Source organism: Balaenoptera musculus, chromosome X (genome assembly GCF_009873245.2).
Source record: "Balaenoptera musculus isolate JJ_BM4_2016_0621 chromosome X, mBalMus1.pri.v3, whole genome shotgun sequence".
NCBI classification, from domain to species: domain Eukaryota; kingdom Metazoa; phylum Chordata; class Mammalia; order Artiodactyla; family Balaenopteridae; genus Balaenoptera; species Balaenoptera musculus.
Genome location: NC_045806.1, coordinates 120,857,050 through 121,001,228, shown reverse-complemented (window position 1 = coordinate 121,001,228; position 144,179 = coordinate 120,857,050). Strand labels below are relative to the sequence as shown.

Here is a 144,179-nt window from a genome sequence, read left to right as displayed (position 1 = left end):
ACGCCAAGCGAAATGACTCTCTACTGAAGACCTGCGTCTTTAAAAGGTTTTGTGGAGTGAATAGTGTCCCTCTTCCCAAATCAAGCCCTCAGCTCCAAGCTCCTCTGGTGTCCTCTGAGCCGACTCTGATGGCTGGGATGTGCCAGGGCTATGCTGCCACCCTCCACTTCCAATGTCCAATCTAATGCTACCTTCAGTGTACTGGGACCAAACGTGAATTCTTCAAGCGTCAGCCAATGTGGTGCCACTGAATCCTGCAAATGGGCAAGCCCAGGGAAGACCTGAAGTTGCAACAGCTGCAGAGAGAAGGCTGGGGGTGGTGAGGAGGGAGTGCCCACTTCACAGAGAATTCTGGCAGTGAGGGGATCCTTGACCTGTGGTGATATGTGACCACTCCAGGCAGTGATCCAGAAAACTGAATTCACACCCGCTCACCTCTTTCTGGAGCAGACAGAACAAATGGTTCTTGCTTCCTGTCCAGATCCAGCACCCTCCTAATTCCCCCCAAAAAAGAGGAAAAAAATTCAGCTCTTTTTAATTCTCTGCTTCTTCAAAGTTGGCCTGGATCTCTCAACTGTTTTTCCTCTTCCCTCTGTGCTGGTGTTTTCTTTGATTTGAGACTCTCTTACTCCCTTAGGCTGATCAACCTCCTGAGATAACCTCTTTGGAGGGTTGCGTTAGTGGGTGTCCGTGGGGACCGTGCTCTTGATGGGGACATGGAGAGCCTTCCCTCAGCCCCTGCAAGCCGTGACCTCCTCTTGGGCTCCCTCTAGTGTTTCTTGTTGTTCTTGACTACGAGCCTCACGGACACCTATGCCCACCCTCAATCTAGACCATCTGTCCTCTGTGTGAAGTAGACCAGTGGGCCTTAAGTCCGCAAGGAATGACAGTGTTGGAACTAACAAAGGCAGCACTTGCAGAAGTCTTCAACGCTTCAAGCTGATTACACTGGGCTGAGGCTGAGCCAGGAATCCCTGGAGAGAAACCTTTAGAAGATTCCATGGCACCTCACTAGGGGAGGCATCTAATAGGAATCCCTGACAGCTCGGGAGTTGGGACCAAATCCTCCTGCCTATTCCCTAGACTAAAACAACAACAATAGCAGTTGGATGGGGGTGGGGGGAACAACACACTCCGAAAGGGCAGACATGCTCCAGCCTTAGGAGGGCACGGCTGGCCGAGGGATGGTCCGTGATCCACCTCATCCTGCCTTGACTGCAGGTGGAGAATAGGAAAGGGAAAATAATAATTACAATTACAACTAATAGAGTGAATGAAGCCAGTCCTAAAATACCCCATTTGTATGATTCCATTTATGTGATATGTCTAGAATAAGCAAATCTACAGAGACAAAATGTAGATTAGTGGATGCCGGGAGCTGGAGGGAAATGAAATGGGGAGTTACTGCCAGTGGGTACAGGATTTCTTTTGGGGATGATGAAAACGTTCTGGAGTTAGTGGTGATGATTTCACAACTTGGTGAATATACTAAAAACCACTGAACTGTATACTTTAAAAGAGTAAATGTTATGATATGTGAATTATATCTCAATAAAGCCATTAAATTTAAAAAAATAATTACAGCTAATAGTTACTGAGTGCTTTAGTATATATCCAGCCCTGTTCTAACCGCTTTATAGACAATAATGTGTTGAATCTGTAAAGAAAAAGACCCTATAAGGAAGATCTTATTATTGTCCTCATTTTAGGCGGGAGGCAACTGAGGCATAGAGAAGTTACACAGCTGGTAGGATAAGAACTGAGGTTTGAACCTAGACAATCTGCCTTCCAATCCCATGCTCCTAACCAGTATGCATACCGCCTGGCTAGTGTGCTTCTGTGTGGATGAGCCCTCTCCCCTGCTCTTTGCCTCCTAAGTTACTCCCTCTCCTCTCAGACCGATTGCCTTTGCTTGGGGGCTTCATCTACTTCAGAGAAAATCCTAATGATTTGCCCTAGTAAGGCCCTGGGCCAGTGTGACCTTAGGGCACAGAGCAGGGAGCCCCTCGCAGTAATCTGAGAAGGGCCAGGAAAGGAAAGGAGGGAGAGTAGCTAAATTCCATGTCTGGAGAAGGAGGCAGCTAGTGAAGTAACTGGAAAGCTGGAAAGCCAGAGAGAATCCCCTCCCCTCCTCCTGTCCCCAAGCAATACAACTGCTCCCCCAGCCCCTCCCACACACACACACACACACACACACTCACATGCACAGACATCTGTGCTCAATTATTCCAGCAGAAGGGCAGAGCAGGGCTGCCAGAGAAGAGATTGCTTGTTAGTGAGGGAGCTTGGCAAACGTGCCCTCCAGCTCTGCTTTTGAAAGCAGCCTGAGTGTTGGGGGCTGGGTGACCCGCAGAACTCCTGGGGCTCAGAGAGCACCCCTAGCGAGGGCAGACGCTGAGAAGACACTCAGCTGTTGTGCAGGACTGGTTTATTCCAGACTCTGTGGCTAGCCTCCTGGACTCCAAATCAAGTCCTAAGGCTCCAATCTGGAACCTTCCTAAGGCAGACTCAATAGGGTTATGAAGAGGAAGCCTCGTTCCCTGTTGACTCTGCTTATCCTGCAGGACCCCCTCCGTCTTCTCAACCAGCGGGCTAGCTGAGGACGCGCTCAGGCCCCGTCAGCTCCCGAGACTTCGAGTCCTCTGCGTAAAAGTCCAGTCCTGGTGCCTGGCCCTTCAGTTCCCCGACAATAAGCCTGAAGACATGTAGCAAAGCTTCCCACGATGCTTCTCTCCCAACGGCAAACCACTCTGTGTCGTTAGAAGCCGTCCACTTCACATCATCACACATCTCTGCAGTTGCCACCTACTCTTCCTACTTTTCTACCTTCACAGGCATGTGGTCTCAGATGTACTTACATGACTCAGTTTACTCATCTGTCAAATGAAGGCGATACTGCCCAGCAACCTCCTAGAAGTTTTGAGAATCTGATGAGATACAGTTCCAAATGCTCTCATAAAGTACACAAAAGGCTGCACGTGCTAGGAGACAACGTTCGTCTCACCCACCAGCCTGTGAGCGTCTCATCTACCTGATTGTTCCCTTCCTAGTGCCCAGCAGAGTATTCTGCACATAGTAAATTACCCAATAAAATGGTGTTTCACGAATTCAAGCTATGACTAGGAGCGTAGCATTTTAGGGCTGCACATGACAAGCCTCTGTTCCCATGAGCTGCTTCCCAGACTAAGCCTGGGACCAAGACTTTCCCATATCCCCAACAGCAGCAACAGGTGACACCAAGTGAAGCCAATGTCACTCATTTTTCTTCAGAGGGGTCCAGTGGGAGTAGGGTTGTGCTGGGCTGTAAGGAGATTGGAGCAAGACACAGTCTTTCCGCCATTTCATGGCAAGGAGCAGGGGGAAGGCAACACCTGGGACCAGCGCTGTGGTGATAGACGGTGAAAAGGGGACAGCAGCAGACATGGAGACTGGGCTCTGGCTCTGTGTTCGTTTCAAACCATTTCAGACCCAGTCAATGTGAGCACAGTGAAGGAAGAAGACTGCATGGGACCATTTCACGCTAGCAGCAGGCAGATGGCCTAAGACTTGAGAGAGTAGAAATAATCACAGACCCACAGACCTGGAGGGGTGGGACCTTTGATACCACCTCCTTCATCTTACACTTGAAGCCCAGAAACCTGAAGTCATTCATCCAAGGTCACAGAACCAGAGAAGTTCACAGCCATGAGTGGAACCAGGCAGCTCGACTCACAGACCAGTGTTTGTTCTATTCCCCATCTTCCCACAAAGGGGAATAATAGTTCTTTATTCTTTCATATCCCTCAACCCATTTGATCTTCATGGCAATCCCAGGAGTCAGGCAGGACAAGGGCTGTCATTCCCATTTGGTAGCAGGGGAAACTGAGGCCCAGAGAGGTTTTTGCATTAATAGCCACAAATATTGGTGACATGGCCAGGAGCATAGCCTAGCACTCCTGACAAAGGCAGCTGAGTGATTAAGGGCACCGCAGCTAGAGTCAGACACACCTGGCTTTGAGTCTTAGCTCCACAGATTACTGTCCCTGAAACTTTGGAGTAGTTATCTATCCTTTTGGGGCCTCAGTTTTCTCAACTATAAACTGGGGCATGTTAATAGTACTAACCTCAGAGGCACAGGTAATTAATGCTCTATAACTCTTAGCAATTCTTCTTTTCTCTCTGTGCCATGGCCCCAGCCTCTGTGCCTCTCTCTTCAGAAGGAGTCCAGTGGGAGGAAGAGGAGGGACAGTTGATAACAAAAGCCGAGAAAGTGAGCTTTGGAACACATGACAACAGTGCTTCCCTATCACCTGGCCCCAGCCCCTCCTTCCTCCCTCCTCCCACCAAGGACGCGAGACAGAAGAATACTCTGAGTGCATTGGCACTCCCCATGCCATTTGTGCTCCTGGGCAGGCAGCCTGCAAAATCTTTAAATGCAAATTTAAAAAAATAAATCAGCAAATCCCAATTGCCTGACCTTGGAAGTAAAGAGACAGACAGGTAAACAACAGATGTAGAGGAATGAGCCAGGAGGATGGCGGGTCCCGCAGCTTGGGGGTGGGGGAGGAGGTGAAGGCGAAGATAAAATGAAGGCAAGGAGATAAGTGGGCATAAATACAGATGCTCACCGCATGTCTGAGCCTCTTTTCTCCCAGACAGACAGCCAAGCAGCTTTGTGGCCTGGTAGGACCAGGCCTCCATCTCCCTTAGCACCACCAAAACCAAGGTCATTGCCAAGTCCTGACACTGGCCCAGTGAGAATCCCAGGAAGCAGGACCTTGGTTCAGAAGAGAAGAAATAAACAATTGCTCTTTCCAGAAGCCCTTCCCCTTTATGCCCTCATGTATACTTGTCTGTTCCTTTCCCATCTATACCATTCGCCTGGTTCTTAGAACACTGGCCTGGTTCTGTCCTGGGCCCTCTACCAAGGAAAGTCATCCCTCAGCTACAAAATAAGTCAGAGCCAGACTGGGGACTTCAGGCTTTCCTGTCTGGTTGCTTCCACTGTCACGACTCGAGTTTCACAGATTGCTCTTCCTAAACCATACCCTTGGGAACAAGGGTTTTCCCATTCCTTCTCTTACTTCTCTTCTTTGGCAGCAGGTCCCTGAAGGTTACTATAGCCAGAACTGGCCCTGTTCAGGCTGAGCCAGGCTGGGCTAAACTGATATGCCTCCAGCAGAAATTTAGCCTGAGGCAAGTGAAAAGCAGGCTTTCCAAGTACCTCTCTGCTAGGGACCCTTCAGCTCAGCATGTGAGCTAAGTCTCTTCGACAGTATCACTGCCTTTGGTTTTGTTTCCTGTGTCCCTATACAGGGAAGGCAGTATCCTCAAACCACCTGCCAGGTTGTCTCGGCCCTCAGGTTCCTGAGCTATGGAGCCCATTTCTCAGAGCAGCCAGGGGATCTCTGGACAGGTGTAGTGTTGAATCAGTCAGGAGAAGAGCTAAAGCTTCTCCCCACCCTAGAGCAAACAGGGAGGCTAGTCTCAGTGGATCCAAGACTGCCAAGCTGGCAATGCAGTTGATTGGGCTCCTTGGGTCAAGTTCTCAATACAAAGATGGTGGGATTGTGGAAATGAAGAGCAAAGGGAGCTCACATCCCAATGAATAACATTCAGGATGTGGAGGCCTCTTGCTGGTTTCTAACCACATGTCCTCATTTCACTTTTGCTGTCCTCCAGCAGGGGCACCTCCTCCAGGTGGACCAAATGGCATCCATGGACAGATCCAAATGCCCGGGTGTTTGGCTTCTGGGTTCTTAGTACTCCCTACTCACAGCCACTTCTCTCTCAAAGAAGAAAAAAGAATCAGGAGAAAGGAAACTCACATTTACTGAGCAAGTATTGGTTGCCAGACACTGTCTTGGGTACTTTCCTATACCTTCTCCAATTTCTTTCTTTCTATTTTCTATTTTTTTTTTTTTTGGTGGGGAGGGGGGTTGTGCCTCAGATGCAAAGAATGGCATTGCTTGGAATTTTGTTAGAGTCACACTATCAGTTCATGCATGGCCCACTTTGTTTTATTTTATTTCTATTTTTTATTCATCTTACTTTTTATTGAAGTATAGTTGATTTACAATGTTGTGTTAGTTTCAGGTGTACAGCAAAGTGATTCAGTATATACATATATATATACATATATATATCAGTATATATGTATATATACATATTATTTTTCAGATTCTTTTCCATTATAGGTTATTACAAGATATTGAATATAGTTCCCTGTGCTACACAATAGGTCCTTGTTTATTTATTCATCTTATTTTATTTCTTTCCCTCTTTATCACCTTTCCCAGTGCCATTTCTTTTCCTGATGGACACCTACTTTTTTTTTCTTATGTGTTTGATTTACATAAGTAATATTCTGTACATCTTTTTTCTGCTTCTTTATTTCACACAGTATCACAATTATAGAGAACTAATTATGTTGATATCTATGGATCCAGTGTGTTGATTTTGACTACTGAATAGTATTCCAAGATTTGCATATTCTGCATTTTATTCATTTGTTCCCCTGTTGATGAACATTTAGGTTGTTTCTAATTCTGCAATATTGCAATGGACATTTTCAAACAAGCCACTTTGTGTACCTGTGAGAGCAGTTCTTGTGGGATATACATCCAGAAGTAGAACTGCTCTGTCATAGGGTATGTACAAATTTTCTAAATACTTGCAAATTCCTCTACAAAATGGCTGTATCCATTTACATAATTCCCTGTTTCCCTACATTGTTATTAACACTTGTTATTAGCTTACTCTTTTTAAATGTTTTGCCAGTCTGATGGGTATAAAAGAATATCTTGTTGCTGTTTTAATTTGCCTTTTCCTAATGATAATGAGGTTGAACATTTCTTCAAATGATTATGATCCACTTATTGGAGCTTCCCTTCTGTAAATTGCCTATTTGTACATTTGTTGTTTTCTCTATCAGATTTCCTATCTCTTTCTTGCCCTACATATTCTGGATATTAATCTGTTTTGCTCATATATATTACAAATATTTTCTCCAAATCTGTTACCTGTCTGCTCAATTTGCTCATTGTGTCCTCTGTAGAAAAGAAATCTTTACTCTTAATGGACTTTAATCAAATCCATCCACTTTTGCCTTTATGGTTTGTGCTCTCTACCCCTTAGGAAAACATTCCCACCCCCATGCTGCAAAGATATTCTCCTACATTTTCTACCAAGAGTTGTACAGTTGCCTTTTATGTTTAAGTCTTCAATATCTCTAAGAGCTTATTTTGTATATGGCATGAGAAAAGCATTTAATCTTATTTTTCTGTATAATAAGCCAATTTTCCCACTATTGCTACATTATGTCAGTTCTACATAGAATAGACCCTTCCTGTGGTCTTCAGTTTTGATCAGTAAGTCAAGATCCATTATCAAGCTCCTATTGTGTTCCAAAGCCCTGAAGAGGAAGTCTAGTGGAGCTTATGACACAGAACTTGCCTTTAGGAAACGTGCTATCTAGCTAGAAGAATAAAACATGGACACAAGGACCTGAGAATATGCACAAAGCAACACCTAGGTAAGGATAAATAAAGACCTTGGAAGCTGAGAATACAAGTTTAGAGGGTTAAAAAGGGAGCAGGTTCCCTATTCCCAGGCTAGGATGGATAAAAGTTTTGGACTAGGGGTACAGGGACAGCATTTGATGTCATCACTCTGAGATACTCATCCATTCAGGCTAGCTTAATGCAGTTGCCACAGGATGAAAGAGATAGGAGCCACTAAGACTTCACCATTTGCCATGATCTGGCCTTGCTGGTACACTCAGGATTTCTTTCCCATGCCCTTTTCCCTTTGTATAGCTCCCAAGCCCCAGGGTACCAATTAAGAAGGAAGCAAAGTCATTTTTGACTGAAGTCCAAGCTCCCAGTCCACAAAATCCCCCTGAATCAGCTTTTCAGAGAAATGGGCTGAATTGAAGGGAAACTATTTATAAAATAATAATAATAATAATACCCTCACAGCCCTTCTGGAACCCACATTTTTTCCACAAATATGTTCTACCTTGGTCACCGCTGGGAAGGGAGGCAGCCGACAGAGGGAGATTTTTGTGGACTGAGCGCCTGGACTCCTGTCAAAGGACTTTGGGGTCAGGGAGACACCAGACAGGAGTTCCCAGACTGACAGGACTGAGCTGCCTCCCTCTTTCCAGAGGCCTCCCTCCATCCAAACTCCTGGCATCTAAATAGTTTGTCTATGCGTTTCTTATTCTGTGGCCAGAAAACTATGGAGGCTTCAGAGAGAGTCAGCGAACCCTCCTCCCCCAGCAGTCCCCCTCTGCCTCAGGATGCCACATCATGCCACAAAGGTGTAACATCTTGCCTTCCAAACGTGGCCCTCCCAGGAGTCTGCACTGCAAAGCACACGCCAATTATGCTCAGCAGGGCAGCCTGTATTTAGTGTAGCCCGCATCAGGAGCTGATTTTGCTTCCAGTAATCTCCTTCTGCTTTAGTGCTTTGAGACTTTGGTGGGGTGGGCGGGAGGGGAACGGAGGGAAAGAGGGGTAGGGGAAGAAAAGCCAACAGAACTCATCAAAACCAACAAACAATAGAGCGCAAGCTCCTAACTCCTTAATCCTCTCAGGGACTAGTCCTCACCATAGCAACCAGGAAGTCTCCAGGCCTCCTCAGTCCTCAGTCCAGCTGTTAGTGAAGAGTGGAGGCTGGCTGCTTCGGCTGGGATGATTTCAATACTGGGCAAATTAAACTGGTCCTGAGGAGAAGTGGAAGTTGAAGGAGGGGGCGGCGGCAGAGAGAGGAGAGGGAACACTGAGGTGAGGAATGGCAGGTCTCCATCAGGCAGCATCTCTCAGGAACTCTCTCGGGAAGGTGGAGAGGACCTCCAGTGCCAACTTGGATTAACCCTCAGAGGTCCTGGGTGAAGGCTGGCTCACCCCACTCTCTTCCCCCTTCCCCTCAGGCAAGCCTCTGCCGTCTGAGGGATCCTTCAGTGTGGGTGGATACCAGTCAGCTCTTTGTAGCCCAAAGTGATAACGCTCCTTCTTTGGCCAAAAGCAGAAAGAGGAGCTAGGAAGTAAAAGTTGGCAGTGTTCCCACTTTTACCTCGCCCAGGAGGTAGCTGGTCATTTGTGAGAGTGTCTCCCCCAGAGGAACAGGAGGCATGCTCCTCAGGAAAGATTCCCGGCAATTCAGCTCCTCTGACCAATAACTCTGCCTCCCCAGGCCTCCCAAAGGCACCATTGCTATAGCCTTCTTTTGGTTCAGTCTGTCCACTAAAGGGCACTGACCCCCATGGATAGACAGCCATCTGCCAAGAAGGGAGTCCTTCAAGTCTTATCAAAGTCTCTATAACTCCCACTGGCAACTGTCTTGGCAACTACCTTTCCTAAGAAACTGAGGCTGGAGCTGGGTATGGGGCTGGAATAGAGTCACTGACACACATAATGAGCTGGGCCTGGACTCGGAAATCAGACCCAAGGCTAGTCCCCAGGCAGCTCACCCTGGCCCTACCCCACAGCAATATGGATGAATTCTTAGTTCTTTTCCTAAATGCATGCTTTGACAAGGGAAGGGGAGGCAGTAAGTTGGGGAGGAAAGACTCAGGGAAGGCCCTTGGGTGTTTTGCTCATGTCCACAACTAGTGAAGTGTTGCTTCCTCAATTTGTTCCTAGTGGGTTTGATTTCCCCTATCGCAAATGGAACTGGATACTCTTTCCTCCTTAAAAACACTACTTTGGGGCTTCCCTCATAGCACAGTGGTTAAGAATCCACCTGTCAATGCAGGGGACATGGGTTCGAGCCCTGGTCCGGGAAGATCCCACATGCCGCGGAGCAACTAAGCCCACGCACCACAACTACTGAGCCTGCGCTCTAGAGCCCGCGAGCCACAACTACTGAGCCTGCATGCCACAACTACTGAAGCCCGCGTGCCTAGAGCCCGTGCTCTGCAACGAGGAGCCACCGCAGTGAGAAGCCCGTGCACCGCAACGAAGAGTAGCCCCCGCTCGCCGCAACTAGAGAAAAAAAAAAGCCCACGCACAGCAAAGAAGACCCAACGCAGCCAAAAATAAATAAATTAATTAATTAATTATTTAAAAAACCACTACCTTCCTTCCTCTCTATGTGCCCCTGTGCCTGATACCATCTGCACACTCTTTCCATTCCCTTAGTGAGGGGCTGAGTCCCAGAGTCTGAAAAAATAATCATCTTCCCTTTAGGCTCAACCTCCAAGACCTTAACACCTTAGATTTACTAATTTCTGAGTCAGGGTGGAGTCTTGCTTCCACTCACTCGCTCACTCACCATTTACTGAAAGTCACTAGACTAATGTCCATAAGGGCAGAGGCCATGTCTGATTTTGCTCATCAGTGTGTCTCCAGTGGCTGCTTGGCACGCAGTGAAGATTTTTTTGAATGAAACCTACTACGTGTATAATCTCAGAGTCTCTTGATCACTTAAAACAACAGCAGCATCTAAAGCTTCCCTTTATTGAACAACTACTATGAGCCAGGTCCTGTGTTAAGTACTTCAGATGCACACTCTAATTTAAACCTTGTGACAACACTGAGGGGTAGAAACTATTATTTAATTCCATTCCATAGATGAGAATAATGAGGCTCAAGGACATTAATTAATTTTTTCCAACTCACATGGTTAGTAAGTGGCAGAGCCTGGTACCAAACCCAGGTCCCTTGGACTCCAAAGCCTGCCTCCCTATGCTGGTGTTAGGGAAGTGCCACTGAGATTAAAGTAACTATTTGGCTCCCCAAAATGCCAGTTAACTTTTCATAGAGACAGTTCCTCGGCCACATACTTTATTCCCAACACTGGCAAATCAGTTTGTCTGAAGGGGCCCAGGTGAGACAGTGTGGGTTGCTAAGTGTGCCTTTCTACTTGTCAATACCCCTTACACAAGTACAAAGTTTTAGAGTTTACAAACTTTTATCCCTCTTATAGTCCTCGCAGCAATCAGAAGAGGGAGTTCAATTACTATTCCTCACTTTACAAATAAGGAACCTGAGGCTCAAAGGAGGTGATACAAATTGCCTAAGATCACAGAGCCAAGAAGTAGTCGAGCTGGGGCTAAAATCCACTGTTTTCTGACTCTAAAATCCCTGAGCATAAGCCACTGGGTCTCCTTGGCACTCAAAGCATTGGAAATCTTGCTTTGTGGCATGTGCCAATTCCCACTAAAAGACTGCTGCCTTCTCTTCAGACAAAGATGATCTAGGGCACCAGTGCTGCGTCCCAAATTGCCAGCTGGGAAGAAGCTTGGCATCTCTCACACGCTGTCAGAAGTAGAAATGCCATCACCTGACAGGAAAACCTTTTGATGCCTTCTCCTCAAAGGTGCTGTCTAAGAATTAGCCTCCCCCCACCCCGCTACCCCCCAAACTAGGCAGGGATATGTGCTCAGATGCAGTGCAAGCTGTCAAGGGCTTCTGCGAGGTTTGTTTGTTTTCCCCTGGCACCGAAATGAGGACCAGGAATGCATGTCACTTCTTTCCTCCATCAGTCCTCTTTCCCCTCTGAGAACTCTTAATCATTTCTAAAGTCCAATGAATAAAGAAAACAGGCCACCACCCCTAGAGATTACAGCACTGCTCTCTGGAAGTAGGCATTGGTCATAAAGAGATTACTGGTGGATGGGGCAAAAGCCAACAGATTAGTGGGGATTTGCACTAGCCTAAGTAGGCTTAACTCCTAAGTGGCAAAGTGGCTTGGACAAGGATCCCTCAGAATTCAGTTAGTGACTTCTGTACAGCCTTTTTCTCCTCCCCCTCCTCTCCCATAGGGCTGTCACCCCTCCCCCATCCCTCCCAGAATAAGATGCAGTCCTTTCTGTCTCTCCCACTGTCAAGGGACTGAAAGAATAACATTTCCTGAGCTCCCTTCGCTGAATTATTCATCTTTGCTGCCTGAGCATGACAAAACTTCTCATTAAAAGCCCTGGGTGGGGGTGACCCACCGGGCCCCAGGCCACACAGCTAGCCAGAGAGAAAGCCAAGGGGAGGAAGAGACACAGTGGCCGGCGTGGGAGGTTCCCCCAAAGGGCCTGTGAGACGGAGTCCTTGAGACCCGGGGACTCGAGAGGGTGATGGGGCACAGGCAGGCTCTTCACTGTGGGGTGACCAGCGTGGTGGTCTGGGGCGTCAGCCTTCTCAAAAGCTTTGGACAAACACAGAAGGCCTGACCCACCATGCTTCTCAGCCCTAGAACGTCCAAATGCTGAGCAGTCAAAAAATACTGTCACGGAATTGAAGAGAACTCGGTCTCTGCCGTTAGGACTCTGCTTGGCTGGGTAAAGTAGGACAAGTTGTCCATCCCTATTGTACCTAGAGGGACAGAGCCATGTGGGGTAGAGAGCCGGAGTGGGGAGACGAGACCGAATTTCTGGTTCCAGCTCTGCCATTAGCCAGCTGTGTGACCCTGGGCACACCGCTTGGCTTCTCTGTGCCTGAGTTTTCACTTGGACAAAGGAGGCAATACAGATGGTGTGGCGATTCAGGGCGTGGGCTCTGGAACCAGGCTGCCCAGGACGTGGGCTCTGGAACCAGGCTGCCCAGGTTCACATCTCAGCTCTGTCTCTTCCGAGGTACGTGACAGTAACAAACCTGCTTAGCCCGACAAAGCCTCAGTCTTCTCATCTGTAAAACAGGAACAACAGTAGTGCCCACCTCAAAAGATCGCTGCAAACTGTATAGCAGTCAGTACACAGCCTTGAGAGACACTCGGTAGACGGTAGCTATGTGCATCTCATCAGAGGTCCTCGTTCTCCAGAGTTTGATCTGTTCAAGTCCCTGGGACCTGGCTTTTCATTCCAGAAGGAGCACGACATTCTAGTGATGAGAACATGTGGTTTGCAAGTTGCCTGGGCCAGCCCTTCAGAATACGCAGCATATGTCCCTATGGGTGCACTCCCCGTGTGATGTCCTGCAAACGCTCGTGGGGGCTCCTCATTTTCGAGGCATCCTGGGGAACACTGCCATGGAGACCAGTGCTTCCGGGCTTACAGGACGTTTGCCCACAACTCTGAATAGGACAGAGCAAGGGCTGTGGGGGAGGAAACATAATTTCCCTCTATCCTTCTGGGTTCTTGGCTGAGACCACCCCCACCCTGTAATAAAAGACAGATTAACAGGAGAAAAACAAACAGACGCTTAGAAACCTATATACCTCCTGTATTTATGAGAGAGACCCAGGAAAATTGAGCGACACCCCGAAATGGTCCAAGCCACCAACTTAAATACCATCTCCAGCTAAAAACAAAAGAAGATGATGAGGGGGCGGGGAAGAGCCAGTTATGGGAGATTTTCAGGAAAAGCTCATTGAACAAGGGTAAGAGTGTTATGCATATTTAAGTTGTTGCCTTCTCCATTGATAAGAGTTTCTAGACATTTGGTCATCCTTCTCTGTGTTCCTGGTACAGAAAGAGAGACTCCCTTCCAAATGGAGATTTCCCTTATAAATGTAAATGTCTCTTACAAAAGAGTAACTTCTACTAGGTTTTCAGAGCTTTTTCTGGTCTGCTGTTTCTCAGATATAATCAGCCTAAGATAATCCTTAGGCCAAAGAGACGTATTTTGGGGTGGTAAATTCTGCCCCGCTCTGTGCCCACCCTGGGGGAGCCACAGCCAGGGAGGCCAGGGCCAGGGCAAGAGGGCAGCAAGTCCCAGGCCTCTCCTCCGCTGGCCTCCGGGTACCCAACCAACCAGCCAGAAATGGGCTGCTTCCCTTGGCCTCTTACCCCAGACCTGGCTGCCTTGGCTTCTGTTTGCTTTCCATTTGGGGAGTGACCGAGGATTCTGCCAAGAGCCAGGAACCTTCAGAGAAGGGCCCTGGGTCCTGTCACCTTCAAGCCCATTAAAGGTGTTGTAGGCAACCTCGCCAACAGAGCAGCCAGGACTGACTCCACGGAAGATTGCCACTCAGCACTGCCGTCCAAGCAGGGGCTGCCAGCAGTGCCTCCCCATCCACCCACCCACCCATCCATCCATCCATCCATTGATGCATGCATTCATCCCCAAATATTTAGCTGCCACGTATCTGTGCCTGGCCCTGCACTAGGTGCTGTGGGAGCTCAGCAGTGAGAACAACACAGGCCTGGGCCTCAGGGAGCTTACAGTCTAGTGGTGGGGGGGACTTAGGAGGAGCCACACACATGGATGTGAGATTACAAATTGTGAGAAACACCAAGAAATCAATAGAGAGGTGTTGTGAACACGTGTAAGATGGAGTAGGAAGCCAGGAAAGAAGTCCAAGGAGGTGATGCTTAGGCCTGACCCCGAGGGAGAGAAGGTACCAGCCAGGCAATGAGTGAGGGGAGAGGGTGCAGCAGGGCCAGGTGTGTCCCTGCCCCGGGTCAGGGTGTTTCCTAGCATTCTGCCTTTGTGGGTCAGACTCTGGGGTCTGGATGCCTGTTGGCTTTCACTTGACAAACAGAGTCTGACTGCTGCTGCCGAGGCTTTTCAACACCTAGCTCTCAGACCATGGGCATGAGAGTCCGAGAGAAAACTTGATAACAGGTAGATGCCTGGGCTGCACAGTCCCCCAGAGACTTGGATTTAGCAGATCAGGGCGGGCTCAAGAATTTGTATTTTTAACAAGGTCTCCAGGTGGTTCTAACGTTACTGGAACTTGGAGAATCTCTTTACATACAATAGCATGGGGAAAATGGTTTGGTGGCAAAAACCGAGTTATTAAGTTGTCTATGATTATGAGCCTGGGTTAAATAGTGACTTTCTCTCAAGAGCCTTCTGTGGTCCCTGCATGTGATTGTTTAGTGTCAGGCTCTGAAGAGTGTGGGCTCTCTTCATCTTGGACTTCCTGAGTGGGCTTTTTCTTAGGGTTACCACCTGTCCCAGTTTGTCTGGGACTCTCCTTGTTGTATAATTGAAAGTTCCATGTCCCAGGAAACCCCTCAGTGTTGGCAGACCAAGGCGATTGGTCACCTTATTTCCTTAGAGAAGAGCCCACCTAGATTGACCTTGGAAGGAGTCACTAGGATAAGAGGTCCCTCCACATCTCTCTGACCAAAGTGCTCCCTAACGTGCTAAACTTGCCTTCTCATCTATCTGCAAAGAGCCACACAGAGTGCTTCTCCCTCTATTCCCCAGCATACACCCTCTCTTCTTTTTCTTTCTGGACAAGTATAATTTCAAAAAGAAGGCATGGGGCTTCCCTGGTGGCGCAGCGGTTGAGAATCCGCCTGCCGATGCAGGGGACATGGGTTCCAGCCCTGGTCCGGGAGGATCCCACATGCCACAGAGCAGCTGGGCCCGTGCGCCACAACTACTGAGCCTGCACTCTAGAGCCCGTGAGCCACAACTGCTGAGCCCGCGTGCCACAACTGCTGAAGCCCACATGCCTAGAGCCTGTGCTCTGCAACAAGAGAAGCCACCGCAATGAGAAGAAGCCTGCACACCACAGCGAGGTGTGACTCCCGCTCACTGCAACTAGAGGAAGCCCGCATGCAGCAATGAAGACCCAATGCAGCCAAAAAATAAATAAATAAGTTAAAAAAAAAAAAGAAGGCATGACAACAAGCCAGTAGGTCCCACAGCATATCCAGAGTGCTGGAGATGGAAACCAAAGATGCACTGAGGGCTAAGCCCTGTACTTAGAAACTAGAGCAGAAAGAAGCTACCAGCTGCCAGATTCACAGGGTAATAGAAGAAAAGACATATAGCATCACCATGGCAGCCAGCCTCCAAAGTCCCCCAGCACCTGCTCCTTTCTACACAAGATTTCCCCAAACAGGAATATTTCTTACTTCCTTGTTTTTCTTTTCAATAAAGATGTTAATTTTATTTCCCCTCATTTGTGCTTAATGTTCTAGTAGAAAGTTAGCTTCTCCTCAGCTCTCCAGCCCCTCCCTGTCTCTCCCAAACTTTTTCTTCCCCCATCTCCCCAGCCTCCCTTTCCCTTCTGTCTATCTCCTCTGGTTTATTCTGTCTGTACTCACAACTTCCTGTCCCCCCACCCCCCAAGGAATATTTCTAACCATCTCTTCTCCCAGAGCTAAGCCCTCATCCAGGATATTTTCCAGTTGCAATTCTAACTGGCCTAGCAAGCACTGGTCCTTGCTCTGGGTGAGGGATATATGGTACTCCCTCCAAAGCCCACATCCTCTGCTCTGGCACCCCCGACTGAGGGGCCACAATGCAGCAAAACCACTTCAGCCCACAGAGCAGATGAAGGGAAAGAAGTACTCCAGGGTCGAGAAGAATAATAATAGCTTATCAAGTGCTGACTGTGTGCCTGGCCCTAGGCTAGAGTCTATTATCACATTTAATCTTCATGACAACCCTGATGGCACAGGTCTAATTTATTATCTCATTTAGCAGATGTGGAAACAGAGGCTTAGACTGGTTAAGTCAGTTGTAGAGGGTCACACAGCTAGCAAGTGACAGAGCAAGGATTTAAACCTAGGCAGTCTAACGCCAAAACCTGTCCCTTCCACGACGACCTTCGGAAGAGGTTTGGGGGAGGAAGATTCTGTCCTGACTCACTCAGTAGGAATGGTCCCAGGTATACCCTTTAATCAGCATTGTTTGGAAGGGTCCAGTCAGTGAAAAAGTCCTGGATAACAAACATATGTTTTTCTGCTTAGATCCAAGGGACTAGTGTGGCAGAAAGGAAAGCAAGGGAGTTGAGGAGTCTTTTTTCATTTGTCCAATACACATTTAGCAAATATTTCCCGTGAGCCAGGCTCTATTCAGCCTATCCATAGGCATCTGTGTTGTTGTGGAAAGACTGTTGGGTGCTAGGAGCTCTGTTTATGAGGCCTGGCTCTCCACTTGTCATCTCTGAGCCTGTTTCTGGGAATAATGATACTTGTGAGTTAACGAAAATCATGGCTCTGGAAGTGCCTGACATGAGAGCGGTCAACTTTGTAGAGGCAGAATCACTTCTACATGGGAAAGTTCCACTGAAACAAAGGTGGGTGGTGCTGAATTCTCCCACAGACAGGATAGGTCTGGGGGCGCTGGGACCCTCACTAACTCTCTTAGGAATGGGCGCTCTCAAAGCAAGGGTACCCAAGGCTGTCCACGGCACCACCTGCTTGCCCCTTGGAGCACACAGCTTCCTCTTTCCAGATCGCTTACTTCTTGTGGTCAAAGAAGAGACCCAGTCCTCTGTGGAACACAGCATTTGGATCTGACACCAAACTTCTATGCTGACGAGGACTCCGGATAAAGACGCTGCTGAGCAACATTATTTTTATCGTTATCGTTATTAGAGTGGGACCTTGTGTGCCCAGGCTTGCACGGGAAGTTGGCCCTGCAGAACAAGGACTAAAGAAACATTTTAGGTAAGGGGGAGAGCGGGATGCCAAGAAATTCTAAGGAAATCCACTCATTTCATTTCTCTCTCTTGCACTCTTTTCTTCTCTCATTTCTCATCTCAGCTTTGTTTTTGTTTTGTTTTGTTTTCTTTTTTTGGAGGAGAATGAGTTACTGAGTAAACGGTGGAGGAAGCAGCTTACATGTGCATAATTTAGCGGACTTGTGGCTTAATTAAAGGGACTCCCTTGGCCCTGTTGCTGACTCTTTACAGCAAAGTAGCAACTCGGGAAGACATTTGCCTGGGCCTGTGCCCAGCCGGGAAGAGCTCACGGCTACCAGGTGCAGGGCAAAGTGTAGGTGTGCACACGTGTGCCTTGTGGAGAGGGCCAGGGGAAATGTCACAGAGCGCAAAGTAGAGGACTGGTTTCGGCTTCCAGTGGAAGGCAGGAATGTGATGGGGAGCAGGTTGTTTGGGAGCCAAAGTTTCTGAGATCTACTCCAAGCTCCACACCAAATAGCTGGATCACCTTCAGCCCGTCATTTCACCCTTTCGGTACTTTCTTGGGCCTTCAAAAAAGGAGATTGGATTTGATCTATAATATCCTCTCCATTTCTAACATTCTATGACTTGGTGGCTTTGCATGAGATTTTGAGGGGAATTCTAGCGCTTCTTCATTTGCCCCATGCAAGACTCTGCTGTTGAATTTTAGTCGTTCCCCTCATTCCTCACCAAATAATATGTTTCAGGGGCCAAATGGAAGCCACAAGTCACTTCTAAACCACCTCTGAGGGCAAGTCAAGGCTGCCACCATCTCTGCTCATGACAGACTGAGCCAAGCTTCTGCACAAAGACATCAGAGGGAACCTGAGAGTCAACTGCACTTTTCTTCTTCTCAGCTCAAGTACAGAGAAGGGTTGAAGAGGATTGATGACAGGGGGCAGGAAGCGGCGGAGCAGAGCAGAGAAGAATCAAGCCCTTTAGGAAAAAAAAATGTCTGCTGCGTTAATTTCAGCCATGATTCATCTGGTAGCTGAAAAGATCCCCTTACCAGGGTGGAGACAACTTCACCACTAACCACAGCAAAGTTTGATTTGGAAGGAAGTATTAATTATGGACTACCTACTGTCCCTTAATGTTCTAAGGATCTAGTTTGTTCTGACTTGACTAGAGCAGCCAGTTGGGGAATAAGCCTGCCTGGCTTTGACTCCTGGCTTCATGGCCAATTTTATTGACCTCTGGGGGGAGAAAAAGCCTATTCCATGGCCAGGTTCTGTGGAATGTAGGCTGGAGAAAATGCAGTTTCTTCCTACAAAAGCCTCTAGAGCGGCCTTTGATTCGTAGGAAAGCAGGATGCTGTCCTTTCTCCAATCTGCACTCACCTCCTGAGACCAGGGAGATCTGCATGGCAGAACCAAGACCTATGATGAATCAATCATTCTTTACTTCTTATTCTCCTTTTCTTCAAATGAAGAGGCCTACCCTGATCCTCACTGGGCATTGGTAGACTTCAGTTAATCTCTGAAAAATGACACACTGAACTCACAGGTAAGTAGAGGTCTGAGTAGATGCAGAGCAGTGGAGAGGCCAGAGTCTGAATATAGACTTGGACATGAGACAGACATCTAAACATTTCCTGGACACTAACTGCAAAAAGAAGCCTAGTTTCATCTCTGCTTTAGTCTATCTTATTGGTTGGCTTGAGTTTCACCAACTTGTAAACATAATATCTTTATGCTTGGGAAATTGGAGGTTGAATGAGAGTAGAGGTACAGAGAAGGCAGAGATGTGAGGCAGAGAAGACAGAAATAAACTGTGTTGTGGGTTTCATTTTCCCATCTGTAACATGGATCTAGGAAGAACCAATCATAGCAGATCAGATTGAAACAAAGAGTTAAAATACAGTGAAATGTATCTAATAATAATTATGAATCCCACCAACTTGGAACAAAGAATCTTCTCTGCCTCTGACAAGTTGGAAGCACTTGAATGCCAGAAATTTCTCTACCACAGTAACTAGAACTCCTTTCTAGCCTCCATGGAGATCAGAGAATCCTCTCAGAGTAAGGGGATGAGGCTGGCCCTTTGGTATCATTAGAGTCTATGGTGGACTCAGTTCTACCCCAGGATTCAATCAATCCAATTAACATGAGCTAAGACTCCCCAGGCACTGGCCTTCTTAGCACTGATTAACAGCTTCTCCAGGACTTGGTCTGTGGTATGAGTATCTCTTTAGTTTCACTTTATGTGTTAATCTTCTGACTTCTGCTGGTGGCTGCTTGATCTTGAATGGAATCTGAGTCACTGAAAAAGAGCCACTTCAAATTCTCTCCCTCCAGTAGCTCAGGATGAGCTGAGCTCCCCTGCCCATGCTTCCAGTTTTCTCCTGGATGCTTCTCTGAAGAGTGAAAATATTCGTCCTTACTCAGTGAACCTTCTAAATGGTCCTCTTCTACTCCATTCTACCATATCATAGACCCGGTTCTGTACATGGAAAATAAGTTAGTCTCCTAAGTGTTTTTGCTTAAGGTGATGCAACTGAGTAGACTTCCCTGGCTCCATGCCACTGCTTGCCTGAAAATGTCAAGACCTCAGCATCCTATTTGTCTATCCTGAAACTGCACCGTAATTGAGGCTGGTTGTATTGGGCTTGCAGTTGTGAAACAGCACCTGCCTTTGACTCAGCAGTGGGCACACCGCTGTGGAAAGTGAGGGGATTATAGAACACGTGGGATGTAATGCACGGTAGAAAGGCAATGTGAAGGTTACAGAAAGAAACTGACAATGGGCAGGAAAGAGAAGTCAGAGTTCTCAAAGCAGCATTCTCTCGGTGTCGGACGATGATGTTGCTGACCGTGCAGGAGCGGGTGGCAGCAAAAGCTACTGTGTGTGACCTGCTGAGGTTTGTTGTCTGATCAGCAGCTCAGGAGTGCCTGTCATTGATTAGAATCTGTCGCTTTGGGCCATATGCCCCATAACTTTCACAAAATGAGTTAACCCACCCTATACACAGAGAAGTGGTTCAATTTGGCACCTTACCAAGGGATTCCAATTTTTCCCGTGTAAGTGACTGTGTTGAAAAGGGCTTCATAGTGCAATATATGTAGAAACCACAGCCACAAATCAAAGAACAAGATCCACCTGCACTCAGGAAGAAAAGGACTGCTCATCACACCCCAACTTCATCACACCCCACAGTCACACTCTGAGATGATAATTGCTAGTGGCAGGGGCATCATCTTCACACTATCAAGAGGTGCTCTGTGTGTGTGTGTCTGCATGCACACACGTGTGTATATTCAGATGATGAACACTACAGGGGTGCAAGATTAAACTAACACATCTTTTCTAATGTTAAATTCTAGTTCCTGCCATATAAAAATTGCTAATCCAACTATAACTATATGATTGGTATCATTAGTGCAAATTCAGCTTTCTGCATATTTCTATGTACAGTCACCAACTAAATTCTTCCTTACTTCGGTGTCCAATATCCTATTGCAACAGACATTGAATTTATTCATGGGAAAAAAAAAAGACTTGAGGACAGACAGAAAGACAGACTGAAAGAAAGACAGAAAGGAAAAACAAAGACAAAAGAGAGAGAGGAAGAGAGGCAGAGAGGGAGAGAGAATGAATCCTAAATAATTGGAGACCACTTAGAGAAGCACCACAGCAAGAGTGCTAAGAGTGCCAAGAGTGCCGTTAATCCCCCTAACTATCCTACTGAGGAAGGTGCTTATTATCAGTCACAGACAAATGTGTATGCACCACCAGAGATACTCAAGGGACTCGGACATGTATATTCTGTTTAGGGTTGGATTATTGGAGGATAAGCTTCTTGGGGGGTTGTCTAGCAGGTGATGACCTCTTCTGATGTGACTAGCAGACAGATTCTGGGATACATGGAAATGAAGTTCATTCCTGTCTGCTGAAAAGTCATCTCTCTTTTTTTTTTTAATTGAAATATAGCTGATTTACAATATCGTGTTAGTTTCAGATATGCAGCACAGTGATTCAGATATATGTATAGATATATATAGATATATATTCTTTTTCAGATTCTTTTCCCTTATAGGTCATTACAAAATATTGAGTATAGTTCCCTGCGCTATACAGTAGGTCCTTATTGATTATCTATTTTATATATTGTAGCGTGCATATGCTAATTCCAACCTCCTAATTTATCTGTCCCCCAACCCCATTTCCCCTGCGGTAACCATAAATTTGTTCTCTATGTCTGTTTCTGTTTTGTAAATAAGTTCATTTGCGTCTTTTTCATCTCTATTTTTTCTAGGCCATGTAATAAATGTCCAGATCAAATGCTTCAATAGGTACTCAGGCCCTGGGGCACTGCTGATGACCCATGCAGAACCTTCTTTGGGAGGCAATTACATCATTACCCCACTAGAATGTAAGCTACATAAGGGCGTGGACTTCGTCTGCTTTGTTCACTGTTGTATCTACAGCACCTAAAACATCTGGCATATGATGTGCACTCAATAAATATTTGTTAAGTGCATGCATGAATCAGTGGGAACACAGTCCATTCCACACGGTAAATATTTATTCATCTTTCCAAGTCCTGTTACTTTTATGTTATGCAAGGGCTTCACAGCTCACACATCATGGATGATCACAGTCCCCAGGTGAGCGAAATAAGATATTCATGAGCATGATCACCAGCGAAAACCAATTTACTTTTGAGGAGAAGCGTGACATGGTCCTGTCATCCCCGAAAAAGAAGGTTTCAGAGTTATGAGAGCCAAGAGACAAGGAGAGTCAATGCAAACTCTGTGGAAACCTTAATGAAACTCTCCTGCATGCCTAGTGAATCACTCTCAAGTGGCTGCTGGGATGAGTAATGATGCTGAGGGTCCAGCAGGAGAGAAATGGTGCCTATCTGGGTGCTAGTCAATACACACACTCCCTGCCTGGAGCCCCACTTCTCTGTTGACCCCTAGACACTGAACAGAGAGCCAGCAACAGAGGGAGGACCATTGTTCACTGTGCTATCCTGGTGCTGATAGCTGGTTCATCTTTGAGGTCTGAGAGAAGCTCGGTCAACCTCTCCACGGGCTCCCCCAAATTCAGATACCCAAGGCTTGGTCTGCAAAACCCATGCCGGAAATATTCCATAAAACAAGGAAAGGTAATCTTGGAAACATGGGACTTAAATCAATCACTCTCCAAAAGTCTTAGGAGAGCACTGAACATATCTAACGCATCTGCCATTTTGTTCTTTCTTCTTCCTTCCTCCAGCTGAATCGAGGACTGTGAAACTCCCACCACCACTATTACCTCACACACACTGTGCATACCTCCTTGAGTCTGAAGGGCATGAGGGCTTCCCGCCTCTGCCGGCAGCGCTCCCTCAGCACCAGAAGTTGAGCCCCCACTTTCAAGTAAACTGTTACATCCTTGGAGGTTGAAAATGACCCTGAAAAGAAAAACTCACACCCAGCAACAAGATGCAGCCTTGCTCCTTGGAGATCCAACCAAAACGCCCCTGTCCTTGTCAGCAGACATTTTAAAAGATGCCTGTCTTTTATTTCACACATGCCCCCCAACTTCTTACCCCAATTCTTCTGAAAAGTAGCCAATGCTTTGAGAGTTTCCTCAGCTTGGGAGCACAGTCGACTTTTGAGGTACCCCACAGACCACTTTACACTTAAATAAGTGGTATAAGTAGTATGGGGGAGTTGAGTTCAGGACGGGATGCCAAATGACTCTCCAACTCTGCCCCCCAAATTAAGCCCTAGAAGTCACTGAATTCACCAGATAATACTCGACCCTGCACAGACATGCTTCTCCTCAGACTGAGGTTGCAGAAGCCTGCTTGTCAGGAGGGCACAATTGTAATTTTCCTTGCATTGGGCTGAAATGTGACAGACTCTTTCCTGGAATGAAACATTTATGAAAATGATGTGCTTAATCCATTTTTAGCAGCTCAGTAGTTTTCTCATGATGAAATAATCTTTCATCCAGTAAAACATTTTGCTTATTGTAGCTTCTACGTGACCTCCTGCTGCAATCCAGCCACTTCTCGTGGCCAAAGGGAAAGCCAATTTCAAAATAGGAAACGGGTGCAATACATTTTGGATCATGGAGATGCACATACACCATAGTTTGATAATAAGAAGAGAAAAAGTTTGTGGGGTGAGGCTGGACACAAATTTGTGCCCCTCCCACACCAGAAAATGCTGAGGTCATCTTCAGAAAGCGTGGCTTCCTATTAGTAGAGGGAACTCTTGGATGGGCATCTCCCCTGCTTCTTGTCGCCTCCTAGGAGCAGCTTATCCAGTTCTTTGCCTCCCTGGCCTCCCTCCTTCTCCCAAAGCCTTTCAGCACCCTTGGGAAGCCGTATCCCTTCAGCATGCCGGCCAGACCCTTGGTCATGGCTGCAGCATTTCATAAGAAGGGATCTTTCCTCCCAGGAAACTGATCCCGCTGTGTTCTCAGCACTCAGGGACCCCACGGGACACACAGGGGGCAAGACCTGAGACAATGGATCAGTCCCCAGGGGCCTGTGCCTTCCATTAGCCTGGAATCCCAGATGACTGAAGGTGACGCCTCAGGACTAAGGGGCAAGAGAATGAAAACTGTTTTCTCATTTCCCTTTATTACCATTCCTTCATGCCGGCTCTCTCTCTCTGTGTCAGACTCATCATTCTCATTTGACAGAGAAAGATGCAGAGGCACTGGCTTGGGGAAGTATCTCTGGGTGTCCAGAATGCATCTTAACAGATGTTCACTAGTTGCCTGGAATGTGCCAAGCTCTGGGCTGGGCCCTGGGGTTTGGGTGGCTCACGTGTCTCTGCCCTCAGGAAGCTTGAGAGGTCTGTAGCCGGGAGAGAGTCAAGTAAGCGGGCGGTTTTAACGGAGTGTGATGGTGCTGTGAAGGGGAAGGCGAAGGTCCTGTAGGAACACATTGGAGGGTCTCCTAACCCAGATCTGAGGGGTGACAGGGGCAGTTCAAGAAGTCTTCCTTGAGAGGGGGACAACAAAACTTAGTCCAGAAGGATAAGAGTGGAGGGAAGAGTACTCTGGCAGAGGGAACAACTTGTGAAACAACGTGGAAGCTGGAGAGACAGGGATCTCGAGATGCATCAGCTGAGGAGCAGAGTGACCAGGTCATGCAGCGCCTTGAACTTCAGCTTGAAAGCAATAGGGAAGAGTTGAGGAAGGGGAAGTGACAAAATCAAGCTTGTCAGAGGGAGTGAGTTAAACAGGATCAAGTGCTTCTGCTGCCCGCCCCCCTTAGTGCCCTAGCCTGCAGCTCTGCCCTGAGAGGGGCTGTAAGGCTTGGTTCCTGCCCACAGAGTGGCGATTGTGATGCTTACAGAAAACACGGAGGGAGGGTAAGCAGGTGAAAGAGCTGCTAAAGATATTTTCAGGAAAATTAGTACTTTGTATTTTGTACTTACTGACCATATAAGCATGATTTCAGGCTTATAATGTTTCCAGTCCCAATTCCAAAAGCCCAGCTCCGCCATCAACATTTCAGTGCGTAATCTTTAAAATTATCTTCTTTCCCCTTCATTGGTGGTTTAAAAATTCCTCTTCTTTAATAATAACACAACCACAAGGGAGATGCAGCACAAGTTCTACCCATCATTGCCTCTAAGTGGGTCCCTTTGAAGAGCTTGCAATCACCACACACCCTTCTCTGGTGGGGCTGAGGGGCCGCAGTCAGCGCTGGAATTGACCCCTATAAAGTGGCACCGACCCCTCCCCTGAGTACACACTCAAGAACTCAGACGAGCTGTTGTGAGAATTTCCACTGCAGAATAAATGAAAACATTTTGCTTCTCACGTCGTAATTTAAAAAGAGAGAGTGAGAAAATGGAGATGATGGGAAGTTGAGAGAGAAAACAGGAATGGAGAGAAAGTGAGGGTGAAAGAAGAGGAGGAGACAGACACAGAAGGTGAGACCCGGAAAAGAAACAGGAAGGGAGATTAGAGAAGAAGAGAGTAAAGATGAAGGAAAGCTTCAGGGAGAGAGGGAGGAAAAAAGTAGGGAAAAAGAGGGAGGGAGGGAGGGAGGCACTCGCGGAAGTCCCTGAGGGGTTCAGGTGGTGCTTGAGCAAGTTTGGGGAAAGGTCGACAGGAAAAGAGCTGCTCAAGCACCTTCATGCTATAAGCAAATGGGCAGAAGCAAGGGGATGGGGACCGGCCCACCCTCCCTGCCTCTCTACTCCATCCTGGGCTTCGGGGTTGCTGGGTCATTGCTCTTGGCCCCCTTGACTCCTCTGAAGCTTGCAAAGCCTGCTGTGTGCCAGGCCTGCCCTGCCCCTGCCAGGGACACCTATTCCTCCTCACAGCCTAGCCAGGCTGGAAAAAGGGGGTTTCAGAGAGCCCCCCAAGCTCAGCAGAGATGAGCTAAGGGAGGTAAGCAGGCAGGAAAGAGGATGCACAACTACAAGGATGAAGATGGGTCATGCAGACAGACAGATGGACAGACTGATAGGCAAGCAGACATAGGAGAACTCTGAAGTTCCTCTGCCTTATCCATCCCTTGTGTCTCCACCCAGAGGGCTGAGGAAAAGCCACCCCTGCCCTCTGCCTCCTCCTCATCTCCTCTCAGCCCTGAAGCTGTCAGCTGGAGGAAACCCAGTGGCTCCGCCTAAACCCTCTCAGGTTTTTTTCCCCCTTACAAAAATCATTAAGCCTTTAGAGTTCGGCCACAGCTTGGCTCCAGGCTAAAAGGGGAACTGCTGGGGAGGTTGGGGAATCAGGGCAGCCTGCATGCACTCCTCCAGCTGGACAGTTAGAAGCTAGACAGAACACCTCCGGCCCTCTCCAGGCTGCAGCGGCAGCCCAAGCTCCTCCCCAGCACACAGGCTCGCTCGGAACCCCACTCCAGCTGCTGGCAACTGTGCCTTTAAATTGCTGCTTTCAGAGGGTGCATCTCAGGGGGAGGTGGGAGGGAGGGAAACATCTTCCTACAGTCTCCCTCTTCCCTCCCCTCCAAGACTCTCCAGGGTTTAGAGAGTGATTGCTGCCTAAAAAGAATCTCCTTCAGCACCTCAGCAGGCAGGGCTGAGGCCCTCCGGAGACCCAGGCGAGCCAGAGCAGGAGCAGGTTATCTGTGTCAGGATCACTTCCAGGGGAATAGTTCTGGCCCCTGACTGGTAAGGACGGGGCAGAGAAGAGAGAAGAGGAGAGAGCGTGCAACTCCTAGCCCGGCCCTCCTTGGGTTCCTTGCAAGTGGCCCAAGTAGGAAGAAGGCTCTGTACTTTCGGCGTTCCCGCCCGGATACCCCCTCTCACCTCAGCAGCCAGGCTGAGAAAGGACTCCAGGGTCCCCGCAGAATGACAACTCTTGTTCCAGCAACCCTCTCCTTCCTTCTCCTCTGGACCCTGCCAGGGCAGGTCCTCCTCAGGTGAGCTGAGTGGGGGTGAGAAGGAGATGCATGCAAATACCAGCCAGGGGTAGCAGGGGCTCTGGCACAGTTTCCTTGAAGTTTACAAAAAGCCCACAGTCTGGAAGGCTGCAGGGCAGGACACACCCTCCCCCAATCAGATCCCAGCAGACTTTCATAAAGGCTGTCAAAGCTCCAGAGCAGGTGGGAAGGCTTCTGCATGGGTGAGACTTTCCTGGGCCAGGGTAGGGGCTAGGGAGTGAGCCCCGGGACAGAAGCCATCTGTCCTGCCATGCAACCCTATATCTCCCTACCAGCTTGGCCACACATTCCTCAGATCCTTAAAAATGACACCAACATCTGCCAGCTGCTCACCCAAGAGATTTCAAGGAGCAAGGATTTTCCCAAAACCATATCAGAATGATTTTGGCTGACCAAACCTTGGCCCTCTGCAGTCACCTTACCCTGCCCGGGGGGAACCTGGCAGCTCACTGTCCCTGGAGGGGCACTAAGTGGCCATCATTTCCTGGGCTTGGGGGCAAGACATGCTTTGGGCTCCTTGTAAATGGCCTCCCACCCATTCTCACTTTCTCATTAGACCAGGAGCCATTCTAGGTGGATAGGGTGAGCTGAGGAGGAAAGATGGCTGTGCCTTGGGCTGAACTGGTCAGAAGAATGCCTCCCAAGGTGGAGGCAGGTGAGTGCCACCGCAGTATCGTCCTCCTCCTCTTCATTCAAGGAGCACGCCAAGATCTGCTTGCCTCTCAGGAGCCTCCTGCCTCACTGCTGGCGGACACATTAGGGGGCAATCAGGCAGGGATGCAGTGGCTGGGGGGGGGCAGTGATAAACTTCTTCAGAGTGAAAAGCAGCCCGAAGTGCAATGGCAGCTCAGCTGGAGTTGATAGGAGGATGCAGGCAGAAGGGGGCACCCAGCTGATGCTTGCTGGCCCTGCTGGAGGGGAAGTTGCCTCAAGGCCCAAGCTTTGGTGGCAGCATTCCCACTTGAGTGATTAGAGCAAGGCAGGCCCTTAGGAAATCTTTAACACTTTTTTTTTAATTGTTTTATTTATTTATTTATGGCTGTGTTGGGTCTTCGTTTCTGTGCGAGGGCTTTCTCTAGTTGCAGCAAGTGGGGGCCACTCTTCATCGCGGTGCGCGGGCCTCTCACTATCGCGGCCTCTCTTGTTGCGGAGCACAGGCTCCAGACGCGCAGGCTCAGTAGTTGTGACTCACGGGCCCAGCCGCTCCGCGGTATGTGGGATCTTCCCAGACCAGGGCTCGAACCCGTGTCCCCTGCATTGGCAGGCAGATTCTCAACCACTGCGCCACCAGGGAAGCCCAGGAAATCTTGAGACCAAATCCTTCATTGTATTTACGGAAACTGAGGTCTAGAGAGGGCAAGTGACCTGGCCAAGGTCACTTAAGTACCCAGTAGCAGAATCAGCGTTCTCCCCTTACCCCACCCCAGGGCCTTCCATGAGAAAGATTTTCAGCTCTGGAACCTCCCTAGTCCTGCCAGTGTTTGGAACTTTCCAGGAATGAAAGGGAGCAAGGAGAGGCCGCACACGGTGACTCTGCTTTCAGGTCCACAGACAAGGTAACCCTGGAAAAGCGGGGCTGTCACTGCAGTTGGGGCCCAAGACAGCTGAGCCCACAGCCAGTCCCAGGGTCCTGGGGCTGGAGTTAGCGGGAGAGGTGACATGAGAGTGAGGCTGAGGACGGTGGCAAGGGTCTGGCTGCTCCACCTGCAGGGCCACGTGGCCTCCCGGCAGGCAGGTGACAAGCGGCCAGCAGCAGCACCTGGCCAGTGTGGACGCCCCGTGGTGAAGCCACGGACCTCTGCTTGCACCAGCACCAGCACCCGCCTCCTTGGGTTTTCAGAGCCTGCTTAGGCCACCTGCTCTGGCCACCCCCACTCGGGGCCAAGGTGGCCTCTGTTCCCAGGGTAAGAGCTTCCTCCTGCTCATGGGATTCAAGGAAGCAAGACTCTAAGGGTCAGGGTGCGGCTGCCACTGACCTTCCCCCACTCTGGTTCCTTGGCAGACCGCCCTGGGCTGCTTGCATCATGGTATTGCGGTAGATGGACTTAGTTTTGAAGTCAGTAGCTCTGGGTTGGAATCTCGGCTTTACCATTTAGGAACTGTATGATCATGAGCAAGTCACTCCATTTTGCACTCCTCAACTATAGCTGGAGGATAATAAGAGTGATTATTGAGAGGACTGATGTGAGAACTATACTAGATAAAGCGTTTAGCATGGTGCCTCAGCTATTTGTATTATTCTATCAGTCACCGGCAGGTCCATAGATTTACTGGGAAAGAGGAGCTCGCTGGTTCAAAGGAGACTCAGACCCAGAAGGACAGCAGTCACCCCACCTCCCAGCCCCAGCATTGCAGCAGCAGTAGTGGCAGCAGGGGAGCTGGCTCTGGTGATGACGGCAGGATGGAGCAGGAACCACAGGACCCAGCCAGGAGTCCAGCCTGAGCTCAGTGTGAGCCCCACGCCTGCCCTCAAGCCCTTGCTGAGCTCCTGGTCCCTGGTCTAGCTATTGGCTGGTAAGCAGACAAGCAGGCATATGGAAGGAACTTTGCTGCCCTTAGAGGGAAACTTGTCAGGGGAGAAGGGGGCTGGCCTCTAGGCTAGGCCAAAGCACACTGGCCCCCTCCTCAAAATGAAGCTCTTAGGAAGAAAGGATGGGAGTTGACCTTCACAGCATGGCCACTTTACTGGGAGGCTTTCCCATGCTCCTAGAGCCCTGCTTTCCTGCCTATTTTATTGCCAAGGTGAGATTACTTGCCTGCAGCTGCCACAACCCTGAACTGAGGTTCAGCTCAGAATATAGCTTCCTGCTGGGGCAAACACCAGAAGCCAAGCTGCCCTCTCCAGAAGCTGGGTCCTAGCCCCTGAGGAATCAGCATGAAGGCCAAGCAACTAAAACCAACTCTCAGGGGTGTAAATTGCCCTTGAGCCCTTCCCACCCTTGGCTAGGCCAGATGTGCAAAGCAGTGCCACAGCCACATTATTTCTGTCACTCTTGTTTGAGTATGTTCAAGGCACCTTCAGAAAGAGAATACTGGATGAGGCCTCAGCCTTGGGTTCAAGTCCTTGTCCTGGGCCCTGTGTCACTCACCAGCTGTGAGACTTTGGGCAAGTCACTTTTCTTTTGGACGGTTGATCTATCTATCTATCTATCGATCTATCTATCTATCTATCTATCTATCCGTTTAATAGATTCCACATATGAGATCATATGGTATTTGTCTTTCTCTGTCTGATTTATTTCATTTAGCATAATACCCTCCAAGTCCATCCATGTTGCTGCAAATGGCATTATTTCATTCTTTTCTATAGCTGAGTAGTATTCCATTGTATATATACACCACATCTTCTTTATCTATTCATCCACTGATGGACACTTGGGTGATTTCCGTGTCTTGGCCATTGCAAATAATGCTGCTATGAACATGGCGGGGGGTGCAGATATTTCTTCAACATAGTGATCTCGTTTCCTTTGGATAAATACCCAGAAGTAGAATTGCTAGATCATAAGGTAGTTCAACTTTTAATATTTTGAGGGAACTCCACATTGTTTTCCACAGTGGCTGCACCAATTTACAGTCTCACAGATTACTCCTTTGGAAGCCTCAGTTTTCTCACCTATAAGATGGAAATAACAGTTTTCACCCCCATCACACTGAGAATTTTGAGGGCAAAAAGATCTAATGTATGTGAAAGCAATCTTCTAGGACTAACTATTGAGCTGCTGTGTTGGCTTATGGGTTTCTGTACTTCTCATTTTGCAAGTGGGCACCTAGAAACCCATCTCCTAATCCTCCTGCCTGATGGAGAGACCAGCCAAAGTGGGGAGGGAACAAGGAAGGAGAGGGTCTGTGATAAAGGCAGAATACAACTGATCTCAGTTATTAATTCTTTATCTCTCCTGTCCAGGGTGGCCTTGGCAAAAGAAGAAGTCAAATCTGGGACCAAGGTGTCCCAGCCCATGTCCCCCTCTGATTTCCTGGACAAGCTTATGGGGCGAACATCTGGATATGATGCCAGGATTCAGCCCAATTTTAAAGGTAAGAAGCATTCATCCTACAAAAAACCCCTCCCTCCCCACTTCTTTTGGGGACATACTGCAGAGCTAGCCCCCATTGCCTACCTCAGGGCCAGGAGGCTGGAGGTACAGGGCTGGCTCTCACAGCTCAGAAGGAGCGTCCTCTCCCCATCATCCATGGGCCTGTGTGCCAGGCACTGCCTTCTCCCAGCAGTACCCTGGCCTCAAGCTCAGGGAGGGAGTCTTGGAGACTTCTCCCAGATTCCGGGAATGCCCTGCCAATATGGCTGTGCTTTGCTACCCTTAGGCCCACCTGTGAACGTGACCTGCAACATCTTCATCAATAGTTTCAGCTCCATCACCGAGACTACCATGGTAAAGCATCGCCCTGCTCCCGCTTCCACTCTAGTGTGAATGGGTGAAGCCCACCAGATAGCAAGACTTTCCTCCCTCTGCCATCCTCTCCCTGTTTCAGGATCATGGCTAAAGCCATGGGATGTCCAAAGTCGGTCACTGGGAGTTTATCTTTCCCCAGCCCAGGGTTTTAGTGGCTAAAGGCAGACTAGCCTAAGCAGCAGATGGTCCAGTTTGGAAGGTAGCTTGATGCATAGCACAGGCTTGGAAATCAGATAAACCTGCGTTCAAACCCTGACTCTACCATCTCTTAAGCAGGTTACTCAAATCTCTCTTTGTCTCAGTTTCCTCATCTGTAAAATGGGGATCATAACAGCACCCTCCTCTCAGGGTTGACATGAGATTTAAGTGAGATGATGCATATGAAGAAAGCACTTAGCAGAGAGCCTGGCACATAGTAAGTACTTAATAAATGTCTTTTCCCTTCCCTTCTTTGCCATATCAGCCCAAAGCAGGTTCCTTCTCCAGTGGAAAATGCCCACTGCCCCTGAGATGTGCTCCCAGCATTTCTTCCTCATGGCCCTCCTGCCCAGGTAGGCTTGCTAGGCCCCTGCAATAGCACTGCCTCTGATGGGCCCATCTCTGTTCAGGACTACCGGGTGAACGTCTTCTTGCGGCAGCAGTGGAACGACCCACGCCTGGCCTACCGAGAATATCCTGATGACTCGCTGGACCTCGATCCCTCCATGCTGGACTCGATTTGGAAGCCAGACCTGTTCTTTGCCAATGAGAAAGGGGCCAATTTCCACGAGGTGACCACAGACAACAAGTTGCTGCGCATCTTCAAGAATGGAAACGTGCTCTACAGCATCAGGTGCAGCTGGCGTACAGCCAGGAGAGCTTGGGGCAAGGGGTAGAGGCTGAGGGGTGGGCGGAGGGTTTCCTGTGCTGTACTGAGCCCCAGTAAGCCGGCCTAACTTCTTTCTTACTGTCCCTGCCAGGCTGACTCTCATTTTATCCTGCCCAATGGACCTGAAGAACTTCCCCATGGATATCCAGACCTGCACGATGCAGTTGGAGAGCTGTAAGTGTCCCTAGAGAGTCACAGAGTGAGGCCTGAGATACCAGCTAGTTAACCCCATGCCATGATATTCCAGACAGGAGAAGGGCAGCCCAGAGTGGGGATGGACTTCCCCAAGCACACACAGTGAGCTCTTGGCACAGGTGAGACTAGAAGCCAGGGCTTGCTAACACTCAGCCCAGTGTGCTTTTCCACCCCCTCGCTATTGGCAGGTCTGGCTGCCCCACAGGGCCGGGGAATGGGAAGGCTCCAGCCTTACATACAAATGTGCTTACGCTGGATGTGGAGGGTCATTTGAGGGGTACCTCCTCTGTCCAGATATAATTTCCCTCTCACAGTGCCTGAAGTAATTCTACCTTTACTTCCCCTGAGTTAAGACATTCAAGATGCCTATAAAAATCCAGAGTTGGCAGGGAAGGGGGGAGTCTTTGAACCCTGATTCCTTGTGAACACATAATTTTTTTTAACTGACGTATAGTTACAATGTTGTGTTAATTTCAGGTGTACAGCAAAATAATTCGGATATATATATATATATATATATATATATATATATATTCTTTTTCAGATCATTTTCCATTATAGGTTATTACAAGATACTGAATATAGTTCCCTGTGCTATACAGTAGGTCCTTGTTGTTTATCTATTTTACATATAGTAGTGTGTACAGATAGCTTTTGTAGAGAGGTGGGAGAGGACAGTTCTAGGCATAGGACAGTACCCAGGATAGCAAGGTCAGCCAAGGGCTACCAAGGGCAGGGGTGCCAGCCTGCAGAGGCTGCCCCAAGTGCAGAGAAGCTAAAGGATAACAAGGCTGGACCATCGCCCATGTCCATTCCTTTGCTGTCTCCTGGGCAAGTGAGACTGTGGCATCAGGAGATATCCATTTGATCCTCAAAGAAGAAGTCTTGTCAGGCTGTTTCCAACATATAATAACAGTAATGGATAGAATATGTCCTATGTGGTCAGCTTTTTAGAGTTCATAAACCACCTTCACATCCAGGTCCTCATTACCCCCTCTGAAAAGTAGGTGGAGCATTTTACAGAAGGGGAAGTGACTTGCCCAAAGTCACAAAGCTACTCTGGGCCAAGGCCCTACACTGGACATCCGTGAGCCTTGGTGTTTCTGCTCCCATTTCTACCCAACGTGTGAGTATTGTCATCTATGTGGCAAGAGCCTTCGCGAACTGCTAGCTATCTGTGAGCAACTTGGCATTTTCAATGTTAGCTCTCAATTTGCCCCAGGTCAGGACTCTGGCTGGGAGTCTGTGGTATGCACATTGTCCCATGCATGACTGGCAAGGTATAAATAGCTCTTTCCTCCCTGGAGTGAGGTGGCAGAAGCCCCAGCTCTGAGGCTGGCTCAGCTCAAGACATGTGGTCGGTACACATGCTTACTTCCCTGGGTTTGAGATGGGGCAGGAGGTTCCCAGCTGGTTTCCTTGACATCTTTCCAAGCCTTTTGATGTGCTTTCTAGGTCTGCCAGAATAATTTCTCTTTGGGCCTTTCTAAAGCTTGAGAACTAGGTAGGAGAGGAATCTGGAATCTTTCTGATTTACCCACTTAGGCTGGGCCCATGAGGCAATTGACCCTCTTCCGAATGGTTTTCCTTTCCAAGATGAGCATGAAACTCCTAAAACCCAGGCCTTATTCCTCATTTGTTCTTTCCTGCCAGTTCTAACCCTCTCCCTACCCCTGTCCAACCACCACACTCTGCAGTCCTCTGCCATCTCTGTCACTTTCAGTTGGCTACACCATGAATGACCTCGTGTTTGAGTGGCTGGAAGATGCTCCTGCTGTCCAAGTGGCTGAGGGGTTGACTCTGCCCCAGTTTGTCTTGCGGGATGAGAAGGATCTAGGCTATTGTACCAAGTGCTACAACACAGGTAAAAACCCAAGATCTTTACTGGCTGTGGGCCACAAGAGGGCCTCCAGATGGGAGGGAAAGGGGCAAGGCAGCTGGCCTCTACTGAAGGTCCAATCTGTACCAGATGTGGTGCTAAGTGCTTCATATGTCTTATCTCATTATGGTAGGGGTGATCAGCCCCATTTCTCAGAAAGAGAAAACTGAGGTGCTAAGAAGTTGAATCAGTTGTCCAAGTCACACAGCTAGTAAATGGCTGATTTAGAATTCAAATCCAGATCTGTCTAATGCCAAAGCCCTTGTTCTTGTCCCTATCACACGCTGCAGAACAAATGGTCCTGTGCCAGTGAGTGGCAGGAGTGTTCCACCTGTCCTGGGGCCAACTTCATGTGGAAAGTGGGGAATCTACATCTGGGAGTAGTCAATGAGTACACTGAACCAGGAGAGAACAGAATTCAGGTCACCAGCTGGCTTACCGTCCACACCTCCTACCACTGTCCCCACTGCCCAACTCTCATGAACTGGCTTGGTTTCCCAGGTGTGAAAAGCGTGCCAGGAAATGGAGAGGAGCTGGTTTTCCAGCCTGAGCGTCTGCCCCCTGCAGCTTCCCTAATCGCTGCTGGCTCCTCATTTCCCCCCAGCAATTTGGCTGTGAAGAGCTATGACCCTGAGATAGAGGCCACAAGCTGAAGAGGGGAGATCTTTAGTCTGGAAGCTAAATTTGTTTCCCAACCTGTTGATCCAGGAATTCCACTGCCTGGAATTTATTATAAGGAAATATTCCAAAATATCATATTGACTTTAGACCCCAAGAGGCTTCCTGGGTCACGGTTTATACTAGCAAAATCTTGGAACTGCTCTAAATAGCCACCAATAGGGTGGAAATTAAGTAAATTACATAGCGCATCTGCTTAGTGGGATATTATCCAGACGTTTAAAAGAACGCTTGCAAGGTGCTTATATTAACATGGGAAACTTCAAGTGGAAAAGGCTAAGATTCAAAGTTGTATACACAGAATGATTCTATTGTGATGAAAGAAACAAACCAAAAGCATGTGTTTAAAAACTCTGGAAGGAAATAGCACTAAGCGTTTCTAAAGCAGTATGATACAACAGATAAGAGCAAGAACTCGAGTCAGATAGAGCTGAGTTTGAATTCTGGCTGCACCATTTACTAGTTGGGTGCCCTTGAGCAACATAACTTAATCTCTTTGAGCCTCAGTATCCCTGTCTGTAAAATGGGAAATAATAATTTTACCTGCCCCAAAGAGTTGCTATACGATTTAAATGAGATAAACTATATAAAGTCAGGGCACTTAGTAGGGGCTTGACAAATGTCAGCTTATGAATATTATTATTCTTTCTCTACTTCGCACTTTCGTTCTGTGCTAAACAAGTGTTAATTTTGTCATTGAAAACAAAACTGCTATCACCAAAAAAAAAAAAGGAAGGAAGGAAGGAAAGAAAGGAAAGAAAATATGGATACCTAGCCAAAACATGTCATGGCAAGAAGCCCAGGGTGGGTGGACTCAGGGAAGAGTAGGAGATCACAGCATCACACGGCATGTCAGAGCCACAATCAGTCATTGATGAAATCACTAATCTTGAGGAATCAGACATAAAATAATAATATACACATCCTCTGCTTTTTGCTTTGGTTATCCTAAGCGTGTGCTGCCAGAAGCTCTGAGCTTGTGTTTTCTTAGCCTTGGGGAGTGGAAAGCAGGGTAAAGTGAAGATGGCTGGCAGAGGAGGCGAGCATTGGTACACGTGCCTGGGGCCAATGCACTTTTTGTGGGTGGAATAGAATGCTGCTGCCAGATGCTTTCTGGGAACCCGCTGCCTGCTGTCCAGAGCTGGTCTCTGTTAGACATTGTTTCCAGATGTTTGCTATCCTGCTCTTCTGACTTGCTTAAGACACAGGCAGTGTTTATCTCAGTGAATCGTTGCCGGAGAGCTTCAAGGGTCCCAGCACACACAAGCTAGGCTGCTGAGATTTGAGTGGAGTCTAAGCTCGTTTTGTTAATCATGATAATAGTACCAGCTACCTAGTGCTCAACACCTCAAATACATTATCTCATTTAATTCCTACAACTGCCCAATGATGGAATTGATATTGCTGTTACTCTATTTTACAGGCAAGGAAACTGAAGCTTTAAACGCTTAGGTGTTTTGCCTGAGGTCACACAGCTAGTGAGTGGAAGGTTCAGGATTCAAAGCCATACAGTCTGGCTCTGGAGCCCTCCCACCCTTAATCCTCTTGCAGTGCTGTCACGGGGAAGGCCTTCTGCTGGCAAGTAAAGTGCTGGGAGCAAGAGGTCAAGTCCCCAATGGCTTCTCTGAGAGTTTCCTCAAAACATGCATCTGGTGCTCCCTGGGGCCATTTCGAAAGGCTCATTTTTTGGCCCAGGTTAGGTGCCCAGAGGCTGGCCCACAGAAATAGGGCTGCCCTAGTCCTGCCTCTCAGGCTCAGCTGCAGGCTGGGGACCTGGGGCCTGATACCTCACCTCTTTCCTTGCAGGGAAATTCACCTGCATCGAGGTAAAGTTTCACCTGGAACGACAGATGGGCTACTATCTGATTCAGATGTATATCCCCAGCCTACTCATCGTCATCCTGTCCTGGGTCTCCTTCTGGATCAACATGGGTGCTGCCCCTGCCCGGGTGGGCCTAGGCATCACCACTGTGCTCACCATGACAACTCAGAGCTCCGGCTCCCGGGCCTCTTTGCCTAAGGTGAAGAGACATGCAAGGGAACTTGCTTGCCATAGAGCTCCCCATTTCCCATTCATCCCCTGTTCCCTCCTGCTGACTATTTTCCTTGGATTTAAGGTAGAGAAGAGCCATCGAGCAAGAGCAGGTGGCCTGCATTCTCTTCCCCCAGAACATACCGCTAACAACATTGCTAACAGTGTGGAGGCTTGGGTTGCAGATGCTGTCTGGCTGGGGAACGAGTAGAGACAGTGCTGACTTACTTTGACTTTCATCAGGAAATACTAGCATGTCCAAGATTAAAAGACCCTTAGCAAGTAGAAAGTCCCACTCCCTCACGGTACAGATGAGGGCATTACAGCCCAGAGAGATAGAATGACTTTCTCAAGGTCATGCTTCACAAGAAACAATCAAACAATCCGACATCTGTTTCTTGCTATGTCGGAAATCGGATACTATTACAAAGAACTCTAGAGACAGTGTCCCTTCTTTTGGGGTGAGAAAACTTTGAGGTAGCAAATAGCAATTAAAGTCAGTAGACTTTGATCACCTAAGGCCTGGTGATATTTTGATTACACAGAGAGATTTGTGCTGATGGAACTAGGCCTAGGTTCTCCCTGCCTCATGTCTTCATGTGCAGAATTTAGAGGTTGTCACCTCAATGCCCTTACAGTCAGCAAGGCTCTGAGAAAATCAGGGAGCAAACTCATTCATTCATTCAATAAATATTTACTGAGCACGTACTATGTACCAGGCACTGTACTAGGCCACGGAGAAATAATGGGAAACCAAAACAACACAGCTTTTGCAGATCTTCCAGTGAATATATTCCCTCTTGCTCTGTATTGATGGAAACCAGGCCCTGTGATTGCCCATCTCCCAGTGTTTATTTTTAAGAAGATTTTTACTGGGGACTTAAACAGGGGGTAATCCAGACACCCAGAGTGAATTTACAAATTTGCTATATGGTGGGGAGGTGGGGGTGGGGGTAATAGTGGTTAAGAGTAAGAGAATAGAGTCAGGTAGCTTTTGATTTAAGTCCCTGCCTTGTCATTTACTAATGGTGATCTTAGGTAAATTCCTTAACATCTCAGTCTCCTCACCTGTAACATGGAAATATTACCTCTTCCATAGGGTTATTGCAAGTAATAAATAAGATAATGTATTAACACAGAGAACAGTGTTTGGTACATAATAACCGCTCAACAAATGTTAACTATTGTTATAATTATTAGGGGTCTAGGTAGAAAGAACTGGGTGGTAGACCTAGGCCTAAAGCAGCTGGTGATGTTTCCAATTATTTTTGAGTCACCAGGAAACCTTTGAGGTGGTCCTAAGCCCTCTAGGGATAAATAGTGACAAAACTCAGATTAGGATCTAATGTCCTAGGGGACGTTGTCAGAGATCACTTCCTATACAAGCATACTTCGTTTTATTGCACTTCACTTTATTGCACTTCGCAGATACTGCGTTTTTTAACGACTTGAAGGTTTGTGGCAACCTTGCGTTGTCAGATGATGGTTAGCATTTTTTAGCAAAAAGTATTTTTTAATTAAGGTATACACATTGTTTTTTTAGACATAATGCTATTACACACTTACTAGAGACTACAGTGTAGTGTAAACATAGCTTTTATATGCACTGGGAAACCAAAAGATTTATGTGATTCGCTTTATTGCAATATCTGCTTTATTGCAGTGATCTGGAACCGAACCCACAATATCTCCGAGGTAGGCCTGTAAATGTATTTTCTAAATGGACACGGATATTGAAGAGGCTCTGAGAGGCAGACTGGGCTTAGGCGAGGGCTTCAGGGCCAGGTGGGGCTTCGGTAGTGGCCTTGTACGAAAGCCAGAGGCAGAAAAGTAGTTCAGACCTAAGAACCCTGCCCTTGTTTATTGCCACTGCCACACAAGAAGGAGATCCTCCTCTATCTCAGGGAAGTGCTGCAATTTATGCCTTATTCTTGCTGAGAGAACTTCTTCCTCCAATCCCCTCCTGTGAGCAAACACAATCCACCTGCTCCCAGGAATCACTTTGTTTTCTCTTATGGAAAAAATGGACTTTGTTGGAGAATTGTTTGATTTGGTTTGATTTGGGGTGGGGGTTGCAGTATTTGATGCCTTATCAGATTTTGATGACCTTTTCTTTTTACGTATATATATTTTTATTGAAGTATAGTTGATTTACAATGTTGTGTCAATCTCTGCTGTACAGCAAAGTGACTCAGTTATACACATAGAGGCATCCTTTTTTCATATTCTTTTCCATTATGGTTTATCACAGGATATTGAATGTAGTTCCCTGTGCTATACAGTATGACCTTGTTGTTTATCCATTCTATATACACCAGTTTGCATCTGCTAATCCCAAACTCCCAATCCTTCCCCACCCCCTCCCCTTTGGCAACCACAAGTCTGTTCTCTATGTTGGGGACCGTTTCTTGGCCTCATTGGCCAATAAGCAAAATACGTAGGCATGCACCCCGAACTAAATAGCTTCATTGGCCAGCCCCACAGAGCAAGGGACTAAGTCAGGGAACTTCCGCTCACTCTTGAGTTTGTGCAACATTAGATTTTATAGGAGCCCCAAGGAAAAAGGTGGGGCCAGGTCAGGGGCTTCTGAAAGCCACAGCAATTCCACCCCCAGTACAACTCTAGTGTCCAGGATAAGAGCAGCAGAGGCTCGCTTTGTAAGGGGACTCAGCTGGGATGGCCATTCCCCATGCTCCCGGAAGCCACTCCTTCTTTGCGTTTATGAGGGCTAGGGCTCTCAAAGACACCCATGGCTGTCTCTTTGCCAGGTTCTTGATCTACACAACTACAGGTGGCTCAGTGCATAATGGAAGGGTTAAATGGAAGTTTCTACCAGAGACTGACAGATTAGACCTAAAGTTGCAGTGGGGAGGAGGGACCCAATTCTTTCAAAATCTTGTAATCTAAATGGCTCACAGCTCTTGGGGCAAGTAGTAACAAGGAGGGCCAAGAGAGCAAACAGAAGCCAGCAGAGACGAATACAAACCATCCACCATCCATTCATTAATTCAAAATATACTTACTATGTGCCAGGCACTCAGCTAGGAACAGTGAACACGATGGAAACAGTCCCTGCCACTGAAGAGCTCACAGTCTAGTGAAGGAAATAGCCAGATATATTTGATGGATGCTAAGAAGGTGTAGGTAACCTGAGCACATACAGTAGGGGCAACCAACCCAGACTAGGATGAATAGGGAAGACTTCTCAGAGGATATGGTATCTGAAGTGAACGTTTAAGTAAAAGCTATCGAGGTAAAGGAGAGATACAGAGAGAGATTATCTCCTTGGGAGACAACTGAAATTGATCATCATGGCAGGGTCATAGATTGCAAGGGGCGAGACAAGGCTGAAGTAGTAGGCAGGGGCTAGATGTCATGCTAAGGGGAGCATTGACTGTATCGGAAGGATAATGGAGAACCACTGAAGAGTTGTAAGCAGAGGAGTGATATGATCAGACTTACATTTTCAAAACAAAATTCTGGCTGCTATTTGGAGAACAGATTGGAGGTGGCAAGTGTAGATGCAGGGAGACCGTTTAGGGAAACTGTTGCACTCCTTCAGATGAGCCAGGATAGCAAGTGGATGGATTCCACAGATATTTAAGGCGTATTGTTGACACATGTATTGTTAACAAGACTTTCTTCCTGCTGCTTAAGGTGTCCTTTTCTTTTGATAGTCCAAAGTCCTTCGTGGACCTCCCTTGTCATTATCTCACTACGGATTTCTGTAGCACTTAACATCCCTGGGGGCACAGTGGGACTGGGAGATGGTGAATGAAATAGGATGACCTTTTAGTATGTGGCAAAGTGGAAACACCAAGGGATGCTTAATCAGGGTTGCCTAGCAACCCACCACTACCATCTCAGTGGAACTGACTTAAAAGGAAAAGAGCAGGGTTTCTCAATCTTTTTTTTTAAACACATACACACTGTATTTTATTTTTACAAGAGATAAACTGACACCAAGCATTGTAAATGGATGACCACAACAAAAGCAACAATGATTGCAATTACCAAACACGAAACACACTCATACTATGTCATAATATTGACATACAGTCCAGTAATCCTCCACTGTAACAGCTGCTTTACTTTGCAGTGAAAATTGATTTGTATATTTTTTGCCTCTGAGTCCTTGTGGGATTTTTTTTTTATTCAAACAGAAAGTCACAAAAAATATAATCATCCTCATCAGTTCACTCAGTCCCATGTAATTAATTTTTTTTTATCTTGATCTTTTGTTAGCACCTTTATGAATTCATCAGTTTTCCATTAGAGTTCTGAAAATGCTTATTCATTCAGTTCAGCAGTACAGTCAGTTACCAGAAACCTGTACTTGTCAGAGTCTTTTCCATGAATTTCTTGAAGATGAAACCCTTTTATAGGAACATATTTGCAAAAGCATCAGCGTACACCCAGAACTGTCTGTAAATGACAAAAGACTTAAAAATGACCACGGTTAAAGATTTGATGAAACTTCATAATAATGCAATTGACAAGGAAATTTAGTTATTTCTGAGATATACATTTTAAAGTAATAACTAGGATTATGACTTATAACATTATACCAGAACATATAAGATTTTTAGAAATTTCATGTAATGTCTGAAACATTTATATTAACATATTTCCATACAAATAACCCAAAGAAAGTTTAGTATTGGTTGTTTTTTGTTTGTTTGTTTGTTTGTTTTTCTATACTGTAGGTTCTTATTAGTCATCAATTTTATACACATCAGTGTATACATGTCAATCTCAATCGCCCAATTCAGCACACCACCATCCCCACCCCACCGCGGTTTTCCCCCCTTGGTGTCCATACGTTTGTTCTCTACATCTGTGTCTCAAATTCTGCCCTGCAAACCGGTTCATCTGTACCATTTTTCTAGGTTCCACATACATGCGTTAATATACGATATTTGTTTTTCTCTTCCTGACTTACTTCACTCTGTATGACAGTCTCTAGGTCCATCCACGTCTCAACAAATGACTCAATTTCGTTCCTTTTTATGGCTGAGTAATATTCCATTGTATATATGTACCACATCTTCTTTATCCATTCGTCTGTCGATGGGCATTTAGGTTGCTTCCATGACCTGGCTATTGTAAATAGTGCTACAGTGAACATTGGGGTGCATGTGTCTTTTTGAATTATGGTTTTCTCTGGGTATATGCCCAGTAGTGGGATTGCTGGATCACATGGTAATTCTATTTTTAGTTTTTTAAGGAACCTCCATACTGTTCTCCATAGCGGCTGTATCAATTTACATTCCCACCAACAGTGCAAGAGGGTTCCCTTTTCTCCACACCCTCTCCAGCATTTGTTGTTTGTAGATTTTCTGATGATGCCCATTCTAACTGGTGTGAGGTGATACCTCATTGTAGTTTTGATTTGCATTTCTCTAATAATTAGTGATGTTGAGCAGCTATTCATGTGCTTCTTGGTCATCTGTATGTCTTCTTTGGAGAATTGTCTATTTAGGTCTTCTGCCCATTTTTGGATTGGGTTGTTTGTTTCTTTAATATTGAGCTGCATGAGCTGTTTATATATTTTGGAGATTAATCCTTTGTCCGTTGATTCGTTTGCAAATATTTTCTACCATTCTGAGGGTTGTCTTTTCGTCTTGTTTATGGTTTCCTTTGCTGTGCAAAAGCTTTGAAGTTTCATTAGGTCCCATTTGTTTATTTTTGTTTTTATTTCCATTACTCTAGGAGGTGGATCAAAAAAGATCTTGCTGTGATTTATGTCAAAAAGTGTTCTTCCTATGTTTTCCTCTAAGAGTTTGATAGTGTCCGGTCTTACATTTAGGTCTCGAATCCATTTTGAGTTTATTTTTGTGTATGGTGTTAGGGAGTGTTCTAATTTCATTCTTTTACATGTAGCTGTCCAGTTTTCCCAGCACCACTTATTGAAGAGACTGTCTTTTCTCCATTGTATATCTTTGCCTCCTTTGTCATAGATTAGTTGACCATAGGTGTGTGGGTTTATCTCTGGGCTTTCTATCTTGTTCCATTGAACTATGTTTCTGTTTTTGTGCCAGTACCAAATTGTCTTGATTACTGTAGTTTTGTAGTATAGTCTGAAGTCAGGGAGTCTGATTCCTCCAGCTCCGTTTTTTTCCCTCAAGACTGCTTTGGCTATTCAGGGTCTTTTGTGTCTCCATACAAATTTTAAGATGATTTGTTCTAGTTCCATAAAAAATGCCATTGGTAATTTGATAGGGATTGTGTTGAATCTGTAGATTGCTTTGGGTAGTATAGTCATTTTCACAATGTTGATTCTTCCAATCCAAGAACATGGTATATCTCTCCATCTGTTGGTATCATCTTTAATTTCTTTCATAAGTGTCTTATAGTTTTCTGCATACAGGTCTTTTGTCTCCCTAGGTACGTTTACTCCTAGGTATTTTATTCTTTTTGTTGCAATGGTAAATGGGAGTGTTTCCATAATTTCACTTTCAGATTTTTCATCATTAGTGTATAGGAATGCAAGAGATTTCTGTGCATTAATTTTGTATCCTGCAACTTTACCAAATTCATTGATTAGCTCTAGTAGTTTTCTGGTGGCATTTTTAGGATTCTCTGTGTATAGTATCATGTCATCTGCAAACAGAGACAGCTTTACTTTTTCTTTTCCAATTTGTACTCCTTTTATTTCTTTTTCTTCTCTGATTGCCATGGCTAGGACTTCCAAAACTATGTTGAATAATAGTGGAGAGAGTGGACATCCTTGTCTCATTCCTGATCTTAGAGGAAATGCTTTCAGTTTTTCACCATTGAGAATGATGTTTGCTGTGGGTTTGTTGTATATGGCCTTTATTATGTTGAGGTAGGTTCCCTCTATGCCCACTTTCTGGAGAGTTATCATAAATGGGTGTTGAATTTTGTCAAAAGCTTTTTCTGCATCTATTGAGATGATCATATGGTTTTTCTCCTTCTATTTGTTAATACGGTGTATCACATTAATTGATTTGCGTATACTGAAGAATCCTTGCATACCTGGGATAAATCCCACTTGATCATGGTAAATGATCCTTTTAATGTGTTGTTGGATTCTGTTTGCTAGTATTTTGTTGAGGATTTTTGCATCTATATTCATCAGTGATATTGGTCTGTAATTATCTTTTTTTGTAGTATCTTTGTCTGGTTTTGGTATCAGGGTGATGATGGCCTCATAGAATGAGTTTTGGAGTGTTCCTTCCTCTGCAATTTTTGGAAGAGTTTGAGAAGGATGGGTGTTAGCTCTTCTCTAAATGTTTGATAGAATTCACCTGTGAAGCCATCTGGTCCTGGACTTTTGTTTGTTGGAAGATTTTCAATCACAGTTTCAATTTCATTACTTGTGATTGGTCTGTTCATATTTTCTGTTTCTTCCTGGTTCAGTCTTGGAAGGTTATACCTTTCTAAGAATTTGTCCATTTCTTCCAGGTTGTCCATTTTATTGGCATAGTGTTGCTTGTAGTAGTCTCTTAGGATGCTTTGTATTTCTGCAGTGTCTGTTGTAACTTCTCCTTTTTCATTTCTAATTTTATTGATTTGAGTCCTCTCCCTCTTTTTCTTGATGAGTCTGGCTAATGGTTATCAATTTTGTTTATCTTCTCCAAGAACAAGCTTTTAGTTTTATTGATCTTTGCTATTGTTTTCTTTGTTTCTATTTCATTTATTTCTGCTCTGATCTTTATGATTTCTTTCCTTCTGCTAACTTTGGGTTTTGTTTGTTCTTCTTTCTCTAGTTCCTTTAGGTGTAAGGTTAGATTGTTTACTTGAGATTTTTCTTGTTTCTTGAGGTAGGCTTGTATAGCTATAAACTTCCCTCTTAGAACTGCTTTTGCTGCATCCCGTAGGTTTTGGATCATTGTGTTTTCATTGTCATTTGGCTCTAGGTATTTTTTGCTTTCCTCTTTGATTTCTTCAGTGATCTCTTGGTTGTTTAGTAACATACTGTTTAGCCTCCATGTGTTTGTGTTTTTTACGTTTTTTTCCCTGTAATTCATTTCTAATCTCATAGCGTTGTGGTCAGAAAAGGTGCTTGATATGATTTCAATTTTCTTAAATTTACTGAGGCTTGATTTGTGACCCAAGATGTGATCTATCCTGGAGAATGTTCTGTGCGCACTTGAGAAGAAAGTGTAATCTGCTCTTTTTGGATGGAATGTCTTATAAATATCAATTAAATCAATCTGGTCTATTGTGTCATTTAAAGCTTCTGTTTCCTTATTTATTTTCACTTTGGATGATCTGTCCATTGGTGTAAGTGAGGTGTTAAAGTCCCCCACTATTATTGTGTTACTGTCGATTTCCTCTTTTAGAGCTGTTAGCAGTTTCCTTATGTATTGAGGTGCTCCTATGTTGGGTGCATATATATTTATACTTGTTATATCTTCTTCTTGGATTGATCCCTTGATCATTATGTAGTGTCCTTCCTTGTCTCTTGTAACATTCTTTATTTTAAAGTCTATTTTATCTGATATGAGTATAGCTACTCCAGCTTTCTTTTGATTTCCATTTGCATGGAATATCTTTTCCCATCCCCTCACTTTCAGTCTGTATGTGTCCCTAGGTCTGAAGTGGGTCTCTTGTAGACAGCATATATATGGGTCTTGTTTTTGTACGCGTTCAGCAAGCCTGTGTCTTTTGGTTGGAGCATTTAATCCATTCACGTTTAAGGTAATTATTGATATGTATGTTCCTATGACCATTTTCTTAATTGTTTTGGGTTTGTTTTTGTAGGTCCTTTTCTTCTCTTGTGTTTCCCACTTAGAGAAGTTCCTTTAGCATTTGTTGTAGAGCTGGTTTGGTGGTGCTGAATTCTCTTAGCTTTTGCTTGTCTGTAAAGCTTTTGATTTCTCCATCGAATCTGAATGAGATCCTTGCCGGGTAGAGTAATCTTGGTTGTAGGTTCTTCCCTTTCATCACTTTAAGTATATCATGCCACTCCCTTCTGGCTTGTAGAGTTTCTGCTGAGAAATCAGCTGTTAACTTTATGGGAGTTCCCTTGTATGTTATTTGTCGTTTTTCCCTTGCTGCTTTCAATAATTTTTCTTTGTCTTTAATTTTTGCCAATTTGATTACTATGTGTCTCAGCATGTTTCTCCTTGGGTTTATCCTGTATGGGACTCTCTGCGCTTCCTGGACTTGGGTGGCTATCTCCTTTTCCATGTTAGGGAAGTTTTTGACTATATAATCTCTTCAAGTATTTTCTCTGGCCCTTTCTCTCTCTCTTCTCCTTCTGGGACCCCTATAATGTGAATGTTGTTGTGTTTAATGTTGTCCCAGAGGTCTCTTAGGCTGTCTTCATTTCTTTTCATTCTTTTTTCTTTAGTCTGTTCCGCAGCAGTGAATTCCACCATTCTGTCTTCCAGGTCACTTATCCGTTCTTCTGCCTCAGTTATTCTGCTATTGATTCCTTCTAGTGTAGTTTTCATTTCAGTTATTGTACTGTTCATCCCTGTTTGTTTGTTCTTTAATTCTTCTAGGTCTTTGTTAAACATTTCTTGCATCTTCTCGATCTTTGTCTCCATTCTTTTCCCGAGGTCCTGGATCATCTTCACTATCATTATTCTGAATTCTTTTTCTGGAAGGTCGCCTATCTCCACTTCATTTAGTTGTTTTTCTGGGGTTTTATCTTGTTCCTTCATCTGGTACGTAGCCCTCTGCCTTTTCATCTTGTCTATCTTTCTATGAATGTGGTTTTTGTTCCACAGGCTGCAGGATTGTAGTTCTTGCTTCTGCTGTCTGCCCTCTGGTGGATGAGGCTATCTAAGGCTTGTTTAAGTTTCCTGATGGGAAGGACTGGTGGTGGGTAGAGCTGACTGTTGCTCTGGTGGGCAGAGCTCAGTAAAACTTTAATCCGCTTGACTGTTGATGGGTGGGGCTGGGTTCCCTCCCTGTTGGTTGTTTTGCCTGAGACAACCCAACACTGGAGCCTACCTGGGCTCTTTGGTGGGACTAATGACAGACTCTGGGAGGGCTCACGCCAAGGAGTACCTCCCAGAACCTCTGCTGCCAGTGTCCTTGTCCCCACAGTGAGCCACAGTGCCCCCCACCCCCGCCTCTGCAGGAGAGCCTCCAACACTAGCAGGTAGGTCTGGTTTAGTTTCCTATGGGGTCACTGCTCCTTCCCCTGGCTCCCAATGCGCACACTACTTTGTGTGTGCCCTCCAAGAGTGGAGTCTCTGTTTTCCCCAGTCCTGTCGAAGTCCTGCAATCAATTCCCACTAGGCTTCAAAGTCTGATTCTCTAGGAATTCCTCCTCCCGTTGCCAGACCCCCAGGTTGGGAAGCCTGACATGGGGCTCAGAACCTTCACTCCAGTGGGTGGACTTCTGTGGTATAAGTGTTCTCCAGTCTGTGAGTCACCCACCCAGCACTTATGGGATTTGATTTTACTGTGGTTGCTCCCCTCCTACCATCTCATTGTGGTTTCTCCTTTGTCTTTGGATGTGGGGTATCTTTTTCGGTGAGTTCCAGTGTCTTCCTAGGGTTTCTCAATCTTAGCACTATCATCATTTTGGGTGAGATAATTTTTCTTTGATGTGTGGGTTGAGGGGGGTGTCCTGTGCACTGTAGGATATTTAGCAGTTTCCCTGGCCTTTACCCACTAGATGCCAGTTGCCAGCACTACCCCAAAGTTGTGCAACCAAAAATGTCTCCAAACATTTTGAAAGGCCCCTGGTGGGGTGGGGGTGGGGAGAGTCAGCCCTGGTTAAGAACCACAGAGGTGGAAGATTTCTCTAGTGAGGCCTGCTCCTTACCTGGAGCCTGCAGCAAACTCACTGTCCAACATAGCAGAGGTTGGTGAAAAAAGTTGCCTGTCATTAATCCTACTCCTGCTGGGGAGCCCCATAAGGTGAGCTCAGCTGCTCAAAACTATGTAGGGAGGTGATCTGATTGAGGAAGTGAAAGGCCTTCATAAACCTGAGCTCTGGCCTCCCTTCTGGTCCCACCCAGCCACAACCCTGTTTCAGGAGAAGTGAGCATTCACTCTTCACAAGGGAAATGGGAGAGAAAAGTACAGTCATCCCTCAGTACCAGTGGGGGATTGCTTCCAGGACCCCCTGCAGATACCAAAATCAGCAGATGCTCAAGTCCCTTACATTTGGCCCTCTGTATCCTCAAATGCAGAACCCATGAATACAGAGGGCTGACTGTACTTAAAGGCTACCAAGGCAGGTAGTAGAGGAGAGCACTAAGGAATGGATAGGTGGAAGCCAGCAGTGCCTTGAAATGAGAGAAGCATCCATAGCAGGTGGTGGATTGTACACTCCATTGGGATCCCTGCCGTGTTCTGCTCTTTATTTTAAGACATGAGGCCCTCACTCACCACTCAGTTCAAATCCCCACCAGGGTCTCTCAAGAAGAACAACAGGAAAAAATCACAAGGTCAAAGAAGAATAGAGTTGGAGGAAGGAAAGGAAGGACCTCCTAGCCTGATATTGAGACTACAGCCTAGGTAAAGGGCAGCATCACTGAATTGAAAGCCCAGGATCCCCAAGCCCAACTGCTATCTTATCATTGGGTAATCTTGGCTAAGACTTTTCCCCTCTAGGCCTCCAATGTCCTCATGTGTCTCACATGGGAATAACGCACCCCACCCAATTACCACCACAGCTGTGATGACCCTAGGAAAGAACAGAAGGCAAACAAATACAGCATTCATGTTCATTGCTTTTTATTGAAAGAAAAGAATCAGAAGAAGACAAGAATGAAAAGAATAATAAGAAGCAGAAGCAGAAGTACGGAAAGAAGAAAGAAAGAAAGGAAAAGAAGTGTAGGGAGGAAAGGCAGATGGAAGTGGAGGGTGGAGAGGGCAGTGAGGTGAAGGATGATGGGTAGCCCGATCTCTTTGACATGGGCCTTCAGATAATGGGACATATCATGGGAAGCTTCTTTAAAAACCAGAAGAAATTCAGGATAAAACTGAAGAACAGCAGGCAGTTGATATGGGTTGGCAACTCACTGGATAGGCCATGGAAGGACTCCTGGAAAGTTGACTGCTCCATTGGTGGATGTTGCAGGTGTCCTATGTGAAGGCAATCGACATCTGGATGGCTGTGTGCCTCCTCTTTGTGTTCGCTGCCTTGTTGGAGTACGCTGCTGTCAATTTTGTCTCCCGTCAGCATAAGGAATTCATGCGACTTCAAAGAAGGCAGAGGCGCCAACGCATGGTGAGTATAACTAGGGAGGGGTCCACTTCCTTTCTCCTTTGGACTCCTTCCTCCCTACTACTCCTCCCACAAACCAAGACTCGACCTAGGCTGCAAGGACTAGACAGGCAATCAGGACCCTGGATTCTAGTCCCAAGCTGGTCACAAATAAGCTAAGTACTTTAACCTCTTTGATTCCATTTCTTTTTCTGTCCAGTGGGACATTAATTCCTGTGGGGCAGTCTAGCAGACTGATTAAGAGCATGGGCATAGTAAGCCCTGAAAAAATGTTAGCCAGTATTAGAACCTTGTCAAGTTAGTTAACATGAGATTGCTTTGAGAATAAGTAGTGGTTGCTCCTGACTCTCCTCCCACCCAGGAGGAAGGTACCCCAAGTTGTCATATACTGTTTGGTGGTTAAGAATTCAGATCAGGCATTGTTGCCTTTCTAGGGGAGCATTATAAAAGGGTCCCCATAACTAAACTGGAATTGAAAAACCACCACTTGCCTCTTCTGGCTGTTGGATTTCTTCACCTTGATCTTCATTGGGCGCATCAGAGTTGTTGGGCATGAGCTGTTGGTCTCCCTCGCTCTTGTTTGTTAACCCCATTTCTTCTACAGTAGAGTGATCACCTGGGGAAATAGAGTAGGGGTCTTGTCATCATGACAACAGAGGCAGTTCTTCCTTCCCACCATTGCCCAGACCATAGGTGCTAGGTACGTTGCCATGACAAGAGAGGTGCCTGGGCCACTCTCATAGAAGCCAGTGCCCAATTATGAGCAAAGCTAAAAGCCTTTGCTGAGCTACATACTGGCCACTTAATCATCAGACACACAGAGCTCTGGCCTGTCTTGAGCTCTGACTCCTTGTTTTCTGCCTTATCTGGAGGCTCCAAAGCCAAGGGGCAGGCACATATGACCTCTGGGGGGAGAGGAAACGATGTTCTATCTAAGCCCACTGGCTCTAGCCTGTCAGGGCCACTCTAGCACTAAGGTTCTTCTCTCTTCCTAACATCCCACCTCCCACTTCAGCTGCTCCTGGAGTACCCTTACCATATGTCTGCACTAAAATTATCCTCCAGGATTTCATGTTCCTTGCTAAGGTCCCTTTCTGCTGAGGGCAGGGCTCCTGCCTCATCTAGTGGTTTGTCGGAATTTATCAATTCTTGCCTGGCTTCAGTCCTTGAGCTGTGTCCTGGGAAACACGCCCTCTAGTGGATTGATCCATAACTACATCTCCTTGAGTAGGACCGATTCTTCAAGAGACCTAAAAGCCTTCGTATCCGATGCTGAGACTTAGAAAAACTATATGGACTTGGCAGAAGGGCAAGAAAAGTAGATGCACCCTTTTCTAAGCTAACTGTCCCCACCTCCTTTTTAGCTGTGTCAAGCCTGCCCGCAGGTACCAAAATCTTATCTTTATAGGGGTTTTGATCTTGATGCCTTCTCAATGCCTACCTTGGGAAAGAAGAGCAGGCTGCCAACCAGTCCCAGAGTCCTTTTGCCAGCTAGATTGCCTGTGTGGGTGTCCCAGCAACAGAAGACTGCTGCAGTTACTGTAGAGCTACTCCAGGTTGACACTAGTCCCGCCCCCTTCCCTGCGCCTCTCCAACCTCCAACTGCCCACAGCCTCTCCCCTCCTGGTCATGTACAGGGTGATCCTGATCTCATAATGAAATCTGTCATAACCAGTGCTCAATAATTTTAAAGTTATAACATCAGCCTGGGCCCTGCTTAGGCACCTGGATCCTGCCTCAAAGTGGACTGGGCTTATGATTAATGTAAATAAAACCTGAAAACCAAAACCTGTGCCATTAGTCCTGCCCCTTTTTGAGTTTCCTAAAGCCACTGCCATCCTAGAAGAAATGTAGCAGAATCCTAGAGGTCACTGAGCAGGCTGAAAAAGTTGATGCAGGGTTAATGCATTTCTAGAACCTCTCTCTGGGCCCTGCTGTTCCAGCTAGAGGGGCAGTTTTTAGTCTTGAGAGGAGCCCTCATAAGGGAGAGAGAGAATCCATATGATCTTCAGGGATCCCTTAGTCAAGAGCAAGTTAGGAGTATTCTAGAAGCCAGCCAGCTGTTCATCCAGCTCCAGACTTCATTCTGTTCTTCTCGAATCTCTCCTCAACCACCCATCTCCACAGCATGGTGATCTCCTTCCATGTCACGGTCTAAAATATTGGGCTGGCCAAAAAGTTCGTTCGGGTTTTTGGGCAACCCAATAGCTCAATTTTTTTCCCCAGACATTTCCACTTTGTCTTCCCAGCTAGTCTAGAAACCCCACAGGGAAGAGTCTGTCTCTCCTTTTTTATAATCTCAACAGGCCCTGGAACCAGGTTCTAGACACAGCAGCCACAGAATCTACTCCACCAACCTTTGCAGGCTGATTGGCAAGGGCTCTCTTTCAAGATGGAGAGAGAAAAAGCCTTACCATTATCAATAGAATAACTTGAAAAATGGAAGAAATTTCAAAATACTGCCAAATCCTCTCAGGCGCTTGATCCCAGAACCCTGCTTGCCTCTTTCCATCCCCCAGGACCCTCCCCCATTCTCCAATTTCCTCTCTCACTTCAATATATATCACTCAATATCTATCCCTCCTTCCCATCTCCACACCTCATCTCCCACACCGTGCATTCCTGCCCCAGCTTGGTTTTGGAATATCTTTCCTCTCTAGCTCCCCAGCCCTCCTCCCCTATATATATCTGCCACAGAAATGTTCTATTTCAACAGCCATGGAAGCCACAAAGTGGAGTTTAAGCCTCCGTTGCCCCTTCCAAACACACACACACACACACACACACACACACACCCTTCAGAATTTGGCCTAAATAGGTAATACCCAAATCCAGGACCCCCACCCTTGAATTTTAGGCCACTCATGTTTGCTCCCCCAACTACAAGTGGTACAACATGTTAAAATTAAAAAGAGCCAAGGATGACATTCTATTGGCCATATTTTCTCTCCTGTGTGAAATAGCTATTTCCAGCCGAGGAATATTTCCCAATAATTCCCTTTAGATTTACTGTGATTGGAGAAAAGGGGAAATAATTAGATCTATAGAAACAGAAAGAGCAGTTGGATTCAACTTTCTCTTTCAGAGCTTTTTGCAAACAGATATATTCCATGCTTATATCCTCTGGCTGGAGAGCTGAGAGGATCAGGATGAGCAGCAGGGAACAGGGAGTCTGAGGGACTCTGAACTGGAAAGCAAAAGGAAAAATCATTTTATTTACCCCCTCATTTTTCACTTATGTGGGAGATATTTTGTTTGCCTCTGGTTCTTCATCTGTAAAATGGGTCCAGCACAACCTCTCTGGTAGAAACAGTGTGAAAATGAATTACAGAATACAGATGAGGTGAGCCAAGGCCTATGGTGACAGGTTATGTAAAGAACTTTGAGGAGAGAACTGAGGCTGCCTCACCACAACTCAGGGTCAAAGCACCACCACAGGAGTGAATTGCCTCTGGCCTACACATGTACAACTCTCTCCACAGAGACTGGCAAAATCGAGGATTGAATAGCAAGGCTCTCTGGTGGGCAGACTTAGAGAGACCCTTCCCTATGCCAAAGGTGCCACTCTTTCTAAAGGCCGAAGGGCATCACGCCCTTGTGCAGGGGTGGGGCAAGGAGTAATTGCTTTTTCTGCCAAGTACTCTGTAGCTAAGATTCTCTTCTGAGTAGACTCTTCAGTATGAGATCCTGAGAGGAGGCTGGCTTCATGAGAACAAAGCCATTCCCTGTCCTGTACTCTGAGGCATGTGGTTCATCAGTCCATTCATTCATTCAACTAATGTCTACTGGGTGCCTATTGGATGCCAGCTCTGTGCTAGGTACTGGGGACACAGCAGTGAGCAAGACCGATGCCCTTTCCCACGTCTGTACTATGAGCCCACAGGAAGCAGAGAAAGAGGTGGGATCTGTTGATAAATCTCTGACCTGAGCTTGTCTGCCTCTGATGCCCAGTGACAGGCTAGGCCTTCTAGTGCTGTCATAATCAAGGCTCACTGGGACCCACCACACCAACGTCTCATCGATGAAACCACTTTTCAGTGGGTTACTATAGCTACAGAGATCTCATTATAAACATCCTATGATGTCCTTCTAACTGCATAGCATGTGTAAAATCTACTTTTATCTACATTTTATGTATATGGGTCACATCCATTCAACATACATGTGCCTTATTCTGTTTTAGTACTGAAAGTCCCTAGTCTCAGGAAGCCCTCAGCCCTGGACAAACTGAGAAGATAGTTGGCACCATCCCACAAGGGGGCACTTCACTTCAGGTTATTTCTTACATAGCTGAAGCTTTTACTCCTGTAAACATCAATACTTTACAAAATTATAACCATCTTTGAATGAAGTATTTCTAGGTTTTGGTATATACTTACCTGTCCTCTGTGTAATTTCCAGGCTGTGAACCACCACTTCTGATGGTGGTATGTCCTTTAGAAGTAGCCAAAATTGGGCAGGTTTGGGTTATATAGAAACCAAGAGTAAATAGGCTCTGAGTGGGGCCCTGAAAGGCTCTTATATGAGTAAAGTTCTCTCTGTTGATCACTCAGGGGCTTTGGTTCTCTCTCTCTCTTTCTCTCACTCTCTCTCTCTCGCTCTCCTTTTCCCTCTCCTTCTCCCTCTCCATCTCTCTCTAGATCTCTATCTATCTATCTTTGTGGCCTTACCTTCTGGCTCTCAGCTGTGTTATAGCTACTTAAGGTTGTCAGCTGTCATTTATTAGACAAACTTTGTGTAGTCTGCTACATTGCTTAATGCTTATATAAAAATTTACCTCTTCAGTGTTAATGTGTTCATCAGAATGCATATATTGTACATGAATGGAATGTGTATTGGGTAATAAATGTTACCCTAGTAGCACACGTATCTGCAAGAGCATGATCAGCTTTACAATAATTCAGATAGCCCACTAGGTTATTTGAAACTTTTGGAATTTTCAGCTTTAAGTCGAGATAAACATTTTTTTAAACATACTATGTGCAAGCAGAATTAATTTTGCAGCTTTTGGAAGTCATTAAAGTCAAGTTTCCAAGTCTAAATATCTCAGCTGTGCTTTCTAAAGGTTTCATTGTTCTGTTTATTACCAGTCAGAGATAACTTGACATTGAGATGTCCTTCTCGCTGTGAGGTGGCACTTCACTGGGTTTTAGATGGCTCTAAATGATGTTATGCATTTTAAAAAGGCTGCTCGGGGCTTATCTGTGAATGGAATCGTAACATATACCATCCATACCACGTATAGCTGCTTAACATACATCTATCTCGTGAGTAGTTTTGTGGCCATAAAAAAACATGCAATGGGCCTGTGTACCCAGCCACCCTGTCTGCACAGCACCACCTGAGATATTTGTGTGGCCTGGTCTCTATTCCTCTGCCTTAGAGCTGTGACCTCAAATTCTGCCTTTTCTTCCACGTAATTCCAGGAGGAAGATATCACCCGAGAAAGTCGCCTTTATTTCCGTGGCTATGGCCTGGGCCACTGCCTGCAGGCAAGGGATGGAGGTCCAATGGAAGGTTCTGGCATTTATAGCCCCCAACCTCCAGCCCCTCTTCTAAGAGAAGGAGAAAACATGCGGAAACTCTACGTGGACCAGGCCAAGAGGATTGACACCATCTCCCGGGCTGTCTTCCCTTTCACTTTCCTCATCTTCAACATCTTCTACTGGGTTGTCTATAAAGTGCTATGGTCAGAAGATATCCACCAGGCACTGTGAATAGGAGCTAAAGAGTCCAGCTGTTGGCTTCCTGCTTCCTCCTGGGTGGGCTTTCCCCCTGCATTAGATTCCATCAAGGGCTTGAACAGTTCCTTCCTGATCTCCCACTCAGAACTTCAACAGCCAATCCCCAAGCTATGTGGGTCTACAATGCAGGAGGCCAATGGTGGCTTTACTTAGAAAGATGGCTTACCTACCCTAATTCATATTTTCTCCATACTATCCCATTTCTCATGAGAGTAAGGTTTGGCCATGTTCTTGGGGCCAGGATGACCTTCTTCCCTGACTGGAGCTTCTCTGTTTTTCAGTTCTCTGGTGGAGACTATTCAGACCACTGCTACTAGATTCTGGCATTTGCCATCTTAATCTGCACGAATCTTTGCCCTGCCACCTCCCACCCAGAGCCTGACCTTTACTGTGCCCTCTGTACCTTCTACCACAGGCTCAAATAGGGAGTCTTTCCCATCCACAAGTGCTGCCCTGTGTGACCCAGTCAGGTTTCCTTGACTGTGGGAGGAAGGCCAGGGGATAGATTCCCCACCGCTCAGCAAGGTTGGAACAGTCATCGGCTGCACTGGGGTAGGGCATTGCTATATGACCCAACAGAGAGGTCTTCAAGCTTCCTTGGAAGCTCAACACTGTCAGAATGAGGTCAGAAATCTTGGACTCTCAGAGAGACCACCCTTCCACGTCTACCTGAATTTCCTGGTCTCAGAAATATTTGTTTTATTCCCTAACTAACTAACACGGTGGCAGGGTGTGTTTGACTGCTATGGAGTGTAAAAAGAGAAAAATGCTTAGTCTTCAAGAAAGTTACTCAGCGATGCTAGAAACCTTTTAAGAAAAGTGAGATCCAAAGCAGTAGTACCTAGGAGGAGTACAATACAGAAACTATCCTCAGAGAGTCTTCTGTTAGCTGTGCTTTTATTTGTTTCTTCTTTTTCTCCAAAGTCTCTTTATTTCCCAGGACCCCTCATTTCCAACTTGCTCCTTTTAGTAAGCAAATAATAGTGCCATGTAACCTTGTCTGGGATAAAGTGGGCTTCAAGGTTCCTAAAGGAGGGAGGAACTAGGTATATAGAGGGCCCCTATTCTGGACAAATATTGACTTGGCCAATCTCAGGATGGAGTTGTAGAAGTTAGAAAAACATAAGTTGGAGTTATTTCTTAATCCTTGCTTCCTTTCTCCTTCCACAGTGAGGAGGGGAAGCAGTCAGTTGAAGCTACAAGAAATGTCAGAATAGAGAGGGTGTGAAGGGCTCATCTCAGGCCTGACATACCACTGGGACATGGGGAAGCATGGGCCTGGTACTCTGAGTCCTTTGAAATGACCCACTGTGAAGAACTGAAAAAGGGAAGATTAAAGTGCTGAGCTAAACAACTGGAAGACAGACGTGATCAAATGATCTCTAACATCTTGACTTTTTCTCTGGACCTACAATAATTAACTATGTGAGTCTAATCTCTCTCTCTCTCTCTCTCTCTCTCTCTCTCTCTCTTTCTCTCTCTCATCTTCCTCCTTTCCCCTCCCTCCTTTACTCCCTTTCTCAAAACGGTGTTCAAAATGGAAAGTCAATAAATCCAATGACCAAAGCAAATCCTATAGTCAAACCAAGAGCTCAGCTTCTTTCCCCCTTTTTTCCTGTTGAGCTTGGCTGCTCTTTCCTGTTCACTAAGATACTCTTCTTGTCTCTTGGCTTTGAGGAGAGCATTCTGGGCTGATCAGGGTAGCTGGACCAGAAATTAATCTTATTGAAAATATTAATTATGACTCTGGTGGCCAAGGAGATTCAAAACTAAAGGACTGGCTAAAGAAAGGAGATTAAATTGAGAGGGCAAAGAATCCCTGTTTTCCCATTTCTGCCCAGGTAGTGCCAATCAATGAGAGGCCACAAGCAATACCCCTTTGAAAGGAGCAGAGAGTATCTCTTTGATACTCTCTATGGTGGGGCTGGGGTGTCAGGCTGCTGCAGCCCGAAGGCGGGGGTAGCGGGGGGGGTGGACTATGGAGATGAGCTTATTGCACAGAGCTCTACTTGTTATAGATCTTGTCCAGATGGGCCAACTGCACAAATCTGCCCTGTTGGAAGTCTCAAGAACAATGCTTTGGAGACAGCTACAGCACTGAGCAATAGAGCCTGCCCAACTGGGACTCAGCTCAGGGCATCAGCTGGTGCTGGGAGCCAAAGAAGCCAAAGTACCAGCCAACATAATAGCCCAAAGGAGTTCACAAAGCTACTCAGAAGCAATGCCAGGTGGAAGGTACTCTCCCTCCCCATCGGAGCTGGCAAGTGGAGAAGGGAGACACAGGGTGTCAGAATTCGGTGCAAATAGCTTTCATTTTCCTCACCCTTCCCACACAAGTTTGGGGGCGGGGAGGGATGCGGGTCTCACTAGAAGTGTCTGACACCTAGCAATCCATTCCAATCATGGAATTCTTGAACTTGGACCCTTCTTACAGTGAGTTGGCAGGAGGCGATATAAGAGACTCATTTGGAGGTCATTTCCATCTACCGTCATTCTGATAGTACCCACCGCTAGAGATCCACACTGCTTTCTCCCTGGATCACGTATGAAATGATTTTAAGTTTTAAAACAGCATATTTTCTAAAGGGGAAAAAACTTCCTACATAAATAAAGTGTTTTGGTGTTTTCATTAATTCTTAATATTTAATGTCAGTTAAATATTTTATACATATGTTTTTCCAGAGAAAGGGCTTTATTTCTTCAGTTGTTGAGGCTATCAGCGCCTTCATCTTCTCTCTTCAGTTTGCTCTGCTCTTTGGAGAGCCAGTGGTCTGTCTTCCTCTTTCCTCTCAATCCACTAGCAGGGCCACTTGCTCTCCCAAATTTCACAGTCATACTTTTTAAAATTTTCTATGTTGAAGAAAGGTAGTGAATAAAATTTATTCCTTTTACTTTCTACCATAAGCCTCTTTCCCCACCTGTCACCAAAGAATTGACACTCTTCTAGCTGAAATGTTGACTGTTAACATTATTTTTCCTTTTCACTGAGCCATGCAAATATCCCAACTTAGTCCAGAACATATCACCTCCTAGGAATCTTTATATGTGTCCCCACTTGCCTCTCTCCATTCTCAGTTTACTATTATCAATGTTGTAATTATTATTAATATCTTGTCATTTCGGGCTGTCAAAATCTTAAATTCAAATTCACTATGTTGGGATTAAAGATCTTCCTAGGCTGCTTTGCTGGTGAAAAACAAATCAGCCAAACATGGGAACCACCAAGGGGTTAGGAACCCAGCTAGTATTATCCCTTGCTCAATGGAAGAAATGTAGAACAAGCTCTTTGAGGGCAGGGACTGCATCTTACACAACTTTCTAACCCACACAGATCCTGGTACATAGCAATGCTCAGTATGTATATGTAGAACGAAAGCATGACTTTTCATATGACCTATTATATACCACATTTCTATTCATTTGCTTTCCATTAACCTGTTGACCACAGAAAAATAGACTTGGAAGGGAACTTATAAAATCAAATAAAATTTACACACACGTGTGTATGCACACACACATAACCAAGCTGGTCCTTGGGTATAACAGAACCAAAGTTCAGAAGACATCAAAACCTGGTAAATTGCATTACTGAATAAAGAATGATGGCGATCTGAATAAACATTAATAATATTCTAAATAGGAAGACCAGTATCAAGCTATATTTCAAAACCAATCACCAAATGAAAACTCTGGTAGTGACAAGAGAGTACAGGAGCAGGGATTCTGGCAGTACAACCATCTGCCTCTCCCTGCTCCATATGCTGTCCCACCAGAGAGCCAGTCATCCCTGAAGGGATAGCAATTAGGCTGTTCTTTCCCACCTCACATTCCTTGCTTCATTATACTTCACATCTAGGATAGCGTTTATTTACAGTCTACAAACTTGGACTGGTGGCATCAGAACAGCTTGTTATCAAATCTTAGGCCAGGAGGAGGAAGGACGTCTGAGCCAGGGGCTTTCTTGTTCACAGAGCATTCTCTTCATGGAAGAACAAAGTACTACTGCTGTCATAAAGCCACCTGAAAAAGTCACATGAGAACTCAGCTATTGCTGCCCCACCTGAGTAGCTCTGTTTTTCTCAGTCTCTCCTTTCACCATGACGCTTTCTACAAATGCCCTGGCTGCATTATACCGTGTACATTACCAAGGAAGTACATGCTCTCGCTATCAGCTCCCTGGAATAAGGGCAATTTTTACTATTACTTAAGTTCAGGGAACATTTTGCCTTACAGAGCTGGATCTAGAAAAATGTGCACATATTGTCTATTTTAATAGCTACCATTCATGACAGTGTAGTGATTAAGAGCATGGCTTTGGTACCAGACAGAGCCTGGGCTTACATTACAACTCACTAGATATGGGTTCTTGGACAAATGGCTTCATCTCCTTCAGCACCAGTTTCCTCCTCTAAGGGGTCATTTGAAGGCTCTGAAAGATGCAGCACACAACAACTATGTGGCCTTGAGTAAATCATTGAACGTTTCTCTGATTCAATTTTCACGTCTGTTCAATGAAGGCGATAACAGTACCTACCTCATAGGGTTGTTGTGGGAATTATATGTGTTAATGTAGATAAAGTGCTTAACTCAGTGCCTGGCACGTAGTAACTGCTCAACGAAGATTAGCTATTATATGACCAGACCAATCATCGTAGTCTGTCAGACTTTTAGCACATGGACCTGGTTGGAACTTCAGATTGCCATTTTGTGTGTCTCATCTTGCTGGGTCCACACTCACAAAAAAGGTCAAGTGAAAATCACCTCTTTTATATTTTCAGTCTCTCTGCTGTAACTGGGTTCTTCCTGCTGGCATATAACATGCTTATAAACTATGTAACCATGGCAAGAGGCTGAATCTCTCAGAACCTCAGCTTTTTCAGAGAGAGAGGAGAAGAAGAAGGAGGAGGAGGAGGAGGAGGAGGAGGAGGAAGAGGAGAAGGAGGAGAGGGGGAGAGGGAGGAACAAAAGGGGAGGAGAGGGGAGAGAGGGAAAGTCTCTCCCATTCAAAATGAAAAATAAAAGTAAAAACTACCCTCTATTTGACCCTGAAGTTCTCTCTAGCTGTTGATTTATTGCCCTCCTTCCATTCATCATCAAGTTTCTTAAAGGGATGTCCTTATTAGACATTTACACACCTCACAGCTACCATTTACTCCTTAACACACTGCAGTCTATCCTCTGCCTTCTGCCCCCTCATTCCATCTCATGTTCCTCACACCGCCTTCCTATTTGCTGTATCAGGTCAACATTTTTCTGTCCTAATCTTTCATAACTTCCTGTAACATCTGTCGGAGCTGTCACACCTTCTTTGAAATTTTCTTCTCCCTTGGCTTTAATTCTCCAGTTTCCTCTCTCAGCCCTCTGGTCATTGCTTCTTGCTGTTCTCATTCTCCAGTATTTCATCTTTGGCTGTTTGCGTGCCTACTGCTTGGCTGTTCTCAACTATTTCCGTGGCTGTGATAACCTGTATGCTGATGATTCTCAAATTTCTATCTTCAGTTCCGAATCTCCACAGCTCTAGTCCTATTTTCCAATTCTCTGTTGAACATTCCGACCTGGGTGCCCACAAGGACCTCAAACTCAACATGTCAAGAGCCAAGCAGCTCACAATCTCCTTCAAACTTCCTCCTCCATTCTTCCCAATCTTCGTGAGTGGCACTTCCACCTACCCAGTCACCTAAGCCAGAAACCTGGGAGTCAGCCTTGACAAGTCCTTCTTCCACGACCCTCAGATCAAATCAATCACCAATTCCTGCTGAGTCTACCTTTCAAATATTTCTGAAATCTGTCCCTCCTTTTCTATCCTCCCGGATCTCATTTTGGCTCAGCTTTTGATTCCAGTATGATTTCCTATCCTCCACACTAGTGCCAATTTGACCTTTCTAAAACAGAAATCTTTGGGAAACTCTTCCTTGCTTTTCATCCTTCAATAGCTCCCTATTATCTTCAGGGAAGAGGCCACATTCCTTAAACTGACCTCCAAGAGATTTTCTGCTCTGGCCCCGGCCAGCGCCTCCAGCCTCTTCTCTCGTCACTCCCTCACCTGCCTAAATGCAAGCTGCATTTGACCAAGCTGATCCACCCACAGATCCCTGAACCCAATGACTCATCCTGTCTAATGCTCTGTGCCTTTGCACATGCTGTTCCATAGTCTTTAAATGCCCTCTTCTGACCTCTTCCACCTGAGGTACCCCTACTCATCCATCAAGACTCTAACCAGATATCACACTTTCACTCAAACTCTGGTGACAACTCCAACATCCAGACAGATTTGGGTTCTCCAATAATGCCTTGTACATAGCTCTATATTTGTACTTGAGAGATTATATAGAGTTTTTTTTGTTTCCCTCACACACAAATATGAGTCTTAAGTAAAGAATTATAATGTATTTATCTTTCAATTCCTCATACCAAGCTCACAGCATGAAATGAATTAGTTTTTGCTAGATAATTTTTTAAGTAGTGAGCACTTAAATTTTTTAAATTAAAAACATTTTTAAAATTTTTCAACCACTCAATTGCAGCATTAGTTCTCACCAACTATACTTACTTTGCAAGGGTTGCGTCATGAAGGACTATACTATCAAGGTAAAAAGCATCCTTGTAATATTTTCCTTTTCAAAGCACTTAAGTGGTATGTCATCCTCAGAGCAAAGCTTTTAGGTAAAATAACTATGTATTCATGCAAGAGATGAGGAAATGAGGCTCAAAGATACCAAGTGACTTACCCAAGTCTCTCAACGAGTTAGTGACAAAGCCAAAACCCTATTTCTCAGTTTTCCTGTTTCTCAGTTTAATGTCTTATTTACTGGGCCAGGAATTTTAAAAGTCAGCTTCAAGGAGTCCTAGAACAGGTAACCACCTCCTCTCCTCCCCTCACATACACACTGTTTGCACATTCAGTCAGAGTAACTCTACTTTCAGCTGATATACCTACTTCACCATAATACTTCATTTGGGGTAGGAGTGGGGGGAAAGAGAGTTTACTGCTGCTTTTATAATTTGGAGGGAAAAAACTGCATTATCTAAATACAAATTTCAGAGGTAATCCATTTAACAAGTCAATGGGTGTTACAACTGTATTATTTGGATACTAATATAGAAAGACCTTGTGTTTTAAAAATAAGCCAAAATGAAGGGCAGTCATGACAAAGGAATCTAACATTTGGGCATCTTTCTGACTCTAAGCTCCTCCTCAAATTATCAACTTACGGAAGCCCTGAATTCTTATCAGCCTCTCTCCCCTTATACTTACTAACAATGCCTTGTTGACTGATCTGTCTTATCAGTCCTCAATTTAACACTAATCGTTAACTACTTCAGGCAGTGAGAATCATTGTTATAAATACAGCCTTGACTATCAGGAGGGCAAGAATGCTTGGGAACTTTGGTCACAGCAGCACATTTGCTATCTTGACTGCATTTACCACTATTCCCACACAGAGAAACAAACAATTGGCTCTTTTAGAAAACTAATCTCTCATGGGATTTTCCCATAAGGCAACTGGGTCAATGGATTACAATGTCTTAGAATTCTAGATGCTGGCACAATAGAGCTGGAAGGGCCTTCCCAGATCATTTTGTCTTGTCTGCTCATCAGACAACATGGGGACACTGAGGGCCTGATAGGATAAAGTTCAGGCCCTAAGTGTAACTAACTCCCTTTTTTTTTTTCAAATAGTTGAAGCTGTTAAGGGAAAGGATGGAATAGAAAGTGAGGGACCAAAGTGTATCATAATTTATTAGCTCCAGAGACTCATTTCTGAGACTGCTCTGACAAGTTGACTACAGCAGATTCAAGGCCAAATGGAATCTGTAGCTGAGGAAACTGTCCCTGTGATACCATTCAGTCCCCAACCTCTGCCACGTTAATCCATTTGCTGATACCCACATTAGATGTCCGAAGTCCCCATAGAAAGAGGATAGCACAAATCTTGCCAACACTTAGGATGGTACAGGTGTAAAATGGTGATGCCAAGCTCCAAATTCTACAAACTCAGGGTATCCTTGTCCAGGGTTCTTTTGTGAATTTATTTGTGAAGCCCTTAGTCTTACACTTCCTTTACCCTTTCCCTAATGGAAACATACCTATTATCACCCATTTGATTAGCCTAAGCTTCAAGCTGTCCTTTAAGGAAGGAAATAATGTGACTTTTCACTAACACATCATTATCCTTCTTTGAAAAATACTCCATTGACTTTGGAGTTAACCTTTCCTGTCCCATCTCTTAGAATTTCAAATTTCAGATGTATGAACCCTATTCACATAAGGCCACCTAACAAGAGTAATGAGTCATGGAAATTAATCTCATTCATGTCTATCTGCTACTTATATATTCCTCTCTCTCTGATACCCTGGTGGTGGATTCATTTTCAGGGTAAAGGATTCAAGGGAGAGAGAAAGGGTAAAAACTAATGAATATATCTTCAAAACTTCATTGGCACTATGTTTGATGTTATCCCTCAAGCAAGAGATAACCAGTTAGGCCTGTAGCTACAAAACAGTATCCATTGCTTCCCTTTACTCTCCCTTGGGGTGGGGTCAGGGGCAGGAGTGCACTGCCTCTCTGACATCCCCATTTGTTATGTTCCTAACCACCTGGGAACCAAATCTAAGATGAAAAGGAACCATCCCCTGGCATTAACCTCTACCCCAGGCTGAAGGCGGGTGCTTTATGATGACCTTTGGAAGGTTTCTTGGAGCCACATTTTTGTTTCAGCTCACTTCAGGGGGCAGGCCAGCTCCTCAATTTTTATTGGGAAATCTAATTGCTTTTCCTGTGATTCCTTGAGTTCCTTCACTCTGTTTCACTCAAGGGGTGTACACTGTAGGCCCATTTGCCTTATTAGGTACAACCTCATAAGGCTGAAGAATGGCTACTACCTGACTGCCCTTCCAGACATTCTTCACCCTGCTACTTAGCCTCCTCCTGGAAGGGTGAAAATCTAGTGCGGATTGGCATCCATTCTTTGTGTCTCACTGAGTCCCCACTTTCGCAGAGGACTAACCCGAGATTCAGCTCCTTTGCAGGCTCTTAGTGCCCTAAAAAATCTCCCAAATTGAGCCCAGGTAAGGCAAAGTTCTTCACTCAACAATTTGAGCGTATCAACTGAGTGATCAGTATGAGAGGTTCACTCAACTGTGAACCCCATTAAGGTAGGAATAAGGCCTTCTTCACCTGTAGCTAAGAGCACAGTGTTTGAAACAACCGAGATGGACAATAAATGCCAGCCCAATGAACAACCGCACCTGTGAAAGTAAGTGCATTTGGCCCTACTGCTAAATCTCTCCGGTTGGAAGGACCAAAGAGTAAGTTTTCTTGTGTTTTTGGAGGAGGGAGTGGTGTAGGGGAGCAGGTAAGGAGGGAATATGAGTCCACAAGATAATTGGGAGGATAGGGTTCAGGGTAAGCTGAGGTTGGAGTTGGGTATTGTTAGTTTGAACTGGCTTTTTATTTGTTTTGTTTTCTTCAAGTCAGTGTTGGACTTCCCTGGTGGTCCAGTGTTAAGACTCCATGCTCCCAACGCAGGGGGCAAAGGTTCAATCCCTGGCTGGGGAACTAAGACTCCACATGCTGCAAGGCACGGCCTTAAAAAAAAAAAAAAGTGTTGTCTAATGATTTCTTCATCCCATAATCAAAAGCACTGAAAGTTTTTTAAACTTTGCCCATAGATGTGAGAACAATCTCTTCAGCTGGCTTTCATCTATGAATATTGCCTCATCCCCCTTGGATTCATTCATAAATTTTTGTGGAGCACCCACCACAATATGCCAGGCACTGTACTAACTACGAGGGCAACACAGTGAAGAAGAAACTTAGCCCCTGCCCTCAGAGGGCTTATATTCTGGTGCAGGAGACAAACTGTAGTAAGTTAGTGGAGAATAGTAAAAGGGAAAAAGTATTATGAAAATATATAAGAGGGAGAATTGACCTGATTATGGTAGAAGCTGGGGAAGAGGTGTCATGGAATGCTTCCCTGAGACAGAGACATTTAAGATATGACCTGAGGGGAAAGTGAGAGGGAGGGAAGCAGGAAGGACATAAGAGGAGGGAAAAGAGAACAAAGGGAGTTTTTAAAAGGAAAAAAATGAAACAGATTTGCATTTTGCCAAGAACGTTCTGAGTCACAGTGTGGGAAACAAATTGTAGGGAGACAAGAGTAGGACATGATATGAAGATGGCAAAGGAAAAAGGGGAATGTAGTGGGTCCAAGGGGAACGTAAAGCAAGGGCACTTCACCTGGTCCTGAAGGTCAAAGAAGGCCTCTGTGAAGAAGTGACATTTCAGGTGAGACCTGAAGGCTGGGTTAGGCATGGTGAGGAGCTGGAGGGGGTGAGGAGTTGAAGAGAATCTCCATCACAATAATCTTCTGCTTTAGCCAAAGCAGTCCTTTTTGCTAATGCTTTGGTCTCAACCTGGAATGCCAAGTGCCTTTTCTTTCTAGTCAAATCATGTCTATCTTTCTAGGCCCTCTCAAATCCCACCTTTTCTGACCACACCCAGATATGGCTTCTCTTGCTTCTAAACTCCTATTCCATGTTTGTCACTTAGCGTTTAAAGATACACTATTTAGTGTTGTTATTTAACTTTACACATAACCACAAACTCTTTGTAAGCTCCTTAAACTTATGAACTGTCTTCAATTACTTTGGCATCACCCAGGGTACCTAGCTCAGTGATGAGCACATAAGGTACTCACTGAATGAATGAATGAATGAATGAGGCACTAGAGCCCCTGCAGGCCTCCTTTAGTAATTCACTATTATCTGTGAAGCTGACAAGGAAAAGGTTTTCTTTCCCTACAAGATTTCTGCTACTTGCATTCAAAGACCTAAGATTCGAAATCAACAGCTCCTTCCCACTGGTCACTGCTTCTCACCCCCCTTCCAATCCTGCCCCCTCTCCCACCACCACCTTCTATTGTTTCTTCTGTCTTCTGGTTGTCAGCCAGGATGAGAAAATGGTCTAGCTGTCCTCAGAGACTTACACCAGCCTGGACTGCTCTGCAGTGCCATGAAGGGCCAGGACTTTTGTTTACAGCTGGGACCATGGTGAGGCGGTGAGCACAGCTGACAGCCCCACGCTGGAGCAAACATCAATCTTCTTCTGTCCTCTCAGCCAAGTTTCACAGACCAGCTCTATTGAAAACTGGCTGCACCCGCCTGGGTCTCACTGACATCCCACCCACAACTCTGGCCTGGGAGCTGCTGGGTGAATCTTGGCTTTGTACCTTTTAGGCACTGCCCTTGCTCTCTTCTCTGGCCCCAGCCTCTAATCATGCTACCTCAACTTTAGGGCTTTGAAAGAACTTGTCCTCCTAGGTCCCCACACTCCACAGTGCCCCACCTCTCCAACCATATCTTCTGACTCCCACCAGTGCACCAACACCCTTGCTTGCTCAGTCGAAGTAAAAACACAACAACAAAAAAGAACCAAACCACCCAGTTTTCAAAGTGTACTTTTATTGAGCCTGCCTTTCCAAGCTGAGCAGACAAGATTCCAGGCCCTTGGACGCTCACGTGCGTATGTAATCTTTGCCTTCAGACGGCTTTCCCACTTGTTTTAAAACCTGCAAATCAGATGGGGCCTGGAGCCTTCAAAGACTATCCTTTGAGATCCCAAGTGAGGGCCTCTTTGCCACATATTCTGCTCCCTGGTCTCCTCCTTCCCTAGCACCTTTGCCCTCTCCAGCACTCACCTGGGGTGAGAATGAAGCGCCTTCTCTTGCCCCCAGGTTCTCTTTGCCTGTTTTTCTCTGCCTACTGGCTAACAGTTTTCACCAATTAGCTGAGGCCTGTTTCCTGGTTTTCACCCTCTCCCCACTCCCAAAGGCCCGAGGGAGATGATTCACTTCTCTCACTTGCAGTAGCTCATTATAGCAACACTTCTTCAGGGATCCGGTAGAGAGGGACTGCAGACCGGAGGAGTCTCCCCTTCTAGGAGACCTTCTCAGGATTTCCAGCACAGAGGCTTTTTCAATCTAAAATACCCCCCTCCCCATATTTTTACATGGTACCTTCCTACTAAATGTTATTACCCAAGCCCTTGGTTAACAGAAGAGAATCCCATGTGTGTTCTCCTTCCCAGGACTGATGAAGCACTTTTAATTTTTCTTTCTTTTTTTTTGTCTTTTTTAACTGTTTTATTATGGAAACCTTCAAAAAAAAACACAAAAGTAGGAAGACTAGTATAATGAACCCCCATGTGCCCATCATTAAACTTCGACAACTTAAAGACACAGCACTTTAAGTGCTACTGGCTTGTCCTCTTTAATACGACAGCTGAAATTTTCAAAAGGCATAGCTTTTATCATTCCCAGTAAAATGGGGACTGTGAGTGCAGGTTATAAGCACGAACACAGTTATCTCTGAAAAAGGGCTCAAGGCATCCTCTCGAGGCAATGCTCAGATTGTAGGAGTCAGTATACACTGGGGGAAATCAGTCCTCATCTCTGTTGGTCGATGTGTACTACGGATGAGTTGACATGATGATTCCAAGTGAGGTGTGTGGTTCACAAAGCCACACATTTTGGTGAATCGCATGCTAAACTACTGACTCAGGAAGGGGAAACCAAGGGATTGTGTGCAAGTCTGGCATCCCAAGGCCACTCGAGGACTACACTGATTAGATTCAGGTTCTCAGTCATTTGAAGTAACCTCTTTCTGCCACATGGATGGGTCAGTTGGAGCAGGGCGGGGGTTGATTACAGAAGAGGAGAGGAGCTAGAAGAGAATAGATACCCCTAAAAGGATAAAACTTTCCCATGACTAGTTCCATCATTGGCCCTGTCTATCATGGGCTAGCAAACTAGACTGATCCAGACTAATTTGCTGAACTTGTTTTATGAAATCCCTATAGAACAAGGCAGGTACAAATAGATAGAAAAAACATTGTTATTAAAGAAATACCATTTTGCTTAGCCTTGAAATATTAGGTTTTTAAAAAACTTTTAAATTAACCAAGCATTCTTTTAAAAATCATCCAATAAGCTAGTCAGAACCAAATGAAAAAATATCAAATTAACCTTAAAATGGAGCAATTTCATCTACTACCCAGAAGCCATGGGAAGATACTGGTGTCCCTCTCCACCCTCCAGAAGACACTGACCACTACCTTCCAGACCTAGCCACGAGGTAAGACAAGCAAGGCCAGCAGATACTGTTGGGCAGGGCAGGTTGTACCCTGCACAAGGGTACCCAACTGAGAGGGAACAAGTGGAGGCTGAAATTCATTCTTCAACTGCCCTGGTGGAGCTCCAATACCCCTGAGAAAGAAAACATTTTTCTCATTGTTCCACTAGAGTGGACACATCTCTGCAATTTGTCTGCCCCCAGGTGGCACATGTTTCTAATTAGCACAAAGGCATCATATGAGCAAATGGTGGCCTTGAAAATTAACTTAGAGATCTTAGAGCCATCAGGTGTTCTGTGAAGGCTGCGACCATAAATAGCCTGTTTGGCCTTGGGCCTTGAAACCAAACATTGACCAAAGCTATATTTCCCTTCCAGTTGACACAGATTGTGAAGACACTGATTCAGCTGTAAAATAAAATGGAAGAAGAGTAACTCACATTTTCTGAGGATCTAATAAGAGTCAGGAGTCTGCTGAAGCTTCATCCCACTAGTAAGTGGAAGGGGCAGGAGAGTATTCACATTTGAGAGGGTTCCATGGCATAATGGGAAAAAACATGGGCTCTGAAGTCACAGAGAAGTCTGAATCTTTGGTCTGCTGTTTACTAGTTGGCAACTTGAGTAAATATTTAACTTCTCTGGGCTTCAGTGAGGAGTCACTAAGATAACTGATGTAAAGAGCTGAGCATAGTGCTGCCTGGCACATAGGAGGCATTCAGTTCCTATGTCTTTTTCTGCTACTACCCTGACTCCAAATTTAATTCACATTATTCACACCCGTGGCCTTAGGACCTCACTCAGTAGAGCATAAGGACAGGTCTACCAGACAGAATACTGGAGGGAGAGTCAGGAGACGTGGGTCCCAATGCCAGATATATCCGCTGTTATATAGTATATTGGGTAAGTTACTCCCCTCTCCGGACCCCATCAATAAAACAGGAGAATATACCTAGCTCTGACGCTGAAAGGCAAGAGCAGAGGAAATTACTTTTCTTGGGCACCTGCCATGAAATATACACTAAGCTAGGCCCTTTTACATACCTTATATACACTAAATCAGCACTGTCCCATAAAACTTTCTGATGGTGGGAATGTTCTATATTTGTTGATATCTAATTTGGTACTAACACTAGCCATAAGTAGCTACTGAGCCCTTGAAATGCGGTTAGTGCAACTGAGGAACTAAATTTTTAATTTTACTTAAATTTAACTAATTCAAATTTAAATACCTATGTGTCTAGTGGTTACTGTATTGGATACTGCAGCTCTAAGATTATGAAGCAGGAATATTTGTTCCCATTTACTATATGTTGAAACTGAGGCTCAGAAAAATTAAAGAACTTGCTGAAAGTCACATAAATAGTAAATAACTAAATCAGATTCAAAACAAGGAGTAGAAAGTTTAGCAAGGTAGTACTGTCAGATACACCAGGAATTACCTAGGCTCTACTACTTACAAGTTACATAACCAAAGAGAAATAATTATAGTCTCTAGAACTCACTTTCATCATCTATAAAATAAGGATAATTATCACCTAATTTATAGGCTTACTGTTGAGATTAATGGGTTAGAGCTATATATAGAGTGTCGCTTTCAACAACTGTCTTTCCTCACCGTCCTTTTTCCTCCCCCACACATAGAAGAGGTTTAGACATAAACTAAAAAAGATAACTGTAGGGTAGAGAGCATGTGGGAAATATAAAAGCAAGAAAGGAAACACGAGCTTTCATGTGATATTTTATTATAGAATGGAGATGAGAGAAGGTATGAAATCATCAAAATACTTCCATTTATTTGGTTTGCTTCCCTGCCCTCTTCTTGATGCTCTAGTCAACGTTAGCCAAGGCAGGGAACAAGGTGTCTGTGATGCATTTTGAGGCCCAGAAAGACAAGCTACTGTGGCTGAACAACACAGTACTGTCAAAGGCTTGGGCTCGAAGGACAGGTAAAGTCCAATTCTGGTTCCCAAACTTTTGTATGCACTGAGAAAATATTAGGCACCTCTTCACAATAGTTTTTAATCTGTGAAATGGGACAGATAACACGCAGGGGGTCTCAATAAAACATATACAGCATTTATTATTTTGCTTTACATTCTGTAGTACCCTCTAGTGGAGTGTACAAAAATAAGCATTGTATTTCTGCCCTCCAAAGCAGTGCTTTTAACTTCAGTGTGCATTGGGATCACCAGAACAGTTTGTTATAACAGATAGCCAAACCCTACCTACTCCTAGAATTTCTGATTAATTAGGTTGGAGGTGAGAATCTAAATTTCTGACAACTTCCCAAAAGGTGATAACGATGCTATTGGTGTGTCTGGGAAACACTCTGAGAACTTCTGCTCTAAATCCTGCCCTTTCTGGGTGTGTGCTTGTGTGTGTTCATGAGCACACACGTGCATGCATGCACACATGTATAAGATCTATAACTGAAAAAGGTATAACTTTTGTTGTTTGATGTTCACTTATTAGTATGCATCTAATAAGGATTTTGTGAAGAATAAAAGAATATCCATGTGAATGATATGACACAGCATCTAAAATATAGAGAGCATGAAAAAAACTGAGGATCACAGAACATTAATCCCAGGTTCTCAGAACTAGTAAGTGTGGAATGGGGTTTAAAATTAGGCCTCTGACTCCAAAAACATAATAGTTTAACAGTACCACTACAGAAAATAGGGTGAAAACACACATATCTAATCATAATTTCAAAAGTAAAGAGATCAGTTTTCAATACCAGGGTCCAAGTCCATTAAAGAGAAACGTCTTTACTGACAAAACAGCCATCTATATTTTCCCTTTGGGGGGGGGGGGCGGCATTTGAAGAGAAGATCTTAACCCCACAGAAAGGGTTAGAATCTCATCAGCATTAGTGTCTGGGGTCATTTATCATTTCTGACCGCCCCCCACCCGCAAAAGGCAAGTAGGAAAGAAGAGAGAGATGGGGGGAGGATTTTTTTAAGGAGGAAAGAAGGAAAGAAATGAGGTAAAACATTTGAATCAAGGGCCATAGTCCCCTGCCTTGTGGGGCTAGTAACAGAAGTTAATTTGATTTTTCCCTAGCAATGAAAGATATATATGATCTCTATAGATTGGAGAGTTCAACAAATCAGAAAAGGGGGGGATCCCATAATTCCAGGGACCAAACAGCCAATCCTTTGCTGGAATTTGGCGGCATCTAGTGGCAAACTCAATAGGTATAAACCTCACCCAGAGAACTTTCTGGAAAATTAAGAGTGCGTACTTGCCTGAAGAGCACTCTGCCTGGAGATCAGGACAAAAAGGTAAGAGAGCCTCAGCCCCCACAGAAATTCGGAGTCCCTAGTGGAGGGGAAGTCTGTCGTATATAGATATTCTCAGCAGAAAATTGTTTGTGCCAGGAGAATTGGAAGCAACTTGAGGAGGGGAGGGCGGAGGGAGCGGGGGTTGGGGGGGAAGGCTATTAGGGAACACCAATAAGCTGCTTCTTGGAATTGCTAATATGAGAATGGGAGGGTTTGGCTCTTCACCGCTGGAGGGCTACGGTTCAGAACAGGATTTTGACGTGGAGAAAGACGTGGGAAGAAAGTGTATTTTTAGGCTCTAAAATTAAATCGATAGGGGACACCGAAATATTTCTAGCTAAGACCTTTTATCTCAATTACGGTCGCCTTGCCTTAATTACTTAATTTTCCTGAGAATAATTTTCAAACATACACAAAAGTAGAAAACTATCCGTAGAGCGCGCGCCCCTACGCGCGCACACACGCACATGCACCCGCTTCGGGACACACACCGGCCCCAACGCTAGGGGCGCACGCCTGCACACACCAGCTACCTCCAGCGCCACGAGGCCTGGCGTTCACGCACACGCCAACCCCAAGGCCACGTGGGCTCGCCTGCGCGCAGACGCCGTGACACTGCGCGCCCGCAGCGCTCCCCCGCACCCCAACTCGCACACACATCAAAACCCCCACTCTACCTTATTTTTTTTTCCTCCAAGAGTTGTGCAACAGGTTCGGGGGCGTGGCCCCAGATTTGACCTAGCGCTTCCCCACTCGCGGGAACCTTAGCTCATTTCCGCCCATCCTGTTTCCGCAGGCCACGTAGACACTTCCTTTCCCAGTGGAAAAAAAAAACCCATAATGCCTCCCTGCAGGAAAAAAAAAAAAAAAAAAAAACACCTCTGGTCTGGGGAACTCTGGGTCGTGAAAGTAGGCCACGTGAACACCCTGCCCTATAGACTTATGACCCAACTGCTGTCGCGCTTTTGGAGGGCGGGCTAAGAACCTAAGAGGGCGAACATCATTGGCCAGAGCCCGCACTAAAGGAGGAAGGTGATTGGTTTGCTTCAAGCCTTAACCGTGAAGAAGCAGACTGCTAGCACCCGCCTTTACTGCGGCGAAGTGTCATTGTTGACGTGGTGCGCTTCGTCCAATCATTTGGTTATAGAACATTCTAAAACTTAGACAAGACGATTGTGATTGGCTGGAGGGCATAAACCCGCCTCCAGGGTGACGTGTCTGCCTATGGATATCAGTTGCCAGAGAAACCTGGCTTTACTATGGCGGTTGGAGGGTCGGCAGTCATCACACGTCGGCTGCTGGAAAGAGCTGGATTCTCGTTTCAGGTTTCGGGGTGGGGGTGGGGAGAAAGGGTTGACGATTTCCTCTTATCGTCGCGTATATAGGCAAGATTAACTAATGGCTTTACAATCGGGGAGAGCTAGATTCAAATTCCTACTCGCCAACGCCCAGCTTGGGCTGGCTGCTGTTCTTTCTGCGTCTCGGTTTCCATGTTTGTAAAGTGGTGATAATAATAGTATCTACCTCAGAGACGTGTGCCTCCGAGGCGTGTGCTGTATATTAGTGCGTGTAATATACGAAAGCGAGGTAATGTAGTGCGTATAATAACTTAATACGAAGCCTGGCTCCGGAAGATATTAGCTATTATTGTGGAGAGAAAAACCCGGGTAATAGAATGAGAAAAAGCATAAAATTATGTAAAGTCGTTCATTACAGTGCTTTTCCTGCCCATCACCCCCTTCCCTAGAAGAAATTCGAGATATAAGAGAGACGTATCAATCTTTACCGATGAAATAATTTATTTGGGAATTACCTCAAAATAGCGGGGATTGGAATTTTCCATATTGAAAAGTTAAAAAAAAAAAAAGCGGCGTGGGGGTGGGGAGAGATGGAGAATGAGAGCGAGCTGGAGGTGAACCGCATGCGAGGAGTAGGCCTTGTTTGGATCCTGATTCGGACACACCAACTATAAAAAAAAAAATGTTTAACACGCATCGGGAAATTTTGAAGACGGATTCGATATTTGATGTTTTTTAAGGAATTAATGACGATGTTTTAGACGTTGTAATGGTATTGTGGTTATGTTTTCAAATTGTCTTTAGCTTGTAGAGATAATATACGAAAATATGGATTAAATAATAAAATGTCTCAGATTGGCTTCAAAATACGTTGATGTCTAGGATTTGCTTCAAAATAAGCTCAGCGGTAGGGGGAAGTGGGGAGGGGTATAGATGAAACAAAATTGGCCCTAAGTTAATCGTTTAAGCTGAGTGATGGCCATATGGGATTCCTTATATTATTCTGTCTACCTTGGTATATGTTTGAAATTTTCCATAATAAAATACAGAAAGTCAGCTCTTCAGTGAGCTTGAAAAAAACGGAGTGGGGGGGAGCAGTGGGTGGGGTTATAGATAAAACAAGATGGCCTTCAGTTGGTAATTGTTGAAGCTGGATTATACATTCGCATAGGTTTATAATATTATTTCCCCCTACATTTTTATCCATTTGAAATTATCCTTAATAAAAAGTACTTTAAAAAAGCAAAAACAAATTACTTTATCAAAAATCAGGGTAAATGTACAATAAGGTAAATTTGAAAATGTAACCACAAGAAAGGAAAAAAACACTTGTACATTATTTATCAGCTTTGGTGTCCTTTGTGTGTGATAAAACGCATTGATGGAAAAGAAAACGTTCATCTCATATCTTTTTATTTTATGTCCTTTCCTGTCCCCTTGTTTGACCTTCTAGGCTACCATCAGAAAAGCTAAGTTTGCTGAATAGTGAGGATCAGAAGATCTGATCCTGATTGCAGAACATCCCTGATTACAGAATCTTGGGTAAGTGCCTCCCTTCTCCTGGCCTCAGTTTGCAAACAAGATAATTCCACATAACCTTCCTAACTGTCCAGGAATATTTTGAGGATTAATAAGCGCCTGTCTAGGAAAGCACTCTACATTCTAAGAAGGGAAGGATGGAGCTAAGTCCATTTGTGCTTCCAGTATAGAAAGTGCCTAAACAACAGAGGGCTGTATAATTTTACATTCCTTGATAAAAGATACTGTAATTGATCCCCTATAGTTAGCTCCATACATCCTTTTTTTTTTTTTTTACTTTGTGGCATCCCATATGCAGCATAATTTAGTGGTTAAGAGCAAATACTGACTTCCTGAATATAAATCCTGGCTCTGCCACTTATTGTGTGATCCTGGGCAAGATACTTACTCGCTTTGTCTCTAAATTTCCTCATATGTAAAATAAAGATAATAACAGTTCCTACTTCATCGGATTGTTGAGGGAATTACATGTAAAATTACAGGACATTGTTTGGCACATATAAGTGTTTGAGTTAATAATTATGACTCTTAGTCCTTCTTCATCCTGTTTTACACACACGTGCACATGTGCACACACATGTTAATAAAAGCAGTAGATACCTTTTTGGAGTTGTAAATAATAATAATAATACTGTTGGTTTCTCTCCTGATTTTCCAGAAGCAGCAGTTACTACTAGAACTGAATTCTGAAATTATAACTTCTGACTTACCCTAACAATCTAGAAAGATATTGAGTATGTTGATCATGTTTATTTATAAGGGAATTTCCAGGAGCTATAATTTTAACTAGTAAATCATAACCATATTCAGTCTGCTAACAGCTTTTATATCATTCCTCTTTTGTCTCAGACTCAAAAAATATCTGTTAAACATAAAGGAAGTGTTCCAAGATCCAGAATTGATATAAATGTAACTGACATGGTGTATATGCATTTAAAGGTTTATTCCAACAAACTGTTGGAGATATTGTTCACACTCACTTGTGACACATTCATACACAAAAATGTCAGCATTTGGAGTCTGTATTCCTGAATGGCCCATCATTTGCATGAGGAGATGAAGGAAGTTTTTTCAGTCTCTTGACAGCTTTATTTTCCCATGGAGTCACGATATTTTCCTTTTTACTTTTTTTTCTTCTGAAAACTAGGTTGCAGAGAAGGGCACTGCCCTGGTGGGAAAGATGCAACAGATGGGTAGGCACAGAACCCCTTTACAGGAGGCCATTTGGAGAATGATTAAAGGTGAAAGGGAGGGAGGTGTACTGTTAGGCCAGTAGCAGCTCAGAGAAGACAAGGGTCAAGGTAGCCTGAAATGGAGAAAGCCTCAAGGAGGAAAAGGACCTTGACCAGGGCCTCTGAGGATGGGCAGAACTTAGAAGGGGGGAAGGAAACCAGTTCAAATGGAATGCCTACAAAGTATACGACATACAATGATAATTAACTGAAAAGTCTAGCTGTGTGTTAGAACCATGGATAAGAATACATCAGAAAATCATTAGGAATTTTAAATATGTGTATTTTAATATAAATCTTCAGTCACATAATTGATCATGTGAATCAGTCTCCTTGTAATGTAAAAAGCTAAAATATGACAGTAGGCCCAGGTTTCCTTTTCTCATACCTCCAATTCTCTTACTCTCCCCAGAGTTAACCACTATTATCAGTTCTGTTTCCTTCGAGATCTCTGATTATGTACCTGTTTAAAAAACGTATATGGATACATATAAAATATTGTTTTGTGTTTTCTTTTACATAAATATGGTGTCACATTATAGGTATTGTTTTGCAACTTGCTATTTTTATTCAACAAATTGTCTTGATATCTTCACATCCATTCATAGAGTTCTGATTCCATTCACAGTGGCATTCCTTTAACTAGCATTATAGTCCATGTAATGGATAAACCACATTTTGTTTTGCCAAATCACTATTGATAGTCCTCTAGGTTGACTCCAGTGTTTTGCTGTTTCAAATTATACTGCATCAAACATCCTTGGAACCCATTTACAAGTGTTATTCCAGGGCAATATTTATATCTTTAAACTATGATGATTAAACCAGTGTTGATACTGGTGTGAGAACAGACATCACTGTGACAGAACAGATGACCTAGTAACAGTGATACCTTTAAAAATTGAATAATCAAAAATCATTGGGAAGAGAGTACCTTAAAAGACCCATAGACCTCTAGGAATTTAGAATGTTATAAATCAGCAATTCAAATCAGTGGGGAAAGGATAGGCTCTAATAATTAATACTAGGAAAAATTAGCTGTATATTTGGAAGAAACTATAAAAATACTGAGAAATAATATAGGAAGTCATTTAGAATATTGATTTGGGAGCATTTTCCCCCCGCATGACATGCCAAAGTTCACAAAGGAAAAGGTTGACACATTCGTGTTTCTTATACACACAGAGAGACCCACTTAGAAGAAAAATGACAGTTTGGAAAAAATATTTCCAACATACCAAAAAACCTTAGTATTTAATTATTAGAAGTCAATAAAAGAGGCAAAACAACCTAGTAGAAACGAGGACAAAATATTTACATAAGAAAAAGATACATATGAATGTCTGAAGATATGCTCAGTATCACACAAATGCAAATAAAAACATCTTACTACATACTAGATTGGACCCCCCAATTTTTTTTCCAAAAAGATGTTTATCCAGTGTTGCTGAAGGTGTGGGTGAATGAACTTTAACGTTTTTGCTGGGAGTACAAATTAAAACAGCTCTTTACAAATTAATTTGCCTGTATGTCATCAAAGTTGTAAATAAGCAAATCCTTTGCGCAGTTCCACTGCTGAGAATGTCCTGAATACTTAACCTAACATGCTAATATGTCTGTACACTGATGTCTGTTACAGCATTTCTATAATAATGAAGTATTGGAAACAACCTAAATGTTCATTTATATGGGGCTGGTTAAATTATATTATGTGGAGATTATAGAATGATGCGGATATTAAAAAGAATGAGCTAGGTATGTGTGGATATAGATGGCCGTGATAAAGTGAGAAAAGGTGGGGAGCAATATGTATCTCACATTTGTCAAGACAAATCAAGTAAATGCATGATACATATTCACAATATGAACAGACACATTTAGTTTTAAAGGTAGGTTTTTGTGTGAATGTGTACATAAAAAGATTTGAAAGCATACACACTCATTCTGGGATTGAGGTGGGGAGGGGAGAATGCCCACATCTTTATATATTCTGGTATTTATAATTACGTAAAGGAACTATTACTCAAATGCTACCACAAAATTAATTACTCAGGCGGGAGGAATATATATTTTCAGTTCACAATTTAAATAATTTCTGGGTGGATTAAGGAATTAAAATATAAACAAATCCATTAAAATGTCATCTTAATCTTTAAGCTTAATGGAAGGAAAAACCACATATTTCATCATACAAATCTTAATCTTATCAGACACTAAACTAGGGGAAATATTTGCCCAATATGATAATTGATAAACAACTGTAAATGTTAAACTCATTAAGAACCAACTCAAAATGAATGGGCAGAGGACAAGTAAAATATAACTGGCCAGGAAACACATTTTTTAAATGTCAAAACCACTAATAAAAAATACAAGCTGAGTAGATACACCCGTTTTCCTTATCAGATTTACAGTGCTGGATAGACGGTGCCGACCAGAGTTGTGAGGTTGAAAATTGCTACAACTTGGGAAAGTAATTTGGCAACAAACATATTACCTCTCAACCTACTAAATCTGCATCTGGGAATCTTAAAGGAATAATGAGGGCAAAAGATATTTTACTTACAGGATAGATTGAGGGGGAGGGTCACTTTCCAGAAAGGGGGTGGTTAAGTAAATTACAGTATGCCCATTTGGTGGATCTCCTACAGCTCTCAAGATGTATGCGGATTATAACCTTACTAACATAGGGAAATGATCCGTTGTAATAGCAAGTTTTTTTAAGTGAAAATCTGATTTAATACCAGGATGAGGTTACCTCCAAGTATTTACACAGAAATTGAAGATAGAAAACTAAGGCAAACATACGGATGTGTTTCCTCAATATCTGGCATACCCTAGAGCTGACCTGTAGGGAACAAGTGGAAAAATATTTGATGACTGTCGTCCCTAATTTGTGCTTCCATTTTCCCCATGTGTTGGATCACCTCCTCACTGATTCACTAATGTATACCATACCCACCAGGGACCTAAGTGCTACTGCAAAAAGCACAAGATACATATTACACAAGGCCTATGGCAAATGGAGGTTAATGATGTAGTTCCATAAGCAAAACTAACACATGAAACATTTAAATACTAAGCTGTGGAGTACTAACGGCTTCATATGACACTGGCGATGGGAGTGAAAGGTGGGCTAGAGTAGTTAGGAAATTTAAAGAGGAAATGGGACTTTCGTGATATTTAGATGAGGGAGATGAAGGGAGGAAGCATGATTGGAGTTAAGAGTGGGTATACAAAGCCAGTAAACGATGTTAATAAAGTCAGAAACTGGCAGATTTGAAGTTTAAAACAGCTCAAAGCAATATATAGTGCTAACGTTTTTAATGAGGAATATGCACAGCACGTCTGCCACCAAGCCGTGGAGTAATGTAAGCTTCTAGGAAGGGAGGTACAAAGTACAGTGACCCTAATGAAACTCCATAAATTTGTATTACAGGTAGGAGCCAGACATCAAAAGGATGGGTCTTCCCTCTGATGTTTGGCTTCCTACTCCAGGTAGTAATAGTTGCTTGATCTGTAGGATACTCAGATGAAAATAAAGGTACTGAGACAATTCTTAGAAAGGCTGCTTCCCTGGCTTTATTCAGTCTGGGCAAAAATCTTGACTCGTGTGGGTATTTTTCTGTACCATGTCAGGTATTTCATTCAACTTGGGACTTTATATGAAAAATAGAATTTGTAGAGAATGATGGAACTCACCCACTTAATGAGAGCCAGGTAGAACTCCTTGTTGTAATTTTCTTGTGCATAAATACATGTAATCAATGCCAAGGATATACAGTAGGTTCAGGGATCATTCTCAAGTTCCTCACTAAGGAATTGCTGATGACCAGTGTGACTTCCAAAAGAGTTCCTGTGCAGCCTGGCTCTACTTCTGTGTGTTTTACAGTCTGGTTGGCACTGGGTCATTCTGCTTTCTTTAGTTTGTATTTTAACTATACCCTTGTTTTGTGGAAGGTCTGCCCATTATTAGCCCCCAGGTAGGCTTTCTGGATTTCACCTATATAACTTAACTAAATTCTCTGATATCCACACATACTGTGTCCCCTCTGTCCCAGTCACAATAATTTTTTTTTAGAAACACTTTGTAAGCTTGGTAGCTTACAATATAATGCCATGAAACACTGGCCACTCTCTGATCATTCACAGGATGTGTCTATATATCCCTCTCAGCCAGAAAGTTTCTGATTCCCACAGGGTCAGTGTCTGTATTCACAGATCTTGATGCTCTCTGAGGAGCACCTTTGCTCTGATTTCTGCTGAGAGCTTTGTGTTCTGTCAGAGGATATCATTTGCTTAGTGATAGAAGCCAGGCCTCTCTCGCCAATAACTGGCTTCCCTGATTCACAGCTCTAGTTTTCTGGCATTTCTCACCTCATTTCCTCTTCACGGATTCCCTGACACCTGCCCACATAATCTTAGGGGCTAGCGATTGGCAAAAGGGCTTTTTTTCTGTGGGTTAAAATTGTAGTTACCAGAGAAACCTGGTTTAAGGCTTGCCCACCATCATATCTCGTTCTTTCCCCGAGGTTACCCTGGCTTTAATGGTGTGGTGTTTATTCATCTAGTTACTTTCCTGTGTATTTTTTTAAAAATACTTATTTATTTATTTGGCTGCGCTGGGTCTTAGTTGTGGCGTGCGGGATCTAGTTCACTGACCAGGGATCGAACCCAGGCCCCCTGCATTGGAAGCGCGGAGTCTTAACCACTGGACCACCAGGGAATTCCCAAATTTCCTATGTATTTTTATACACATCAGTTTAAAACATAGAAATTGGACCTCACTGTTCATAAAAACTGTCTAAAATATTGTTATTTCTCCACTTGTGCTATCTCTGGGATCCTCTTGTACACATTATTGTGCAACTTGCCTATTTACCTAATAGTGTATAATTGAACATCTTTCCATGTCAGTACATGAATCTCTGCTTAATTCATTTGAATGTTCTTCCATGGTGTGCATACATAATAATTTCTATTACCATTTCCCTGTTGAAGAATATTTGTTTCCAGTTCTTCAGTATTACAAACACCCCTGCAGTGAACATCCTTGTATCCATGTTCACATATGCAGGTATTCCTGCAAGGTACTGTGCTAGCTGTTCAGCCACATCGTATTTATGAAATTCTTAACAAGAACCTGTGAAGGCTGGGGGTAATTTGCTACATTCCATAGATGAAAAAACAGGCTAAGAGAGCTTACATATCTTGCCCAGAGCCTCACAACCCATAAATGGCAGAGCCTTATTGAAGTAGAAGTATGTCTAACAGCAGAACTCATGTATTTTCTTTGATATCACAATTGTAAACCACATGTTTTTAAATTAGATTTTTTTCCCAGTATTTCAGAAAAGTTTATCTTCATTGCTGATGTCTGCTTTCCTTTCTAGGTTGTGTCTCCCACCTCATCTCTCCAGACATCCCAGAAGATCTGTAAGATTCCATCTGGGAAAACACTAGGAGTTTTTGGAAGGGAAAGAAGGAAGAGGATTACGTAAGTCAAAGGACTTGTTTAATCTGTCATACCATAAGAATCACAGAACACTGTTTTTTCATCTTTATCTCACTAACCCTCTCTGCTGCATTTTACAGTGTAGATTATCTCTTTTCCTTCTTGAAACTCTCAACTACTTTGGCTTCCAAAATAACATTCTTCTAATTCTCATACGGCTGCTCTGACCTTTTTGTTTTATTTGTTCTCTCTCTCTCTCTCTCCCTCTCCTCACCCCTTAAATACCATTCTTTCTTAGGTTTTTCCAGAACTCTGTACTTGGTTCAGTTTTTCTTCTACTACCAGCTATATGAGGATTACTCTCAAATCTCCATTTCTGGTTTTGACCTCTCACCTAAGCTTTAGAGTCATTTGTTTAACTCCATACCTCACACTTACTACATCTAGTACTGAACTTCTTTCCTCTCTAATCCATTTCCTTCTCCTCTAGATGCAGTCTCATTTGGTGATAATACTATGACCTAATCACCCATTCTCAAAACCCTGGCAGTCATCACTGACTTTATCCCTCAACAATTTATTATCTCCTCCAACAAGCTATTGCTGAAAGTGGTGTTCGGTAGCATTTCTTGTTTGCTCCGAAAATATTCTGTGCCTATAACTATCACTTTACTAACCTTGTTGTTTTATAATTGTCACTTTAGATATTCGAATCCCTAGCGCCTAGCATAGTACATGTCCAGAAGCAGATAAGCAGTAATGTATGATGACTAACTGAATGGATGAGGTTAGGGTGGGGTTCCTGGGGTTAGGGTGGGTGCAGGGGTCATTCTGTATCCTTGTCTGCCTTGTACCCACCATCTCCCCAACTTGTGTGACTCCCTTCTCGTCTACCTGCCTCTGTAAATACTCTGCTTCCCCCCCAGTCAAACTTGGTGTGTGTTCTCCCAAAAAAAAAAAATAAGATCGGGCGCTCCTATTATTTTATTGCTGATTCCAAACTAACCATTAAAAATTAGTGCTTTTATTAATTCATTAATTACTCAGGCTTAAAACTGTGGAGGCACCTTTGACTCCTCCCTCTCCTTCATTTACCAAGTTCTATATTCAGTTTCTCTTGACTCTGTCATCAGCTTAGTTCAGGCCTACTGGACTTACAGAAAAACCTTTGCTGTTACTCATTTTGCCTTCAGCCACCTAAGTTAATCTTTCTTGTTTCTTTCATCTTGTCATTTTCCTGTTCAGAAGTCTTGAATTTCAGTTCCACTGCCTTTTGTAGTTTAATTCATTCTTTCGCTAAAATTATATTCCTGTCTTTTGAGTGGCATTGAAAAGCTAATTTATGGGCAGGTCTGATGAGTGATTGGGTGGGCTGAGAGTAGTGGGTGGGTGGTAGTGAGGATCAAAGAGAGAGAAGAGGTAGTAAGTCACTTACAATTAATTGGTTGGCCCTGAAATAGGATTTGAAATCCAAATTCCAAGAGAGTAGCGTGTGTTGTGCTTTGATAGGTTTTTAGGAAGCACGGTGTGTTAAAGTTCGCCATAGAAAACAACCAAGTAAAATACTTTATATATTACAGTGGTTGGAATAAAAACAGGGTTGAATGAGTTCCAGAAAGCAGGGTTCTCAAACTCGTGGACAACAATCTGCAGACGAAGACAACTTCAAAAAACCAACTAGAAGCAACATGCAGAGAAGTAAGATGAGAGGGGCCTCCTCGGGAAAGAAGACAGCTGGTCCCCAGCAGAAGAATCTGGAAGCAGCACTCCCAGGCAGATGGGGGGGTCGCTCTGCAGAGAACCCCCCTTCAGGGTCCGTGAGGAAGACAAGAAAGAACAAACAGAAGACCCCTGGCAACGGAGATGGTGGCAGCACCAGCGAAGCACCTCAGCCACCTCGGAAGAAAAGGGCCCGGGCAGACCCCACCGTTGAAAGTGAGGAGGCATTTAAGAATAGAATGGAAGTTAAAGTGAAGATTCCAGAAGAATTAAAACCATGGCTTGTTGAGGACTGGGACTTAGTTACCAGGCAGAAGCAGCTGTTTCAACTCCCTGCTAAGAAAAATGTAGATGCCATTCTGGAAGAGTATGCTAATTGCAAGAAATCGCAGGGAAATGTTGATAATAAGGAGTATGCAGTTAATGAAGTTGTGGCAGGAATAAAAGAGTATTTCAATGTGATGTTGGGCACTCAGCTGCTCTACAAATTTGAGAGGCCCCAGTATGCCGAAATCCTCTTGGCTCACCCTGATGCGCCGATGTCCCAGGTTTATGGGGCGCCACACCTACTGAGATTATTTGTAAGAATTGGAGCGATGTTGGCATACACGCCCCTTGATGAGAAGAGCCTTGCGTTACTGTTGGGCTATTTGCATGATTTCCTAAAATATCTGGCAAAGAATGCTGCGTCTCTCTTTACTGCCAGTGATTATAAAGTGGCTTCTGCTGAGTACCACCGCAAAGCCCTGTGAGGGTCTACTGACCACTCACTGTTATGTCTGGTATCTGTAAACACTCTTTTTGTTCTTAGTCTTTTTCTTGTATAATTGATGTTCTTTAAAATTGTTAATGTATAACAGGGCTTATGTTTCAGTTTGTTTTCTGTTTTGTTCTAAACAGAAAATAAAAGGAGTGCAAGCTCCTTTTCTCATTTCAAAGTTGCTACCAGTGTACGCAGTAATTAGACAAAGAAGAAACATTCAGTAGAACATTTTATTGCCTAGTTGACAACATTGCTTGAATGCTGGTGGTTCTATCCCTTTGACACTACACAGTTTTCTAATATGTGTTAATGCTACGTGAAAAAAATGCCCTGATTCCTAGTGCCAAAGGTTCAACTTAATGTATATACCCGAAAACCCATGCATTTGTGCTCTTTTTTTTATGGTGCTTGAAGTAAAACAGCCCATCCTCTGCAAGTCCATCTATGTTGTTCCTTAGGCATTCTATCTTTGCTCAAGTTGTTGAAGGATGGTGGTTTGTTTCATGGTTTTTGTATTTGAGTCTAATGCACGTTCTAACATGATAGAGGCAATGCATTATTGTGTAGCCACGGTTTTCTGGAGAAGTTGATATTTTAGGAATTGTATTTCAGATCTTAAATAAAATTTGTTTCTAAATTTCAAAGCAAGAAATTTGCAGTGTGCCTTTAATGTTACTGAGGCTGAGAAGTCAGCAGGCTCAGGAAAGATCTAGGTGGTATTAAAGGAGAGAGTTCTGACCCCTAGTGAAAGAATTCCTTTTATTGGGTGGGGCAGCCAGGTGTGTACCCTGCCCGGCCAGTCTCCCTCCTCTCCCCTCTGTGAGGCTTCTCAGGGTGGGATTGCTTTCTAGTGCTGCCTGTAAGAGCCACTTTTGTTCCCGATGCTCCTTGCCTCTGTGAGTTGGGCTGGTATAATAGGATATTTAATGGGTACTATAACAGCCCCTTATACTTATGCAGACCTTTGCTCTTTCCCACCAGGGGAAGCATGGGCAGCCACCTTCAGTATTGTATCAGAAATACTTGTAGATTTGGGGCCAAGGATGGCAGCTTTCCCAGCTCCAGCATTGATGCCATGTTCCCTATGCTTTTATAATCCCTTGGACATAAGATTGAGAATCCTAGAGTAGGGTATCTGTGGAGAAGAGGGATGGTGTTGGACGCCTATGATTATAAATCCATCTTACATGAAAATTCCCTAGTCAAACCAAGTTTTGCTTCATGACAGTGTTTTTTTACTTCTTTAGTGAAAAAAATATTCCATGGTTACTGCAGAAATTTTGGAAAATACACTAAGAACAAATATGAGAATAAGAATCACATATAATGCTACTGGATCCGTCAGGGTCCCAGCAGGAAATAAATGAGACCCAAAATGGATGATTTGAGAAGTTCAATAGAGAATTTTTTCCCGAGTTGTCAGCAGAGGAGTCACCCACAGACTGGGTGACTTAAACAACAAAAATTTATATTCTCATAGTTTTGGAGGCCAGAAGTCTTAAGATCAGGGTGTTGGCAGGGTTGGTTTCTTCTGAGGCCTCTCTCCTTGACTTGTAGATGGCTGCCTTCTCCCTGTGACTTCACATGGTCTTTTCCTCTGTACCTATCTGTGTCCTACTAATCTCTTCTTATAAGACCAGTCATATTGGATTAGGGCCCACCCTAATGATCTCATTTCAACTTAGTTACCTCTATAAAGACTCTATCTCCAGATACAGTCACATTCTGAGGTACTGGGGGGAAGGGGGTAGGACTTTAACATGAATTTGGAGGTGACTCAATTCAGCCTGTAACAGGGTGTTACTACATCTAGACAAAGAAGAGTAGGAGAGGAGAGAACAGGGTGAGGGGAGGGAGCGGGAGGAGGGAGTGTGGGAGACTGTGGAGTAGGGGTGAGAGGAAGGAGCAGGGTGAGGGGAGAAAAATAGGAGTAGTGGGAGGGGGGAGGGGAGGGGGAAATTACTGGAATGGTAGACAGCTGTGTGGAAAGGGCCACCTGACAGCAGCTGGAATCTTTAGGATGCAGTTAGCTCACAGAAACCTCAAAGTAGGCAGAATCCAGGAAGAGGGGCTGGGGTGGTGTACCTGACCTCACTCTTCCCTGCTTTTTATCTCCTGCTGGGTATTTCCCTTTGGCCATATTGGAAACCAAAGGGCAAAGAAGACCTTTGATATATCTATATTGGTAAGCTTGGGGGACACAGCAGGGAGGAAAAGTAGATTGGTGGGGGTAGAGCAAATGAGATTTCTAGCACACACATACCTGAAATAACCATTATTCACACTTTGCCATATATTCTTAGAATTATTATGTCCTCTTTGGGACCTAGGGCGTTGGCCAACTAGCGGGATTCTTAACAAGGCCATTTATCCATTGAATTGGAGGCCTAGTAAACAAACGGATGTTAGCTCACATGCTTGAACATGTTAGAAATATCACATTTTAAAACATCACATTTCTAAAAATCACATTGCCTCTAAATGAACATAAATATGACCCTGAGATCCAACCGTAGCATGTTGGTGGGATAGCCACTTCAGTTATTATTGAGGATCCCCCATCTTTATTACTTGTACAAACATTCTATGGTCGCCTCAAAGCCTGAGGAGGTCCCCACTGACATCAGATGTCTGTCCACACTGGTTAGGAATGAGGTGCTCTTTTACTGAATTGGCCCGGTATCTTCAGATCCCTTGTCCCTGCTGCTTCCGTCAACCCTCTGGGTAGGGGGATCTTTAGTAAGACTAGGTGCCCAGCTTCTCTGAGCCCACCACAGAGTCTTCCTTGGGGCCTAATATGGAAAAACATGTCTCCGCTACTGGAAGGACCCATAAACCCTGACCTCTTTTCTCTTGCTGCCTTCAAATGCCCTCCATTCTCATCTAGGGAAACCGTGTTTGATTTTGTCAAGGCATATAGTCCTTTTCAAAATATAAAAGCCACTGGCTTCAAGCAGCTTTCACCTCCAGCTCTGCTATAAACCTCCCTCTCATGGATCTCTGCGGAAAATGGGAGGAGAGAAAAAATATAAGAACACAATATACATGTTAATATCTCAATGACTAATAATTCAGTATTTTCCAGTTAGGTTCACAGGTAGTTTCTTTCTATTTTAGCTGATTTCTTCTTGTGTCATTTTTTAAAAGCAACACCTTAGGAATATTCAGGAGAGGCCTAAAGTGCTTTGTTAGGACCTAAACCAGGCCATCCTATTGATTAAAAAAAAGAAGGCAATTATAATAAGTATATCCAAATTATTACCCAAATCTCTGTTGATTTAGCAAGTTTCTATATTCTTAAACTACACAGGTGATGTAGTTTCATCTAGCCATCTAAATGACTAAAGGCTTCCCTTCTGAAACTGAAGGGTGGTTTTGAGAATATATTTACCTCATCAGATTCAGCACCTAGCTAACATGGTGGTTCCATAATAAATGCTATTATAATTGTTATTTATTGTTTTCAGCAACATCATTAACAAGAAAAATAAGTCATTTTCCATTCAGGAGAATGTATGTGGATTTCACAACGGAAGCAGGTAGTGAAATAACTCTCATGACACCCATAAAACACCTAGAAAGTAAAGGTAGCCATTAAATATAAGCCTTATCTTGCCTAAGAAAATTTTCTGGTACAGAATAAACGTTCAAAAATGATAATCCTCTCTCCTCTTTCACTTCCCAAAAGAAAAGGGTGAATAATATATTTCTAAGATCCGTGGTTCTCAACCTGAGGTCCCCAGACTCTTAAGGGTTTTTAAAGATACCATTAAGAATTGAAGAGCTCTCTTCTCTTCGGGTCTTCCCTCTTCTTTCTTTTTTTCCTAATTCATTATGAAGTAACACCTAGCTGAGCTTTTTCTAGAATCAAAGGAGATAATATATTTTAAAATACATCATGAATTGTGAATTATAATAATAATTATGGTTAACAGTTTGCTTGCTTATAGAAATGCCAGTTATCAGAAGCTGTATATATATATATTTTGAAAGACCTTTCAAAATGTAGAAGTCTAAATAAGGAGGAGCATAGAAGTTGGAGATAGTTTAGATTTTGTTTAAAAATATAAAGTTAGAATTCCCTGGCAGTCCAGTAGTTGGGACTCTGCACTTTCGCTGCCAAGGGCCTGGGTTCCATCCCTGGTCAGGGAAAAAAGATCCTGCAAGTCGTGCAGCACAGCCAAAATAAATAAATAAAAATTTAAAAAGTTAGATAATCAATTTAGAAAAATCTTAGGACAAGCACTAAAAGATTAAAAATAGAGGGGGCTTCCCTGGTGATGCAGTGGTTAAGACTCTGCCTGCCAATGCAGGGGACACGGGTTTGAGCCCTGGTCCGGGGAAGATCCCACATGCCGTGGAGCAACTAAGCCCGTGCGCCACAACTACAGATCCTGTGAGCCACAACTACTGAGCCCGTGTGCCACAACTACTGAAGCCCGTGCACCTAGAGCCCGTGCTCTGCAACAGGAGAAGCCACCGCAATGAGAAGCTCACGCACTGCAAGGAAGAGTAGCCCCAGCTCGCTGCAGCTAGAGAAAGCCTGCGTGCAGTGACAAAGACCCAACGCAGCCAAAAATAAATAAATTAAATAAATAAATTTAAAAAAAATAGAATGTGTAAATACCAAAATTCCAAAGAAAACTCCATTGGTCCAGCAGAAGGCAGGAAAGGAGAGGAGGGGAAGGATGCAAAGAACAAACATTATAAACAGAAAACACAAATTAGGAAGGTAGAAATAAATGTAGCTACAGTATGCCAATAATCAAAATAAAGATACACGGATTAAACTCAACAGGAATAAAACCTCAGATTGGATTTATTTTCCAGGCACAGAATCCAGTTCCATGCTTCTTCTCAGAGATGCTCTTAAAATTATCCAGAAAAATTCAAAATAAAAAGATGGAAAAATATATACCAGGCAAATACTAGTCAAAAGAAAGCTAGTGTAGCAAAAGTTTTTCCCAGGCCCCATGGCTTTGTAGCTCACTCCAAAGAGCTCTCCAGTCACTTTAAATCACAAATTGAGCCTCATTTCAGTGATTAGGACCCCTAGTCCCAAATAATAAAGGAGCCTTTGAACTCGATTCAGAGTTAAACCTCTCCTCCCTTAGCTAGCACCAACTTCTGGTGGGCCTCCCACTTTGTGGGGAAGGGATGTGCTGGGTCTCTTCTCTTTCCCTATCCTCCCCATTCTCTAGCCCATCAGATTTCTTATGCTAGAGTCAGATCCCATTTCACTGTGCCTCCAAACTCCAGGAGCTACATATCAAGCTTCAAGGGGTCCAGTTAAAGCCTTGGGGTGAAGGGCAAAGCACCGGAACTCTTCCCCCTTGGAAGCCCACTCCAAAGAAATCCTCAAAAAAATTCTTTCTCCATATCTCCTCTCTCTTAATCCTTTTAATCCTTTTAAGTTTTAGAGCTGCTTGGTTATTTCCTTTGAAAACGTGGCTTTAGAATTTCGTATCTATTATATCTTGGTTGCTCATGAGAAAACTCATATTTAACATCCTGTCATGCAAATTTAAACCAATAAATCCCCCAGTCCTGAAAGGTCACCATCTAAAGTTTAAAAAATTTTAAAAGGTAGGATATGGGCTTTGGAGTATAACAAAACCTAGGTTAGAATATAAACTCTATAATTTACTAGATTAAGGGCCTTGGAAAATACACCTAACCTCTCGGAGTTGTTTCTTCTTCATGTAAGGGAAATACTGCTACCTACCTCACAGGACTGTTATGGGGATTAAAGAGAGAATCAACCCAAAACACCAAACACTGCATCTGGCCCTTAGTGAGCACTCATGAAAATGTTAGTTCCCTTCCCACCCTGCCTCTTCCCTTCCTTGAAAAACATGCCTGTGACACACTCTACCATAAAGAGTATTTGGTAAATGTAACAACAAGAAGAGGAATCACAGGTATGGTCTTCAGTGCCATTTCTGTATTCCAGAATAAGTTGTCTGATGGATACAATATAGGAAAAGGGACAATATTATCATACCATTCTCACTTTGGGAGTTACCCACCCAATGGAGTTGAAGGTAGGAGTCACAATCATCATGCCATTTAACTGGTTCATGTGTTTTCCTAAACCTTAATTTTAGCTTCTAGGTTAAAAATCAATAAAACATATGTACTTAGAGCTGTAGAACCGTAAGACTGAGAGTTCCAGACCCAAGCTCATCAATAGCTACAGGACCTGGTAAGATCCTTCCCCTCTTCTGCCTTCATCTACCAAAGGTGGTAAAATAGCTGATATTATTTAATATGTGTGAGATACTAAGTGGTCTGTATAAAAATCATTCATATAAACCTCACAACAATCCTAAGAGGAAGTAATGTGATTATCTCAGTTTTAGAAAAGGGGCACAGAGGCCAAGGACACACAGCTAAAAGTAATAGACCTGGGACTTGAACCCAGTTAGTCAGGCTCTTAACTACTATACTACCCTGCCTCTCTGAAAAACAGTACAGCTATTGAGAAATGTGAAACGTGAGCTCTCATCTGTGAAAGTACCCTGAGCCTAGGTACCAGTTCAGGCCTTCCTAGAAGCAAATGCCAAGACAAGATTAGGCAACATTAGAGATTTATTGGGGGAGCACTTATGAAAAATAAAAGAGGAAGGACCTGGAAGACATGGGGAAAGCCTTCAGACTGTGATGCACATCTCACACCTGTGAAAGAAGAGAGGGAAGGCAGGCAGACTAGGCAGGAAGAGCCTCAGACTGTGGTGCAATAGGAAAGTCTGGGGACTTCCCTGGTGGTGCAGTGGTTAAGAATCTGCCCACCAATGCAGGGGACACGGGTTCAAGCCCTGATCCGGGAAGATCCTACATGCCGCAGAGCAACTAAGCCCATGTGCCACAACTACTGAGCCTGTGCTCTAGAGCCCATGAGCCACAACTACTGAGCCCACGTGCCACAACTACTGAAGTCCGTAAGCCTAGAGCCCGTGCACTGCAACAAGAGAAGCCACCGCAACAAGAGAAGCTACCACAATGAGAAGCCCACACGCCACAACAAATAGGCCCTGCTCACCGCAACTAGAGGAAGCCCGTGCGCCGCAATGAAGACCCAACACAGCCATAAATAAATAAATAAATAAATAAACAAATAAACAAATAAATAAATTAATTAAAAAAAAAAGAATGTCTGCACCAGGCCAGTGGGGAGGACAGGCAAAGATTAAGGGAATGCAAAGAGCAGAAACGGCCTGGCTCTGGCTGCCCAACTGTGCTCAGTTAGGGTATGGGAGCAATCTGGGTAAAATGTGGCCTTAGCGTGAATGTCAGGGGAGATCTAAAGGTTCTTTTGAGGAAATATCTGAGCTATGTGACTCCATGGCCACCACAGACCCGGTGACTTTTTCCTGGCAGTCATCCACATACCTTCTGGCGCCTGAGTGTTTTGCAAGAACCCTGAACCTGATCCCTCTACCCTGCCTCACCAGAGGGGCTCCCACTCCCAGGCACTGTCTCCCAAGGGCTTGGGCATCCTGCTTAGCAGACAGCTCTCTCCAGGGTCCTGGACCCTCAACGCTTTCTGCTCTGGAGTTGGCCAGGCAAGTAGCTTCTTGGACACGTGATGGGGATATCAGCCTTCTGTGTGGGCAGGGAAGTGGTGAGGGGGCCAGAGAACCAGGCTCTGGATGCTGCTGACCCTCCACCATCAACGCCTCCAAAACATCTTCACACCAATCCACAGCCTGACTGCCCTGACCTCCAAGTCGTGGGCTAGGCCTGCAGTGCATAGGGGTGTTCACACAGGAGGTGCCACCCCTTTTCTCCTGAGCTGTGAGACCACGTGCCTTTGAAGCTCCCTTTACCTGGGGGCTCCCGTGCCTCTGGGCCTGGGCTGACGCAGACCTCAGGAGCACCGCAGCAGGCACACACAGACCTAAAGTCACCGCAGAACCACTCCAACAGGCCAGGGCACATCTGAGGCCCTTCTGGGAATCTGAGCAACGTGAGTGGGAGAGGGATGGGTGAGGTCGTGTCTGAGGTCTAACCCCATTTCAGGGGGGCGACTTCACTGGACTCTGACAGAAGGGCCACCCCCTTCTGCTTCAGCCCCAAGTTACCTGGTCAGGCCCAGCCAGGTCAGACATCTGTTTGCTCAAAGACTGTCCCGACCAATGTTTCCACTTGGGAACCCTTGGGCTTTATCTCCTCCCCTATAAAAGGTTCCCCAAAAGAGACAGGGAAAAGGAAAGAGAGGCAAAGCGCTCTGACCTGCAATGGGACAGTCAGACCACCCTGGAGAGGGGTGTGCCTTGGGGGCGCCTTTCCACATCCTGCCCCAGCACCAACCCTCAGTGCCAGGGGGCTGGATTCATTCCATCCTATAAAGTTGGCAAGTGAGTTGCTGGACCCTCATCACTCCAGCCAGAATCCAGCCCAATCAGCATCCATCAGGCTACCATAACCTTAAAGAATGGTCTGAAGATTCCCCCAAAATAACACCACTGAGAAAACAAAAAGCCAAGGGTACATTCATTCTTACTTTGCTCCATAGAAACTTAATTATACTTGTCACTTTTTCTTCACAATTTTCAATTTTTTGTTTTAGTGCTTTAGAAAGGCACTCCCCCTGGAATTTTTATGAATATTTTCTTTTAGTTTATTTTTCTCACTTTATAGTATATACTGCCTCTGCACACACAAAAAAACTATGCTTCCTAGTCCCATAGCACCCTCAGCCCCTTGCCATTAGGTGAGGCTACGTTACTAGTTTTGGCCAGTCAGCTGTGCAGAGCAGTGACTTATGTTACTTCTAGACTACAGTGACTTTAGAAGAATAAGAGATTTCTATGACACTCTCCCTTTGCCACAGTGACCAGCGATGTTCCAGGCTGTGGAGCCTCTGTCAGCTGGGGTCCCTGACAGATAGGAAGCAGAGCCCCCTCACCCCTGACCTTCACCAACATTTGTTGGGCACTTATTGCGTGCTAAAACTAAACCCTTACTATGTTAAGCCACTGAAGTTTGGGGGTTGTTACCCCAGCATAAGCTTAGCCTAACCTGACAAACAGCGATGGCTCTCAAAGTTTAGGATGCAATAGAATCACCTGTGAAACGTTAAAATACATATTTTGTGACAAAAAATATATTGGGGGACAGACATGGATTAGTGATGATAGGAGAGAACTACTCAATTATCGGCTGATTTGACAAATCCTTTTGAATTTTATACTCTTTTATTTTTTTAACCTTATAATAGTATTTGTCACCCAGGTGCTTGGAAAAACAGAAGACGCAAACAAAAAGGAAAAATTAAAAATCCAGAACTCCACACAGATATTGCTAACCTTCTAGTGTGGCATGTTAGGAATTTTCTTTTGAAAAAAGTCCATGTTTTCCCTACAAGAGAGGAATGGAAAAAAGAATGCACAGCACTCCTTTCAAGAGCTCCGTCAGCTCCCCTAATCAGACACACATACGCACACGCACACGCGCGCACACACACACACACACAGGCACGCACGCGCGCGCGCGCGCGGCAGGGCAAGAGTGTGGGGAATGCAGTCCTGAAAAGGATTCGCTTCCATGTCTGCCCGCCCCCGCCCCTGAGGGCTACAGGCACCAGCCACTCTCGCACCCATCTGCAGGGATCCGGGGTGCTTACCTCGCTCCATCTTTCCCTCGACCCGCCCACATCCTCCGCAATAGGATGCTTGCACCCACGCAGGGTTCCCGCCCACCTCCCCAGCATTCCCCATTTCCCACCATTTACTGAATCAAAATGGATAGAAGGCGTGGATGTGGGGTGAAAACTGCAGAACGGGGTCCGCTTCCCACCCCACCCCCCACGCCCCTTTCCTTTCCAGTGGTTTGCAGGTGGCTCCCACCTGCACTTCCACTTCCAGGGAACCCTGGTGTTTTCCTCCTCCTCCTCTTTTTCTGGGCCAGAGGCCAGCCTGCTTTCAATGCAGTAGGGAGCTGGTACTCAAACATGACCGCCGCCCCCTTCCCAGATCCCTCCCCCAAGCCCACCATTTTTTTTGCCCCAAAATGGACCGGAGCAGGGGCAGGAAAGGAGCATAGGCAATGCAGTCCTGGACCCGCAGTGGTGTTCGCCCTCGCCTTCGGATAGCCTCTGCTCTTTCAAACCTGCTCAGATCCCCGGCAGGTGGTAGTCACTTCCTCTGGTCTAGTGTCCAGAAGAGCGCCCGCCTGCCTCCAAGGTAAGAGGGAGATGGTGCTCAGGCGGGGGAAAGAGGAGTCAGACTACACAGTGACTGAAGTTCACGTCAGCCCTTTGTCCAGCGAGGCCCATGTTAACAGTGAGTTCAGTTCCCCAATTAACTCTCCCAACAGCACTGCAGCAGGAGCCAGGTTGTTCCTGCCCCGCCCCACTTGACAATCTTTTCGGTCTTGGCCAGAAACTGGAGAAGTGTATCATCTCCTTGGAATTTCTATGCGCCTTTCTCAGATTATCAGAGAGGATCAGCCCCTGAAGGTTAGTCGACCCGTGTCTCCTTCCCCCGCCCCCCCTGCTCCCTAGATTCTCCACCTCCCCTCCCCCAAGACCCGAAGGTCTACCATTTCCCTTGCAGTCCTGTCCAGGCACTGAAATGGGGTTCAGGAAGTAAGGATCGGAGTGAGAGAGAGATTTTTTACTAGTTCTTTTTAACAGTTGTCAGTTCTGTGCCTTGTAGTTATTATTATCATTACCGTTATTACTATCAGCCTATGTCCTTTTTACCATTAGAAAATAGAAAAGAGCTATCTATTGTCATTTGGGAAGCAAGAGGTAGATTCACGTGTGTGGGGGAATAAGCAAACAACCCAGCCACCTGTTTTCCCTGCTCAGTGTTAATACAAATATAGATCCTTTAGGCAGCTACGTTTTTGGAAGTTTGAAATGTACAGAGCAGCTGGAGGCTCCTCTTGGGAGGGGCCCCTGTGTGTGTGTGTTTGGGGGGCTGGTCCATGAAGTCAGCCTCTGAGGTCACATAATTTCATAATACCAACTTGGAATTTCAGATTTTAAAAGCTGGTCACATGTCCTGGTCTTCAAGATTATTATTAATATAACCTCCACAATTGCTCTGTTTCCCAGTTCTCTACCACATCCACATCCCTATTAACCCTTTCCAATTGCAACCAAAATTTCATACTACTTCTTACCATCTCAGGGACAGATCTAGGTTGTGAGGCCTGAAACTTAAGATTCAGGGGACCCTCTTTAAGAAAAAGGACACTAAAAATTTATGGGTAATGCAGGCAATTAGGTGCCAAAGTTAATATTTATTTATAATGAGAAATCACAAGAAATTATGAAATTTGAACAGCTGGCATATACAAAACATCCCAATTTCCATACAAACAATATTTTTATTAATTACTGCCTGGCACACCTCTATGATATTTTCCCTACAATTTTTTTTTATTATAAACTCTTTGATCCTCTCTTCATATGCCTGTGTAATATTTTTCCTAGAGAAAATGTAAAGATAATTCAGTCTTTCCTTTGCATGGTTAATCAGTTTATTATTATTATTGTTGTTGATAAAAGTTTCAGCTTTACAACTCATTCTTGGTGATGGGTGAATTTTTAGTATTATCAAATTTGAGTAAACTGCTGTCTAACTCTGTCAAGTTTCTTTCTTATATGGGCTTAAGATTTAGGTTTTCTTGTGCAGATTCTTATCTTAAATAGTCTTAATAATGACACTTACAAACCAGTTTGATGTCAGTGTCCTGAAGAGGAGCAGAATTTGCCACCCCAAAATATGCCTCCTGGGCATAAAGATTATTTTAGACTGATTATTTTTAAGAAACCCAGACCTAGTGAAACAAGAGGGAAGGGGGCAGGGCACAACCTTTAAAAGAATGACATAGACACGACATAAATGGTTAGAACCAACTAGGTCCAAGATGGCAGACGAAGACTTCCACTAGACCTTGAGCCTCAGTATACGCTTATTGTAGCACATCAGCACGCTAAATGACACACCCACAGGCGCCATGACAGTTCCAAGGCCGACCATAAATGTCAAAAAGTGGGCAGTGGCCCAACTCCTGGAAATCCCTACCCCTTCCCCAAAATAGCTGGAATACTCCTCCCACTCATTAGCCTATGAAATTACCAACCCCTACAAAAACTAACAACCCCATACTCTAGGGCCATTTTTGCCTCTGAGGTGGCCCACACTCTGTCTGTAGAGTGTGTTTCTCTCTAAATAAATCCACTTCTTACCCATCACTTTGTCTCTCACTGAATTCTTTCTGCGATGAGACATCAAGAACCTGAGCTTCATTAAGTCCTGAGACCAGGTGTGTGATCTCAGTTAAAAGACCGTGGGTTCAAGTTCCAATCTGGGTTTTGGCTGAGTTCAAGTCCCAATCTGGGGTTTAGCTGGGTTCAGGTCCCAATCTGAGATGCACCGTTTCACTAGCAGAAGCTCAGAAAACTGGTAAGTTACCCTTTTGTAAGAGAGATTTACATTTATAAGGGAAATCTCCATTTGTAGGGGTGTCTCCCTCTCAGTGCCTGGAGGAGAAGGATGACTAAATCTCTAGAAACTCTTATCAATGGAGAAGGCAACGACTCGAATTTGCATAACAACCTTACTCTTGTTTACTGTGCTTTTCCTGGTCACCTCCCATAACTGGCCACCCACCCACCCCCCCAGCAACATCCTTTGTCTTTAGAAGAAGATGATATTTAAAGTGGTGTCTTGGGCTATTTTGGGGAGTTACTCAATTTTGCTGGGTCTCTCCTCTGTATACACATTATTATTATTTTTAATATTTATTTATTTATTTGGCTGCGCCCAGTCTTAGTTGCAGCACGCAGGATCTTCATTGCCGCGTGCAAGATCTTCGTTGTGGCATGCGGGATCTTTACTTGTGGCATGCGGGCTTTTAGTTGCAGCACACAGGATCTAGATCCCTGACCAGGGATCAAACCCGGGCCCCTTGCATTGGGAGTGCAGAGTCTTAACCACTGCACCACAAGGGAAGTCCCTATACGTGTTATTAAATGTGTTTGTTTTTCTCTTATTAATCTGTTCTTTATTACAGGAGGGTCTCAGCCAAGAATCTAGAAGGGTAGAAGGAAAATTATTTGTCCTCCCCCACAGTCCTCATTGTAGTAGTGATTTTGAGTTTTAAGGTATCTTAGCCAATGTCAGTATTTCATGCCACATCACCAAGAAATTAATACGAACCTGTGTGGATGTGATTGGGCAAAACCATACATGTGGTCGGTGTAGCAAAAGACCAGGAGTGCATTTTTGATAAATCATATCGTACGTGCTTATAGGGCAGCAATGGGAGCCAAGACTAAAAAAAGTATCTTGGAATCAGGTAATGAAGTGGGAAATAGCATCAAATGCTGGCAAGTAGCTGGTGTTAAACCACCATGGTATTAATTTGAGCTGTAAAATTTGTTCATGGTTCCCTAAACATATGAAAGGCAATAGAGTGTAGCATTAGTTCATTAGCATTAGAATCAGACAACCCTAGTTTGAATCCTAGAGCTTCTACTCACTACACTGTGAAATCTTACTAGTAATTAATCATACATGGAAGTGACTGAGAAACACATGAATAAATTATCCAATTAAACCCAAACTAAATGTAATTCCAAGTCAGCTTCCCCTCAGCTTGATCCCAGACATGCCCACCTCCATCTCACTGTTGCAGGAAGGGGGACGCCTTCCAGGGCCCAAGAGTGGGCTCTTATCTAACGCTCGGAAAGGAATTGTCCGAGGAGACACACATGCTGACAAAGCAAGAGACTTTTATTGGGAAGGGGTGCCCAGGTGGAGAGCAGGAGGGTAAGGGAACCCAGGAGGACTGCTCTGCCACATGGCTCGCAGTCTCGGGTTTTATGGTGATGGGATTAGTTTCCCGGTTGTCTCTGGCCAATCATTCTGACTCAGGGTCCTTCCTGGTGGCGTGTGCATCGCTCAGCCAAGATGGATCCCAGTGAGAAGGATTCTGGGAGGACATATGGACTGGCGTCTCCTGTCTCCTTTTGACCTTTCCCGAATTCTTCCAGTTGGTGGTGGCTTGTTAATTCCGTGCTCCTTACCAGGACCTCCTGTTTAAGATAACTCATGCAAGTGGTTACTATTGGGCCTGGCCAGAGCGGGCAGTTTCAGTCAGTGGTTCCCCTAACAACTCCCCCCTGAGAGACTTCATACTCAAGATAGTTCTTGGGAGTTGGGGCAGAGGTCTCTTTCTTCTGTAACTATTTCCTGCTGAGAGTGGGCATAGTCCTGCCTAGTAGAGTAGAAGTCTCTCTCCACCTGATCTAAATCGAGGTATTCTGTGCCCGAAACCAGTATTCACCCTCATGGTAACAACAATTTAGCCTGAAACTGTTGAACCCTGTCGGAGATGAAACAGACAGGGGCCAAACAGGAAGTCTAACTGGATGGTCATCACTGGGCCCAGAAAAAGAAGGCAAAATCTGCAGGATGTGTGACTTTCTTCTGATTGGTCGGTGGCAAAGTAACAGGACATTGCTCCAGGAATCTTGCACTCAGCTTGAAGTTACCATCCTCCACCTGGGTGGGGGCCTTAGTTCCTGCAGAAGAACTCAAAGGCATTGCTATGCATACTCCTTAGGAGGAGCCAGAAGCCTGTCCCAAGGCTGTACCACCACTTGACTCCCCTGTTTCTGTATCCCCTCCCTTCTCTGATTAGCAACTGTTTGAATCTGCCCTTTGGAATTCAGGGATGGTCAAGGAGGCTGAATGAAGTCTAAATCCTACAAACAAGAAACAGGGGACACAGAAAGGGTTTGTACTCCAGAGCCCCACAGAGTCCTGCTCAGTTTCAATTCAGGGAACTGGGCGATGACGGCTCTGGCCACTTCCTGCTAAAATGGGGCATAGTCCTGCCTCAACTTGGAAAATAGACACTGAATCAGAAATATTTCTGAGTTCCGAGTTCTGGATCTGAGTCTTGTATGATTAAAATCTCAATCCCTTGGTCTGCCATTTTAGTGTAACAGACCCAATTAGAAGTAGTTGGAGGAGTGACAACTGGAATTTTAATAGGAAAAATAAATCTCATTTCATTTCAGGAAAGTAAGCCTGAAACCCAATCTGGACCAGCACTTTGGGGAGACTTGTAGCCAGGTAGCCAGTTGTCTACTTTTATCTAAGTAGGTTTTCACTTTTAATGTGGTATTAACACATAGATAACAGGTGCTATTGGTCATCATACATGTCTCTTCTGTTTGTTAATGTATGATCTAAAGCAATTTCATTGTCTAAAAATGTAATAGTTACAAGACGAGACCTTTAAAAAGTAAGGTTGCAGTTACCAGCTGCCAGCTAACATTGTTTTGAGAATGGCTGGTGGCATCCAATTCTGACACAGCTCAGAAAACTCAAGTTCTTAGCAATACAAGGACTTGTCTGAAATCACACCCATAATGTTACCTAGTTATTTCATTGGGTGTCTAAACCATAGCTGCTCCATTTTGACTTTTAATTGTAATATTCCCCTTATAGCCAAAGCAGATGTCACCGTTAATGATGTTAGTGTTTCTCTAAGTATGAGAAGATGCAAGAATTTGGGCTCATAAGATCTTCTCCTGAAAACATCTAAGTAGCTAAAGGCCTGTTCTGCCAGGTTTTCTCAGAGCACAGAGTGCCTCATCCTGATCTACACCCTGAATTCCTTTCAGGGGATGTTGAAGGTCAGTGGCCGCAGTGGCCATTAACTTAACCCTTGCAGAGGCAGATGGCAATTTTCAGTTGGCAGAGCCCCTTCAGGGTCATAAGTTTGACCATGGTTTGTGGGGCATTTCATGACCATTTCGTCCCACGGTGCTAAGAATACCTATTCCCAGGTCTGGTGAAGATTTCACTGATAGGCCACTCAGTGTCCTGCTATTATTGGACTAGGCTTCATTAACAGTGCCACTAGTCTCCAGACCACCCGTCTCACTAGTCTCTTATGGTCCAGGAAAATATTCCCTCTTGTTGCTTCTTCCCATATCTAGAATTACACCATTAAATCATTGATCTTATATGGAACTATATATCATCATTTTATCAGAGGCTCAGTCACACATTTGGTAATGCAAGGAACAACAATTTTGTAAAACAGGCAGTATAAAAAAACAATATAGCTAGCAGATTAGTAAGGTCATAAGCAAGAACATAAGTCAAGAACTTCCATTAGGTGCAGCCCAGTATATCCTAGGTCATCTGACTTAGTCTGTTCTGTACCAATCCTTATCTTTAAGGGAAATTATATATTGGCATTGTCCATAAGGCACCCAGCCCAGTTTCCTAGTGTTACTAGACTGATTATCCTTAGTATGATTTAATTGTTCCCAACATATAGGAGCCTTAATTACCATAGTCTGGTGTTACATAGCTACATAAATCCATCCCATAATTGTGGGAGGTCTTATTCCTTGGCTGAAATTTTGCTTGTTGCTCTGATTGAGCCTGAGTAATAGACGAAAACTCATATTTATAGCCAGGGAGTCAGAGCAGGCATTATTAATTGGCCAGGTGAGGGGATTCCATCTAGTAATATCAGTAGTGACCTGAACATGACTATAATTTTGCTTTTAAAGTAAATTTCCTCAGAGCCAACCAGTTAGAGCCTTGAAGTGGAGAAATTCACCAAGGTAACCCAGAAGTACTAGATACATGTAATTGGCCACAAACCGAACAATTGGATTGATTTTTAAAACTAGCATAGGATCGTGCTCATGATAGGAGAACATTTGATTCATATGCAAGGGTCCAAGAAGTCAAGAAAACATTATAAATGATCGTACGAGTCAGGTTGAGGATCTTGAGCAAGCTGTCTACTTCTGATGTGGTCTTCTTTGCATCCTAGCATGAGTGTAGTTTCTCCTCTGTTTGAGCACTGTTTCAAGGTGATTTTGAGGTAAACCGTCCTCTCTACAGGCCAGTCCAGTGCGGGGGCCCTTTGTGAGTGGAAATTAATCCAAGAGTCAATTCCCTTCAGTTTCACCGTGCTTGAGCTAGTTAAAGAGCACCTGATAAGGGTCCTTCTGCCCAGGGTAGAGAAAGTCCTTTAAATTATGTCTTTTCCAGCATGCATAATCCCCTGGTTGCAGGTCGTGGGGCATCTGATCTTCATCCAAAGATAGATTATTGAGATAAGCTTCAGAAACAAACTTAGCATGTCCTTCAATTAAACTTTACATTAATATAACGTAACAGCAAGGAACTATCTGGGAGGTGAGTCTTAGTAAATACAGACCTCCGTAAACAAAACTGGAATTTAATATTCACTGAAATGTAATTTTTCTCTCTAAAATTACCCTCGTTTTTACAAAATATAACCAAATTAAGACTAGTTTGTTTGCAAAATAACTCTGGTCTTAATAATCTTGGCCTGATGATTTATATAACTATAATTGATCATATAGGCATTTTGCTTGCTGAAACTTTTATAAGGAGTCTCAGACTGGACTTTTAAAAGACCTCTCAGGGCTAGGAAATTCCCACCAAGAGCTTATCACAGATTTTGCCTCATAGATCTAGGTGAATTCCTCCCTTTTCAAGGTTCCCAAAATACCTTGAGATTTCTGTACCTGTTAGTGAGGTAGCCTTCCTAATTTATCTGATAAAGCTGCTGGGAACCTAAGAGTTTTCAATCTCTGGAGGAAGCAGATAGAGAGAAAAGATAAATGTTTCAATTCTGCTGACAAAGGTATAATTTACCAAATTATTGTAAGTCATAATTAGTGTAAGGGGAAGGTTTTCCTTACACCTGGAAAACACAGATTTAAACCAGTAATTTTTCAGATAGAAACCATAAAAATTATAACCATATTCACCAGTTCACTCAGTCCTATGTAACTAATCCTTTTTGTTGACAGCTTTATGAAGCCATCAGGTTTCCCATTAGAATCCTTCAATTTCTTACCCAGTTCAGCATTATGGTCTGAAAGTCAGAAACTTGTATTTATCCAAAAGTCCTTTCTATAAATCTTCTTGAAGAGGAAGCATTTTTGCAAAGGCATCAGAGTGAAATCATAACTGTCTATAATGATAAAAGACTTAAGAAGGCACGTTTAAATCTGATTACAATGCAATTGACAAAGTAACTTGGTTACTGCTGTGACATACAACACTTTCAGATAACTAGAGTTATGACTGATAACATTTTACCAGGACATATCAGATTTTTAGGAACTCCATATAACCTCTAGAATATCTATATTAGTAACATTTACCATACAATATAGCCTAAGAAGGTTTATTACTTATTTGATAATACTTCCCATGTAATTTAACCTACCAAATGAACCTAATTAGTTTAATATCTCTCATTGGGATGTTTCAGGGGCCCTCTGAAGCATCCCAAAGTTAGCTAGAGGTCAAAAGAACTTCATTAGAATTTGATTTAGGAAGTTTTGTCTAAAAATATCAAAAGGGTTTAGAACACTCAATCAGATAGGATCATAGGTCACTGTGAAACAACAGTTATTCACTTAGCCAAAATAACAATAAAAGATTTCAAAGGCAAATGTAGAACAGATCACTTAAAAGGTAAAGAAACTCAAAATCTGTTATCAAAGGCAGTTCAACATCTTAAGAAAACTTGTCCTCTTAACAGAGAGAAAAGCCAAATTCAAGTTTTGTACCAGCTTACCTTTAAAATTCATTTACTTGGGACTTCCCTGGTGGCGCAGTGGTTAAGAATCTGCCTGCCAATGCAGAGGACACAGGTTTGAGCCCTGGTCCGGGAAGATCCCACATGCTGCGGAGCAACTAAGCCCGTGCACCACAGCTACTGAGCCTGTGCTTTAGGGCCTGCAAGCCACAACTACTGAGCCCGCGTGCCATGACTACTGAAGCCCACGTGCCCTAGGGCCTGTGCTCCTCAACAAGAGAAGCCACCGCAATGAGAAACCTGCGCACTGCAACAAAGAGTAGCCCCTGCTCACCGCAACTAGAGAAAGCCCGTGTGCAGCAACGAAGACCCAACGCAGCCAAAAAAAAAAAAAAATTCATTTACTCAAATCAAATTTATTTTAAACTCAGTCAGTCCTGACCATGCACAAAACTCTTCTCAGGATCCACTTTCCACAAACCTTTTCATCACTTTCTGTATCCAGCACTTTATTTTTCCATTCAGAAACAGGCAGCCCTAAGTCAAACCTACTTCCTTTTCCCTTAATAAAATGCAACTCCATTCCTCATACCCTCTTTACTGAAAACATACATCCTACTTTCCTATTGTATACTGAAATGTTTTCTTATTATTTCTATTATTTTTTTTTTAGGCACCAAAATTTTTATTAACCCACCTTCTTGCTCTCTTTTAACATTATAAACCAAATTAATCTCTTTTTGACCCAGAGTTGTGATAGGAACATCAAGTTACAATGCACTTTTATGTTTCTCTGGCCCCTCTCAACCTCTGGCTGTCACTTCTCTCGTCCTTTCTTGGCTATCCCTTAACAATATATTCCAACCCCTGTAAAATAGGGACTAAAAGTACCAACCCCATTGTTCTGAGGTTTAAGAGAATGCCAAGCACTAAGCCGGGCTCTCAGGAGCATTCAAACTCCAAAAGTTCCTCCACACCCTTTGACATAGCTCCTTCTCATCTGTCATGGGCTGAGGAACCAATGAACCTGTAAACCAAGAACATGAGTATAAAGTCCATAGGCCAAGTGAGGGCCTGGATGGTAAAGTGCATGGGCTTTGTGAACACCACTGCCAACTTCCAGCCTAAGGAAGGACTGACTAAGTGAGCAGTTCCAAAACCCCTGAGCTCATGGCTCCCTGTGGGTAACTCCCGTGTACCTCCATCGTGACCAGGGCTTGAGGAGGGACTTCTCAATTCCCCCTGCCACACTTGGAACAGTATGAGGGATGCAGCAGAGGCCAAAGACTGAGTGACTAGCCCCAGGGAGTTGATGGGGAACATTATCAAACCAGTCTCAAAGGTGGTGCCATTTGCTCTTGGGGAGGAGAGGTGGGACCCAGGCAAGGACAGCAGCTGGAAGGCAAAGGGCAGGCCTGGTTCTCAGTAGCTGTAGTGATCAGGTTTGAAGGGGCCATCACAGTACATGCCCAAGTACTGGGCCTGCTTCTCAATCAGCTTGGTCAGCTTCACATTCAGCTTGCCCAGGTGGGCTTCAGCACTGCTTCATCCAGCTTCTTGGGCAGGAAGTGGACCCCGACAGGATACTTGTCTGGGTGGGCCCACAGCTCAATCTGCGCCAGCACCTGGTTGGTGAAGGAGTTGCTCATCATGAAGCTGGGGTGGCCCATGGCGCAGCCCAGGTTGACCAGCCGGCCCTCGGCCAGAATGATGATGTGGCACCTGTTCTTCAACAAGTAGCGGTCCACCTGGGGCTTGATGTTCACCTCCACAGTGTTCTCGTTCAGCCACTTGACGTCAATCTCCACGTCAAAGTGTCCGATGTTACACACAATGGCGTCATCTCTCATCTGTTCAAAGTGCCGGCTGAGGATGATGTCGATACAGCCCGTGGTGGTGACAAAGATGTTGCCCTCCTGACAGGCCTCATCCATGATGGTCACCTCATAGCCCTCCATGGCAGCCTGAAGCATGTTGATGGGGTCGATCTCTGTGATGATGACGCGGGCCCCGAAGCCCCTCAGGGCCTGGGCACAGCCCTTGCCCACGTCGCCATAGCCCGCTACCACCGCCACCTTGCCCACAATCATCACGTCTGTGGCCCGCTTGATGCCATCTATGAGGGACTCCCGGCAGCCATAGAGGTTGTCAAACTTGCTCTTGGTGACAAGAGTCGTTGACGTTGATGGCAGGCACCTTTAGGATCCCATTGGCCATCATCTTGTACAGGTTGTGGACCCCCGTTGTGGTCTCTTCGGAGATGCCTCGGATGCCTGACAGGAGCTGTGGGTACTTGGTGTGGATGAGGTTGGTGAGGTCACCACCATCGTCCAGAATCATGTTGAGGGGCCCGTCCTTGAAGTACAGCCTCTGCTCAGTGCACCACAGATACTCCTCGTCTGTATCACCCTTCCAGGCATACACTGGAATGCCAGCCTTGGCAATGGCAGCTGCTGCACGGCCCTGGGTGGAGAAGATATTGCAGCTGGACCACCGCACCTCAGCACCCAGGGCAACGAGGGTCTCAGTGAGGACAGCTGTCTTCACGGTCATGTGCAGGCAGCCGGCAATGCGGGCGCCCTTCAGTGGTTTGGAGGCCGAGTACATCTCCCGCATGCGCATCAGGCCCGGCATCTCATTCTCTGCGAGGTCCAGGGCCTTGCGTCCCCAGGCGGCCAGGCTGATGTCAGTTACTTTGTAAGGCAGCTTGTCCGACATGCCGGCGGCGTTTCCGCACGGAGTGATGGACACGGGCGAAGGGTTCCGAGCCGCGGGCTGGGGACAGGCGCAGGTGGCGGCGCCGGGTAGGGCTATTTCTATTATCTTTAATTACATGTTTAAATTAGAATCCTCGGCTTTTAAAACCTTAATTTCTTGTGAAAACTAAGAAGTAAGCAATTATGAACTGTCTTTTACATTAGCATTCTGTAGATTGGTGAACATAAATACCAGTGATAATTTTTTTTTTTTGGCTGTGTTGGGTCTTCATTGCTGACCAGTGATAATTTCTAAAAACATTTGCTTTCTTATAGAGAACATCTCAGGGTTGCACCAAACATATTCATTAATAGTCCTAAATACCTTTAGTTTCTCTGTTTAGTAATTGATGTCTCAGTCTCTTACTTTATTTGGGAAATACCCAGCTATTCAACAAACTTCCATCATTTAACTTAATTTAACACAACTCTAAAATTTCACGTTACCAAATATCTGGAGAGATCATCCTCAAGTAGACATTCCTAAAAGTTCACCCAAAACTCTTATCTCATTTGCATTTTCTTTCCTTAAAAGTTTCTTCACATCAAGTTACTTTCCTTGCTGACAAATTTGTAACAGATATAACAAGATTTTATTTAGCTTATATTAAACCTAGGCACAGTAAAGGTATTACACTTAATGTTGGTGACTCTAAAGACATGTTTATATTAATTAGATCAACAAACTTAAACATTAATACCAGGTATTAATTTAATACTGAATATTTCCCAGTTCACGTGAACCTGAAATTCATTTAGCTTAATTTCTCTCGTATTTAGAATTGTTTGATTTGTAAGCGCTTACTTTTCTTTAAGCCAATTAAATAGAGCTCATTTACAAATTAACCTCAGCAATATTATCCAAAGACAAAGACACATACTGAGACATATATGTATCTAGACAGACACAACGAGAGATGTAGCTTCGTTTTCTAAACTTAGTCATGAATCAGATATCACAATATAAAATTCACTAGTTTATAAGTAACAGTTGGAATAAGTAAAATTTTTAAAGGCTTCTTCCCGTTTTTCCCTCAGTCTCAGGAATTAGAGATGGTCTAGATAAGTGTTCCTGAGATCCCTGGTCTGAAGGCACAGGGAGAGAAAATCAAGTTCTCCTAGTAGGACTTGTTCCCGCAGGGTCAGAATTCTGAAAAGACGTTTGATCAAGCTCGCTTTTACTAACTGTATATGCAAAAAGAACCAGTTTTGGAACCAGTTTTCAAGAGTTTTACCTAAACCAGCTTTCTCTGGAGTCTAAACAATATGGTGACCACACAATGTTATCCCATTTCACAAGGCAGAATGGCCATCACAAATCATAACACAGAACACAAAGTATAAAACACACACAGGCCCGGCTGTACTAATCAGACACTCCCTTAAATACAAGATTGCAGTCTGTCAGAAAAGCTCCTACAGAGACACAGAACTTCAGATCCGAGTACTAACAGAGTAAAGGGAAATATCTCAGGTCTTCAAAGATTTTGATGGTAGGAAAGGAGGCCAGGTTGAAAGAAAAGGGGAAGTAGGGGGAACAAAAGGGGTGGCCTTACGGACGTCTCCTGCCAACTGCAGACACCCAGGCATTACGGGACTTTTCCCTGTGCTTCCAGGAAGGGCGAACAGGAACTCAGCCCTAGCAGAAACCAGAGACCAGAACCAGAATTTGAGTTCTCTGCCCACTGGAGGTGATCAGGCTCCGACCCTCAGATCAGGCTGAGGCCCTTAAGCCAGACTCCTGCGTCCAGGACGGGGACAGAAGAAAAAAGAGTAGGATAGGAGGGGTTGAAAAGAGGAAAGAGAGAGGAAAGGGGAAAGAGGTCAATAACGTCTCTTGTTCCTTACCCGTTCAGGGCACTCTGGCCAGTCGTCCGCGTCAGGAGGAGACCAGGGACAAAAGGGTCCCAGTTGCACCTGCTGGGTCTGGTCCATCACAGGGTGAGCTGGTTCCCGAGTACCCCAAGTGGCGAGAATGTCAGTCGTAGTGAAGAAGAGGCCCCACCAGAGTCGCCATTTGTTGCAGGAAGGGGGACCCCTTCCAGGGCCGAGAGTGGGCTCTTGTCTAACACTCAGAAACGAATTGTCCAAGGAGACACACGTGCTGACAAAGCAAGAGACTTTATTGGGAAGGGGCAGCCGGGTGGAGAGCAGCAGGGTAAGGGAACCCAGGAGGACTGCTGTGCCACATGTCTCGCAGAGTCGAGTTTTATGGTAATGGGGTTAGTTTCCAGGTTGTCTCTGGCCAATCACTCTGACTCAGGGTCCTTCCTGGTGGCCTTCCTGAATTCAGACCAGACGGAAAATTTATAAATCTATATTTATAAATACTATATGGACACAATTTTATAAATCTGCTTTTGATCTCATTTACAGATGAAAAAATAGAGACAGAGAAAGATTAAATATATTGCTAAGTTCATCTAGCAAGCCAAGAAAGAGACTGGCCCTGGAACACACATCTGTGGACTTCCGGTTATTCTTACTAGATTCCTTGACTGGCTTATATGATTTAGGAGGGACTTGCTCCCCACATCTCACCTTCTAGAGGTTTTCAGAATATGTTACAGGGATCTTCCCTTAGTGAAAGCTGCTTACAGAGAAATGGGCTCCAGCCATGCTTACAAGCAGCCAGGGTGGGCAGCACAGGCCTTTTCAGGGAACAGGAGCTGAAGGTCCCAGAAGGCAGGCAGGGCAGCCATGCAGGCAAAGGGGGAAGGCAGTCAGCCCTGGCAGCTGCTGCCATGACAATGGTCTTCAGGGGTGTGGCCTTTCTCTGGGGGATCTGAGGAAGCCCAGGGTGGGTTTCTGGTTCAGGGATTCCTGCTCCCTGGTGAGGCTGTACTTCTGTGGCAGATACAGAGTCCCCCTGCCCTCTGAGTGCCTCTCCAGCACAGACCCCATGGAGGTCTGGTTTCCCTTTGCAGGGCCCGTCTGTCTGGACTTGGAGTTGAGGAGTTCTGCCCTCTCCAGCCCAGAGGTTCCCCCTGCTGCTGCTGCCTCTGCATTCTTTCCTAATGACACCCATGGCAGTACTTTGGTCTCAAGACTTGCTGCCTGGGACTGCAGCAGGCTCTGTCCAGCCTGGGGCTCTCAGGCTCACCTCCCCCACCCCCGCCCTGGGGGAAATAGCCAAGTGGGAAATGCAATGACAAGAGCCCCTCTTTTCTGCTTCTGGCCTCATCCTAACTGAGCCTAGACAGACAGACAGACACACACACACACACACACACACACACACAAATTACACACACACCGTGCATATGCCCAGAGAAACAAGCAAGGGACTCTGAAGAAAGGTGGGGTGGCAACTCAGGCTGCTGGGAAACACTCAGGGACAGGGAAGGCTGGTCCAGACCTGGGCTGAAGGGAGGCAATACCTGGCTCTGGGCTGGGCAGGACTCAGGCTGTCACTGGCTGGAGGGCTCTGGAGGCTGGGAACCTTCTACCCCTCTCCATGCCTCTCTTTGTGTCCTCCTCCTTCTCCCTAAAAGGTGGGGTCAGGGGCTGTGGTGAACGAGGTCCCTTGCAGCTCTAGGATGCTCTGACTCCACACTGCCCACCATGGTGAGGTGAGAAGGGGCTTCTCTTAGGAACACCATTTGGCCTGAGTGGGGGCCTCTCCAGACAGGCTGCTGCTGCCTTTCCCAGAATCCAGCTGAGCTCAGAGCACAGAACTCTTGCCTCCTGGGCCAGAGCATACTCACAGCCTTACTCACTCTTGGCCTCAGGGACTCTCAAAAGGGTCCAAAACAACCTTAGTTGTTGAAGTCGGGGTGATAGAGGTTGGAATAGAGGACACAGAGTCACAATCTTGTATATATGGTTCACCGAACTTATATTTAATGAGTGTTTGTTCTGTCCTGTGTCCTATATAGGCCGACAAATAAGACACAAATGTCCCCACGTAGATCACTGATTTATATGGGAGATAGACATCTAAACATAGTTTTAACACATGACGATAATAAAGTCTGATGACCTGGTGATTTAGGAACACCGGGAAAGAACACCTAACTCAGCTTTCCCTGATGAATGTCAGGGAAGTCTTCTAGGATTAAGTGATACTTTAGTTGAATTTTAATGATTGAATAGGATTTTGCTTAACAGAGAAGGGGAGGGCAGTCTAGACAGAAGGGGCATCAGGAGAAAGCTTAAGGCAAAGGCATGGAGGTTTGGCCTCAAAGATCTGACTGGACCAGACCAGTCAAAGTCTAGCAAGAATTCAGATGACAGATGTCCATTACAGAGGCCAGTTTAACAGTGTACCCCATGACTCCACAATTCCACTTCTAGTCACCAATCCTAGAGAAATATTTACACACATGCACAAGGAAGCAGGCACAAAAAAGGTCATTGCAGCATGTTTGTAATAGCAAAGCATTGGAAACCACCTAAATATCATCAAGGAATAAACTATAGTATATTCACACTGAAATATATGCAGCAGTTACATATGAACTAGATATAGATCTAATGTGTGCTTTTTTCAACACACCAAGCAATTAACAACTCTGACACTGAGGGAGTGTCAGATCCCACGGGTTAAGGGCTCAGTCCCATAAAACTGTGCCCTCCCGCTCTTCAGATGCCAACCTTAAGTCCAGGTTGTCACCTGTGCTTCCGACCGACCAGTCATAGATCAGAGGTTCCCATGACCCCCCTCCTCCTCGGGTTCAATGCACTTGCTAGACTGGCTCACAGAACTCAGAGAAACATTTACTTAATGTTTTCCAGTTTATTTTAAAGAAATGAGATGGATAGCCAGATGAAGAGGTGCAAAGGGCGAAGTCCCGAAGTGTCCTGAATGCATGAGCTTCTGTTCCCAAGGAAGTGGGGTGTGCCACCCTCCCAGCATGTGGATGCATTCACCAGCCTGGAAGCTCATCAAATCTTGTTCCCCTTCCCAGTGGTCCTTGGGGCTGAAAGTTCCAATTTTTGGTGACTAGCCCCATCTTGAGGCTATCTAGGGGCCCCACCCCCTTAAGCTTAAGCTCAAAAGGGTCTGTCTCCTTATGAATGACAAAAGACACTCCTATCATTAAGGAAATTCCAAAGCTTTGAAGACCTCTGTGCAAGGAACTGGGGACAAAGATCAAACATATTGCTTATTATACCACAGAAGGTAATAACCTAGATAGATTTCCAAGACATGCTGGAATGAATAAAAGAATCTTTTGTCGAATGAAATGTAGGGTATGACGCCATTTGTGTAATGTCATTCAAATTCTATGAATATGTGTGTTTATATGTGTGTGAATTGTTCCTTCTCGTGTGAATTATTTCTCCATATACTTTGCTCATTTTCTATTGGTGAGTGGAGATTTATATTCTTCAAAGATATCTCAAATCTGTAATATATGTTTTAAATATTTCATCCCAGTTTCTCATGTGCCCGTTAATATTCTTTGAGATTTTTCTAACTTTAAAGATTTTAAAAGAGATAATTCTTTATTATTTTTTCTGATTGCAAAAGCATTCTTGTGGTTAAAAAAAAAATTCAAACTTAACAAGAGTGGGGCATGAGAGTGGGGTAGTGTTCACAACTTTTCTGAATTCCAAAAGGTGAATGCCCCTAGACTCAGCAGTAAGACAGAAGGTGTGAAATTTTGGAGCAAGCAAGGCATAATGGTTAGGAGGCCTGATTTAAGAGTCAGACAAATTTAAGTTCAAATACAGGTTTCTCCACTTATTGATTGTGTGACCCTATATAAGTCACCCAAACTTTCTGAGTTTCAGTTTCCTCATCTATAATAAGGATGAATGCCTTCCTCAAAAAGTTGTAAGGATTAAAGATCCCACAGGTAAAGTACCTGGCCCAAAGTAGGTTCTTGCTCGTTTTGAATTCTTTCCCCAACTCCAAACAAAGCTAGTGCTCTTCCCTCTACCTTATGCTTTTTGGGGGGACCTGTCCATTCATGTGGCCTTCAGACATAAGCCTCTGAAATCAGAGAACAATTTTATCTTCACTATAGACATTACTGTCAAGGGGTGTGGTTGACGGAATGCCCATGTGGATGAATGTCATGGCCCATGTGCAAAGAAAAATAAAGGAATAAATAAAATATATGCTATATAAGATATAACGACAAACAGGGACTTCTCTGGTGGTGCAGTGGTTAAGAATCTGCGTGCCAATGCAGGGGACATGGGTTCGAGCCCTGGTCGGGGAAGATCCCATGTGCCGTGGAGCAACTAAGCCCGTGCGCCACAACTACTGAGCCTATGCTCTAGAGCCTGCAAGCCACAACTACTGAGCCCATGTGCCACAACTACTGAAGCCTGCACGCCTAGAGCCCATGCTCCTCAACAAGAGAAGCCACTGCAATGAGAAGCCCGTGCAGCAACGAAGACCCAACGCAGCCATAAATAAATAAATAAATAAATAAATAAATTTATATATTAAAAAAAAGATATAACAACAAACATATAAATGAATACATAAAGGCATCTGAATGTATAATATATAAATATATAAAGTAATATACATATACTATATAAAAAAGTAAATTGACAAATTATATAAAAGGAGATATATGTACACATACAACGTAAGTACATGCATGTTGTAGGGGAGGAAAAATAATTTTCCCTCTACCCTTCTAGGGCCTTGGCTGAGACACCCCTCTGTCATAAAAGATTAACAGGAGAAAAGCAAACAGAAGTTTGATACCACGTATACCTCCTGTATACATAAGAGATACCCAGGAAAACTGAGTAATTCCCTGAAATGGCCCAAACCACCACCTTAAATGCCATCTTCAGCTAAAGACAAAAGAAAGTGTTTGGGGGGAGGGGCAGTTATGGGAGGCTATCAAGTAGAATACAAAACCTCAAAGACATTTAACAGGACTAGAATCTGAAATCCACACAGGTGCATTATAGTTTCCACTGAAAACATAATTTTACTCTCTACAGACACCCCCATTTCTATCAGAGATAATCAACATAAGACTAATTTGTTTGCAAAATAAGTCTAGTAAGGGAAATCTTTGTAAGAGTGTCTCCCTCTTGGTACCAGGAAGAGGAGGATGACAAAATCTCTAGAAATTCATGGAGAAGGAGCAAACAAAGCTACATAACAACCACGCTCTTGTTTACTGTGCTTTGCCTGATAACGAAACCATGCCCCATAGGGTTAACAGAAGCTGGCACCTAAACAGAAATCCTTGAGTGTGTCTTACAGAACAGCAGATAAGGGAACAGCTTGTTAAAAAACCCTCTGCTTGTAATCTGCCTGTACTGATTAAGCTTGCTTTAGATATTTTTTTTCTCTTTTTTTCCCCTTCTTTAATTGCATACCCTCCAAGCTTAGGTAATATATCATAAGACTTAACTACCCCTACAGATAAAGCCTCTGACGTATGGGTCACTATAGTAACGAGGCTTAAGTTGTTTTCCAGGAACTTGGAGTAGGTCCTGTCCAGTTCAAGCTGGCTAAAACTGGTTGGGACCACCAATCCTAAAACCAGGCCAGCGCCGGTATCTGATGAAGGACCTTTTAACATCAGAGGGCTGAAAACTCCACCCTTAGATCATGCTAAACACCTCCATTTTTTTTTTTTTTTGTCATAAGACATTCCACCAAGCTTTATTAAAGGAAAAGCAAGGATGAACATCTCTCTCCAGGTACATTTTATTGGTGTTTGATACCCCTGATGCCATGGTCAACTTTCCACTTTACCCCTTCCTTGACTCAGATTTTCTACTCAGTTCATCTATTTTCAGATTTTTGCCTAAAAGGAAAACATTTCTACTACATACCATCCTCAGTAAGAAGGTAGAATTCGATATACACTGTTTTGCTTTACAAAATCTTTCAGAAACTCACTGACTTTCTAAGTTTTGGGATATTGCTTTAAAAGTACTTAGGCGTTTTGTTTTGGTCTTATTCATCACACTCATATAAAGCTATAGAATCATGCTTGGTAGTGTCATCCGATAATATGAAGATTGATAGAAGTCAGGAGGGAAGCTACCTGTCATTTTGTACAGGCTTAGATGGACCATGGCCTGTCCTATTCTGACATAAAACATTCCCAGAGGATTGTCTTTCAGGACCCAGAAGAAAAACTATTTACTATTTATTATCACCCACCAAACTGGGAAAAGCCTTGACTTTTATTTTTTACTTTTTTATTTATTTATTTATTTTTAACATCTTTATTGGAGTATAATTGCTTTACAATGGTGTGTTAGTTTCTGCTTTATAACAAAGTGAATCAGCTATACATATACATATATCCCCATATCTCCTCCCTCTTGCGTCTTCCTCCCACCCTCCCTATCCTACTCCTCTAGGTGGTCACAAAGCACCGAGCTGATCTCCCTAGCACCTCCATTTTTTAACATACATCCCATGAAGAAGCACATAACTCAGATATGCCTGCACAGAACGCTAATTACCTAACCTTTTCCCTACCTCCAATCACCTTTCCCCATGCCTAAGACCACCCTGCTTCTTTATCCCATAAATATCTCAAGCCCCTCGACATTGGGAAGGTAGATCTGAGACTTGTTCTCCTGTCTCCTCACATGGCTGCCTTGTGAATAATCTTGTCCTCTGCTATAAAACCTCAGCATTTCATCATTTGTCTTGCTGAACATCAGGCAAACGAACCCGGTTCAGTAACAGTAACCGCCCGAGACTGCCCCCACCCCCACCAACATCTTTTGTCTTTAGCTGAAGATAGTATTTAAGGTGATGGCTTGGGCCATTTGGGGGAGCTACTCAGTTTTCCTGGGTATCTCCTATTTATACAGGAGGTATACATGGTATTAAACTTCTGCTTGTTTTTCTCCTGTTAATCTGTCTTTTATTAACAGCAGATCTCAGCCAAGGCCTTAGAAGGGTAGAGTGAATTATTTTTCTTCCCCTACACAGTTAAAGCCTTGTTAATATAACCAATGTTTCTAACTGTGTCCTGTTACAAGAACGGATTCTTATTGAACCAATGCGAATAACTACATTGCCATGAAAACTACCCAGTAAGTTTCCGAACTCTGGAGGGATCAGACAGGGAGAAAAAGTAATTGTTTCACCTTTGTTCATAAGGGTATACTTTACCAACTAGCTGTAAATCATAGATAGCTTAAGAGAAAATAAAAAGAGGTTTCCTTAACTTTGGCAAACAAAACATTAGAGAACCAAGATGTTTCAAAGTCATAAAAAATTATAATCATCCTCGTTAGTTGATTCAATCCCACGTAAATTAACTCTTGTTGATCTTGATCTTTTGTTAGCAGTCTTATGAATCCAGTTGTGTTTTTTTTTTCACACACACACTGTATTTTATTTTTAAGAGAGAAATAAACTGACACCAAGCATTGTAAATGGATGACCACAACAAAAGCAACAATGATTGCAATTACCAAACACGAAACACACTCATACTATGTCATAATATTGACAATGAATCCAGTTTTTTCATTAGAGTTCTATAGATTCTTACCCAGTTCAGTGGTATGATGTGAAAGTTATCAGAAATCTGTACTTCTCAGAGTCCTTTTCATGAATCTCCTTGAAGTTGAAGCACTTTTTGCAAAATCATCAGAATAAAACAGTAACTATCTATAAATGACAAGAGACTTTAAAATGGCCATCGTTAAAGATCTGATGAGAGTACATTATAATGCAATTGATAAGGAAATTCGGTTATTTCTGTGACACAATATTTTAAGATAATAACTAGCATTATGACTGATAACATTATACCCGGACATATCAGAAGTCTAGAATTTTCATGCAATTTCTGGAACACTTATATTAATAACATATACAAATATAACCCAAAGAAAGTTTAAAATATCAAATAAGCCTAATTAGTTTAATATCTCATTTTTTTTAAAGGAGAGAGAACAAATCTTTTGAGATTTTCCGGGGCCCTTTTGGAAAATTCCAAAATTAGTTTGAGGTCAAAAAGACTTCATTTAGAATTTGATTTTGGGAAGTTAGTCAAAAATAAGAACGTGGACGCTTGACTAAAAAGGATCACAGATCATTATGAAGCTACTTAATTTCCATCTAACCAAAGTGAAAAATGATTTTAAAGGCAAATATTGAGAAGACTTGGTTTTAAGTAATCAAAGACCTGATGATAAAGACAATATGAAGCATAGAAAACTACCTTGGTAAGACACAAAATCTTTGCTTTCTAGGCAGATTATTTAAAAGGTAAAGAAAAACCTTTCACAATCTCTTATCATGAGCAGACTAATAGTCCATAAAACTTTTTCCTTATACCAGGGAAAAAGAAAATTAAGTTTCAGTTTTACATAAGTACACTATTGATACTAAAGCTTATTTTTTTAAAACCCTTATAATAAATTCATTCAATTTTAGCCAGCTTAACTACACAAGGTAAGATTATCTTCTTCATCAAGCGGTGTGGTTGATAGAATGAATACCCATATGAATGTCATGGCACGTGTACAAGGAAAAATAAAGGACTAAATAAAATATATGCTATATAAGATATAAATACAAATATACATATGAATACATAAAAGTATTTAAATGTATAATATATAAATATATAAAGTAATATACATATATACTATATAAAAAGTAAATTGATGAGTATATAAAAGGAGATATATATACACACAATGTAAGTACATGCATGTTAATATTAGTTATTTTCTCTGGGTAGAGAAACTATAAGTAATTCATATCTTCTTTTATACTTGTCTACATTTGCAGATATTTTCTAGTAGAAACATGTAACTTCCATAATCAGAGAAAAAGTGAAAATAGTATAAGATCACTCAGTTTAAACACACACACTTGCACAAACACACTTATCTTGACTTGAGACAGGGAAAAACCATCTAACTATAGGTTGCTTCTTGTGCCACCTCACCCCCAGGAAGAGGCTGATACTGTGTCAGTCCAGTGTGAGTCAGGATTGAGGTCTTCTCCCCTATCACCCAATAGTTTCTCTCCTTCCCTCTCTCGTTAGCTGTTTTCTGCTCGCAGTCTGGCTATGGCCACCAGATGGCGCGCTTACCTCTAGTTTCTAAATACTCTTCAAAACGTATTATCTTGGTAGAGGTCTAAAGAAAAAGTTCATTTTTCACACACAGACTATGATTCAGTGAATTCAGTAGAATCGCACTTCTGTTTGAAAAATATATATTTATAGGAAAGGACAGAAGGATATACAATTGGATTCTTGCTTACTATGCACCAGGTACCACCAACCAAAATCCGTATTTCCATGCCAATCTCTTTTCCGAATTCTAGACACATATATAACTGCCTACTGGACAGTTCTACCTGGAAAAAGATAATAGTGTGGAAGCTCACCCAAATGCACAAACCAACAAGGATACCATACTTAGCAAGTCTAAATCAATTATTCCCTAAGCCCCAGAAAGCTACAATCTAAATTGGAGGCAGTGTGGCACAGTGGGGAGAACACAGAACTTGATTCAGACAAATCTGAGTTAGAACACAGGGTCTACTTCTTATTTATCTGTATAATCTTCCTCATTTGTAACAATAATTGAGTTTATATTTCTGAATGGGAGAGGGAGGAGTCCCTGGGCATTTTGCAAGGGCCCTGGACCCAATCCCTCTACCCTGCCTCACCAGAGGGGCTCCCACTCCCAGGCACTGTCTCCCAAGGGCTTGGGCATCCTGCTTAGCAGACAGCTCTCTCCAGGGTCCTGGACCCTCAACGCTTTCTGCTCTGGAGTTGGCCAGGCAAGTAGCTTCTTGGACACGTGATGGGGATATCAGCCTTCTGTGTGGGCAGGGAAGTGGTGAGGGGGCCAGAGAACCAGGCTCTGGATGCTGCTGACCCTCCACCATCAACGCCTCCAAAACATCTTCACACCAATCCACAGCCTGACTGCCCTGACCTCCAAGTCGTGGGCTAGGCCTGCAGTGCATAGGGGTGTTCACACAGGAGGTGCCACCCCTTTTCTCCTGAGCTGTGAGACCACGTGCCTTTGAAGCTCCCTTTACCTGGGGGCTCCCGTGCCTCTGGGCCTGGGCTGACGCAGACCTCAGGAGCGCCGCAGCAGGCACACACAGACCTAAAGTCACCGCAGAACCACTCCAACAGGCCAGGGCACATCTGAGGCCCTTCTGGGAAACTGAGCAACGTGAGTGGGAGAGGGATGGGTGAGGTCGTGTCTGAGGTCGAACCCCATTTCAGGGGGGCGACTTCACTGGACTCTGACAGAAGGGCCAGCCCCTTCTGCTTCAGCCCCAGGTTACCTGGTCAGGCCCAGCCAGGTCAGACATCTGTTTGCTCAAAGACTGTCCCGACCAGTGTTTCCACTTGGGAACCCTTGGGCTTTATCTCCTCCCCTATAAGAGGTTCCCCAAAAGAGACAGGGAAAAGGAAAGAGAGGCAAAGCGCTCTGACCTGCAATGGGACAGTCAGACCACCCTGGAGAGGGGTGTGCCTTGGGGGCGCCTTTCCACATCCTGCCCCAGCACCAACCCTCAGTGCCAGGGGGCTGGATTCATTCCATCCTATAAAGCTGGCAAGTGAGTTGCTGGACCCTCATCACTCCAGCCAGAATCCAGCCCAATCAGCATCCATCAGGCTACCATAACCTTGAGGAATGGTCTGGAGACATGAAGATCCCCCCCTAATGGCATCACACAGTGAAAAAATTAAAAGCAAAATTAAGGGCACAGGACTGGCTTACCATTTTGAGATCTGATTACCAAAGGAGAACTTTGAATTTATTTCTGATGTACCTTACTCATATTGTAAGGAAGTAATGCAAGGCATTACATAATGTCAACCATAGAAAATACATCTTGCTGTTTTGTCATCTCTCTTAGGTTTTTATTCTGTGTATGGTCTTGCTTTGTTGCAAAAAAAATCTAAATTTTATGTAGTAAGGTTGATGAGGTTGTTTTTAATTCCTTATTTAAATATATGGTTGGACAAGCCTTTCACCTCCTTAATTCTGATATAATCATCTGTAGTTTCTTCTATTTATGTCATAGTTTATTCTTACTAAAACCAGGAGTATATTGTATATAGATAGCAGTGTCTCTCCACCTTGTGTGCTCATATACAGGAAAGCAGATTTAGTGGGTCTGGGGTAGAGCCCAGGTCTCTGCTTACTTTATAGGAGAAACACTGATACCTGAAATATTTGAATAATTTTAATGTTGAATTTGGGGAAAGAATCCCTCCCCCTAACGTGATCCCTTTGGAATTGCAATTCATGCTTTCTAGAGATGTGAACACACTGAAGCTAACATAGTCCATCAGACAGACTGGGTTCAGGACTGGGTCATAACTCAAAAATTATTAGCCACTATCTGTGTTTCTAGAATTAACATGATCAATAAAATAAAATCTTAGAAATCATAATATCTGATACAGACACATATATGTATATGCATATATATAGTACTTTAATTACTTACAAATGTAAGATTTTTAAAAAGCAGTTTAACAGAAATCATAACACCTGATACAGACACACACACACACACACACACACACACATATATATAGTGCTTTAATGACTTTTGCATGTTTCTTGTTGATGTGGGGTGGGGCAGAAGGGAAATGTCCTAGTTTGAGCTTGCCTTTTTTTTTTTTTAATATTTGTTTATTTTGGCTGCGCCAGGTGTTAGTTGCCGCACACAGGATCTTTAGTTGTGGCATGTGTGCGGGATCTAGTTCCCCAACCAGGGTTCGAACCCAGGCCCCCTGCATTGGGAGCAAGGAGTCTTACCCAGTGGACCACCAGGGAAGTCCCTGAGCTTAGGTCTTAATTTCCTCTGTAACTTATACATAGAGTAAGTCAGATGAATTGGTAAGGCAAGCCTGCCAAAAGCCCCTGGGAGAGAACTCACCCTAAGGCAAGTGTTGGGCAATTAAAACCGTAGTTATCCTTGGAGATTATGTGGGAGGGGGTTCCAATTCTGAGCACAAAGCATTGTGTCTGGCTTACATATTCATCTCCGAGCCCAGGTCCCAGTGAACTCATGTTTGTGCCCAATGGAGAAAAGGGAAGCTTTTGGGGAAAAAAATAAATAGGAAAGACTATTCTGCTAAGAATTCTTTAAGACATAGAGGTCTAAGCAGCACTGGGATGGTATCCACCTGGACAGCTGTAATATTAAAGCTAGAGGAGGGGCATCCTTCATATATATGTTAAGTGACACAGTTCAGCTTTGGCCCAGCAGGGACTCCAGAGCAATGAGTAAAGCTTTGCACCTGGAGGACTCTGGCACCTCAGCTGTGATGGGGGCCATGGAAGGAGCAGGACCCAGGAGAAGGGGCAGCTGTACCCAGCAGACATGGCGGTATCTAAGGGAAGAGAATAGCAGGACAGGAATAGAATGTGGCACTCACCCAGAATTGCACAGGATTTGTGAGTGCAAACGAGACCTCCTTTGGGTACTATCTCCAGTATCTGAAGGGAATCTATAGGGGATGGGGTCCAGCATGTGCAAGTTGGGGGAAAAAATACAACTCACATGACCTTTACCTCATTTGGTTCCACAGCAGCCCTGTAAATTGTCCTATTCCTATTTAAATGGGAAAAGAGTGACCCTTAAACAAATATGAGTACAGTACCTGGTTTACATTTCTGCCTAAGAGATTCAGAAAAAAAACATCGGATTTAAGTTCTGTCAAGCATTTATTAAGTGCCACATTATCTTTATAAGTTGATTGACATTATTTTTAAATTGCTTTACAATTTTTCCATTATATTGGGGTTTTTTTTGCAACACATGTAAAATGTGTTCATCTTGAAAAAATGAGAAATTCAGATGCAGCAAAAATGAAAAACAAACAAATCACCTGTTATCCTACCACAGATAGCCACTGTTAAGCCTTTGAAGTATATACTTTCAGTTTTTTCTTTGCATATTAATATATAAATATACATTTTTTACAAAAATGAGATACTACATATACTTTTTGAAAATTGCTTTTTTCACTTCACAATATATAATGTACATCTTTCCATGCAAATAGAGAAGACTGACGATTGAAAGAGGGGGACTTGCAGATGGGGGGGCAATTTTATGCCAGTTACAAGCAAAACACCTCAGATAAAGCCACGCAAAGTTAAGATTAGGAAGACGGGGTAAGGTATATGAGAAAAAGCAAACAAAGGTCAGGTGATAATACTCATACCAGGCAAAACAGAATTAAAGGCCGAACACATTAAATAGGATAAGGACGGTTCCGCCTTGCCTTCCAATGCATGATCATCAATTTGTTTCGTACTCGCTTCATCTCTTCCATCTCCTCTGCTACCTTTATCATCTCCTCATTGCTTAAATTTCTGCCGTGTATGTCCCCTCTAAATTGCGGGCGGGAGCGAGCCAGCCTTTCTTTAAAGCTTCCCTCTTCTAGCTTATGTTTGCCCACTCCGCAAGGAGGCTGCTCCATGGGAGGGCGCTCCTCAAAAAGGTCCTTCCTAGACAGGCATTCCTGAGGAGGGCGCTCCTCGGACACAAGCATCTCGGGAAGGAGCTCAGGAAGGAGTTCCTCAGGAAAGAACTCCTCCTCCGAGGATTGCTCCTCCGAAGACGGCTCCTCCGGAGACGACTTTTCGGGAGAGTGTTCCACAGGAGGCCGCTCCTCATCCGCCTTGGGCGAGCTCTGTGGCTGCTCCTCAGGCTCTTGGCAGGCTTTTTCCATGTCCAGGATGGTCTTTTTTAAGCACGGTTATTCACAGGAGACAGGAAAGGCAGAGGCGAGTCAGAATACTCGCTGTCTGGACCAAAACCCCGCCCATGGGTTCCAATACCTGCCTCTTCCCGAGTCTGGGCCCGGGTACTCGAACCTACGCTAGCCGAGGGGCTCTTCGGCCCCCGGGACCCCGCCGCGTCTGGTCGTTCCCCCCCCCCCCACGCACCTTGTCACCCCCTCCTTCCGAAAGCCCACCATTTTCCCGGCAGGCCTTGCCACAGAGGCCTCTCCCGCTGGGGCCGGGGCGGGGCGGGCTGGCAGTGCCGCGGACCCGGCTCCCTCCAGCGCCCTCCCTCTCACCCCATCCCGGCCCGCTGTCCAACCCTTCCCCGACCTGGACCTCTCCCGGCGGCTGGCTCCTAGGCATCCTCTCCTCCAGGTGCCCCGCTGTGACCTGCGGAGCTGCAGACAGACGCCAAGACAGGGTAGGGGGCGGGGAGAGGGGATGAGGGAAGGACTGGCTCTCACGTCCCTTTTACAGGCACCAGCTGCCTCCCCCCGTGTTCTCCTCCCCCCCCCGCCCCATCTCAAAGCTCCGTTCTCCCCCTGACCCCCGCTAACCCCGCAATGCTCGCCATTTTATTCCAGGCGGGAAGTGAAAGCGAAGGACTACTTAGAAGCTGTTTCTAAGTGTCCGTGTTTCCTTCCCGTGGGGAGCCCACTCATCTCCCCACCCCACCCCCTAGACCACCATTTTCTGCACCGAAATATGGGCGCGGGGGCGGGGCGGGGCGGGGCTGGGCACGGGGGCAGGCCTGAACTCTGTGCCATCCCAATCCCAGGGGTTACTGGGCAGCACCGACACTTACACCGATTTAAGAGGGCGGAGGGGACTTACTTCCTTCTGTTTTTCCCCTCGACCAAAGGGCAATAGGAAGATGGTGTCTGGACAGGGAAAAAGGGCCAGGACGAGAGGGACTTGGGCAGACACAGGCTCTGGTCACGTGATGGCCGCGCGTCACCGCCAAGCTCAGATCCCCAGTTACCACTTTGACCGGCGGCGGTGGTGCCGCAAGCAGCCGATGTTTCCTGACCCCCTAACACACCAGACATCGTCGTCACTCACCTCTGTGTTTATATTTGCCTTTTCCTGGTTACTAGAGGCGGTCAGCATCCAGTCTTGAGGGTTATTGCCTCTTTCTCTCTGCCTCTTCCCCTGATAACACCTCTCTCCCTCATTCTCCTGTCATCAGCTACCAAGGCCCATTATTTCCCCTACAGTTCAGATCCTGTACTGAAATTTGACTGTTTCTCCTTAATGAGTCACTATCATATGCCACCTCTTCCAGGTTTAATCCACATCCATAACTCCATCATGTCCGTTTAGGCTCTATCAGCATAGTTTTAATCTCTTGTTACTTTCATGGGAGATAAACTTTCACTTTTCCATGACTTCAGGATTTTTTTTTTGAGTCTCCAGACCTAAATTACAAATAGAAGCTCCAGTCTAAATTGGTAATCATTCAGTTCTAGAGCTCTAGAAAGAGTAAAGTTTGTGAAGTATCAATACATAAATCTAAAAAGACTGAGTACTTTGATTTTCATAAATCAAAATACACATTTGTGCATCTATGTACAAATAATTTGAAAACTTATTTATTATCTGAAATGGGAGCACTTTTGGTGGAGAGCATGGCATTATTATATATATGTATGTATGTATGTATTTATATTACATATGTACCATATATATACTATTGAGTAATTATTATTTATAATAGAAGAAATAGATTTTGCTGGGGGTCTAAATCTTTAACCAGCAACCTACTGGTGTTGCTGGTTGAGGAAATTTATATCAATTCATTAACTCTGCAAATATTTGGGTCCTAGGACTGCTATACCCAAAAAGATAGATTCAGCACAGAGGACATTCATATTAAACTATGTAATAATTCTTTGGAACACACACAAAGTAGCAGGATTAAAATCATGCTAACACAGTTGTTCTTACAAGCATGTACTTTTGGATCTAATGGTGTTTTATGATCTTCAACTTCATGCCTGCATCTCACATCAGCCTGGATGCTACTTTGTCATGCAGATTGCCTTTCTTCCAGAGAGCAGACTATACCTCTCCTTATAATTTACACTTTCAGGGTAGGTGGCCATCAGATCTGTGAGGATCCTGGGCTGTCTAGTAAGTTTCCAAACAGAAATTCATACGTGGAATTTCCCATTTTAAGAGCTTTTGGTCACTTTTCTCCAACATCTAGTTTACTTTGTGTTGAGATAGCAGCATGACAGATAGATATTAGTTCACCTTTATATATTTTCCATAACTGTTTTACCTTTCAATTCTTCAATGATATGTGTCTTTTAAACCAAGTTTCACTATACCTTCTTTATTCTTTTCACCAAGGGTTGGCTTTATCATTTGTATGGTTTCTTTCCAAGAGGAGCCCCATTTATTCATTCTTCATTTTTATCCTTTTTTTCTCACATCCTGTGATGGAGAACTCACTACCTTAAGAGATACTCCAGTGAAATTTCAGACAGTTCTAATCATTCAGTGTTTTCTTTTCCCCCTTTGAGCTGAAATCCGCCTCCCTGTAGTTTATGCACATTGGTCCTGGTTCTGCCCTCTGGAGTGTTACAAAACAAGTGTAAAATAACAAAAGTGCCTTTTACCCTTGACAACCTGACACTGCCAAAGTTAATGTTCTGGTTCTTTCCCCTGCCCATCTGTGAGATACACTGGGCAATATATTTGACCTTTCTGTGACTCTACTTCCCATCTGCAAAATTGGAGGCAAAATAGTACCTACCTCATAGGATTGGTAAGAAGAATAAATGAGTCAGTATGTGTAAAGGACCTGGAGTAGTGCTAGTAACAGTAATAATAGTATGACAGTACTAGTAATACTACTAATTATCATTCTTTTATTATTAACATTAATTGAGCCCGTGTGCCAGGCATTGCACTAAGCACTATCTCATATACTATCTCATTTAATCCTTCAACAGTTATGCTCTCACCAAGACTGTTTTTTTTAGGTTTAACCTCACCAGTTGTTTCAGCTCCTTCTGACGTGATATATTTGTTCACAGTCACTCACCATCCTACATGCTCCTGAATTTGTAAATGTCTGAAAACACTGAATATTCTTCCTGGTGTAGCATGGAGTGATCTTACCACACCCTTCATTCTAGAATAGCCACGATACATCTACAGATGCATCCTAAGATGTAGTAGATTTTGTGGATGCCATATAACACAGTTGAATCCACTTTAAGTTGCAGTCAACTGAGATCCCCAAATCCCTGTTAATGTACTTCTGTAAATCAGTTTACTTTTAAGCCAAGTGCAGAAGCTTGTATTTTTCTGGGTTAAATGTTGTCTGTTAGATTCACTCCCTCATTCTTTGTATTCAGATTCTGTCATTCAGTACATTAGCTACAAAATATTAATTTACAGCACACCATTAGTACTAAATGGGATGATAAATTCAGCAAGCTCAGGAAAGATCTAGAGGAGATCTTCAGCAAAGAGCTCTGACTCCAAATGAAAAAATTCCTTTTCCCTGTGGGTGTGGCAGCCAGGAGTACGCTCTGCCAGGCCAGCTCCCCTCCTTTCCTTTCTCAGGGTGGAATTACCTTCTGCTGCTGCTGATAGAAGACATAGTTGCCTCTGAAAGCTCCCAAACCAGTATAAATTAACCCTTGATGAGCACTTGGTAAACATGGGGGGCAGACAAGGGAGGTATGAGGAACTAGAACCGGAAAGAAGGAATGAAGACAGTATCTTCGTATTGGCTCTAAGTCTCTGCCTGACAATAGCTGATTTGAGATTCCCTTGAGAGAAAGGGCTCTCAAGAGAGCATAAGGTGAAGGGGGTTCTGCCACGGTGACAACCATTTGGTACAAAGGGAATGTGGTCTGCTACTTGGCTGCATGTGGGGGGAGGGAGGGTGGTGACGATGAAATAATCCTTCCCATGGATTTGATTTGATACTGCTGATTTAGGGTTCTTTGAGGGTTTAAGTCTAAGGAACTCCATTTTAAAAGTGAGGTACCTAAAGCTCTGAGAGGTTACAAATTGTTGGCATGGAGACAGATGATAGTAAGTAGCAGACATGGGATCTAAACCCTGGCAATGTGGCATGAGAGACTGAAACTGTAACCACTTTGTAAAACTGCTGCAGGGCAGTGGGCTCCAGCCATGCTTACAAGCAGCCAGGGTGGGCAGCACAGGCCTTTTCAGGGAACAGGAGCTGAAGGTCCCAGAAGGCAGGCAGGGCAGCCATGCAGGCAAAGGGGGAAGGCAGTCAGCCCTGGCAGCTGCTGCCATGACAACGGTCTTCAGGGGTGTGGCCTTTCTCTGGGGGATCTGAGGAAGCCCAGGGTGGGTTTCTGGTTCAGGGATTCCTGCTCCCTGGTGAGGCTGTACTTCTGTGGCAGATACAGAGTCCCCCTGCCCTCTGAGTGCCTCTCCAGCACAGACCCCATGGAGGTCTGGTTTCCCTTTGCAGGGCCCGTCTGTCTGGACTTGGAGTTGAGGAGTTCTGCCCTCTCCAGCCCAGAGGTTCCCCCTGCTGCTGCTGCCTCTGCATTCTTTCCTAATGACACCCATGGCAGTACTTTGGTCTCAAGACTTGCTGCCTGGGACTGCAGCAGGCTCTGTCCAGCCTGGGGCTCTCAGGCTCACCTCCCCCACCCCCGCCCTGGGGGAAATAGCCAAGTGGGAAATGCAATGACAAGAGCCCCTCTTTTCTGCTTCTGGCCTCATCCTAACTGAGCCTAGACAGACAGACAGACAGACACACACACACACACACACACACACACAAATTACACACACACCGTGCATATGCCCAGAGAAACAAGCAAGGGACTCTGAAGAAAGGTGGGGTGGCAACTCAGGCTGCTGGGAAACACTCAGGGACAGGGAAGGCTGGTCCAGACCTGAGCTGAAGGGAGGCAATACCTGGCTCTGGGCTGGGCAGGACTCAGGCTGTCACTGGCTGGAGGGCTCTGGAGGCTGGGAACCTTCTACCCCTCTCCATGCCTCTCTTTGTGTCCTCCTCCTTCTCCCTAAAAGGTGGGGTCAGGGGCTGTGGTGAACGAAGTCCCTTGCAGCTCTAGGATGCTCTGACTCCACACTGCCCACCGCGGTGAGGTGAGAAGGGGCTTCTCTTAGGAACACCATTTGGCCTGAGTGGGGGCCTCTCCAGACAGGCTGCTGCTGCCTTTCCCAGAATCCAGCTGAGCTCAGAGCACAGAACTCTTGCCTCCTGGGCCAGAGCATACTCACAGCCTTACTCACTCTTGGCCTCAGGGACTCTCAAAAGGGTCCAAAACAACTCTAGTCTGAAGTCTGGGTGACAGAGCTAGGGACAGAGGCAGGGTAGGCTACATAATTTGCGAGGCCCAGTGTAAAATGACAATGCAAAGCCCTTTGTTCAAAAAGCAAGGAAAAAAGTGCTGTTTAAAGGTACTAACATATAAAGCTTTTCTTTTTTCTGTGGTCTCTCTTTTGACTTTTTTTTTTAGTAGACTTCATTTTTTAGAACAGTTTTTGATTTACAAAGAAACTGAGAAGATACTATAGAGGATTCCCATGTACTCCGTACCCAGGAGCATCTTATACATTAGTATGGTACATTTGTTGTAGTTAATGAACCAGTATTGACACACTGTCATTAACTAAAGTCTACTTTATTCAAATTTCCTTTTTTTTAGGTAATGCCCTTTTTCTACTCCTGGATTCTATCCAGAATACCACATATTTTTAGTTGTCATTTCTCCTTAGGCTCCTCTTGGCTGTGACAGTTTCTCAGACTTTTACTGATTTTGATTATCTTTATAATTATGAGTACTAGGCAGGTATTTGTAGAATGCCTGTCCACTGAGATTTGTCTGGTGTTTTTCTCTTTTTTTTTTTTTTTTAAAGTATTTGTTTATTTATTTATTTATGGCTGTGTTGGGTCTTCGTTTCTGTGCGAGGGCTTTCTCTAGTTGCGGCAAGCGGGGGCCACTCTTCATCGCGGTGCGCGGGCCTCTCACTATCGGTGTTTTTCTCTTTGTTAAACTGGGGTTATGGGTGTGGGGAAAGAAGATCACAGGATAAAGTGCCATTTCATCACATCATATCACGGCTGCATGCTATCAATGTGATTTATGACCACTGATGTTGACCTTGACATGGTGCTTCCTACTTATTATTTAATGTTGTTCTAAGTAAAGGACAGTTGAAAATTTTAACTATTAACATAAATGATATAGTCCATCTTTATATTGTACAATGTCAGTTTTAAATGCAAATATAAGAGCATTTGACTCATATGCAGAATCACCAAAATTGCGTAATTCATATTTTGTATATGTATTCACTTCTTACCAGAATAGTGGATTGCTGCACAAAACTGACTCAACTGTTTTTATTTTACTTCTTGGTACGTGCACACATGCACATTCTGCACACATAGAATGGAACTGGAACTGTGGGTTGTTCTATCTTTTCTTCTTTGTCATCATTTTCAACAGTAAGTGGTTGGCAAATACAAGGAAGTAACACATGTCAATAAGGATATGATTGGGTTTCGTGGTCATTTGTGGTTCTTGGAATGTGACTGTGTGTTGGAAGTAAGTTTTTTTTTTTAATATTTATTTTTGGCTGCATCAGGTCTCAGTTGCGGCACATGGGATCTTCGTTGCAGCGCACAGGCTTCTCTCTAGTTGTGGCATGCGGGCTCAGTAGTTGTGGCGTGCAGGCTCCAGAGCATGTGGGCTCTGTAGTTGTGGCACGTGGGTTCTCCACTTGTGGCCCGCGTGCTCAGTAGTTGTGGTGCACAAGCTTAGTTGCCCTGTGGCATGTGGGATCTTAGTTCCCCAACCAGGGATCGAATTTGCATCCCCTTCATTGGAAGGCAGATTCTCAACCACTGGACCACCAGGGAAGTCCCTGGAAGTAAGTTCTGAGTGGAACCAAAAAGGTGGCCTCTCCTGGCTATCAGCAATCATAGAAGTAAGGAGAGCACCCATTCATCAAGGGTCCACTTGAATTTGGTGCTCATGGGACATGGGGAATGCAACATGCAAACCGGACAGCAAGAATGGCAGACACACATACTGTGTATCTTCACTCCCATCCTTTTGCCAATGCTATGCTGTCTTGGTTACTACAGCTTTATAGGAAGGCTCAAAGTCAGTTATTGTCAGTCCTCTGATATTCTTTTTCAAGATTATTTTGACTGCTACAGATTCTGTGCATTTCCTTACAGATTTTAGGATCAGCCTGTAGATTTTCACACACAAATAAAAGCCCACTGGGATCTTAATTGGAATTTTACTGAGTATTCAGATCTGGGGAGAATTGCCACTTTGACAGTATTGAGTCCTCTGATACATGAACATGGTATACTTTGTCATTTTTCAGGTCTTCCATGATTACTCACAGCAATATACTGTAGTTTTCAGTGTATAAGTCTTCAGGTATTTCCTAAAATTTATCGCTATTCACTCATTTTTTTTTTATTCACTCATTTTGATGCCATTGCAAATGGCATTTAAGTTTTTCATTTTCTAATTGTTTATTTCTAGTACATAAGATATATACTTGATTTTTGTTTTTTGTTTTTTGTTGTTGTTGTTGTTTTTTAACATCTTTATTGGAGTATAATTGCTTTACAATGGTGTGTTAGTTTCTGCTTTATAACAAAGTGAATCAGCTATACATATATAGCTGATTACGTATATCCCCATATCTCTTCCCTCTTGCATCTCCCTCCCTCCCACCCTCCCTACCCCACCCCTCTAGGTGGTCACAAAGCACCGAGCTGATCTCCCTGTGCTATGCAGCTGCTTCTCACTAGCATCTATTTTACATTTGGTAGTGTATATATGTCCATGCCACTCTCTCACTTTGTCCCAGATTACCCTTCCCCCTCCCCATGTCCTCAAGTCCATTCTCTACGTTTGCATCTTTATTCCTGTCCTGCCCCTAGGTTCTTCAGAACCTTTTTTTTTTTTTTAGATTCCATATATATGTGATAGCATACGGTATTTGTTTTTCTCTTTCTGACTTACTTCACTCTGTATGACAGTCTCTAGGTCCATCCACCTCACTACTAATAACTCAATTTTGTTTCTTTTTATGGCTGAGTAATATTCCATTGTATATATGTGCCACATCTTCTTTATCCATTCATCGGTCGATGGACACTTAGGTTGCTTCCATGTCCTGGCTATTGTAAATAGAGCTGCAATGAACATTGTGGTACATGACTTTTTGAATTATGGTTTTCTCAGGGTATATGCCCAGTAGTGGGATTGCTGTGTTGTATGGTAGTTCTATTTTTAGTTTTTAAAGGAACCTCCATACTGTTCTCCATAGTGGCTGTATCATATACTTGATTTTTTTTTATACATTTATTTATTTTATTTTTGGCTGCATTGTGTCTTCGCCGCTGCGCGCGGGCTTTCTCTAGTTGCGGCGAGCAGGGACTACTCTTTGTTGCGGTGCACGGGTTTCTCACTGCGGTGGCCTCTCCTGTTGCGGAGCATGGGCTCCAGGCATGCGGGCCTCAGCAGTTGCGGCACGTGGGCTCAGCAGTTGTGGCTCGTGGGCTCCGGAGTGCAGGCCCAGCAGCCGTAGTGTATGGGCTCAGCCGCTCCACGGCACGTGGGATCCCCCTGGACCAGGGCCCGAACCTGTGTCCCCCGCACTGGCAGGTGGACTCCCAACCACTGCACCACTAGGGAAGCCCCCATATACTTGATTTTTGTATAGTGACCTTTTATCCTGAGACCATGCTAAATTCACTTATTAGTTCTAATAACTTTGTATAGATTCTTAGGGCATTCTATGTACATGCTTGTAATATTCCTGCAAATAAAGAGAGTTATACTTCTTTTCCCATCTGCACACTTTTTTCCCCTTGCCTTACTGCACTAATTAAGATTTCCAGTACATTGTTGGATAGCAGTGGTGAGAACAGACATCCTTGAATTGTTCCTTTCATAGGAGGAACGTGTTCAGTCTTTCACTATTAAGTATGATGTCAGCTGTAGTTTTTTCATAGATGCCTTATTTCAGGCTGAGGAACTTCCTTTCTATTCATAATTTCCTAAGAAATTTTATCATAAGTGGGTACTGTCTTTTATCAAACGCCTTTTATGTATCTATTAAAATGGTTATAATTTTTCTCCTTTATCATGTTAGTATGATGAATTACATTGACTTTTTTTTTTTTAAGAGATTGGGGCCGCGCCGCGGGAAGATGGCGCAGGAGGCAGGCGACATGGAAGATGGGCAGCTTTCTGACTCGGATTCCGACATGACGGTGGCACCCAGCGACAGGCCGCTGCAGGTGCCGAAAGCACTAGGTGGGGACTGTGCAGTGAGGCCCTTCCAGAGTACTGCAACAATGTGTGCTCCAGTATCACATTATCGGACTGTTAAAAGTGTGGATTCAAGTGAGGAGAGTTTTTCAGATTCAGATGATGATAGCTCTCTCTGGAAACGCAAACGACAAAAATGTTTTAACACTCCTCCCAAACCAGAGCCTTTTCAGTTTGGCCAGAGCAGCCAGAAACCGCCTATTGCTGGAGGGAAGAAGGTTAACAACATATGGGGTGCTGTGCTGCAGGAACAGAGTCAAGATGCAGTGGCCACTGAACTTGGTATCTTGGGAATGGAGGGCACTATTGACAAAAGCAGGCAATCCGAGACGTACAATTATTTGCTTGCTAAGAAACTTAAGAGGGAATCCCAAGAGCATACAAAAGAATTAGACAAAGAGCTAGATGAATATATGCATGGCGGCAAAAAAACGGGATCAAAGGAGGAGGAAAACGGGCAAGGTCATCTCAAAAGGAAACGACCTGTCAAAGACAGACTAGGAGACAGACTAGAAATGAACTATAAAGGCCGATATGAGATCACAGAGGACGATTCTCAAGAGAAAGTGGCTGATGAAATTTCTTTCAGGTTGCAGGAACCAAAGAAAGATTTGATAGCCCGAGTAGTGAGGATAATTGGGAACAAAAAGGCAATTGAACTTCTGATGGAAACTGCTGAAGTTGAACAAAATGGTGGCCTTTTTATAATGAATGGTAGTCGAAGAAGAACACCAGGTGGAGTTTTCCTGAATCTCCTGAAGAACACTCCTAGTATCAGTGAGGAACAAATTAAGGACATTTTTTACATTGAAAATCAAAAGGAATATGAAAATAAAAAAGCTGCTAGGAAGAGAAGAACACAAGTGCTGGGAAAAAAGATGAAACAAGCTATTAAAAGCCTAAATTTTCAAGAAGATGATGATACATCACGAGAGACTTTCGCAAGTGACACAAATGAGGCCCTGGCCTCTCTTGATGAATCACAGGAAGGACACGGAGAATCAAAGTTGGATGTGGAGGAAGCCATTGAGGTTGATCATCCTCATGATTTGGACATCTTTTAGGACATTTTGAGAAATAAGCCTTTCTAAGATAACATTGTAATAAACCATTTCTACTGAGATTGCTTTATTTTACTTTGCACTGATAAACCCAAAAATCTGGAGAGAACTGTTGTCTTGTTGTAAATAAAATTGAATATGTGGGAGATGAATGCAATAAGAACATTTAAAACTTTCTCATGTCTGACAAACTACTTAAAAGTATATAGCAGAGGATTTAATTTCTCAATCTGTTGCATGTGCTAATCATTACTAGTTGATAATCAGTTTTGTCCAGGTCATATAACATGCCATTCAAAAGTTTGTTTTCTTTTTCTGATTTATCTTTGCAGTGATTTATGATTGGTTTCAAACATTCCATTAAAAGATCCTAAGACATAACTTGTTAAGCTATTACAAATGCATTCAAATTTAGTTTTTCTGTGCTCTAAGAACTCTTAAGCAGTTTTAATAATAGAGACTAAAAATAGGTTTATACTAGTGGCTCTTCCCACTTGTTTGTCCAGAAGTAAATAAACATCAGAAGCTTTTCAAAGAAGTATCTGTTCTTAACTTTAACTTTGTTTTTGACCTCTTATTAGTTACCTTGGTCATATATTAAATACTGAATATGATCCATACCTGCATAATTACCATGACATTTAAAAAATTCCCAGTGACAGCCTGCCTAAGACTGTTTTACCTTATGTTAAGGAAGTTAGGTATTAAAAATGTTTCATCTGCATGATGTTTAAAATTATTCATTTTTATTTAAGGAAATAAAGGTAGTGTACTTAAGATGTTCCAGGAGTTGACTACAGTTTACAAAATACATTAAGCAAAAATATGTAGGGAGCAATTATTAACAATTCTTTGCAGCAATGTACTTGAAGTCTTTCAGTAGTTTCTGAAATACATGATCATTGAAGTTGGAGCTAAGTATCTAAGCAGGGAAAGAAAAGGAAATGGTAATTGGTTACATTTTATTCATAAAGAATGCAAAAATAAAATTGGAGTTCTGGCAGTCCTTAAACCAAAAAAAAAAAAAAAAGAGATTGGAGTTTATTTATTTATTTATTTTTAGCTGTGTTGGGTCTTCATTTCTGTGCGAGGGCTTTCTCTAGTTGCGGCAAGCGGGGGCCGCTCTTCATCGTGGTGCGCGGGCCTCTCACCGTCGCGGCCTCTCTTGTTGCGGAACACAGGCTCCAGACGCGCAGGCTCAGTAGCTGTGGCTCACGGGCCTAGTTGCTCCGCGGCATGTGGGATCTTCCCAGACCAGGGCTCGAACCCGTGTCCCCTGCATTGGCAGGCAGATTCTCAACCACTGCACCACCAGGGAAGCCCTACATTGACTTTTGAGTGTTCAACCAACTTTTCATTCCTAGGGTAAACCTCACTTGGTCATGATATATTTATTATACTTCTTATATATAGATGGATTCAATTTCCCAAAATTTTTAAGAGAAATTTTGCTTTTATGCTCATGAGGTATATTGGTCTTAGATTTCTTGTAATGTTTTTGTTTAGTATCAGAGTAATTCTGGCCTCATTATATAAGAGGAGACCTGTTCCTCTGCTTTCTGAAACAGTCTATTTAAAATTGGTATTATTTCATCCGTGAATGTTCGATAGAATTCACTAGTGAAGACATCTGGGCCTGGAGTTTTCCTGGAAGGTTTTTAATAACAAATTAATTTTCTTTTATAGATAACAGATGGTGTCATGCTGGAGCTGGCTTGTACCAGCTAACGAGAGCTGATTGTTTTCATGTCTTAACAAATCTTCATTCAGTGATGTCGCTTTGATAACTTGAAATTGGCCATGGTTTACACCGTGGAAGTTAGATATGCTTATGAATTAGGGGCCTTATTTTCTTCTAGAGACATGATGGTTAAAAACCATTCTTCTGTTCAGGTTTTCAATTTATTTTTTGAGTGAGTTTGGCAATTTGTATCTTTCAGGGAATTTGACAATTTTATCTATGTTATTGAGTTTATTGATATAACGTTACTCATAATATTCCCATTACTATCCTTGAAATGTTTGGAGTATCTATAATGATGGCTTCTTTCGTTCTCTTTTTAAACAGTTTTATTGAGATATTGTTCACATATCATACAGTTTACCCATTGAAAGTACATTTCAGTGGTTCTTAGTATATTCTCAAATATCTGTAACCATCACCACAGTCAATATTAGAACATTTTCATCATCTAAGAACAAAAGCCCATACCCTTTAGCTATCACCCATCATTCCCCCTCATTCTCCCCAACCCAAGGAAACCACTCTTCTACTTCCTGTTTCTATGGATTTGCCTATTCTAGACTTTTCATATAAATAGAATCATGTAATATGTGTCTTTTGTGATTGACATCTTTCACTCAGCAAAATGATTTCAAGGTCCACAAATGTTTTAGCATGTATCAGTACTTTATTTTTTTATAGCCAAATAATACTCCATCATCTAGATATACCATATTTTAAAATCCATCCATCAGTTAATGGACATTTGGATTGTTTTCACCTTTTTTTTTTTTTTTTATAAATTTATTTATTTATTTATTTATTTATATTTGGCTGTGTTGGGTCTTCGTTTCTGTGTGAGGGCTTTCTCCAGTTGCGGCGAGCGGGGGCCTCTCTTCATCGCGGTGCGCGGGCCTCTCACTGTCGCGGCCTCTCCCATTGCGGAGCACAAGCTCCAGACGCGCAAGCTCAGTAGTTGTGGCTCACGGGCTTAGTTGCTCCGCGGCATGTGGGATCTTCCCAGACCAGGGCTCGAACCCGTGTCCCCTGCATTGGCAGGCAGATTCTTAACCACTGCGCCACCGGGGAAGCCCCCTGTTTTCACCTTTTAGGTATTATGAATAATGCTGCTATAAACATTCATATTCAAGTTTTTGTGTGGACATATGTTTTTGTTTCTCTTGGGTATATAACTAGGCGTGGAATTACTATGTCCTATGGTAGCTCTATGTCGAATATTTAGAGTGATCTTGTCAGTTTCTACAGAGATGTTCACAGGGATTCTGATAGGGATTGCATTTAATCTGTAGATCAGTTTGGGATTATTGTCATTTTAACAATATTAAGTCTTCTGATCCATGGACATAAGATGTTTTTCTGTTTTTAGATCTTTAATTTCTTTCAACATTCTTAATTTTTTAATGTACAATTCTTACTTACACTTCTTTTGTTAAATTGATCACCAAGTATTTTATTTTGTTGATGCTATTGTAAATGGAATTGCTTTCTTAATTTCATTTTTTGGATTGTTCATTGCAAGTATATAGAAATACAATTGATTTTTGTATATTGAAATTTTATCCTGCCACCTTGCTGAACACATTTATTAGTTGTAATAGTTTTTTAGTGGATCCTTCAGGATTTTCCATATAAAATCATGTCATCTGTGAATAAACATAGTTTTACTTCTATCCTTTCCAATCTGGATGCCTTTTCTTTCTTTTTCTTGCCTAACTGCCATGGCTAGAACCTCTAGCACAATGATGAATAGAAATGGAAAGAGCAAACATCCTTGTATTGTTCCTAATCTTAAGGGGAAAACATCCAGTCTTTCACCATTAAGTATGTTAGCTGTGCATTTTTCCTAGATGTCATTTGCCAGGTTGAGGAAGTTGTCTTCTATTTCTAGTGTGTTGTGTGTTTTTATCATGAAAAGGTGTTCGATTTTTTAAAATGCTTTTTCTGCACCTTTTCAGATTGTCATGTGGTTTTTGTGTTTTATTCTATTGATATGGTGTTTTACATTGATTGAATTTTGGATGTTAAACCAACCTCACACTCCTGGAATAAATCCCACTTGCTCATGGTGTATAATTCTTTTTATATGTTGCTGGATTCAGTTTTTAGTATTTTTGTGATTGGTTTTTGCATCCATATTTATACAAGATATTAATCTGTAGTTTTCTTTTCATATGATGTCTTTGTATGGTTTTGGTAGCAGGATAATACTGAACTCATAGGATGAGTGAGGAAGTATTCTCTCCTCTTGTATTTTTTAGAAAAATTTGTGAAGAAGTAGTATTAAGTCTTCTTTATGTGTTTGGCAGAATTCACCAGTGAAGCCATCTGGGCCTGGACTTTTCCTTCTTGGTAGCTTTTTGTTTACTAATTAATTCTCTTATTATATGTATGTTCATATTTGCCATTTTGTCTGGAGTCAGTTTTGGTAGTTTGTGTCTTTCTAGGAATTTGTTCATTTCATCTAAGTTATCTAATGTATTGGCATACAGTTATTCTTAGTATTCCTTCATAATCCTTTTATTTCTGTAAAGTCAGTAGTAATGTCCTCTGTTTCATTTCTGGCTCTAGTAGTTTAAGTTTTCTTTCTTTTCAATCTATAGGTTTGTCAATTTTGTTGATATTTACAGAGAATCAGCTTTTAGCTTTGTTGATTTTCTCTGTTGTTTTTCTATTCTCTGTTTCATTAGTTTCTGTCTAGTTTTTATTACTTCCTTCCTTCTGTTTGCTTTAGGTTTAGTTTGCTCTGTTTTCTGAGGTCTTATGTTAAAAGGTTAGGTTATTGATTTGAGATCTTTCTTCTTTTTTAATATAGGCATTTACAGCAATACATGTCCTTCTAAGCCTTGCTTTAGCTGCCTCTCATAAGTTTTGGTATGTTGTGTCTTCATTTTCATTCATCTCAGTATAATTTAATTTCCCTTTTGATTTCTTCTTTGATCTATTGGTTATTTAGGAGCATGTTGTTTAATTTCCATGTATTTGTCATTTTCCCAAATTTCTTTCTGTTTTTGTTTTCTACTTTCATTTCATATTATCAGAAAACATACTTAATATTATTTCTAATCTTTCAAATTTATCATGGTTTGTTTTATTACCTAGCATATGGTCTGTCCTGGAGAATGTTCCATGTGTACTTGAGAATAATCCTGTTATTATTGGGTGGAGTATTCTATAGATGTCTATTAGGTCTAGTTGGTTTATAGTGTTGTTCAAGTCTTCTATTTTCTTGTTGATCTTCTGCTTAGTTTTTCTATCCATTATTAAATATTGAAAATCTCCAACTATTGTTGTTGAATTGTCTACTTTTCCCTTTATTTTTGTCAATTTTTCTTCATGTATTTTGATGCTTTCTTATTAGGTGCTTTCTTATATATGTTTATAACTGTTATATATTCCTGATAAATTGAACTTTTATCATTATAAAATGTATATCTTTGTCTTTACTAACATTTTTGTTTTAAAGTCTGTTTTGTCTGATATTACTATAGCCACTTCAACTTTCTTGTGGTTGCTGTTTGTATATCTTTTTTATCCTCTTACTTTAAATCTATTTGTATCTTTGAATTTGAAGTGTGTCTCTTGTAGATAGCATATTACTAGACTTTACAACTGTGCCTTTTATTGGATAGTTTAATCTATTCACACTTTCTGTTAATACTGATATAGTTGGATTTACTTCTGCCATTTTACTTTTTGTTTTCTATGTCTCATATCTTTTTTGTTCCTCTATTCCTCTTTTGCATTAAGTGAATATTTTCTAATGTTGCATTCTAATTTCATTATTTTTTTTGCTATATTTTTAGTTAGTTACCATATACATATTAACTTACCAGAATCAGCTTCAGATTTATAACTAACTTAATTCTAATGAGATACAGAAAAATTACTCCTGTGTAACTCTATTCCCTTTCCCCCTTTCTGTGATTTTATTGTTATAGTGGGTTGGCCAAAAAGTTTGTTTGGGTTTTTCCATAAGATGTTACGGAAAGACCTGAACAAAACTTTTGGCCAACCCAATATGTATATATATATGACACCCATACATCTTCAAACCCAACAATACACTGTTATAATTATTACTTTATGTAACTTTGGAGAGAAGAAAGGAAAGCTAGTATATGTTCATAGCTTTTGTTATATTAACCTTCTAATGTATCATTTTGTTCCCAGTGCATTTAAGGTTCTTTCTTCATCATGAAAGAATTCAGAGATGAAGCAGAAAGGTTAAGAAAGTAAAGTGAGAGTTTATTTAAGCAAGGATACGCTCTCAGAGGGAGAGCGGGCAGACAGGTGAGGAGCTGCTGCCCTGGATTTCTTTGGCAAGCCAGTTATGAGGGGCATACAAATGAAGGGGTGGAATATTCACTGGAGAAGGAGGAGTTTGGCGGTTGTATTCCCTGATTTTTCATCCCAGCTCCATCTTCCCGAGGGGAGGAGGGATTATTGTACTAATTTAGCTTAGATCAGGAGTGTCATGGCGTCGGTGCATGATGGGTACTTCTTATCTGTAAGGCTAATTTTATTGTAATGAGAGCATAATGAGCAACAGGTTACATTCTGACGTAGGAGATTCCCGTCTTTCCTCACCTTTCTTTGTCTGCTACCCGGACACTTATCACCTGAAATGTGTGGTTTCCTGTCAGTCTGGAGGTTCCTGCTTTCCTTTGTCTGCCTATGGACCCCCACTGTTTACAAGGTGCATGATTTCCTGCCACCTGGCCCCTGCCCCCGTTTCTCTGCTCATACCTAGCTACCTGCCTGCTGTAATAATTTCTGGATCTCTTCACTTGGCTCCTCTGGATTCAAGTTACCATTGGGAGTCATTTCTTTAACCAATATAGCACTTAATAGTGTCGCACATTTCTCTGAGGCTCTGTACATTTTTCTTCAGCCTTCTTTCTCTCTGTTGTTCAGATTGATTAATATCTATCAGTTTATCTTCAAGTTCACTAATTAGTCTGCCAGTTTAAATCCACTGTTGAATTTCTCATTTCAGTTATTGTACTTTTCAATTCCTGAATTTCCATTTGTTCTTTTTTTAAAAAATGATTTCTCTTTATTGGTTTCACATTGTCATCATATCTTCCTTTACCTCTTTAATCATGGTTCCTTTTAGTTCTGTGATTACATGTATAGCAGCTACTTTGAAGTCTTTGTTAAATCTGACATCTGTTCATTCTCATAGGAAATTTCTGTTGCCTGCTTTCTCTCTGATATATGTCATACTTTCCTCTTTCTTTGCATGTCTCATAATTTTTTGTTGGAAACTGGACATTTTAGATAATATATTGTAGCAACTCCCCCTCCCCATCTGGGGCTTGTTATTGTTATTTTTATGTTTATTTGTTTAGTGACTAGCTAGACAATTTTAGAGAATTTAGATTATTTTTGATGATCCAACTGGTTTCTAAATAAATAATGCCTGTGCCCACATGCGTAAGAGGTGTGAAACCTCTTGTGTTACTCCTCAGTGGGCACAGCTTTAGGTATGCCCACAGTCACCTTGGGATGACAGTGGTTTTGACAGGGCTCTCTATGTCCCTGACCATACACAGCTGTAAAACGCCACTAATTGCCTGCTGACTGCTCTCTTGTTTTCAACAAGGCCCTGAGGCATAAATTGTCTTGCAGACTGAGATTAATTCTGCCCCCAGGTCTCCTCCTAGCTCTCTCTTTCCCAGTTTCTCTCTGTTAAATGAGCTGACCTACAGTTTAGTCTGTATCTCCAATGAATCTACCAATGTCCTCTCAATTGCTTTTCACCATGTGTGGTGTTGTCTGACACCATTTCTGATACCAAAGGCAGTGTGTTTTTCAACACCAACCAATTTTCTGATTCTTCAACTGGGTGTTCTGCAATTCAATTCAATTCTGACACTAACTCATCACAGGTTAAAGGCTCAGTCCTACAAGAATATCCCCACTTCAGACACCAGCCACAAATGGGGTGCCCTGGCTACCTACACTTCTGCCTAGCTGACTACAAATTTGGGGGTTCCCATGACCCCCTCCTCAGTTTTGATAATTTACCGGAACAACTCACAAAACTCAGGAAAATGCTTTAGTTACTAGTATTGGTTTATTTTAAATGATACAACTCCTGAACAGCTAAATGGAAGACAGGCATTGGGCAAGGTATTGGGGGGAAGTAGAAATGCAGGGTTTCCTTGTCCTCTTTAGGCACACCACTTTCCCAGCACATTCATGTGTTCCCCAACCCAGAGGCTCCCCAAACCCTGTCATTTAGGGTGGTTTATGGACGTTTCATTACATAGGAATGATTGATTAAATCATTGACCAATGGTGATTAAACTCAATCTCCAGCCCTTCTTCCCTCTCCAGAGGTCAGGGAAGAGGGGCAGGGTGTTAGGACTGAAAGTTTTAGCTGTTGATTGAAAAACAATGTGCAACCTAAAAGCTGAGAATTGTGTTTTATTCAGTGACCTTACTGAGGACTATAGCCCAGGATACAGCCTCTCAGATAGCTCTGAGGAACTGTTCCAAAGAGATAAGGGAGGAGGCAGGATATATAGAAGTTTTTGCTGAAAAAAAGCAAAAACAAAAATAAACCCATGTACTCGAACATCAAAAAGTTATTGCTAATCACAAAAACAGACATCTCAAGTTAATGATTTTAGTGATTTTCTATATATGGGAAGATGCAAGAGTCTGGGCTCATTGAAATTTTTTCTTTGATATGAATCATAACTACCTAGGGCCAATGTCCTGTTTTTCTTCATCCTGAATTCCCCTCAGGGTGCACTGTTGGGGGTGGCTGCAGTGGCTGATGGCTTGATAGTGGGCAACATCTTGTTTACCAGAATGGCAAGAAACTTTTTTTCTGTCCACACACCCCTCTAATAATTTATTTGGTCTTTGTGGTGGCCAGCCCCCATCCTGAAGCTATCTGGGGCCCCACTGTGAGTCACCTCATTAGTATAAACTCAGATGTAATCAAAAGGGGCTCATTATTAATAACGAAAGACACTCCTATAAGTTAGGAAACCCCAAGAGTTTTAGGAGCTCTATGCCAGGAACTGGAGACAGACCCAATGTATATTTTTATTATACCACACAATACAACCTCCACTGTTTTCAAAAGCTCCTTTAGGCTTGATCTTCTTCACACTGTTAAACGAAGTCATTTCCTTTGGGATGAGATTTAGAGCTCTCTGTTTTACAGTCTGCTTCTCCCTCCAGGTAAAATATCTGAGCCATGCCTCTGGAGTTTGCAGTATTTATTTTATATTATTGTAACACGGAAGAACAAAATCTGACTCCATGTTGGATCTGTTTCTTTTACTTTGACCTTAGCTTTCCATTGCTTTTGTTCTGTCTATAGCTATAGGCATACATGATGGCCTGCCTCGGGGAACCCTGCCCCTCTGCCTGAATGTTAAACTAAAATACCTTTGTTCAGCTTACAGGGAAACAGCCTAACCCTGCCCACCTGTGAATGGCTGCAGAAAAGAACAAACTAACACATCCCCTCCCTGAGACTGGCCAAAACCAGGAAATATTTTGCAGGACTTATGGCCTTTTTACTTTACTTCCTCACCTCCTCCCCATCTCTGTTCTATAAAAGAAACTAGCATCCAAACCCCGATAAGGACACTAGTCCACTATCTTCTTGGACACCCGGCTTTCTGAATAAAGTCATATTCATTGCCTCAACACCTAGTCTCCCGATTTATTGGCCTGTCATGTGGTGAGCAGACCGAGCTTGGACTCAGTAACATTATCACACGATATCTTCAAATAATATTATATGACTTTGTGGATAATGGAAGAACTTTGCACCTGTGTATCCCCCTTCTGATCCTTTTTTCTATTGTTGTCTTACATTTTACTTCTACATGTGTTATAAACCCACAGTGTGTTATTATATTTATTATATGATAATTTCTCTTCAACAGTGTTATTGAGTTATAATTTATATTCCATAAAATTCACCCATGTACAGTGTACAAATCAATGGTTTTTAGTATATTCATAGGGTTGGGCAACCATCACACAATCTAATTTTAGAACATTTTTCATTATCCCGAAAAGAAACCTGGTATCCATTACCAATCATACCCACCCTGCTGCCAGCCCCAAGCAACCACTAATCAACTTTCTGTCTCTATAGCTTTGCTGATATGACAATATCTTATAAATTAAGTAATAAAATATGGAGTCTTTTGTGACTTCTTTCACTTAGCATATTGCTTTCAAGGTTCATCCATGTTCTAGCATATATCAGTACTTCTTCCTTTTTATTGCCAAATATATTCTATTATATGATATACCACATATTGTTTATTCGGTTGATAGACATTTGGGGTTTTCTTCCACTTTTTTATTGGCTATTATAAACAATGCTGCTATGAACATTTTCCCTCAGGTATATACCAAGGAATGGAATTGCTGGGTCATATGATAAGTCTATGTTTAACATTTTGAAGTACTGCCAATCTATTTTCCAAGTTGGGTTCAACATTTTAGATTCCCACCAGTAATGTTTGAGGGCTCCAGTTTCTCATTATCCTCACCAAAACGTGTTATTTCCCATCCTTTTCATTTTAACCATCATATTGTATATGAAGAGTTTTCTCCTTTTGGTTCTGATTTGCATTTCCCCAACAACTAATGATGTTGAGCTTCTTTTCATGTGTCTATTGGTTATCTATATGTCTTTCATAAATACCTATTCAAATCATTTGCCCATTTTTAATTGGGCTATTTGTCTTTTTATAGTTGAATTTCCAGAGTTATTTATATATTCTGGAAATTAGTTCCTTATTGAATAAACGATTCACAAGTATTTTTTCCCACTCTGTGGGTTGTCTTTTCACTTTCTTTTCTTTCTTTCTTTCTTTATATTTGCTGCGTTGGGTCTTCATTGCTGCGTGCGGGCTTTCTCTAGTTGCAGCGAGCGGGGGCTACTCTTAATTGCAGTGTGCGGGCTTCTCATTGCGGTGGCTTCTCTTGTTGTGGAGCACAGGCTCTAGGCACGTGGGCTTCAGTAGTTGCAGCACACAGGCTCAGTAGTTGTGGTGCATGGGCTTAGTTGCTCTGCGACATGTGGGATCTTCCTGGACAAGGAATTGAACCCATGTCTCCTGCACTGGCAGGCGGATTCTTAACCACTGTGCCACCAGTGGTATCATTTGATGCACAAGAATTTTTTATTTTGATAACTTCTAATATATCTTACCTTTTGTCACATATGCTTTTGTTGTCATATCTAAGAAAACATTGTGAAACCTAAGGTCAGGAGGATTTACTCCTATGTTTTCTTCTAAAAGTTTTTATAATTTTAGCTCTTGCATTAATACTTATAATCCATGTTGAGCTAATTTTGGTGTATGGTATGATGTAGTGGTCTAAATGAAATCTTTGGCATCTGGATATCCAATTGTTCTGTCACTATTAGTTTTAAAACAACTCTTTCCCCCTTTGAATTGTCTTGTTACATTTGTCAAAAATCCATTGACCCTAAATGTGAGGGTTTACTTTTGGACTCTTAATTCTTTTCCATTGATCTATATATCTATCCTCATGGCAGTACCACCCTGTCTTTTTTTTAATTTATTTTTTATTGAAGTATATTTGAATTACAATGTTGTGTTAATTACTGCTGTACAGCACAGTGACTCAGTTATACATATATATATATATATATATTATTTTTCATATTCTTTTCCATTATGGTTTATCACAGGATATTGAATATAGTTCCCTCTGCTATACAGTAAGACCTTGTTGTTTATCCATTCTATATATACCAGTTTACATCTGCTAATCCCAAACTCCCAATCCAACCCTCTCCCACCCCCCTCCCCCTTGGCAACCACCAGTCTATTCTCTATGTTCCTAATTCTGTTTCTTTTTCACAGATAGGTTCATTTGTGTCATATTTTAGATTCCACATATAAGTGATATCATATGGTATTTGTCTTTCTCTTTCTGACTTACTTCACTTAGTATGATAATCTCTAGTTGCATCCACGTTGCTGCAAATGGCATTATTTCATTCCTTTTTATGGTTGAGTAGTATTCCATTGTATATATATGCCACATCTTCTTTATCCATTCATCTGTCAGTGGACATTTAGGTTGTTTCCAAGTCTTGGCTATTGTGAATAGTGCTGCTATGAACATAGGGGTGCATGTATCTTTTTGAATTATAGTTTTGTTTCCAACGTCTTGATCTTTTACAATATCTGTAAGCATTTTTGAGATGAATAGAGCAGGTTTAGGATTTGGTAAAAATGATAGGTGAGCTTTAAATTGCTTCTAGAGTCACATTTCTGTTCTCTGAAAGACTCAATTTGTAAGACAAGTACAATTGTTTTTAATTCCTCAGAGAATTGGGTTGAAACCTGAGTGATATCAAGGGGCTAACACACCAATCCAACTACAATACCATTTCTTTATATCAGGGAGAAGATATCCAACTAAGACGGAAATCAAAAGAGTCCTATGTCCTAGATTTAGAGCTGTGTATCTTTGGAATGGTTTTTTAAAAATAAATTTATTTATTTATTTATATTTTATTTTTGGCTGCACTGGGTCTTTGTTGCTGCACATGGGCTTTCTCTAGTTGTGGTGAGCGGGGGCTACTCCTCGTTGTGGTACGTGGGCTTCTCATTGCGGTGGCTTCTCTTGTTGTGGAGCACAGCCTCTAGGCGCATGGGCTTCAGTAGTTGTGGTACATGGGCTTAGTTGCTCCACAGCATGTGGGATCTTCCTGGACAACCAGGGCTCGAACCCGTGTATCCCCTGCATTGGCAGGAGGATTCTTTTATTTATTTATTTATTTTTCTATTTATTTTTGGCTGCATTATGTCTTCGGTGCTGCACGCAGGCTTTCTATAGTTGTGGCGAGCAGGGGCTACTCTTTGTTGCAGTACGCAGGCTTCTCATTGTGGTGGCTTCTCTTGTTGCGAAGCACGGGCTCTAGGCATGCGGGCTTCAGTAGTTGCAGCATGCAGGCTCAGCAGTTGTGGCGCATGGGCTTAGTTGCTCTGCGGCATGTGGGATCTTCCCAGGCGAGGGCTCGAACCCATGTCCCCTACATTGGTAGGTGGAAGGGAAGTCCTGGTGTTTTAGTAAATCTTTTACTAAATCTGTCTGTTTTAGTAAATCTTTCCACAAAGACTTCAGAATGTTTCATTTTGTTTTTTCCACTCTGGGTACATAGTTCCATTTTAGCTTAGGGGAGAAGGCCTGAAAATGTTCCTTGTCAGGCTGTGAATATCAGCTTCCAATTTGGCAAACTTCTGACCAGAGTTCCTTTTAAAGAAAAATTTTCTCAAATATCTTGTAAGGTTTTTAGAAGCAGTAAATATTCCTGGCAGTATTGAACTCTTTTTTAATTTATTTTTTCCTTTTACCTTTAAGCCGAGTGTATTCCTATCAAGTTACTTCCAACCAAAATCAATAAGCCTTTTATGGCTTAACTGTGGACACATGAAGCTTCCCCGAAGATGGTGAAAAGATATAGTTCTCCCATGATCCAGGCCCACTTGCAAAGATAACCAAAAGAAAAAAAGACTTGGACAAGTCCCCTGAGAGCTAGCAACAGTCAGTAGGACACTAGCCATAAATGGAGTGCAACCCACATTTCTGTCTGGTCATATTCTTCGGGGCCCAAACCTGATGGTTGAGCTGCCTGTACATGTAAGCAATGACTTGTGTGCCCCAACAGGAAGAAAGCCAAGCCAAGTCCTCAGTACACAAAATGAGAAACAGACAGGAAAGTAATAGTTGTTCCTGGTATGGAAAGGATTGATAACAAATGGGTACCCCAAAACCAAACTCACAGGAGTCCGAATTTGGAAAAAAAAGGGACACCATGAAATTTTACCTTCCTCTCTTAACTGGACACTACAGACTGAGATCCAGGAGAGCTGACTTTGGTCAGAATTCTTACCTTTCACTGGCTTCTGTCAGTTTTCCTGCGGTCCCATCTATAGGCTCC

At 43.6% G+C, this 144,179-nt stretch overlaps 6 protein-coding genes across 11 annotated transcripts; 3 read left to right on the top strand and 3 right to left on the bottom strand.

Moving 5' to 3' along the window:
• The first annotated feature begins 26,555 nt into the window (after positions 1-26,555).
• Positions 26,556-36,795, top strand: LOC118888591 (glycine receptor subunit alpha-4-like). The gene is given in 8 exon segments (XM_036839834.1): positions 26,556-26,626; positions 30,555-30,685; positions 30,971-31,038; positions 31,668-31,891; positions 32,019-32,101; positions 33,846-33,986; positions 36,486-36,758; positions 36,761-36,795. Coding segments are annotated over 8 exon segments (1,026 nt in total).
• An 11,603-nt stretch (positions 36,796-48,398) lies between these two features.
• Positions 48,399-71,923, bottom strand: TMEM31 (transmembrane protein 31). The gene is given in 3 exon segments (XM_036839839.1): positions 48,399-48,806; positions 49,366-49,490; positions 71,715-71,923. Coding segments are annotated over 2 exon segments (510 nt in total). The 5' UTR covers positions 49,468-49,490; positions 71,715-71,923.
• MORF4L2 (mortality factor 4 like 2) lies at positions 70,959-83,691 on the top strand. 3 transcript variants are annotated; one of them, XM_036839836.1, is made up of 4 exons: positions 70,959-71,037; positions 73,789-73,877; positions 80,500-80,603; positions 82,142-83,691. In XM_036839836.1, exon 4 carries the CDS (start codon positions 82,166-82,168, stop codon positions 83,030-83,032), a length of 867 nt encoding a protein of 288 aa, XP_036695731.1. In that variant the 5' UTR covers positions 70,959-71,037; positions 73,789-73,877; positions 80,500-80,603; positions 82,142-82,165; the 3' UTR covers positions 83,033-83,691. The 3 variants fall into 3 exon arrangements, with proteins under 3 accessions (XP_036695731.1, XP_036695730.1, XP_036695732.1); XM_036839835.1 differs by lacking the exon at positions 70,959-71,037 and adding an exon at positions 72,252-72,362; XM_036839837.1 differs by lacking the exon at positions 70,959-71,037 and adding an exon at positions 72,433-72,624.
• An 18,589-nt stretch (positions 83,692-102,280) lies between these two features.
• Positions 102,281-104,392, bottom strand: LOC118888136 (adenosylhomocysteinase-like). Its single transcript, XM_036839067.1, is given in 3 exon segments — positions 102,281-103,160; positions 103,163-103,787; positions 103,789-104,392. Coding segments are annotated over 3 exon segments (1,293 nt in total). The 5' UTR covers positions 104,338-104,392; the 3' UTR covers positions 102,281-103,041.
• Positions 104,393-118,984: 14,592 nt separating this feature from the next.
• On the bottom strand, positions 118,985-121,234 carry TCEAL1 (transcription elongation factor A like 1). 4 transcript variants are annotated; one of them, XM_036840846.1, is made up of 3 exons: positions 120,877-121,233; positions 120,402-120,469; positions 118,985-120,028 (listed from the first exon to the last, which is right to left on the bottom strand). In XM_036840846.1, the coding sequence occupies exons 2-3, from the start codon at positions 120,432-120,434 to the stop codon at positions 119,537-119,539; spliced, it is 525 nt and encodes a 174-aa protein (XP_036696741.1). In that variant the 5' UTR covers positions 120,435-120,469; positions 120,877-121,233; the 3' UTR covers positions 118,985-119,536. The 4 variants fall into 4 exon arrangements, with proteins under 4 accessions (XP_036696741.1, XP_036696739.1, XP_036696743.1 ...); XM_036840844.1 differs by having other exon boundaries at positions 120,906-121,233; XM_036840848.1 differs by lacking the exon at positions 120,402-120,469 and having other exon boundaries at positions 120,877-121,234.
• On the top strand, positions 120,360-131,470 carry LOC118889138 (phosphorylated adapter RNA export protein). The gene is made up of 2 exons (XM_036840843.1): positions 120,360-120,492; positions 129,262-131,470. The coding sequence occupies exon 2, from the start codon at positions 129,286-129,288 to the stop codon at positions 130,468-130,470; it is 1,185 nt and encodes a 394-aa protein (XP_036696738.1). The 5' UTR covers positions 120,360-120,492; positions 129,262-129,285; the 3' UTR covers positions 130,471-131,470.
• Positions 131,471-144,179: the final 12,709 nt, after the last annotated feature.

Excerpts from the sequence above, each read along its gene's own strand:
- LOC118889138 (XM_036840843.1), top strand. The coding sequence starts at position 129,286 with ATGGCGCAGGAGGCAGGCGACATGGAAGATGGGCAGCTTTCTGACTCG.
- TCEAL1 (XM_036840846.1), bottom strand. The coding sequence starts at position 120,434 with ATGCCTAGGAGCCAGCCGCCGGGAGAGGTCCAG. Across the intron at positions 120,029-120,401 it reads AGCCGCCGGGAGAGGTCCAG|ACCATCCTGGACATGGAAAA; the intron begins GTCGGGGAAGGG and ends TGCTTAAAAAAG.
- MORF4L2 (XM_036839836.1), top strand. The coding sequence starts at position 82,166 with ATGAGTTCCAGAAAGCAGGGTTCTCAAACTCGTGGACAACAATCTGCA.